Source organism: Pezoporus flaviventris, unplaced genomic scaffold (genome assembly GCF_033815535.1).
Source record: "Pezoporus flaviventris isolate CSIRO_AGI_PZ_B2104156 unplaced genomic scaffold, CSIRO_AGI_Pfla_v1 ptg000029l, whole genome shotgun sequence".
Lineage (NCBI taxonomy): Eukaryota > Metazoa > Chordata > Aves > Psittaciformes > Psittacidae > Pezoporus > Pezoporus flaviventris.
The window spans coordinates 1781439-1925617 of NW_026892577.1; the positions used below are offsets into that span (position 1 = coordinate 1781439).

A 144179-nucleotide genomic window follows, 5' to 3' on the forward strand; every position below is an offset into this window, starting at 1 on the left:
AGCAGAGAAAAAAATGAGACATAAGTCAACCAAACAGTTCTTAAGGTCGCCAAATACTTTGCAACCATTAAAAGCAACTGCATCTCCTGGTTTGGGCAGGATTTCACCATTTATGAAACAAAAAGTCCAGATTTGCATGAAGAGCAGATTTTTTTTTTTCCCTTCAAAAAGAATTAATCCACATAAATACTACTGTAGTACAAGAAAAAATTCACTAAACAGAAACAAAAAACCCTACAAACCAAACCAAAAACCTTCTAGAGGAAGTTCTTTCATCATGTTATCAGCTACTTAGATGAACTCTGAATTGACCATGACCCCCCTCCATCACAACCCACCTGTAGTTCCTTTCACACCTCTCATAATCACTAATAATCATCTTAATACTTAGCAACTTCCATTGTTCTTTGTGTCCCAGATCTAGAACCTATTCAGATCTTTAGCATTATATTGCCATGGATCATTTTAATGTTGTCATTCATGGCTTTCCCTGCTATATAAATGGAATACTGTCTTCAACGCATCTAGTGATAGAGAGTTTTCTTTATTCCTATGACTTACCTGCCTCAAGTTGAAGAAGTGCCTGATTTCAGATGTTTCTCTGCATTCCCTACACCCTCCGTGTTTGATTTTCTGTGAAGCATTGCCCCTGCCTCCTAAGCAGAAGGTCTACCTTTAACTCTGCATCCATACTCTGAAGTTCTATCACCTCTCTAAAGAACACAGCTGTTATTAGTAAAGGATAACTAAGTACAGAAAGTTAACTTTTGACTATTGTTACCATAAATCCAACTCCATGGAGTCTGCACTAAGTAGGAATGGTTTGGCTCACTTGGCTTTAATCCTTCGATACGTTGTTTTCTCCCTCTTTAAGCATGCTGAAGGAAGGACAGCAACTAGTGGATCAGAAATAAAGAGGGCTAACTCTAAACCATATTATTACTGTGTAATACATTGTGCCTGAGTCCTGAATACATATTTTTTTCTTATCATAAATAATGATAATACCTAGCTCCTCTGCAATGTTTTGCACCAGTAGAGTTCAAAGTGGTTTATCAAAAAGCAAATAACAACTGAGGCTAACCCAGTTTGCTTAAAAGAAAGTTTACCTTAAAATGTAATAGGAGTATATAAATTAGGATTATGCTACTGAATGTTCACTATTCCAGGTTCCTAGAAGTTATATATCAGTGAGAACAGGGTTTTATAAAAGCTCCAGAAGCCAGCTTTCTGTGGCTAGAAAGGGCACAGAGGAAATGTTACCAGAGGAAGGCATTCACAAGTGCACTTCTTACAAGCCATTTCTGGCATTTACCACTCCATCCCTGAAATTTCTTCTCCCTCCACCCCAGGGGCAGCACCCAGTCTGTTCATTTACCATTATCCTCTATAGCAATCAGCCCCTGCAGCTAGAAGTTTCTACATCAGTGAGATTGAACCTGAGGGAATCCCACTAAAATCTCTTCAGCTGACTTCGCTTTCTGTGCTGTTGTTTTAAACCCACAGATTTAAATTGCCATCTCTTTCTTGTACAAGCACAAAAAATATCAAAGAAAAAGCAATTATTATTGCTCTTCAACTATATCATTCAGTTCTATCAAGTATTCTGAGTTGTAATATGCATGAAAGGCTTTGTATAAAACAAATTTGCACACAGTGACACAAGCGTTCCTTGAAGGAGTAATTGTCATGCATAAATCAATGGAGATATCCAAGATGCAGAGAAACTCAGCTATAGATTTAAGCATCTTATTTTTAAAAATGAAGTAGAATTGAATATTTTTTTTCCCCCATAGTCTTTGGCTCATTATCTGGTTATCCAAACAGAAGTATAATAACAGCTCACTTGCCAAGTAGAGTCTGAAATCACTCAAGGCTACCCTGCTTCTCAGCTGTCTTTGCACGAACAAAATCCATCCTGTCATGGAATCAGGTGCTATACAGCAGAAATGATTAAAACTGACAAGTACAAAGGCCTAATGTTTTTCAGATGCAAATCAAACAGATCAAATTGAGCAATGTAGTATTTCCTATCCAGTGTTTCACAGGTCGCCAGAGCAGGTGGGCACCGGAGCTGAATCAATACTTTAAACATCCTCTGTGCTGAGGATGTGACAGATCTGCTCTAATCCAGCAGTAAGTCTGCCTTTACAGTATATTAGTAGAGGGTAAAAGTGATACCATAACACTGCCACCATAATAGCCATCATATGCAGGTTACGACCTTCATATTGAGAATAGGGGTATTGATCGCTGCAGAACGTACATACAGAAGAGGCAGCCAACAGCTGTGAGGGTAATCTAAGACATTCAGGTAGGCTTTTACAAAGGTTGGAATCCATGACACTGCTTATAGAGTATTTTCTACTTTATTTCGGGATCCCACTGTCACCTGTTAAAGTTTCCAGTCTTATTTCTTGTGTTCTGGGCATGACCTAACCTATCATTCCGAAGTACAATTCAGTTTATATTGCCAAAGCTGGTGCATTCTGTATTTTTTTGCAATAATCCATTGCAGTAGTTTTTCATAATGAAAAGATATTTCACCCTCTCCTCCAATAGCAACGAACACCTTCATCCTCAATGGCACACTTTTAAATTTCAGGGTGCAAATACACCTAATGTGCTACAGTGCAATGAAAAAAATGGGTGCACCTTCAAAGCACTTCACTTTCTTAGTAGCTTCAGTCAAAACAGTGTTGCGTTTCATGACTTCTTCTTATGGAAGCTTACTCCTGAAAAAGGCTTCATGAGCATCTTTGTGTTGACTAGATGCACCTGGTCGTTCTACTTTATATTCAATTACCAACAATTAGGCAGTGAGCTTCAGGGAGTAAATTGCTTCTTTACTTCTTTTGCAGTATCTTTGTTTGAACATATGGCTCGTGTAATGGCAGTGATCTATTTTCTTATGCACCAAATTTACCTTTTTTTACTTCAGCATCCACAAAACCACTTAATCAAAGTAAGTTTAACCCAGAGACCAGGCTGGGATAAAAGGGATTTGCAGGGATAAAAGCAAGCAAGTTCTGTTGTATTTGAAAGAAAAGGCAAAGTTATACAATTGTCTACATATCTGGGAAAATTAATGGAGTTTTACTTCACAATAGCATTTTAATTAATAGTGTTTTGCTATTAATTATCATGAAAATTTTCTTTTGCCGTCTGTGTCAACTATGTATGCGGACCAAGTGTCTTCTACAAAGGGAGAGGGTACATTAGACTAATTTGAAACTTGTAATGATCAGTCTTAAACCCTGCACCTTGACTCTCACCTCCTCATGTACCTTGAGGATCATCACTCAGAGACCTGTTTTGATTAACAGCCTCCACTGCACCTGTTTGGTATGACAGTCCACACATGCCTACGCACCCTTCTGTTCAGAGTGAAAGCTCTGTGACTAAATTCAGACAGGACATGGTGCCACCTTTGAAAGTGCCCACACATCATTTCATATTGTGGATGCTGAGTGATATAGCATATCTGCCTGAAGGGAATGTGAGGGACAAAAGCATACATACTTTTGTCCTGTGGCAACCAGATCCTGACCAGAAGCAAAAGAAACTGCCATAAGTTCTTTGCAAGATAAGGATTATAATTAGCACTAAGACTGATAGGCCGAGAATTAGCCTGTTAAATAAGAATAAAAATAGAAAAGGAACAGCAGCAATAAAAAGAGACTAACTACAGCTTTTATAAGTAAAAAGGATGTCCCAGAAGAGCTAACTGCTACAGGGAGTCTTTGCAAGAGTAATTGGGGGTTTAGTCAAAGCTTTTAGCTTTAACATTTAAAGAGTAGGAAGAAGCGGATGAAAGGGAAAACACTGATGAGCTGATGAGCAGGATGGCAGGACCAGAACTGGAGGAAAAGACAAATTAATGGATAACTATGGCAGCCTAGAGAAAAAAACCTCTCAAAGTTATCGCTTGAACTCTGGGAGCTCAACACAATTGTGATCGGATTCAGGTGAAGGGGAGAAGATTGCAAAGCAGCCTTCAGGGAGGAATGTAAAAAGGATAAAGATGAAATGTAAGTGAGTGATTGGGAAAATTACTTTCAGTCTTGGGGTAAGGTCAAAGGACACAGCCCATGTCTCCTCCATTTCAGTACTCACTGCCCTCTCTTATCTAGTGGCATACCACGAAAAGACAGCTATAAAAGCATAGTAAAATAAATGCACCCAAATCTTGCATATCCCATTCATCTTGTTCTGCTTTTGATGTCTGTCAGTGTTTTCCCCATCCGTTTCTCTCCTCTGATCTCTGGTTGCACAGTCTGTGTCATTCAATGAGCACACAAATACTCCAGAAAGAAAGATCAAATAGGAAGACTAATTACCAGCTCCCTCTGCACCAAAAAGGTGTTTCTACTTCATTCATTTGCCACTGTTAGGTTTTTGCACACGTTAATGAATACATGCCATACATGCTCTATCCCTGGTGGTGTTCAAGGCCAGGTTGGACAGAGCCTTGGGTGACATGGTTTAGTGTGAGGTGTCCCTGCCCATGGCAGGGGAGTTGGAACTAGATGATCTTAAGGTCCTTTCCAACCCTAACTATTCTATGATTCGACATGTAAGATGCCCTCCAGTTCCTAATTGGGTTTCATTACACCCTTGAGCACCTTCACATCCCTACACCCAAATTAAACCAATTCCACTTGGCCCTAAAGAAGCAGGGTGAAGTGAAGGGTGAGAGATTGTAAGGCTGAACTGAGGAAGAACAGTCCTTTGGCTTGTGCTTTTTTTCTAGAAAGGAGTAATGGAGATAAATGTTCAGAATAGATCCATTTGGGAAATTTGGAATAACAGAAGTTAAATAAGGTTAAATGCCAAGATTATGGATCTTGAACAGCTTTTACAACAAGAAATCTGCTTTCATTTTCAACATTTAGAACCATGCTAGTCTTTATTGTAAGACATGAGACAGCCTTAGCATGAATCACTGCCTAGCTAATGACCACAGAATCCTCCTTTTTACAGAGCATCAGGTTCAAAATCACATAAAAATACAAAAATCAGGAATTTTACCCATCTACAGCTTAATATAAAAGCTGCTGAGAATAAAATGAAGTTTCATTATTAGCAAACTTGGAAGGAAAGAAAATTAAACTTCAATAAAATAGGCGAAAGAGTACTGTTTTTATTATAGATCACATATCCATATAGAAATACTTTTCCTTTTGATGCCTCTCTCTGATCTACACATCTTTGGTATCATGATTGGACTGTAACAAAACTTTCCACTCCATTCATTTATGTCACTCTTTTCACTTGTAAAATACTTTTTATCTTTTCAAATAGCTTACTTGAAGTGTTTGCATCCAGTTATTGTGGGAGTTACTGCATGAGATGAGAAATAAATATTCCTTGAAAAGCACAGAAACACACAAGGAAAAACTGACCCTTTACAAATAGTGATTTAACCAAATTGTGGCCATAATCTCTGGTGTCTTCATTTTCTGCACTGTAAAGGCTATATTATCACAGACAAGCAAACTTGTTATTCAGCCCATGCACATCCTGCAGCCCTATGAGGTCACGATTACCCAATCTTCCTCCCATTTACTTGTAGTTTTATCCTAAGTGAATATTTTTAGGCTAATCAGTATCTGTTAAATCAAAGCAGCAATTCCCTCTCTTATCAGCTCATGTGAGGTTTCACGTTCAGCATTTAACTGCGTGTGTCAGAACCACCAGCTATATTTAACATAAGTCCAGGAATGTGCACCACGTGAACACAGAATATGCTGAGAAATGTCTCATAAAATGCATGTAACATTCAGCAACAAAAGCTCAGAACACCGTATGTATCACTCACTGTTAAAAAACAGTTATGAAACATTGCCATTTATAAAAGAAGTTGATGTATTGGCCATCAGAGGGGGTAATGGCATTCAATGGGAAGGAGGAATAGACACAGTAAAAGTCTCCATTGTCATAGGATGTGTTGAGCAGGTGGGAAGTCCAAAGGTATTAGAACTGGCCTGATAATCATAGAATAGTTAGGGTTGGAAAGGACCTTAAGATCATCCAGTTCCAACCCCCCTGCCATGGGCAGGGACACCTCACACTACACCATATCACCCAAGGCTCTGTCCAACCTGGTCTTGAACACTGCTAGGGATGGAGCATTCACAACCTCCCTGGGCAACCCATTCCAGTGCCTCACCACCCTCACAGGAAAGAACTTCTTCCTTATATCCAATCTAAACTTCCCCTGGTTAAGTTTTAACCCATTACCCCTTGTCCTGTCACTACAGTCCCTAATGAAGAGTCCCTCCCCAGCATCCCTATAGGCCCCCTTCAGATACTGGAAGGCTGCTCTGAGGTCTCCACGCAGCCTTCTCTTCTCCAGGCTGAACAGCCCCAAATTGTCAGCCTATCTTCATACAGGAGGTGCTCCAGTCCCCTGATCATAATGATGTAAGTTATAAATAGTCCCAAGGTTTCATTGAAGGGAGACTTGCCTAAGGCAAATTAGACCGGAAGTTTAGATCGTGTAACATTTAGAGATGCTGTGATGCTTTCAAATTCAAGTGGAAGAATATTTTTGATGTGTGCATCAGTGCTGAGAACTGAGTTTATTCCATGAAAAATATAACAAAAATCAAAAATACGTTATGTCTGTTCAGGTCTTTTTATTTATAGCTTTTGATCTTTGAACTCTTGTAAATATTTTAATAAAAATGGAAAGATTTTGGTTGAAAAATCTTTTTGTTCAAAAGCCATTCTGATAAAAATTTATTTGCAAGGGATTTTTTGCGCAGTATGTGTTGCAGAGAAATTTGAGATAACCAATGTAGAGCTGGAAACTCAAAGCCCAGGAGCGCTTTGCCAACAACAAAATGAAATCAACCAATTTAATAAATTGCTGGAGCCAAGTGAAGTAAAATGCTGTGCAAAACCAGTGCAACTTGTGAAAAGTCATTCACATAGATGGATGGTCATGCGAAACTGAATCAGAAGGGTACATTGACAGTCAGACAGCTGAGGTACTGCCGTGGACAAATAAAATCGGTAGACCTGGCAACCAGAGAGGACTTGGAATCCACTAACAAAAACATAGAATCATAGAATGGTTTGGGTTGGAAAGGACCTTAAGGAGCATCTAGTTCCAAAATCCAGCTTTGCTCTCTCAAGGACTAGAAGAAAGCACACAAAGGAGGGCTGTCAGCAATGCATGTTAAGGCCACAGCTACCTCTCCCTACCAAGAGAACTAAATTTAGTTCTGGAGATTTCCACCTACTTCTGTCAGCTCCCTCAAATCCAGACGAATTACAGAACTGCTGCTACAAGTAATATGTTTAAATAACACCTGATAGTCACAGATACACAGATCTCAAGGATACAGTGGTATAGTTTTTGCATACACAAGAGAAGATGCAGACCTAAGTTAAAGAATGAGCTACCCAGAACTGTGAAACTTTGAATGCAGCCAAACAATTCTCAAAAAGGAAGAAATGATAACAAATCATCACTGTTTGGAAACCGACTTGTAAACCTCCTGGAGATTTCAGAACATACTGAAAAATACCATCAAACTAGACTCATGGGAACTGTTGTTCCAATTGAAGTGAGGAATTCAATACAACTACATGACATAATTTACCTATCTGCATCTTTTGGTCTCTCCATAGATTGGGATCGAAAGGTTTATAGCAAAAACCCACAGAAATTGAAGAACATTTGTTTCTATGGTCTTGCAGCTGTTCAGAATAAAAAGGCTCCTTATGATGTTTCTACCAAATGAAATCACTCCAAGTTTTGATATTAACCTGTCCATTCTCTGCAGACTGTAATTTTTCATCAGCAGCTCCTTGCAGTGCAATTAAGTTGGTGTCAGCTTCACCTGGAGACACCACGAGATGAACAATAACATTAGTCCAGTGATAGATCTCAAGGCTTTGTGCTGAGCTGGTGGAATTAGTACAACAAATCGCAAGTGATGGATGTAAATGGTCTGAGGAATCCCAGCCTGGAGCATGTAACTCCCTGTCAATTTACTGAGTGTTTCTGCCTAGGGTTATCCTTTATAGAGTACCAGGCACTTGCAGGATGAGGAGCTGTGGGTGGTTTTCCACCACTGCATGCCCTCAGGTGAGCCTGTCCACTTTTCTGTACCTAAATTTCAGCCTTCATCTTGTCAATTTACTAAGTTATTAACAAGTCCCTTCCTCCTCCACAATCTAAATCAGTGAAGTCCTTTCTTGCATGTGGTTTTCATTACACGTTACATAAATATTCATAACAACTGCTTCCCATTCACTGGTTAGCTTCCTACTCCATAAACTTGTTATAAGACTTTTACTTAGTCTGTTTGGAGGCCAAGATAATGACAGTATAAACAGAAGCACTTTCACAGCAAAAAGATGTGGTACCATTATCTGAATGCTTTCCATTTTCCCTTTCATTAACCTTCCATGATACAAAACTGCTGCTAAGTCACTTTGTGTGATTTACTGGCGAGACAGAAATACACTCCTTTCCAGTCACAAGGGAAAAGAGTTTATATTTGTGTTTTCAGAAAGGAATATTGGGATCCAGACAAGTATGTCTGTGCATCTGGGTGGTTTTCAGTGTTAGGAAATGTTTGTGCAGGGACATTTGCTGCAGAGATTTAACCCTGGCAGAAGGACCAGGCCAAGGATGTTCCCATCAGACTTGCTGGGTTGCCAAAACTGAACCTGTGGTGAATACTGTGGTACCCAGCTGTGGCAGCCCTCATTCTCCTGCACGAATCTGCTGCATTAACTACTGACAACTCCATTTTTTTCTAGTTTACTAGTTTCTCTGTCCAACCTGGCCTTGAACACTGCCAGGGATGGAGCATTCACAACCTCCCTGGGCAACCCATTTCAGTGCCTCACCACCCTAACAGGAAAGAATTTCCTCCTTATATCCAATCTAAACTTCCCCTGTTTAAGTTTGAACCCATTACCCCTTGTCCTATCACTACAGTCCCTAGTGAAGAGTCCCTCTCCAGCATCCCTATAGCCCCCTAAAGTAACATGTTTACCAAGCAAGTCTATTCTGGAGCTGATGAAGATTGTTGTTGATTGACCCTTAGCAGCTGCCTGGATGGAAACACAAGTCCAAACATATTTTAAAAGCTCAGGGTAGTTTGGACATAAGCCCTGGCCCTCAGATCTCAGAATTCTTGTTATGGTCTCTTTTAGAACAACCCAGATCTTGGAAATTAAACTCCAGTGGACATCGAGCCACCCTGCCTTTAGCAATGGATCTGTCAACACAGAACGATCTAATCACAGAGTTTGGACCATGGCACACACGTCCCTGACAATCACTTGAAGAGCTACGCTGCAGCTACACTGCAGCTGCTCATACCCACAACCCTTTATACTTCAAGGTGCATGAATGTGGAAAAAAACATGTGATTTGATTTTGGGGAACTCATTGGTGTCTAGACTAAAGCTCTGCAAGTTCCTCTTATCATTATGATGGTTTAGGGCTTTCCCTAACACCCTGTGCCCCATAAAACTGTTTCATCATTTTATAATAGTTCAATATTCCTTAAGTCCAGTTTCTCCTTACTAAGTGTATTAGAGCATCAATATCTTTATAATAACTATTGTTGTCAAGGGGAAAGGACTTGTTCTAATTAAGTCAGTATAAGAGTATTAATCCACTGCATTTACATAAAATTTTAATTTCACATCCATTTGTGTTTAGTTCCTTTTATAAAATTCCCAGTAAGCTAATAACCTATTGTGTGTCCTTTCCTCTCTAGAGAGAAGAAACACTCATCCTTATTGGGGTTACTTTTAAATCTCAATACTGAAAGCATGTATTTTCATGTGGGCAACTGTTTTGGTCTGTTCTGTGGCAACTCTTTATTGAGCCCTACTGGCACTGAAAACATCAGCAAAACTTGCTTTAAAGGAACCTCCCGGGTGATGAGCAAACAGACTGTCTGCCAGCAAATCTGACACTTCTCACTGTGGTTTGCCCTCTTGCTTTTCCTCAGCTACGCATGGACCTAGAGCCAAGACTGTGATGCATTTTTAAGTTCAAAGCAGCCTCAGGGCTTAGGCTGATTGAAATCAAATGTTGGCTGCTGTCTGCTTGTCCCCAGGAGCTACTCCAGGCTTCATCCTTAGTCAAGGTCCTTTCTGCCCTCCTCCTCTGCCACTGTAAGTCCTCCACAAAGGACAACAGAAACTGTAGAGGGAGCCTGGTACACTGATGTCATGGTTTAAGCCCTGCCAGCAACTAAATGCCACACAGCCACTTGCCTACTCCATGTCCTGCCCTGTTGGGATGGATAGGAACATTAGGAAAAGGCAAAACCACAGGTTGAAATAAGAACAATTTAATAATTCAAATTAATATAATAGAAATAACAACAAAAATAGTACTAATAGGGAATTAAAAAACAAATTAAATAATCAGGAAACACAAGTGATGCACAATACAACCGCTCACCACCCACTAAACGATACCCAGCCTGAACCAAAGAGTGGCTTGGGTCTTCCAGGTAACTCCCCCCAGTTTCTATACTGGGCATGATGTGCTGTGGTATGGAATACCCCTTTGGCTAGTTTAGGTCAGCTGTCCTTTCTCTGCTTCCTTTCAGCTTCTTGTGCTCATCCTGAACGGCAGAATATGAAAGACTGCAAAGTCCTTGATCAGGGTAAGTGCTACTGAGCAACTACTAAACCATTGGTGTGTTACCAGCATTGCTCTCAGATCTACGCCAAAATACAGCACTGCACCAGCTACTGGGAAGGAAAATAACTCCATCCAAGCTGAAACAGGACAACTTTGTAGGCTTGCTTTATGGGCCTTAAGATTGCCCCATCCAAGTTTCATCACTATGAAGCAGAATAAATCCTATTTGTTTTCTTAGAATCTTCTGTATTTTAGTGAGATAAAGCCACACACACAACGTTTGATAGGCAAACTTCTGACTGTATTAGGCTAACACCATCAGCAATTATTTTGCATGCAGACTGTTAAACCAAGACTTTCCCTTAAACCAACTTTTCTTTGGAGTGGATGCTTTCTGTACCCAATTATCTTTTATTAGCTGTGTCATTAACACATTACTGTGAACTGCTGTTCTGTTCACACACAGAGCACCAAGGGGCAGCACATCCCCTTTGCTCAGCACCGCTTAGCAGAGAACAGGCATTTGCAACAGGCCTGTGCTGCCTGAATGGAGGGGGGGTTTGTTAGTTCAGTGTTGATGCTTCAACAAGCACAGTCAATGAGACATTTTTAGAGCTTGTAAGTAATTAGATTAATGAGTTGACTCTCCTCAAACACACGATTTGCAGTAAGCCTTTCTGCTCATTTCTTTATTGAGTGGCACAGTAATGGTATCTATTAAACCTCACTCAACCATCAGGAAATGCAAATATATTCTTGCAGTCGGATGCAGTCAGAAACGCCAGGCACAGTACTGATGCAGTACACACATTTTCTGAGGCAACTACAAAGCTCAAGTTGGTATTAATCAGGAGGAAATAGGACTCTAACAAATGGACAAATTATCTCTTGCTTCAGTAGAGTTCCCTAAGGTATGACGTCCACATAAGGATTGTTTCGTAGCGATTCAGCTAACCCTTTGTCTTTCTAGAGGTGATGAGATAGTCAATACTCAGGGTAAAAATCCTGGTTGCTCTGATTAACCAGCTTGACAAGCAAGAGTTAGAAGACAAGTGCCTTATGCAAAGCACCTGATTTTCCTCATCCCAGCCCAGGAGCTGGAATTTAGGTTATTAGCATGGAAAACTCTGTCAGTGTCCTTCTTTGATTCTCAAACAGCTAGCAGAAGCAAACTAAAAACGACACCTTGAGCTGAAGATAGTCAAAGTAGCACAAAGGTAGTTAGAGCCTTGGAAGAATGGAAGGAAAGAGGATGGGGCTTTGAGCAATCTGGCCTTGTGGAAGGTGTCCCCTGCCCATGGCAAGGGCATTGGAACTAGATGAGCTTTAAGGTCCCTTCCAACCCAAACCGCTCTAGGGTTCTATGAAAGTGTGGAAAGTGAGATTAAGGTTGGGGGCACTTGTTTTAGAGGAAACCAATAAAATTAAATGCTGCACATCACTGGGGTCATGGATAGCATCCCTAAATATAATTATTTAAAATATAAAATTTGTAGGAGCTGTTTGAGCAACACATCTCACCCCAGAAAGAAGCATATCATGTAGTGTAGCAGCATGGGGGAGACAAATATGCCACTAACATAAGGTTAGGACAAGCAGCTTTGGAAAAGGCATGAGCAGTTAAGATTCAACAGAAATGCTCTTGAACCAGAAACACAGCAGCTACTGGTATCAGAATTGATACCCGTCTTAATGCTTCAATGGTAAGCTGGGTGCTTGTGCTAATAGCTCACTGTCATTGACCTAAGCACACAGAAATAGCAATGATAGATGTGACTGTCACATACATTTAGTTCAGCCAGTCGTTTGGGAAGCCCCCAGGAGCACAGCTCTCCCAGCAGATATGGCAGGGGTGAGCCTTGCAGAAGAGCTGGGCTGAGCCAGCAGCACTGTCCTCCAGGCACTGGCTGGGCTGGGAAGGGTACTGGGAGCTGGAAGGGCTCTTACAGAACGGATGCTGGGAGCAATGGAGCTGACAGAGGGAACATGCACAGTTTGGTTTGGGAGTCACTGCTTTGCAGGACTGAGACAGGATACATCAAAAAATAGGTGACTTGTGTTCATAAGTGGTAGTAGGATAGGTTATCCAAAGCTGTCCAATGGCTGCATGAAGTTGCTTGTCCAAACACACATCTAGCATAGTAAGTGATGTCGGGGGGGTTGGAACTAGATATCGTAAGGTCCTTTCCAATCTTAACTATTCTATGACTATGATTCTGTGTCAGTTGCAATCACCAACGTGGACATAGAAAATGCTAAGTTGGGTTTTTCAATTCAATTAAGTCTCAGAAACACAGACTTCAAGAAGCAGGTGCAGCTGCACTGCAGGCATCATAACCATATCAGAGTCTGTTACCTAACTACAGTGTTGCTAATACAAAAACCCACAGATCAGTACAAAATGAGGTGATATTAGCAAATACTTATAGGCACCAACTTTCTATATGTCATGAATCTTGGGTTTTATGAAGGTTATTTTCAGGAAAATTGCAGCAATAAAGATAAATCCTTAAAGGGTTGTGCCCTAAGCCACGTGAAGGAGAGCTGACAACTCCTAGAGGGATTCTTGCTGGGAAACAGTTATCAGTGACAACTTGCTCACTGCATTAACAAGTTGACTGTTATCAGTTTAAGAGATACTCAAAACTTTACAAAGTCTTCAGTGCCAGAGAACTGATGGGATGAGGACACATGCCACATTGGAAATGGTTTTTCTTACCCTAGCTCAAGAGCCAAAACTCACTTAATTTCTTTTTGCTTTTACTACCTAAAATATATGCATATATTTTATGTGTCTTACTGCGCTAATACTGCTGATTATAAAGAAAAAAAAGACCCCAAAAAAACATTCTGTCTTAGTAGGTAAAAATATGTAGGAAAAGTTGCAATAAAAATTCTTCCTGATAGCTTTGGCAGCAGATGTTTGGAATATTAAATGTGTATTTGTCAGTCAGAAAATAGTGTGGCTGAGGGGGAGGAAAGGGGTGAAAAGTTTAAGCCTGCAATAATAAATCCATGAACTGTATTCATTATCCTTGTTTTTTCCAGTAAGTCCTGAAGATGTAACCTTACTTCTATTGCAAACTGATGAAAAGGAAATAATTCCAAGCTAAGGAACTTCTCTGAAATTTCTCCTTTGGACCATTTTGCCTGTCATAGCCAGAGTCTGAATTCTAAATCCAGAGGTTGTTTCCTGGTTGCAAGTTTAATCACCTACTTATATAGATGAATAGACTTCAAATAGGAAAAAATATGACTTTCCCATTAATCTGAGATTTAGTTAGAGCATAGATGTATGAGATCTAATGTATGGTCTTCACCTAGTGATGATACTACTACATGTATGTAATAATAAGAAAGGATTAGGAATACATCTCTTCACTTAGGGAAGCCGTATCTTATTCTCAGTTTGATTATTACTGTCTCAGACTTTCAGGCACCAGTTCTTGTTCCAAGCTTTGATTTCACTTTAGAGATGTTACCTTCAGTGGAACAGGTTTTAGGACCTTCAGTCAGGGGCTAAACACTGGCCCCGACCCCATTTTTTTAAGCCTGTGGTCATGTAAATCTATTTCTCACAACACGGAGGTAGGTGTCAATATGAAGTGTGCTAAATTCATGCTGCCTCTAGTAACAAAGCTTTTCCTGTCAGCTTTCTGCAAAGGTACATAACTGCAACTAAGCTGTCACTTAATCTGCTCTGGAATGCAAGAGCTGCACTATTATAGTGATTGATATGGGATCGATGATTAAAATTCATTAGTAAAGACAAACGTAGGTTATTTAGCCAACTTTCCCTGTAGCTGATCCATAGTCTTCGTGGGGTATTTCCAGATTTATCCCTTGGTGGATTTAAAATTAATTATATCATTTATAATGGATAATTCGTGGCAAATTAACGTAGAGAAAATAAGACGTTCATACATAAACTGCTGTTAAAAACTCACAGGGTACAGAAGTACCATTCAGGAAGCCAGATTTTAGAGCTCCTGCCAAGGCTCATCTGATGCTATTTGTTGATCAAGAGACAGAACCCTTGCACACAGAGGACATCTGCAGCCAGTCTGCAGTGCTGAGGGCTGGGGGTGCAGGCAGTGCAGCTCTTCAACTCTATGTTCTGCAGGGGTCTTTGATTTTGCAAACTCTTTTTTCTACAGAGACACAGGAATGATCTATTTTAATTGCATCATTAAGGCTTTTACTGAATATTAGAACTTGCATAAGCAGGCTACAAAATTTGCTGCCACATGGATATCTGTTGGTTAACGAATAACTTTGTTTTTAAGGAGCAACATTCTCTTTAAAAGGAGCTGCTCTGATGGACATGTGCAAAGAACTATTGATGTTAACTAGTAGGGTTAGCTGGAAGAATGGAACACGCAAGGTTCTATGAAATTTAATATACAAGCTAAAAATAAATTAGACATGCATAAGCTACAAACAGCAGATCCTTATAAAACTACCTAGAGAGGTTTCCTGAGTAGAATATCAAAGGCATGAAGTGATGAGCTGAGGAAGCAAATGCTTCTTCCCAGGAAATCCAAACTCTATTTTATGATTAACATTAGCTGATAAATGTTCTCACCTTTAATAGTTATTTGCATATGCAAATAGTTATTTGCTTATTGATAATATCTTCCGTCCCTTAAACACAAGGTAAACAGTGATTTACCTTGGAGAAACAATGTAGCTTATGAGCCAATGCAGTGTTTTCTATCATGACTAAATATGGATGAATGTAATTCTTAATAGGACATAATAGGATATAGATGTACAACAATAATACATATGTAAGGTTATACAGACAAGCATCATAGAAAGGTCAGAAGGATAGATACTTCCCAGAATAAATTACTACCAAATTGGATGGTCACCCAAGGACTGTTGTTGAATTGCAGTAGACTTCTTCAAGATGTGCAAGGGCATCTTTTGAACACCTTGAACATTGTTTTGAACCTTTGGATACAGGACTAAAAAGAACTGATTTACTTGGCTGTAATAAGGCAAAACTCCTTGTCCCTCCTTGCTCTTTGTTCCTTGCAAAACCCTTGTTTTTCAGAGCTTGTACGAACCTGAAGCAAAACTCTAGAACTGGGGGTTATTGCTATGTGAGTAAAAATAAAACGGCTTATTTTAGGATCAAAAGGTCATAAATAGTGATGGATTTGGCCTACTGTTTGAGAAATAAAACGTTCCACAGCGACTCTTCATTACCTTGAAGATCTTAAAGTTATGCTTATAGTAAATATAACCAATCCCACATGTTCATCTTTATTCTGCTGAAGATTACAAACTGACTTTAGCAGAAGTCCCTGAAATTTTCTTTCAGGCCATGCATGATGGAAATCTTCACCGTTTATTTTTTCAGTATGCGCTTTTATATTTTTAGACAAGAACAGGTAAATTTTAGGCTATTTCTATAAAATTAGACTGGGGATCCAAAGGAAACCACCACTTTGCTAGTACATATGCACTCTGGCAGGAAGTTCACACTGCCTTGGTTTCTGGTTTTGTATTTTCCCTCCATAATAGACTCTTATTCTCTCTGTAGCAGACTTTGTTAAATATTTTAAAGGTCCAGGGTCTGACCTGTTGCTGCAGTTGCATTATATAGCACTACTGCACCTTACAAAGTGCTCCGATTTTCATTTTGGCCAACAGACACAGAAAGAAGCCAGCTTAACCATATTCTAAATGGCCTGCCTGCAGCTAGGTGCCAGGGACTCATTACAGTACATCTATCTAACCAAGGATAGACAGATTCATTTGCAAACGAATGACCCGAATTCAGATTGCATGGTTTAAGGGCTTGAAAAAGTTTGCAGGGTAATCTCTCAGTGCCATTGTCTGCAGCTTTCCAGATGTTCTTGTCCTGGAACATACCAAATAAAATGGTTGGAAGGCATTTTTTTTTTTTACTCGGAGGCATGAAGTCTGAAAAATTAAAGGCGTTCTCCATAAGTGCATTACATTAATGAACGGCTTTGGATCAAGGACAGAGGTAGGGAAAAATATCACTACAGTCTTTCCTGCTTACATCAAGGCAGAGTAGTAACCATTATTGTATGTAAAGATATTATAGAAGCTTTCCCATGGAACAATGGATGGGCCTCCATGAATGCCCAGCCAGCATCCCAGGAAGACACCGGTTTCTCAGTCACACACACCATGTTGATAACACATTGTCTCACAGCTTCCATTTGCAGCAGGACTTTAATAGCCCTGGTGTCTAACCATTTTATCACTGCTGTACTTCACCTATTTAATGAACATGCACTCCGTGGATACCCATCCAAGAGTAAGCAAATGGATACCCATCCAAGCAAATGGATACCCATCCAAGAGTAAGTACTTGGCAAGCAAAGTACATCTCAGCTGAGACGCTGGTGATCTCATATGGGTTGCTAATGCTTGCAGTATATCATCTTTGTGCACAAAGCCACATTTCTATGGATTTCACAGGTAATTTGCAACGCTGGGGGGAACAAATGTATGCTTACATTTAAAACACAGCCTATGTAATGGACAAATCCAAGCAAGTAGCCACTGGAGTTCAATGTAGCATTGTAGCAAATCAGTCGTCTTCATTCACAGGTAACAAATTTCCTAACTCACTAAATTGTAAAGCAAAGGGCTGGTGTTAATTTGGACCATATAGAAATGCAGTAGGTCATTAGTGATTGCTTACACTGCAGAGGAAATGTTTCCAGTTATTTCTTGTATAAAGTGTATGCTCAAGTGCAAGTTGTCTTTGTTTCTTTTCCTCCTGAGATGGAACAACTCTTACGTAGTCCCAGGCTCATGGTTTATATTGCACAGCATATAGCTCTTTTCCATACTGCATGACTCCCTTCATTAAAAGGGAAATGAAGGACCATTGCAGAAATGAGTTACTGCATATGGCCATAAAAAGTCCGTGACAAATGACTACTTGGCAAGCAAAGTACAGTCACTGAACTTCAGAAAGAAAAACAGACCTCCTTCCACATTACAATCTCATGAGTCACAAGAACTGGAACGAGCAAAGGAGTTGAGGCAAACCATTTCTACTGTATTCCTAGCAGTATAATTTGTCTATGCTCTGTCAGGTGAATGGTATTAATCTCCATCTGCTTCAGGGAGAGGCTGTTTGAGTGTGCACAAGGGATAAAATAGCCTTTCATTGAGGAAGCTTCCAGGGCTTACCCCAGCCATTCCCCTGTTCAAGTTTTCAAAAAGATAAACCTTTATCTTTGATTGCCTGAATCTCCCCTTTCTACTTAGCAAAGGAGATAAGGCAGGCAGAATGAAGGCAGCCACTACCTGCACAAAAGCAAAATGTTCAGCTTAAAGCACCTCAGGCAGCTGCTGACTTTATTCCTCTAGCCCAACCCTCTGTTATGATCCCATTTCAATCCAATCAGAAATGACCCTGAAGCCAGGCAGACTTAGGGAGCAGTAGTGTCACAGTAAGCAGTCACCTAACAACAACAAGCTCCCAGATATCCAACAAATAAGGGAAAACAAAACAAGCACAAACAACACAGCCCGCGAATGAAACAATTCACAAGCAAAGCAGGAGTAACCCCATGTTTCATACCCAAATTGTAATCAAGATGCATAATAGGCATGATCAATAATTAAACCTACTCAAACCATTTTTCAGGTACTTAAAATCATTAACCACTTAGCACACACAATTTTGAATGACTCACTGTAAGGCAGCATTAATACTTAATGACTTGAAATATTCCAGACCCATTGTGTATATATAAATAAAGGACTTGCACAAAATACACAGCTTTCCAGGGCTGCGGAGTAATTTGAATCGTTGTGGTGGTACAGATGTGTCTTTAAGTTTACTCTTTGCATTCACTTGCCCTGTTCAAGCAGTTGCTAGCTTGGCTACCAAAAAAGATGCACTGAAATGCATCCTGGGGAAGCTCTGGAAGGGGCATTTCAATCATGTTCTCCCATAGCCAAGGCAAAGCTTGATCACAGACAGCAGTTACAGACTTGAAAAGTGGGTAGTTTTTATTAAGTACATAACTGTCACAAAATCCCCAAACCTTTATAGGTGTTGAGAAGCAATTCAAACCATGGGAATCGCAGGCATCCATCATCCCATTATCTGCATTTACCGTGTACCAGGAAAGAAAGACTGCATCAGAGCTCGAGTAGCAACGTGAATAATTGATATTAAGATTTGTTGAATTAAAACAGTTTGACTGACCCACTTTTAGAGTTCAGGGAAGTTTATCTCATATAAAGAACTATTTTGAGTTTATGATGACTTATTTAAGAGTAAAAGCATGCCTACCACAAGTATTCCCCTGACTATGTTTGGCTTCCACTGGTTCAAGCAGTGATCAAAGTTCTGTTTCTTAATGACCAGAGATGACATTAGTTTTGGTATAAACCTCTCCTTATCAGGCCTGATATCTATCTATTTGTCCTAAGCAGAGTTAGGGATTCACTTGAAGCTGGAGGTTTGAAACCTCCATTAGAGCAGTTCAGGTACAGAATGGCCTGTTGACTATAAAGCAAGCCCAGAGCCACTAAGCCATATTTTCAGGGACCAGAGTTGGGTGGAAACTGGCTCAGACCCCACTTATATCAGCCCGTTCCAGCTTCTCTGAATAAAGTCTGAACTGCTCAGCTGTGTACCCTGCGCTACTGAAAGCAAAAGAGTCATTTAACTGAAATAGTAAGAGCCAGTGTTTTGCAGGAGAATCTGTTTCTTAAATAATCACCTTTGGGAATCACTGTTTAGCAATAGTGAGCAATCACCCCACACAAAAGGTACTGAAAACCCATTTAATAAAAAACTCAACTTTTCCCCTGTGTAGTAACATTAGCTCACTAAAGTTTGTGGGAGCACTATTGTAACCATTTAGAAATGACCCAAACCATAAACACACTATTTAGTCAGAAGAAAGGCTTCAAGCCTTGAAAGCACAACCCTGAACCATAAAAATATCAGATCCTCTGGCAGGGCTAGAAGTGGAAAGTAACTGTGAATCTTTCTCTCCTTATCTGAACATTGTATGATTAGCATCCCCCTTTCAACCTAACCTTTATTCATTTAACACACTTAGATGGGTAAATTATACCTCTTGCCCTCCTAAGTGAAAATTCAGTATGATGGGGAAGTGACAGAAAAGCTTTTAGTCGAGTTAAGCTGCCAACAAGATGCATTTCAGTCCCGCTCTCCCCTAGCAAAGCCATTGAAATTCAGGTCACAGCATTGTTTTAGATTGTATTGTGCCCGTTAGTTCTGGAGTTTAAACAAATTCATCACAATATCAATGTACTTAGGTGAATGTCTGCAATGCTACCAGCAAAGATTTAGCAGAGGAACAGCAAGCTTACAGTCCTTCATGTGTGATTTACTTGAGTAGGTTCTGAGGTTGTTACACATCACATAAGATTCTGAATGGTGATACTAATTACAGCAGTGACTCCAGCTATTTAATGGATTATCACAACATAATGAGGCAGTCTTTCTATGATTTAACTTGTAAGCACCTTTCTTCATATCTGCATTCGCTGCTTTATAAATGCTTCTTATTGTACAGCCATTACCAATGCCATTAAACTCCATAAACCCTCCTGTCATGACTGCAGTTTTACCGGAAGACAGCAGTAGAAGTAGTGCAACTTTTCCTTCTATTATTAGCAAGGACAAGATAATGGCAAAATATTCATTTACTTACCCCATAGATACATGCAAGTCCTTAGAAGTTAACACAAACCCCAGTGTGCCACCATCTGTTAACAGCTATGAAAACAATATGAAGCTAAAAAAGCTCACGAGGTGATCAATTCTAACTCTCCCTGCTGCAGAAACCTTCAAAAACTAGGGGACATAAAGAATTAAAGTCAATTCTTCTGTGCCCCCCTTTACCCATAACACAAACCCCTTCTACAGTTTCACTGATTTAAACCATGAAATGAGATGCACTCACAACTAGCTTTTATCCATTTATCTTGGGAACTCCTAAATAGAACAGAGGTTGTTTTCATCTCTTCACTGAAACTTAAAGCCACTTACCAGTCACAAGCTCTTGTGACACCTCTTCTTGCACCATAGACCACCTCTTCTTGCACCATAGACCACCTCTTCTTGCACCATAGACCACCTCTTCTTGCACCATAGACCACCTCTTCTTGCACCATAGACCACCTCTTCTTGCACCATAGACCACCTCTTCTTGCACCATAGACCACCTCTTCTTGCACCATAGACCACCTCTTCTTGCACCATAGACCACCTCTTCTTGCACCATAGACCACCTCTCTGCCTTCTAAACTTGCCAGCGCTCATCAAAACCCTTGATGCAGGATGTTGGTTTGGCCTGTGATGGTGCTTGTTCTCAATTAGCCTGAAGTGGCTATTCAGATCAGCTGTGCTCATCTCTTTTTGGGGTTAGTAGCACAGGAGTTTTCTCTCAGTATTGAAAAAGAGGGAACTCCAGCTGATGCTAAAACTAAACTGGTTAAAAATGAAAATGAAACAATTTCCCATCAGAACCATTCACAGAAACAGAAGAGTCAAACTGATGGTCTGGGAGAGGTTTCTCAGCCTGGGGTAGAATTAGGAAAGGAACCCACTCAAGAATAACCCTGTTATTGTGGGCATTTGCTTGACATGAGTGGGTTGAAAGCCTTGAAGAAGCATGGGTGGAAATCATTCTCTCCACATGCTTTATTCAATGAGCTCTATGGAGAGATTTTAAGATTTTTTTTTTAAATTAAAATATTCCTAAAATTCTGAGGTTTATGTGCATATGGAATTAAACCCATTTTCTAACCAATTACATGCTTGTGAAATGGAATTCCTGTTTTCAAAACAAGCCTCAGAAACACGATTTCTAGCCTTTTGTTTCATTAAATTATTTGTGTGAAGAAGCCAGCTCCAATCTTTTTCACACTCACTGATACAGAGAATGATTTAAGTTGCTTTATCTTTGTTGGACAGTGCTGCAGATATGAAATCCAGCACATTCACTCCATAGACAAGCTTACACTTCCTAGATTAGAGTGACATTGTGACATTGCCGTAATGTTCTTTTCTCCTTTCTCTTTTACAGTGTTATATTGGTTTCAGTTAAGAACTCACATTTGAATCTCTTATTGTGGCTTCAATCTGTTGGCCTGGAAATGAAGATGAAATGCAGTTGTGTGTATACAAATGCTTTGTAATGATGATAAGAAGTGATGTGCACGGAATACAGACTAATACATTAGTATTGTACATTAAGTCTGTCTGGTAACGGAGATGATAGCTATTTGACAGTCTGTTGAGTAACAATAAATGATTTGCAAGCATCACCCTCAATAAAGTGTGGACTCCTTTCTCCTAATGACCCTGATACAAAGAATTGAATACAAAGCTAAAGGAGATTTTTGACAATGACTCTAGGAGCATCACCTACTGTGTGTGTCCAGCTAGAGTCAATGGACAAGGCTGTTGAGACTAGTAAATCAAACATTCCCTTGTTTAGATATTAGGAAGTAGTTCTTTATTGTGAGAGTGCTGAGGCACTGGCACAGGTTGCTCGGAGAAACTGTGTGGCTGCCCCATCCCTGGCAGTGTTCAAGGCCAGGTTGGACACAAGGGCTTGGAGCAACCTGCTCTAGTGGAAGGTGACCCTGCCCATGGCAGGGTTGGAACTGAATGAGCTTTAAGGTACCTTCCAACACAAACCATTTTATGATTCTATGATTTGTCCATTCATGCAGCTTGGGCAGATATTTCCATTCTTCATGCTGATGCCTGGAGTGCTGTGGCACTGCATTGCTTAACCCAAAAGGGGCAGGGATGTGCAGGGCAGGCTTCAGATGCAGTGCTTAAAATCCTGTGAGCTGCCTCACTCATGTCGATCTAATCTACTTGTGCAGAGTTCTTAGTGGCAGCCTATATATTTTATTTACATCAAAGAGAGAAAGTTAACCCAAGCAGCTGATCCCGAAGTAACTGCTGGCTGCTTTCCCTGAGCATGGAAATAGTTGTAAATGCTATGTCAAACCAGTCCAGGCTGCGAATTAAATCAGTGCCCCAAAGGAGGGGTGATTGTGGTGTATATCAAGCTGTGACCAGGAAAAGGCAGTCTTCAAATAGGAACAAGGGAATATACAGCAAAATAACAGAGAAGACCACTTTAAAATCCTCTAATGCATGTAGAGAGGATTGAAAAGGGAGAGGAGTGAGACAGACACCATCCAGGAGGAGGTATGTGTAGATGACAGCAAACACTTCCCTTGCCCTTGCTTTCATCAGTAGAGTAGCTGCTCTGGAAATGATAAGAAGGGAGTTGAAGGAACTCAGAGGACATGGGAGGGGAATTAAAAAGCACACTTATACATGTGAACAAGAGGCCAGATAAAAGCAAACACTGGAATAAAAAACAGAATCCTTGTGTCCAACCCCATCTACCCCTGGGAATAAACTTGTTTCAGACCGTGTGGACTGAGTCTTCATACCAAGTGCTAAATTGTAATAGGTAGACAGAACAAGAGATGACAGCTGTAAAGCTGCCAGTGAAATGAAGAGTGGTTTTTGGTAAACTAACAGAGAAATTCAGTCCAGAGGTTTCAGGTTTACAGACCTGGTTGAATTGTGGTTCACGCTTGACATTCTGCAATACCCATGAACTGGTTGAATGCATCGCTGTATTGTTTTGATCAAGTCAAAGCACTGAGCAAGGATTTTCTATTTCATGCCCCATTTATACATTGCTACATAATGTGGAGTGCCCCAAATGCCTCTTGATTTTCCCTTTGGAAAGGTTTCTTAGAAGCTGGCAGCAAAATAATACTGGGCAGGTCTTTACTGTGGAGCTTCAGGATACATCTATTGCATCTCAGATGTTTTTAGTATAGTAACTTGGGTTCAGAATCTGGCCTGAATGGTCTGGATGCTGATCTCTTGGCTATCTCTGCAGGTTTAAGAAAGAAACCTGTAGCATTCTGGTATTGTGCCAAGCACCTGTAAAAGGAATTCCAGTTCAATTCTGAGTATCAAAAAATATCCTCCCAGTCTTGTCATTTTAATTTTATTCATGTTGAGCAAGTTTTGATTTCATGGCAAAATGATATTTTCTCTCTATTCAGGGGGTGTTGCCTGAGAAAGGAATGCTATGTACTCCAATGGAACAGGAGTTCTCTCGGTAATAAACTGTATGAAACTGGGTGCATCCTACTGGAAACTTCTAATACAGTTTTAGCCTTTTAGGAGAGCAATGTAGAAATTCAGCTTGCTTGTAAAGATGCAAGAGGGTAATATGGAAAACACGCCTACATTTTATACCTATGGGTGTTAATCCTCACTCTGACAATTTGGTTCTGCTTAGCAACTTTAAGATACACTTTACGCAGTGGGACTAAAACCCTAGTGGGTGCCTTCATTTTGTATTTAAAACAGAGTCAACTAAATGAAATCATTTGGAACTATTTCTAACTGATCTTTGCATCGTGTCTCATCCACTAGATATACTGTAGTTTATTTATAGATTTTTTTCTTTTGGGGTTTAAAGCATATTAACATGGCCTTGAATTCTAATTTATAGCATTACCTAAAGATTACCAATCCTATTAACTGCATAGTTACAAATGCCATTTGAGCAATAAGATGTTGTTTTGCTTTCTCTGCATAAAACTGATTTTTGCACAGTTTATTAATTTTGATTTATGTGTTTTACTTTATTATTTATACTGTTCCTATTTTTCTTTTTATGTGGTCTTAATAAAGAGAGCTGCCTATTTATATGATTTTCTTTCTAAGAGAAAAGAGAAAAGAATTTGAGAAAAACACTGGAACATCTGGAGAGAATCGTGGAATAGTTAGGGTTGGAAAGGACCTTAAGATCATCCAGTTCCAACCCCCCTGCCATGCATGGGCAGCCACACCTCACACTAAACCATGTCACCCAAGGCTTCGTCTAACCTGGCCTTGAACACTGCCAGGGATGGTGCATTCACAGCTTCCCTGGGCAGCCCATTCCAGTGCCTCACCACCCTCATGGTTAAGAACTTCCTCCTTATATCCAATCTAAACTTCCCCCGTTTAAGTTCTAACCCATCACCCCTTGTCCTATCACTACAGTCCCTAATGAAGAGTCCCTCCCCAGCATCCCTATAGGCCCCCTTCAGATACTGGAAGGCTGCTCTGAGATCTCCACGCAGCCTTCTCTTCTCCAGGCTGAACAGCCCCAACTTTCTCAGCCTGTCTTCATACAGGAGGTGCTCCAGTCCTCTGAGAGGATGTTTAAACTCTTTGATCATGAGAATTCTGGAGAAAAATGACAAGTATTCAGCCTTGTCTCTTGCAGGAAAGAAATTCTCCACTAGATAAATGTTCATGCAGCTTTAAACCTCTCTGTTACACAGATTGACATGGAAGGTTTTCCTGCCTAGTTGAAATGATAGCTGTGCATTCCTAGAACGTCCCTCCTAAGACGTGTGTAGGCACACAAGTCCTGAAACTATTTGCTGTTTAATGCACACCCACAATAGGATGACTCCTGCAATATAACATTGTATTTTTGGAAAGGAACTATACGCTCTCCTTTTCACATTTAAGTTGTTGAGAGTTTACTGGAAGCAAGATCCAGCCTGCAGTGATGAAAGACCAAAATCTCAAGTTTTGTTTTGATAAGAGTATTATTGTGGAGTAACTTCACACAATCCACCAGTAGCTACAGTGGTGTAATGAAGAGTAGAATTCCTGTTCTCTTTCCATGAATTAATAGAAACATAGTGTACCTCTTCCACAGAGGACCCGCACCGTGCTTGTCCCAGCTGGCACAGCACTGTTGTAAGCAGCAACACTGGTGAGTAGGTACTACATTAATTTCATAATCATTGTTATGTATTGCTTGTAGCAATTCTGAACACGTTCTGAACTTCAAACACAACAGAAATGTGTGTCTGACTTTCCCATTTCCATCACCCTGATGCTGCTGTGTTGAAGACTTTTCCCCTTCTGTTAGGTCAGAGCAAGCCAACAGTTTTCTAACTTGGGAGAGATATATGTTAGCACAAGAAAGCAAAATTGAAGACAAAACAGTTGCAATATTTTGCTAATGATGCTCCTAAAAATGTAAGAATCTGAGCAATAACTGTGTGAAGGCTTTATTGCACTTACTGGATGGGATGTGCTTAGTGATCCAGAGCAGTTCCACTAAAGTCAATGGAATTTTAGTACCAGAAAACTTTTTTTTCCCAATCCATAGCACAGTATCTTTTTGCCACAGAAAGAAAGAATGAAAATGAGGTTCTCTGTTCATATTAAATAGAAAGAACTTGATGGATCCATAGGGAAAAGAATAGAGAGACAAATCATACTAAACTGCATACATGAAAATGTGAGAATGAATCGGTGTATTTGCTCCGGTTGTATTCTAACACATTGCCTGAGACATGCATTGGCTGTGGGACGTTTTGCTGACTGGTTCACAACCTCATGCCTCTCCTGGATTCAGGATATTTTGCTGTGTTCAATTAGACGCTGTCCTCCTTTTCCAGTCCGACCACATTTGTTATTAAATATGGCACTCCTAGTGCTATTTGAAATACGGAACTTGACAGATGAAAGGGATCTGTTGCAGTTTAGCTGGTTAAATATTTAATGATTTCAACCTCACAGACTTACATGGTCCATTTTCCTGGATACAAGTTGGATAGCAGGAGGAAGGCTGCTCCAGTTTAGGGGTGTCAGTAATGGCTTTTGGAACTGCTGCTGTTTGCCGTCACATTAGGGGTTGTTTTGTTGAAATACTCCCCGTGGTTTATTAATGAAACTTGGTAACTTTTATTCTTCGCAGAAAAATGATAACAGACAGATGTATAAACCCACATTCATGTGTTGTTTTATTGGTGTGTTACGACGTTACATTTCCTTCACACTGAGAAAGCATGAGATTAAAATACACTGATCCACAAAAATGCCTTCCATACGCTGACTCTGCACTGGTAATTACAGTGCCCACAGATCCCTCCACAAGTTTCATTTCATTAAGTCTTTCGTAATTCTAATTACATTCTAATCAAAGCTTTTACATTGTCTATTTGATGACTTTCAATTTAATTATTCCCATTAAAATAGGTTATTCTTTACTGCTTGGCAAAGTTCACCAATTACTCTTGCAATGTAAGTATTTACGCTGCGTTACACTTCATATTCCAATCTTTAAACAGCCACTACTCATTTGAGGGCTGTATAAGATTTCCTCATGCCAAAGATAGCTCGTTTGTATCAAAAGCCATTAAAATACTAGGAATGTGTACAGCACATTTAGGAGGCCCCACTCATTTTTAAGAATAAGCCAGATCTATATAAAAACATGCAAAATGCTCTATGCATCAGTATTAAACTTCTAATTTTCATTTAAGTCTTATTTTCTTTTAACATTTGCATATAACCTGGAAGACTAGGGTTCCTGCTGAAAGAAAAAGCTAATGGCTAAGCCCTGTATAATGTAAAGACATGATACCCTTACTGTAGGGCTTTCGTTAATCCTCCCCTATGAAAGATACAAAATGATATCCCTGTTACAGAATTCTGTAGGATGGTTTAAAAACTTTATAGAAAGATTAAACCTCCACTAAATTGTGTGGATTTCTAGAATAAGACCTTGATTACACTAGAGGAGTGCTTTGTCAAATCCAGTGCAAATGCAATGCTGGAACAATTTTGCTTTGCTGATGCTAGTTTTGTGAACCAGCATATATACATCAGCAACCCCAGTTACATTTGGGAACTGTCTCTATTCTAGAGCTCAGAATACTGTAACTGTCAGAAAAAAAACCCTGTCTCTAACTGATGCGCTCAAACTGGTATCAGTTTTACAAGTAAATCAGGCTTAATTTCTGCAGAACCCTCCTGGGTTCATGCCTTTTACATTCTGCTCCTTAATGTCATTTCCTATTTATAGTTATTTCCAAATATCATGTAAGTTTATACATAGTCAAGTTGCATCCTCTTGTACACAATTACTACATTTATTTTAAAGGGCTTCTAATTTACTTGCTTTTCTATAAAAGTTCAAGTGTTGCCAATGAGGAAGTAGCTCTTCTCAGAAAATTCTACGAAGCTTACCTTTGAGAAAAGTAAGTGACAAGCTTTACATGAAGACATTGAGCCGTTTGAATCACAAAATGCCTACGAGGCCAATAATACATATTCCAACAGTAACACAGAAACTATAATTATGGCAGCAGTATCCTCCAGTCTAAAGCACCGTAATAATGGTCGTTGATCAGCGCTATCTTGATTGCTTTAACCAGCAGCTCCAGATAAGAAATGTTCAACTGCCAAGATGTGGTCTGGAACATTTGCCTGCATTTTCACAGGATACCTAAGGGAAAAAAAAAAATCTGGAATCTGACATTCTGCCACCCAAAGGTACATCATTTCACAGGAATGGGATGCATACTGCACAGTGCAGACATAATAAAACAGGGACCTACCCATAATAAGTTAACTAAAATCATACACTTTGTAATCTTCTCCATACCAACAGTGTTCTGATTCTGGTGAATTTCAATCCAGGTACCAAGCCAACCCTCGCAAACACCATGCTCAAGAACATGATGAGCTGAAAATGTGGAATGGGTCTAGTGGTAAACTGTCTCAAGCATTCCTATGGATATGTTACAGTGCTGGAGACCACCACAAGCATTCGTGGTTGTGTGCCCAAAGTCACAAATGAGAATCTTTGCATTTCTTTAGGCAGCCAGTGCTGCAGTGGGTCACTGCACAAGAATGAACGTGGCACACCGAGATTCACAGAAAACATTGTGATTATTTATCTTCACAGTTTTAGGCTTTTTGAAAACTTATTTCAAAGACTTCAGCTTGTTGAATGTCATGAGTGTTATTTCATTTTGTTTTGGCAGTAATCACCGTGATTGCCCTCAAAAAAATGCAGATTTTATTTAAACACCAAGTTTCTAATCCTTCCTATGAACATATGTTTCTGTAAGCTATATAATAATTTTAACAGGGTGGAATTTCCTGACTGTTATAATCATCCTGTGGAACCACTAATGCATGAAGCTTGGCTCTTACAAACACTTACCCATTCACACCTTTTGGCTGCTTGATCATTAGTAGCTCTAGTAGTAACTAGAATTAATTGTCAAAACTTGACAATTAATACAAAGTTCTACCAGCATGTGGAGATTTTTTTAATGTTAGAAGGCAACAAGCTAAACATAAAGATGATGCCCTAACTTACTAAGTTATATAGAGAAATGTCTAGACACAACAGATGCTGAGCATCTGGTGAAAAGTGCTTTGTGTATTCATCACCCATCAAAATCAATGAGTGCTGAAAATGACCAGAACTTGCTAGGAGATACTCAGTACTTTAGAAAATCTGTTTCCAGATCTACCCTGCCTTCAAACACATCTTAAAATTACTTTCTTAGCCATTTCTCCACATAAGATTGTTTTTATTCCTGTTCTTTCCCCTTCCCTCAAGTAGCTTATCTGTTCGCAGGAGACTGAAAACAGATAATTCAGCAAGTCAATATGAACTGAAAATTTAACTGTAGAAGTATGATGCTATTATGCCATTAAAACCAAAATATTTATTTTCTCTTTATAAAAAGGAAAGAAACAAAAGAAAAACAACGTACAGTAAGAGACACTGTGTTAAGAGACCAGTTTGGAGGAAATGTGAGAAGGCTAAAAGTTCATTCTGCACATTTCTTAAAGTCATACAGGACCTTCAGTTATTCCCTCTAGAGGCAGGCCAGTAGCATTATCTGCTGTAGGTCTCTCTTCCTTCTTCACAGAGTTCTGATCTAGCAGGCTGACATAAGATTTATGACACGCTGTATTACCCAAAGGAGGGTAGTGTTGTCTGTAGCAAATATAAGCAAAAATGAGGCCAATGATCCCTCCAACAAAAGCATCTAGAGAAGAAAAGCAACAAAACCAGAAGCATGTTACTGTGGAAAGGTCAGGCAGCGGTAACTGTAAATAAAAGACATTTGGTTGACCTGGAAGTGTTTAACCCAGAAACTGTGAACTTTAAATTTTCATAAAGAATTTGGAGCCCAATATCACAATCACATAGGACACAAAATCAGTATTTTGCTGGGGACATCTCCAAGAGCTTGAATATCCAAAATCTAGATAATTGGCTGTGTTTCTGGAGATGAACAAGGGGAATAGCAGCCTCCATGGGGCCTCCATGATGTTGCAGATCTCCTCTGACCAACACTTGTGAATAAGCAACCCATGTATCCTCTTCTAGCATGCCATGATTTACAATGACCACCAGCAGGTTTTCTATTTATGAACAATACAGCAGAGCTATGCTGTTTACAGCATCCAGAGCTCTCCCACTGAGCTATACCACAAACTATTGCACTGTGTGCAGTCTGCTCCTTGTCTCTGTCCAAGTACCCCACAGAATGACAGCTACAAGAGATCTACTCTTGTTTTGTATTCCAGAAGGCATTCTCCAATACAGACAAGGAGCAAGTAGAATGTAAGATGGAAAATTATCTTCCTTCAGAAGTGGGCCACTCTAGCTAGAACAATTAATTTCACTTGTAACTCCTGAGAAAGACAGCTGTCAAGGACCATTTCAAGCTGGGTGAATTCTTCCTAAAAGAACCTGAGAGGTCAAAGACTAAGCATGCCTGATAACTGATTTGACACCTTTTGAATTTTTTTGATGCTCTTTGCTATCCCATACTCCTACCAAAAAATAAAATAGGATAAAATAAGGCCAGTGTGTGACATATTTGCAGCTTTTGCACATGGGCAATTATAATTTTTCCATCAGAACCACACAGCACTGGAAATGTAAGAGGATTTGTTCAGTTGTCAGATCCTCCTGCTGTCTTACTAATTTACTTCCCAGATCTTATGTTTCATTTTCAAGCAACCAGAGCAAAATATCACTGAAAATACACACCGACTTTGAAATCCTCAGATTTGAACACAAACAATAATAGAAGTGAGGTAAAAGGTACTGGCTAGAATACAGCTTGACACAATCTTTTATTTTAATAAGATGTACCAAACACCATATTATCTGCCTATATAAAAGCTTAGGATTAAGCATCCTTCAGACTCCTGATGCTTCACTTAAGCATATCCCTTGTGATTGATTATAGGTAGACTTTTAAGGATGCAGTTTCATCTACAAGCAGACCTTTTATACAATTCACTCGTATATCAGATGCTGCTGTTGAAGACTTAAGAGCCATCTTCCATTCAGTCAATAACTGTCACTCCTTCACAAAGGTAAGCTTTAACACTGTGTGACATGTTTCTTTAGCTTTGTGAATATACTTTATGATCATGAAAGACGCTGCATGCTGCTTCAATAACCTCCTCATCCATACTGAATACATTCAACATTTATTTGCAGTTACAGTCTGTTGAATATTCACTGGTACCATGTGCTTGGTACCACGCTGAATCCAATGCGAACAAATAGTCAATATAAGAAAGTATCGACATAAAAATAGACACAGCGCAAAGCTATGGAAAATCATTTTTAACAAGACATAAGAAAATAAAATATTTCGCTTCCTTAAGTAGGACCTGACTTTGGAAAGTGTAAAAGTGACACCTTGGGAACAATTAGAACCTTGGCCAAAAAAGTTAAGAGAACAGAACGCATCAAACTTTGCAGCAAGTTTTTCAGTGTGGGCAGAATCTGTTGCAATCTATGCTATAGAGCTCGGTTTGCAATGTTTCTATATTTCTCATGGAGGGAACATGAACCCACCTCATGCCAAATACACTTTGATATGAATGAAAAGCAGTGTATTACATCAGGTGCACCCAATAACCAGAATACAAATGACTGAATGCATCTTTGCAATGACTAGTTACACACAGATGCATCAGTCTAGTCTAATGCATATGTGTCAATGTATTAGCAGTCCCTCACATACCCAACAGGCACCTTGCAGATACATGGAGAAGCAGTAGGCATGGACTAGGCAGAGCTTCTAATGGGCCAGATGCAGCCTACAGCTGGATCCATCCAGGAGAGCTGTGGCACATGTGTACACTTATAAAAAGGATGATATAACAAAACACTGATCTAGATTTGTATGTAACTACGATGATGTACATTGTGTATGTAAAGATACAGAATAGTAAAGAACCCCTGCAGTAAAATTTCAGACACTGAAACCCTAGCATCAATCCAGGAGCAAGGAAAACCTATAGCATACTACAGTGAGTTTTAACTCATGTGATTTACTTAAAATAATTAAAGAAATATAAGGCTAATAAAAGACAGCACAAAAAAGGTGTTTTCATGTCTCACCTTGCCAGTGATGCTTGTAATCACACATACGTGACAGGGCAATCATCATGGCACAGTAGAGTGGGAGAATCGCTGCACAAAGCCGCCAGCTCTTCCCCCGGCCATTTTCCGTGAAGCAATGTAACTTTCCAGCTAAGTAGAAGGTGGTAAAGCCAAGGCCTGAAAACGCAACTGATAAAGAAAAACACAGACTTACAGTAATTCTGTCACTATCATTGTAACAATACTGTCCCTTCCGATCCTTTAAGAACTGACAGCAGGATCCTTCTCCTGGACAGAAACCTTGGACTTTCTAGGGTGCTACTAGGAGCTAAGTTACGTTGAGATGACCCATCTGCCCATCCCTAGATGTGTCCAAGGCCAGGTTGGATGGGACTTTGAGCAACCTCGACTAGGGGAAGGTGTCCCTGCCCGTGGCAGGGGTTTGGAACTGGATGAGCTTTAAGCTCCCTTCCAACACAAACCAGTCTGGGATTCTACGATCTTCAAATAACTGAGGGGGTTTCATAGTTTGAATGGTGATTCCTATGCAACCATATAAGTGATGCTGTTATAACTCATTATTTTAAAAGGATGTAGCAAATTGCCTAGGTAGAGAGTTTTCTTGCTTTGTCTTTTTTCATAAAGCAACAATGATCTTACAAATTTTACATAATCACAATTCTTAGGGGGATGAATGGGAAAAGGTATTCTGCCACAAGATCCATGACATATGTCTGTTCTCCATAGTAATAGTGTTATCTATGTAACAATGCAAGTAATCAGGCAAGCGAAAACTGAAAAGCAAATCAACTTCCTTCTCTTAGATACTCAGCTTTCACATAATCTGACCAGTCTGCAAATACTGTGGTACCTCTGGACATTCATCCATCCAATAGCAATTTAGATTTTTCTTTCCATTAGCAATTTAGCTTTTTCCTCTGGGGCAGACATTGCCTGTGGAAAGAATTTATTTGCACATGAAATTAAACATTTAGGCAATTTTTAAAACTGGAATCGCAAGAGCTCTTTCATGCTTAACTTTCAGGACATCTTTCCCGATTTTAGACTTATTCTAAACAGTTACAGTTCAAAGCAGAAAAGGATTCAGTCAGATTTTACTGCAATGGAATTACATTTAAACGAGAAACTTAGGTTCCATTAACCTTGTTCTATAGAAATACAAAACTGGCAGTGGTGATAGAGCTCGGGCACTAAATTTCTGTAATGAACGTTTTTTCGTCTTGTTACTTTTCACCTCCCAGAGGAATACCAGATGGATTTATATTTTTAATACACGTTCTAAATGTTTTTTACAAAAGCTTTTGAACATTTCTCTCTTTTTTACTGCAGGAAAAGTAGCGTTGCACTTGAACAGGTAGCTCTGTGAAATACGTTTTCTATTTTCTCCACAAATGTCATACTCAACTTTGCTCCTGACTGCAGAGATCAAAATAGAACATGAGCACATAAAGCACAGATAGTGAAATTATAAATATTTATCCAAGCATTTGAAATTCTTTCCCTGGCTGCCTTTACATTTTTTATCTTTGTGATATACAAGTGCCTCCATAAGAACTAACGGATCACATTTATAATACATATGCCTGTTCTGATTGTGCGTCCAGTGAATTTAATCATAAAATCACTATCTCATAGAACCACAGAACAGTTAGGCATGCATCTTCTGTCCTAATCTCTTGCCAGGGCTTTTCAAATGCCCTCCTCTTCATGTTCCCAAATGCTAGGTGGGATAAAGTCATTGCTTTGTGTTCTGCTGATGAATCTATGGGATGGTCAATTTTAGCTGACAGCACAATGGAGTAGTTTCATAAGATTATAGTGAATAACTGTTTGAATGCAATTACTGAAAATTTGGTTTCAAACACACAGATAAATCACTTCTTTAGACAAGCAGAGCAAGACAGAATGCTGATTTATCATCAAGCCACTATACAAACTACATTATTTTCTACATGCTTTTTCAACTGCTGATTCTGTACTTGTCAGAAGACAGTGGGAGGCAAACTTTAATATATAATAAACAATCCTGAATAAAGAAAAGTTTCTTGCAGACTGTCTTACCTTCTTATGTATTGTATAAACTCATATGTCATATGAACTTGCTTTAAGACTACCTATCAGGTAAGAAATAATTTCTTCTGACATTTCTGCATCATTGTATTTCTGAGATAAATTTCTTTTCCTAAGAGTAACATGTCTTACACAGAAACAGGTTGTGAGCCGTATAGTCAGAGCACCAGACTATAGCCACAGTGATGAAAATACATCTATGATCCTGACAACATCTCATAAAATGGGAATACACGCTCCCCTTTTTCAAGCATCCTCTCCAACTCTCAGTACTCAATGTAGACAGACACACAAAAAAACCAAGTAAACATTGCTGCTTCTTTACAGTGCAGACATGCTCTTGTGCCTGTCACATTCCCTAGAATAGCCACTGGAATATGACAAAATACAACACTCGCCTCTCTTGTGCTCTTCCAGTTGCACTGGAACTGTGGCATAGTCTTTTGCATCAAAAGACTATAAGAAAGTCTTATGTATCAAAAGACTATATCATAGAATCATAGAATAGTTAGGGTTGGAAAGGACCTTAAGATCATCCAGTTCCAACACCCCTGCCATGGACAGGAACACCTCACACTATACCATCTCACCCAAGGCTTTGTCCATATGTGGCATAGTCTTTTGTATCAAAGACCTGTAAGTGTTTATAGGCTAATGACACACATCCACATCTGTGAGCAGACATAGGGCTGTCCATTCTGCAGACCTTTGGAACTAGATTCATGTCTAAACTTACCCGAGACTGCAAGAACAGGACTCGTCTGCACCATTCCATCTTCCAGTTGAGTAAATGCAGTGAACAAAACTCAATCTATGTTGGATATTCAATATCAAGTGGAATCCTGGATTGAATACTTTCAAATACTTCCTCTCAAAAATACTTCTTTCTTTTTTTTACTTTCATATTTCCATTTTCCTTCCCAGGTTATTTATTTTTTGTAGATTTGTAGAAGATGAACTGAAATCTGAAGACAGTATTCCCATAGAAACAGCAAGTGCTTTGTGGTTTCATTCTTAGGCAATCTACAATGCCTAGCAATTTAGAGGGCTTAAAGAAATACTGCCCAAACAATAGAGTAGGTGTTCAGTCCGCACATACTCATATTCAGAATTAGTAGCATTTGCCAGGCAATTTTACCAGCAGTTGTCAGTGTGGTGGGCAGTAAAATTTAGATAAATGGGCTTTAGAGCAAACCCTGTGATATTTAAGAAAAATTGCCAGAATTTGTGTTTTTGCAGGATCTGCCACAATTCAGAAGGTGGTGCTCACGAATGAATATGGAAGTTCAGCAGGAGCTCTATCTGCACTAGACCCAAAGGCAGATGTTGCTTTCTTCTAAACTAAAGGTCAGGAAGAAAAGAGACTCACAAACACTCCTCCAGGGGAACTTATCCTAATGCAAGATGGAAAAGTACTATAATGATGCTCTAGCTTGTGGCTATGAAACTAATATTCTGCAGAGCAGCTTTATTTTGCAGTGTCGTAAAATTGACTTCCCTTACCCTGGAGCGCGCACATCCAGAAAGCGCTGCTTGACCCGATAGTCCCAATGTGCGCAGAGTCAGCAGCAAAGAACACGGAATTAATAGTGAAACACTCTGGGATGTGGGAGTACTCATCATAAAGGTAATTATATATTTCAAGACAACTTGATTGCTGTGCACTCCATGAAAGCAACTTTGGTTTATGCCTGTATTTTGAAGATGTTGTCAATCAATAAAATTAATAACTATTCACTCTACAAGAATCCTGGGCATATAGGTGATATTTGCACTGAAGAATTGCTCAATCTGTAGAATATAGTTGAGTGGTATTTTTCTGCACCAGATAGAGACAATAGTTCACTGTATCACAAAGCAAATACAAACACACACACACACACGTCACATGCCCTAACATATTGTGTACAACCTAATAAGAAAAATTATCATTCTGCATAAGAAGACAATGCTCCTCATCTCACAAACACTTCTGCAAAGTTGGTTTCTCCTTAGATCATGAAAAGTTAATACTCTGTTTATATAAAAAGGCAAGATCAGTGTGCAATACCAACCAGCCCTCTTTGGAGACATTGACACGAACGAAAATAAGAAAACCAGTCTGATTAGTATAAAACAGTGTTAATTTAAGTTAGATGTTGATGCAAATTTCAGACACTGGGAATAAGTGCAATGAGCTAACTTAAAGGGGATAAACGAAATGAGAGGAAAACACATTAAGCAATATATGATTTGTCCCCTTATTGTTTGTTTCTATTTCCTGATCTTCTGATAGCACCAGATATTTGGTTTAAAGCCAGGGAGGCAATTTAAACACCAATAAAAATCCTGGGTTTGCAAATCTGTACCTTTCTGAACAGACTCTGAAGGGAGCTGAGATTCAGAGTGCATCTTACTTGTGTTTTCAGTTTCTTTAAAGGAATAACTGGAATTCATATGTATTGTACTTTTGCTCTACTTACATGGCTTTATTTCAAATTTTTATCTACAAGGAATCTTTAATAATGCATATGCAGTCTCCAGATTATATTAATGGTACCTAGAGAGTCTCAGTCATGAATAAACATTAGTTTATGTAGAATTAAATCAATTTAATTTCCTTTTTATACCTGTTGTAACTATTTACACTTCTTCATAACATAGATACACTGGTTGTGTAGACCTGCCAATCAAAGGTGTCTGTCTGATTTTGTTTGCAACACGGCTACAAACCATTCAGAGACTGTACTGTAAGATCCGTCATATGATTCAAGCTAGCGAGGTGGTACAGGGCAAGCACGTTGTCTTTCTCTGCTCATCAAATTGAATTCCCTATTCCCACTCTCAGAATGAGATTTCTGAATACCAGTTACACACGGGATCCATCAACTTGAAGTCAGCACTACAAGTCAGTCCACGCAGTGTACTGGGGTTTCTCTCTGCAGGTAACACTGCCTATTTTGGTTGCTGGATAAGGACTGTTCAAAAGTTCACAGAGTTGGCAGTCAGAAGGGATGAGCTGATCTTTTTGTTGACCTCCTATATATCACACTGCTGAGTACGATCTAGCACCAGAATGGGAGCTTGGATAAAGTGCGCAATTTCCAGAGAAATAATCTGAAGACAGAGGAGGAAAATTAGCTCATATGTGCCAACACCTGGTGAAGTTCTTACTGACAAAACCACGATCGAACTGTAAACTGCCATCATCAAGGGCCATTTTCATCTCAGAAGCTGATTCAGTAAAATACTTACAATAGAAAGAAATATAAAAACTGCTATGTAGGCAAAACATCACTAAGGCTGTCCAACAGCCTTCCTACAAGAATTGCTGCTTCCACTTCACAGCAATCAAGTACATGCAGAATTGATTCAAACATTCCACTGCAAGCACCTAGGGAGGTAGAAGCGAAAGGAAGTATCAGAGTATGTTTAGTTACTGCTACAGCAATGACATGAGCAAAATACATCATAAAAACTCCTGAAAACCTGGCATGCTTTCTGGCCAAGGAGTACATGTACTAAGCCTTCATCCTGTAATTGCATCAAAAGATGCAGAACCTCGCCATCATGGAAAACGTTGAAGGAGATAATGATACTCTCTAAAGACAATGGGTCTAAGCCTTGCAGATCTGACATATGAGCAACCAGTAGAGGGTAAAACAATGGAACAATCAAAAAAAAACCCAATCGAATAGAACTAACTGGGTGACAGCTGTAGACTTTTGTGTGAAGACAAGTGTTCTGACCTTTACATCTTAGTGGTTTAGGAATTACCAGCTTAAGAGAGTGCATTTCAACTTGCTTTGGGTAGGTGGGATATCTGGAATTGCTATTGGAAGGCACATTTTAAAACTGTTCCATAGTGATACTTGGAGAATGTCACGGAAGTTTCCTCTTGGGCATTATGATTATTGGAATGAATAAAACTACATTAGACTGACTCTTTCAGATTGTTTTGATCGCCTTCTTTAAACAAAACCTAAAAGTTCATAGAAGAAATAAGGAGAATGATAGCATCTGGAGACATTGCAGACCCTATCTTGACATCTGATTCTCTCCAGACAGGGGATTTAGGTGAGTTTAAAAACCCATCTGTACGGCCCGAACCAATTACCAAGTTGAAATGCATAAACTGAGAAACTGTCAACAAGGATCTGATCTCAAGAACCCCAAATAAATTATTCATTAAAAATGTAATTGCTTTTGTGGGTGTTTTCTGGAAATTAAACTACCCCGTGAGGATCTTTAGCTTCTCAAGTTCTAATGGATGCTTTGCTAAGCACACAATACACATCTTCTTTACAGTAAGCAGTTTTTGAGCTGAAGAAAAAATCCTCAACTTAAGTGGCAACAAATTATGAAACTGAAAAACAACCATTCAAACAACCTGTGTAACAATCAGAGAAAATGATCCATCTCTTTGTCTGTAATACTTTATACTTGCAGTGATTACTGTATATTTTCCAAATGCAAACACACGCTATTCATCACTGGAATTGCACAGCAGCCTACTGCAATTTTAGCTAGGGCTGCTGGTGAATGTTTTCATTTTCACACTGTTCAAAGACTAAAATATTTATCTTTCCTGAAGGAGATTTTAACACATAAATTTTAATGATGAAATTCAATTCAAAGAGCATTTTATAGAAGTACAATTCCCAGAGAACCTTTTGAGCATATTATCCCAGGCAAAATATTTTGGTGTTTTTTTTTCAAGTGGGACAGTCAATCACCTTCCCTTTGAGCTTAGCTTTATTAATTTCTTTTTAAAAAAGAAGGACTTCAGCAGAACCAGCATGAAAACCACATCACAAAATACAAACGTATACAGGGACCCAGGAAACAAGAAGGAGGTATTGGAGACAGAGACACATGAGAATAAAACATAAACCTATGTTATCTGAAAAGCAAGTAACTAGAGTGTTAGTCATTAGGTTGTTTGTGTAGGACTGGCAGAGTGAGTTCTTGTGAATTTTTTGTGTGTTTCTGACATTTTATTTTCAATACACCTTTGAAGATACCTTCTTACACCTGAAATATCTAACGAAGTCTCAGGGTGCATCTCTTTGTTACCAAAAAATGAGAGCTAAGTTCTGATTTGTTCAGTTAATGGTGGCATTTACAAAGAGTCCTATAAGTGAACCTGTTCCATAGCCTGCTTTGCCATTTCTTTCGACAGAAACCTTGAAAATATCCTCTTTCTCTGAGGACACAGTAAAGACAAGCTTAAAAGGGCTCAGATTCTGGAATTACTTTGAAGAGAAGGGGCAGCACTCATGCCCTGATCAAAGCAGCCTTAGCATTAAGATAAACTACAAGAGACTGTCTTGTAAACTCACCCTAATACTACAACTGCAGCAGACTAGAGAGGCACCTTTTTCTACACGTTACGTTTTTTACTCTTCACTCACTGCCAAGATTCTCAATTACACTTGGTGAAATTAGGTCCACCTAATGAACTTGTATCAGATTTAAACCTAGGACGGAACGACATCAGGATGCAACTGGTCCTTGAACACCCCATCATGGTGCTGCACTAGTGCTGTCCCTGGCTAATACATTCTTCTCCTGACAGGCATCAGGAATACCAAGCATTGAGTGAATTGTTTGGTCTTTTTGTTAAACCACATCACTTCATGAAACAAAGTCCTAATGCTACAAATCCCAACAAACAAAAGTTTTATGTAAATAAGAGTTTGCAGGGAGGGAAAGGGCAAGCAAACTGAAGCTTTCTTCAACCACACTTCAAGTAGCAAAGTGAACCAGGACACCAGCAGGAGAGTGACTGCACAGCTACATTATACCAGCACTGAGTTCAGTTCTGGGATCCAAACTTGTAAGTAACTTTCTAAAGATTCTCTTTCCTTAGAGAAACTTTTAAATAACTCTTAAGAGAATCAGGGACTGGAAAGCGGGTACCTTCACTTCCCGTTCATCCTAGATCCTCTGAGGATAGCAAAAATAAAGCTGTTGTCCATGGTGGAGCACACAGTGGAACTGTGATTTATTTAGTCATGCAGAGAAAAGGCAAAAATACATTGTGATTACTACCAATAAAAAAGTTAGTGTGTTAAAGGCTACAGTGTGAAAGACAATGCAAAGAACATGTTTGCTAGCTCGCATAAATATCAGTGAGGAGCAACTCGTTTACACTGACATGATAACACATATTAAAAACCCACATTTTTTTCTAAATTCAGGAAAAAATAGAAAGTCTTCTGGCAATATGCTTGAGGCATACATAATCTAAACCTCAAACATACTAGCAAGAATTGATTTATTATTAGAGCTGGAAAACAACTTTAAAGAGTACATCTCACAAACCCCTCATAAATTCAAATGGCCTTAGCTATTAAATACTGAGAGGCAAATATGTCAGGGAAGAGGTAAAAGCATTAAACACAGCCATTTCTGAGTGTACTTACAGTTGAATTAAGAAGCCAATAAACCCCACAGGAGATTTTACTTTTTTTTCTTGCATATCTAAGAAATCAATTCCTTATTTCCCTTATTTTTTCTTTAAGAGGATGAAATATTTCAGAGACACTGCCATACAGCTGTTAATTACGAGATTTATCTTGAAAATAGGAAATAGCAGCAATTACTGCCAAAAACCTGTGGCTGGTAGCTCATCTGTTGCTTAAAATGTTCGCTTTCAACTGAAGGAAATATGATTATCCTCCATGAAATTGCTAGCTGAAGATAATTAACAGTTCAAATTTAGATACCCAACTATAATTACATGTGCTGCAGTAATATTTTATATAAATTATCACAAGGTAGCAAACAATTCTATGGAAATTCAATAATGTCCTCACTTTGACACACATAAATCATTTTAATTTTTCAAATGAATTAATGGCTTTTAAAATGTAAAAATCTTTTCATTTTTACAACTGACTGATTTCAATTATATAGTGAAAAAAAGGAGGAGGAGCTAGCTGTCCTTTCACTCAAAAGACAATATTTTCCAGTCTCCTGTCTTCTTTTTAGTGACACAGCAAGACATACCACAGACACATTCATCTAATTAGCACTTCATCAAGCAAATCAAGTGCAAACATGAACTGGAAGCAGCTTTGATATCACCACAGAAGGCAACTTCTCAGGGGTAATACAAAGGTAATCCACTGTAGAGTGACAAATAACAGTGGAACAGTTAATGGTGGAGATAAAGAGAAGATAAAATATTAGCCAATCAGCTAGACAATATCAAAAGGTGCTATTTCTTTTAATAACTGCTGTAGTAGTTCAGAACTGTTCTGATAGTCCTTATCTGTCCAAGACGACAACTCGCATCAAGGAAACTCCTCATCTGAGCATCAGAGACTATAACTGTTCTACAGAAGTTAGAAACCCAAGGAATCACTCTCTCTCCAAAACCAAGGAGCAGACTGGACCGACAGCAAAGTCACTTTGGAATAATCTTGAGAATGATTTCTGCTCAAATCAGTGGTTTAGCTAGGAGAAATGGGACACATCCAAGCAAATGCAGACCCTGGAATGTGACTCAGCTATCAAGACTATAGTTGCTAGTGATAAATAGGTGTTTCCAAGGTAAGCAATATAACCAGAATCAAGGCCAAACCATAGGCACATCCAAATTATACTCCTGCTCCTCATATTTAACTCCTACCCATTACCTACCCTACTGCAAGAGGTGTTTTCTGGAAACAGTGATACTCTCTTTTTCATTCTGACTCAGGCCACCTTGACATACAAAACAATACCAGAAAGTGATAGATACACTATTCTATTGCTTGATAGCATAAATATCTTTTAACCCTTGCCTTTAGACTTTTGTTATTTACAGCAACTAGCAATTCCATTTTTCTAGACAGGATCTTCCTGCATTCATTCACACAAAGTCACTGATTTCAAGCATGTAATGAAGGAAGAAAGCCAGAGCAGGGAAGACAGAGACCAGACCAGAATAGAATATTTGCAGTTGGAAGGGACCAATAATTATTACCTAGTCCGACTGCCTGACCATTTCAGGGCTGACCAAAAGTTAAGGGCATTGTCCAAATGCCTCTTAAATATTGACAGGGATGGGGCAGCGACCACCCCTCTCGGAAGCCTGCTCTGGAATTCAATCACCTCTCAGTAAAGAAATGCTTCCTCACATCCAATCTAAACCTTCCCCAGTGCAACTCTGAACCATTTGCATACATCCTATAACTGGATGAGATGAGCAAAGAAGACAGGCTAATAAACTGAAGAATAAAATGGCTAATCATGATAAAGAATTCCTTGAATCACTGACCACTCCTCACCAGTTCAAAACATATTCAGTCCCAAGTGTCTGTCTAAATGGTTTAGCGTGAGGTGTTCCTGCCCATGGCAGGGGGGTTGGAACTTGATGATCTTAAGGTCCTTTCCAACCCTAACTATTCTATGATTCTATATCGAAAACATCTGGCCAACCATTCTGATTTCTGTTTTCTCATTAATTTGCTCAGTAAAATCATCCAAAGATGTTTTTCTTCTCTCCCTTCTCCCCTGTAAATGAAAAATACATACACACACATACACACATTTTTAAAGACCTCTGCTATCACCCACTGAGCCCAACGCACACTGCCTTCCAACAATTGGAAACTTCTAGCATAAACATTTGCCATGAGTTTCTGGGGTTTTAAACAGGATGGAGAAACCCCAGACAGAGAGACTTCCAAAACCACTGCCTTAGTTTAGACCGAAAGAAGCTAAAACTAAAAGCCTCAAGAGAAAACCCCCATGGAGACCAGCTGATTGCAACAAAGCAGTATTAAAAATGTTTTGCATTAACATTTATTGTGCAGGTTTCCTTAGATAAATACTGGCTTCAGTATTTGCACAGTCCTCTGAGGAGGAAATAAATTACCTACTTGCTTCTCTGTAATAGCGGATGGTTTCTATGTAGAACTGACAGTAACAGCAAAATCTAAATGAGGCTTTCTGTAGATGTTCTGTACTTTTCTCTTTCTGATATAAATAATATGCTTGATTTTCTGCATTTATCTCAAAGCTCTTATCTCAAGAGACTTTTAATATCCCCTTGTTTATAAGAGACCTAAATCAGTGTTTATGCCTTTAGGATTTCTGCAATTTGATAAATCAGTCAGCTGCCCTTAAAGGAAGGTGTCTAGCATTTTAACTCTACAATCCCATTTGAAGCATTTTATTGATTCATTTCTCTTTTGCTTACAGCAGAACTGTAGTTGATACTCTTTATTGAAATAATTCTGATTGAGTCAGGATTATTTGCATTACAAGAACATGTCCTTATGTGAGTCAGCTCTATCACTCTTGCTGCTCAAAAGGGGTTTGCATCAACCAGCAGCATTTGGAGACTGATCACAACTAGCTTTTGTAGAATGGAAAATGCAACCCCCCAACTCATGAAAGTGACCACTCTGTAGGCAGATTTAAAGTCCCCATGGAAACAGAATGGTTGGGTTTACTTCCAAGTAGCTCTAGTCTAGGCAGAACACTCTCATACGCATTCTGGTTTATTCTTATCATGGGCTTGAAGACCACACCGTGATGTGAAAATACAGTGCTATAAGAAGGGACTGTCATAACACTGTCTTCAACAGCGTATGATTGATCAGAATGAAAATGCTGCCACAGAAAGTCTTAGAGATGTAGAAAATTACCCTACCAAGATGAAGAGCAAGGACAGCCTCTAGCAGTCATTCCTGATCAAACCTGATCAAAATGTTTCACAGCTGGTGGGACTGAGGGCAAATTCACACACAAATATCAGCTTCTACTTCTCAAAACAGGAATTCTGACAAGACTAATGATTCTCCATTTTCCTCTTTGCAGAGGAGGAGGAAGGGACACCCTTCACGAGGCCAGGCTTTGACCTGAAATTAAAGTTAGAAGAAAGAAAAGGTACATGTTTATGCTTGTATACAATGAACAGGTAACCAACACACTGTTTTGTTTGGGCTATTTACTTGCTTCTCATATGCAGGGCAGTAGCCAAGCTTCTCTTACCTTCAAAGTGCTGCCTAAAACAGCCCACTGTTAAGCTTACCTACCTTGAAGAAAACTCCACAATGAAGGACATATTACAAAGAAAGAGCTAATATGCATCTCATTTAGACACAACTCTATATTTGGGTTGTTTTTGCAGAGAAATGCTATACAAAACCATATTGAATGGATTTTGGAGTGTGATGTCAGTGCTATTTCATGGAATCTCAATGTTTGCAAGTTCTGTAATGAGACTTCTTCCTTAAAGATGCTCAGAAATTGATGCACCAACCTCGTCTGTCTGAGTTGAGTTGACAGCCATCCACTTTCAAATTAGTCTTGAGTTTTCTGACCCTTTTCACTCCAGAGAAGAGCTGTCACTGCAGTTCATAGACGTAAATTGATCTTTAGATCTTTGGTGTAACTCAAAGCCTTTTTAATTGAAAAGGTCAGTCAGAACAATAGTCTTAGTTCTACACAGAGCTAAAGCCAACAACATCACAACGAAGCCTTTTGCAGGCTGTGAAATCAAGCATATACCTTAAACTTAGCTTAAAAATTTGTCTTCAAAAGTTAAAGTTAAGCAAGAGAAAAGAGAGAAATAGACTGAGAAGTAACTAAGCTTCTTTCCTACACAAAAGAAAGCAAGCTGAACAGCTATAATAAACAAGAAACAGCAATAGATGCTGGAAAAACTGGTTTATTGAAGCTTAAGCTTAGAGATTTATGTAGACATCCAGCTAACTTTTCAACTTCAGCTCTCTTGAGAGTCATTCATTTTATTCCTCTTTAATGACACAGGATTCAAGACGGTTCCATCCTTTTGCTTACTCTCTTCTGAAGTCTCACTCTACTTTTGAGTTCCCTGCATGATCCGGTCGCCAGATTAGGAAAAGCAGAACCAAATAAAAAGGCTCCCCCTCCTCTCTCTTTGGCATCCTGTGTGAATCACAAATGACAGTGGACTGCAAGTCAGCAAATCACAGCCCTGAGATCAAGAAAACAACAGGCTCATTTGGTACAATTTCTGATCCTTCATGCAGTCCTTGGAATTGCTCAATAGCATGTTACCATGGAGAATCACAGTACTTCCAGCTTTTCTTCAAGAAGGTCTGTTGAATTTTCCTCGATAGCAGAGAGATGTAACTCCTCACGCTTCAGTTCTTTAGTCATTTTAATGAAAAAAGCTAGGTGCTTGTAAGCAAAGAGCTCTTACATGGCTTAGAAGCAAGCCTACTGCCTTCAGGGAAACTGATGGAAAGATAAGGACCTTTCCTTTCACCTGAAGATTTGATATATTTTCAGACAGAGAAGTAGTAAGCATTGACAAAGATGAATAGCTACATCTTTTCATAAAGAAAAGAGACAGATAAATAACCACCTTGTTTATCCCAATAATATGCATTATAGCTGCTTGATAAACTGGCACCTGAGCCAGTTTATACTCAAACTCTTGATAGCTTGTGAAAATTAACTATTGATTCTTCCTGGAAAAAGGGTGGAGCACAGACCTTCAGCATTCACCTTCTCTATTCTGCACAAGAGAACCATCTCCCATGTACTGCCTCCAAAGCTGGATATGCTGCCATTCCTGGACAAGACGGGATGCTCTGTAAGGGATGAGGTTGGTGACGTACATGATCATTTCCCTTATTGCCACCTGCCTTCAATAACAACCATCAAATGCAAATACCAACAGTAGCATTAGCTTTCCAGTAGAGACTCTTTCCATCTGTGAGGGCCTTACTAAAAAGCACTCCTAAGAAGTTAAAGCAGAAACTCCGCTTCCAGGAAATACCTCAGTGCTGGAGGGAAAGGGATGCATATTCTGAATATCTGTAGGATATGCAAAGGAAGAAATGCTGATGTGGTGAAAAAAAAGGAGTCAGCTGGGATTCCTCTCTCCTTATTCGATAGGGCTGGGGGACCTCTGCAGAAGAATTTTTCCTATATATTTTTAAGCTTGTTACAACAGACTGAGCAATTACTGCTTTAATTCATAATGGAATCTGGCTACTTAAAGAAGGAAACTGCTATTCAGGACTGGTCTGAAGATGTAACCTCGTTTATTACACCAGCAGTAACCAATTACTTTGTATTGCTGTTTGTACTTCCTTTCTTAGAGACTGTTCTGTCTCCCAACAAATGACCTCATATCCCATACTCTTATAATGAGCATAACCTAATTTTAAGATAACCAGATCCTACAGTGTGTAACATGCTCCACTGACAATGTTTTCTTAATGCAATATGTAAGGGCATAGTAGGTATTAAGATCCTAATTCCTTGACTACTGCTCTCATTAACCCTGCTTGTTGAAAACTTCTTAGCTGTAGTAATGATGACTACTAAGAGATTGGAATTCTCCAGGCAGTTCAGTTCTGCCATTGACTTTGATCAGAGCAAGATTATGCCCTTTAATAAGTTTATACCTGTGAGGGCTCATCCTAAATAATTAAACTGTGAAAAATCAGTTCTTCATGGTACAAGTGGTTACAACCCTGCAAAGCTGGTCACTGGAAACAAGTTACATTAGCAGTGACACATTACTACCTAGGTTTTATTTGTGTAAAAAGTGCAATTTGTTAAAAATAAACAGTGAAAGGAACTGAAAAACATGAATTCCTTGTAAAATTGGGGTCAACCAATACATAAAATTTAAGTGTTTATGTGCTATTGACCATCTTGTCTACTAAGACTGTGATGTAAGTATAAACTATAGCTTGAAAGGCAGAGAAAAATCATTTCCTTCTCCATTTTTAAAAGGCCATATCAAAACACATCAAGACACTGTCATTCATCAAGGAGGTAATTTAGAAATATACGACATAATAGTCACTGTTATTGTCCCCACAAATACTCCGATTACATGCTTAATGTCAGATTTCTGATTAAATTCTCGTATCTCTTCAGCTGTATTAAAAAGTAACCACTATAACTCTCTTTAAATAATATAATGCAAAGAAGAAAAAACCCCAACACCCTAAAAACCACAAACACAAGAAATAAGAGCTCTTGTACAGCACTATGTTAACATTCACTCTGGAAGCTGAAAACAAACTGAGATGTTATTGGGAAACGGTTTCTTCAAATCTTGATTTTTTCCTTGCTAAAAGGAGCCTCAGGAATCAATACAGAATTCTGTTAAAAAATAAAACTAAAACCAATGGCACAGTTTAACCAAAAGTCAACTTTCCAAGCTAAATTATTACATTGCGGCTACAAAAATGAAATCACAGGAGTATTTTATTTATTTTGCTGCTAGCGCACAACTTTTATACAGATTTCTTTTTAATGATTTTATTCCCATGAATCTATCCCATCCAACATCGGATTTTAAGTTTAATTATCTCTGCAGCCACCGAGTTATTCCATTGACTCATTTTTATCACGTTTGGTTTTCAGTCAGTTGATGTCAAATCCACTAGTGTCAATTAGGACCTTCCTCTCTGGGATCAATAGCCAATATCAATCTCCTGAAGCTCAACACGGGGAACTACGAAGTCCTGTATCAAGGAAAGAAAAGCCAGGCTCCTCTCTGCAGGAGCCAGTAAAAGGAGAAGAGACAATGGGCACAAATTGAAGGACAGGAAATTGCATTTAAACACAACAACATTTTCACTGTGAGAGTGGTCAAACACTGGAACAGGTTCCCCTATGAGAAAGATCGTGAAATGCCCATCTTCAATTACATGCAAATTTCAGCCGGACACCATCCTGAAGTACCTACTCTCACTGACCCTTCTTTGGCCATGGGTTGGGACTTAAGGATTTCCAGAGGTACCTACAACCTAACAAGTCTGGGGATGAAGCTATAAGCTGCTACAAACCCAACTAGTATGTGATTATTCATTTATTCACAGCAAACATCAATTTCAAGATGTGTATGTGGATATTCATGAGAACCATGGCCTCAATCTGCCAATACTAAGCAGCACAGGCTCCAAGGAGGTTAAATTAAACTTTTACCAAGCCATTCTTTATTCCTTCAGCACAAAGGTATCAGACCCAGTTTCATACAACCTCCTCAGATCTATGCCAGCAATCCCTTAGCTGAGAAACATAGCTTAAATAGTTCTGACCAATTCAAAACCAACACATTTTCAAATAGTCACTAAATAAAGCTAAGGCTAAAATTCTGGCAACTGCAATCTGCTTGCAAATGTTGTGAGTAGAATAAGAGCTTTAGGGGACTTATATCATGGTTAATCACTTCCTCTAAGAAAGCACATACAGTCAAGAATTTGGCATTTCATTCACACAGGATTTTTGCTGTTTCTAAATAAAATGTGTTATGTTACTATTATTTCTCCATCGTTGCTTGTACAAGCACTTCCACGTCAGTATATCAGATATCTGACTGTCTAGGAATTTTACTTCCCCTAAACAACCCGTTTTACTGAATTCTATTTGAAGCAAGTCTGTATGCTGAGTTGCTGCTGTTATCTGAGAAAGTTTCAGGAGAGAGTCCATTCAGAAATCATTTATATAACAAGCAGATCAGAACACAATGCTATGGGGTTTGCTGCTTCTGCAAGCTGTATTTACATCAGAATGGTCTATTGCTTGTTGAGCTCAGACACGAAACAGGTCTACGGACACAGCCTTTCTCTGCACATGATATGGCTTTGGACTCTCTGCCATCACACTTCACAACATTCATAACCAGACACAAAAACCCAAGACCATTCTGTGGCTGCAGCAATGTTTCTCACTGGCAGCTCAGTGATGTCTAGTTCCTTTCCTTTGTTTATCCACTTACTACCCAGTAAGTAACATTTGAACATAAGCAAACATCTAAGGTCAGATCTAATGAGGAAGTTGACGCAGTTTTGGCAGTGGATCAAGACTCATTCATTAAACTGTATTAACCTAAACACAGAATCCTTTTGCAGCGCTTTTTAGCTTGCTAGTGGTGGCCTATCCTCATTCATACAAATGTATTCTGGTCAAAGACTCAGTTAAAATGCCATGGACCAGGTGTTTCTCCCTCTGATTTAGCCAAATCTGTACCCAAAACTTGATTCCACCAACTTGGAAAGATGATCTGGATTTGTATTTTAAGTCAAAATCTTCAGGCACAATTAGAACAAGACTTGGATTTCTATGAATTTTTGCTTCTAAAACATGCTTTCTTTGATAGCTGTTTATCCTGCCTTTCTTAGCATCCCTCAGTTTCTAACTCTTCATTCCCTACGCTGGCTTCCTACATCACTCACACAAAGTACGTTCAACTCCTCCACTTGTAAAAATCTATGTGCAGTCTTGGTAAATGGTGACTTAAATCAATAGCCAGTCAGCATACAAATTGTCTAACATCATACATTAAGTAGATAGGTGTTCATTCTTGGTCCTATTAAGATACTAAGGCCAGCCTTTTAAAGATTTCAGACCTAAAGAACAGAAATCTGCTTCCATTCGTTTGTTCCTTTTCCAAAATTGCTTGATTTTAAATGCACCCTGAAATTAATTTCCTTGGTTTGCATTTTAGAGTGCCTTAAGGGATTTTAAGAAGCCTGGAGCATATATCATGATAGTATCTATTTTAAAGGGCATCTATTATGATAGCGATACTATCTGACAAGAAATCTGCATCTAAACTTACCCTTAACACAGGCAACTTACAGCATGTACAATTATATCACACAGATGAACACTGTATCACTTGTCAAGGATTATATAAACAGGCTTTAAAACAGAATATCAGTGATACTCTGACAAGCTACTAAAACAGCATCTCATCCTTGTATAAGCTGGTAGTCAGCTCTTTTTGCATCAGTCCCCACAAACAGCATAAGAACCAAGAGAGACATAAAGTCTCATCTCATTCCAGCACATGTATCCCTCCCTCCTCCTCTCCATTGTATCTAGTTCTACCATATAATTCTGTCAGACATGATCAGACGTTTTCCAATGGTTTTGATACCTGGAGAGTTCCACAGTGCAGTAGCCCAAAGAATTAGCTCCTGAACTCCTTATTAGCATACTTGGTGAGAAAAACAAGCAAATGTGCTACCAATGATATACATAAGCACAGAAAATGGTGTTAGCATGACAGCAAAAACATAAATTGTGCAGCAAATTACTGGAACACATAATAAACTGCAACATTGAACTGTAGCTTAATAAAGGAGAATCAAATGACACAAGGAATTCAGGGAAACTTGAAATGAGGCACCAAGCTCAGAAAAGAAATGTCCAACTAGGTGGCTCAAGATTAGGTCAGAGAAAGGTATTTATTCTAGACTGAACTCACAAACCATGTAGTAACCAGCCTAATTTTGAGCTGTAGAAAAATCCTACTATGCAAGATGCTGAAAATTTTGAAAATTTTTCAGGAATAAAAAAATTTTCAGGAATCATCTGTACACAGCAATAAACTGATATATTGTAATGATACAAGAAAGCTTTTCCATCTTCAGTGCATGTGAATGTATGTGTATACCTGAAAGGCAAAAGCCTGCTTCCAGACTGAATTCTGTAAGATTGCAGCATCCATGGCTTCCAGGTCAAACCTTCCCAAACCAGACGGAGGATAGAAGATACTCTCAAACTCCAATGTTCTTTGCATATTAAGGGTTTAACTGAGCCCTACTGCTCAGAACAGGGTAAAAAAACCAAAAACAACCCATAATTTTTTAAAACATTCCCCTGTGCTTAAGGAAAGAATTGAATTTTGACTGGCATGCAACTGAAATCTGGACTTGTCATTATCTCTTAAAGCTATAATGTATGACAGATTTAGGGAGAACACCTACATCTGATACCGCCTCTGTGTGCACCTCTCCCAGAGCTCTCTAGTGGACCCTTCACCCTTTGCGACGATTGTAAGCTGCCACTCATTAACCCTAGGTCCTTTATGGAAATATGAGCTCTCATATAGAAAACATGCTCAGGATTTCTGTCAGCTCCATTAGACATCCTTGATACACAGTTTTCTATTCACAAATAGAATCAGTCTGCCCAGTGCATGGAAAAAAAAACCCTGATGGTTTGTAGGCTGAGCATGCTCCCTGAAGAAATTTCAGTACATTATCTGAACAAAGATATTTACCTGATTATAGCAATGGCAATTTAAGACTAATTCAGGGACTAGAAAACCCATTAGTATAATGTATGCCTGCAAATTCAGTGGTCTTTCCAGCTACCAGCTATGCGTGTGGCTTATGCAATTAACTGGTTTGTGTTCATTCACCATTTTATTTCCTCTTATCAATGGGTTTTCATGTGTTGCATTCAGTTAAATACTCTTTATTCGTACTTTGCATTTTTCAGCAGCTGGTATGCTGGGTAATCATAACACTTCTTAATTCCAGACAATAAAAGCTTTATGTTGCTTTCTGCATAATTTGTTCTGCTTGTTTCCTTAAATACACTAACTCATCCTTGTTTGTATGTCCATCCATTTGGTTGCTTATGGCATTTTTTAACCTGTTGCTTGCTGCTGCTGCTGTTTGAATCTTTCTGCAAAGAGAGAAGAATGGTGAAGGGTCTTGTATCAGTCCATCAGCAGTTGCATTATGTACTTTCCAGCGTGGCAAGGAGTGATCTGAAGAAACAGCACATTGTGCTGCACATCAGGAGGCTGAAGGAGGGAGACATGACAAGAAAACCCCTCCAAGCCAAACAGCAAAGGACAGTTGCCAGCATCCTCCACCAAACATAAGACAAAGTTTCTTCAGAAGCTCACTACAGAGAAGGCTGAATGCCTCCAATTCCTTACTACAGTGTAATTGGCTTTGGATGTTCAGAAATTTCCACTATGGTCAGAACTATGTTTGAGAGAGACTTGCTTCTTATTTGGATAACAAGCTTGCAAAGTGCAGCTAAAACAAACCCTGAGGAGTATAGGGTCTTGCTCCACATATCTTGAGAGGTAGGATGCTGTGAGGTATGTCCAAGGCAGGCTGCCTCAAGGTTCTCTACAGAAGACACACAGGAAGGACACAAGCAGGCGGAAGAAACGCTGCATTTATGATCTTCATAAACATAATTCTTTCCATCAGGTATGGGCATACAGAAGCTGCAGGGTATCTCCACAGGTAGTAACTTTAAATATCGTAAAATTGTCAATGGATCATAAAACCATGGAAATACTAAAAAAAGACAGACCTACATTTTGGAAGTGGTGTACTTAGAATAGCTACATGGAAGCCTGACACTCAGAAACACCTTTGAGCTACTGGACCCGGGCACGAGCCTTGGCTCCCTACCGCCAGTTGCTGGTTCTCTCAAACAAGATATACTGGCAGTTCAACTGGAAAAGAAGCAAAAAAGTGCCCCAAACAATCCAGAAGGTTCAAGGACTTCTTTGACCCATTAAAACACGCCCTGTGTGAGTTTCAATGGAGTCATTGAACTTTGGGGCTGTGCTTGTGTAGGTTCTGAATTCAAGTCGCTGTTGCAAGAAGTTACCAAGAGGAGACTCCCAACTTCAACAGTCTTTCAGAGAAAAAAGGACAGCAAAAGACAGAGCTAGGAGGCAGCAGCCTTGAATGAGGTATGCCAGCTCAAGGTACATTTTTAGTAGCCACTGCAGGTAGATTCCTGCTCCTTGTTCAGAGAAGGTAATAGCAACACAACTGGTCGTGGGTCAGCAGCCTGTTCTCATTAGGTACAAAATGCCTCATTTGTTTCAGGAAACCATAGCTTGCATTTATCTGCAAGTCACTCTTTGACTTTACAAAACAGTTTGTGCTCCATACGTTTCTCTTGTCTGTATTACATATACTCCTTGGCACAGGGAGATGAAAGACATGGTAATTTAAGCCAAGAAAATCATCTGTGCTTTAATAAGGAGAACACACTTTCCTTCAGGGCACAAGCTGACTCTCAAAGTGGAAGACAGGTAGTTCACAACATTTTTATTGAGTACTCAAGGTCAGGTCAGGCCATCTGGGCTGTCAGTACTGTCACTCTTGTTATACATCCCCGCACTACTTTCTTACAGCACAACATTCACAGCACCGCAGATTTTTGTATTAAAGGCTTCATTTTTCACAGATGAGGTTTTAGATCCTGGTATAACAAAGCCTTTGATTGACAGCCTGTCCAAGGAATGCTCTAAGAAAAACTCTTCTGAAGATGAAAATGGCTCTTGACTGAAGCTGCTAACCTCTCTTTATGAGCTGCCTGGCAGCTTCTATGTGTGATTTATTTTCTTCATGTGTTCAAGTGAAGTAGAAAATGCCAAACTCTAGTGGGCTACTTGTACCTATCATTCCAAAGACAGGTACTGTAGTTTATGGCAACTTCCATCCTCCACATCGATGCTGCTGCAGGCCATGAAAATAGACAAAAAGCCCACAAGAAAACACAAACAGTAACAAAAAAACACCTTTTTTGGTGCTGCCTCATGAATTCCAAGCCAAACAGATAAAGGATGACAGAAAACTTAGAACGGAACTCCTTCATTTTACTTAGTAGCAATCTTTTTGCTGCAGGAAGGGAGAAAGGAGCCAAGAGAAAAACTTTGGACCGAGTTTATGGGAAGAAAGCTTGCAGTTACCTACATGTTAAGAGGGCAGGAAGAAGAGGTTTTTGAAGGTAAGAGGATGATTTTCCACAGGGAGTGGGAGGTAGAGGAGGTAAAGTTCATACCTTACACAAACCAAAACACTGAAAATGGAGAATTACAGTAAAATTTCCAAATGTGAACTATTAGGCTCTCAACATCCTCATTGCTTTACAGGTCCAGGAAGGTAGTATTGTGTTTCCCATCTTATGTTTTGCTTTTCATTCTTCAGTTTAAGGGGGGATGAAGTAACAGCAAGAAACTAAATTTATTATCACTATTATAAACTGTTCTTGGTAAAATAATACTGTCGATCCTGGTTATCTAAATTATTTTGCTACACACCAGGAGCACAGGTTATCATTTTAAGATTATCAAATTTAAATGGTTTCTTTCTCCATTCTGAGACTAAGATACATGTGGATTTTAAGGCTTCAAAACACACAGTCTTGTCAGAGACTTAGACATTATAAGATTTGGCTTCAAACAGCTGACTACTTCAAGCAGCTGCAGAATTGCCTCACTTCAGCATACACTTACCAACAGATAAAAATCACTGCATACATAATATCTTTTCATTCTTATCACATTGTAATAAAAGGCTTTGTAGCAGGAAATATAGTCAGCTCAGCCACATGCTAATGTAATACTAGTCAGTGATGGAGAAAGCTGTTCTCATATAATTTTGATCAAAATACACTGGGCCATCGTTCTACTCCAATTCAATTTTGTGGAAGCTGCAGTAACATAACTCCGAGTTTATAAACCCAAAACCAGTTCAAAGCAAAACCCCAGTATACAATCTGTGGCTGCCCAACTGGCACAGGGACAAAGCACTTCACTGTGTTACAAGCAGTCTTGGTAAGAAAACTAGTATGTGTGCCAGGGATAAGCAGACCATGCTACAACTACTGCTTTTCTAGTCTGTGCAAAAGCACATTGGGTATGTTCTGCACCTCACACTTTGCAGCCTCCAAGTAAACTGCTGCAGTTTAGGAACCTGATGAACTATAGCACTTGCTGAGTAGTACATCAGTGTAGACATGCACTTATTTTAAACCTTTGTTGTTACTACACTGATGATAGAATACTGAGCCAACAGGATTATAATTGAGACAACCAGATCTGAAGAGACTATAATTAGCAATAAATACCATTTGTTCTAAACAGCATATGATATATTCTGCTATTGCCTCTTTAATGAAATTGAAGCTTATAAACAAAATCTGAAACTGCTAAGTTGATTTATTGTTTAGGATTATAAAGCTTATTGTTTAGGATTATAAAGTTTATAACACACGCACAAACATCTACTGCTGACTTACCTGTTTCTGGGACTCAAACAAGAAAAAGGGTGAAAGATCAGCTAAGAATTTCATTCATCTCATTACACAACTGTGCAATTAGGCAATTTGAAGCTCTTTAAACAAAGATCAGAACAACAAGTTCCATAGATATTACTTACTGGTACTTAATTGGTATTTCGTAGAAACAGAACAGCCAAGCAACAAAAATATTGGCCAAAAAAAATCCAAAAAGCTGATAGTAATCAAGTTATTGTACAGATGAAAACAAGTCTTATTAGACACTTGACATAAAACACTCTAGAAGTCAGCTCCTCAAGGCAAAGAAAGGAACCTTTGTAAATGTCTGAGTTAACACAACTAATTACATCAGATCTATGAGTTTTCATAACACCACCTAAGTATCTGTCAGAATACAGCATAAAACTAGGAGTATCTGCTCAAACCATCAGACCTAGACTGAGGACCACTTCGGAGTCAGACACAGTGTAAAGTCACTGTGCTGTCCTGAGAGCAGACACTCCAAACCTGGAGCACTGTGTGCAGTTGTGGTGTCCTGCCCATGGCAGGGCAGTTGGAACTAGAGGATCTTAAGGTCCTTTCCGAACCAAACCATTCTATGATTCAAATTAACCTCTCTTTCCTGCCTATCTGCTCCTCTAAATAAAATACTATTTATAGATCTATTCCCCCACTACACACTACCTCTGCGCTCTCAGGCTGAAAAAAAAGTCAGGACATTCCACCTATTCTCCTCTGTTTGCTTGCACTGAGCTAGCATTTACCCCTGCCTGTGCCCAGGCAGGGCAGTCCATTGGCAGTAGACATCTGAGCATGGAAGTATAAAAACCCCTCAGAATCAAGGCCCACACAGAGAAGGATCCCTTCTTTAGCCACAGCCAGCAGTGGATACTGTCAGAAGAATAAGAAAACAGGGAATGAAAAAGCCACCCTTCTACTGGCAGATTACCATAGCTTGTAGTGCTATAGAGACTTCTTGAACCTCACTTTGTATCCAGGTCATTAGGATGGACAGCATCAAAATGATCCAAAATGATCTCTATGCATTCCATTTTACCCTTTCCACCTTCAAGCATAAAACTTCCTATGAAGAACCCTTAATGATAAAAGCAGTTGAACTGTCTTTGTCACTGGAACTTTGGTTTAATAGATGTAGTACTTGAAAGATATCAACTAGCTCTTGTTAGAACTATGCCGGTCAGACATGCCTTGTCATGTTTCATACTTCAATGGAATACAACAAAATAAGTAAGTACTATAAAGACAAAGGTTGCATACAGAGGTCTGCATCAGGGAACAGATACCCCCTCAGAAACACACACGCGTTCTTAACCTTGAATAGTGCTTCACTCTACTGATGGTCCTGTTATGGCTCTCAGTGATGTCAGGTGGTTCTCAAGATAAGAACAGGCTCACAACTTTATTTCTGGCAGTGGTGACCTAAGACAGAAGTCCAAGCCCCTCCAGCAAAAATCAGCAAAAAACAATAGGACGCCTTTCCGGAACAACCTTATAGACATTTGGTCCAAAGAGCATGGCGTTGAGTGGGTATATCACATCCCCTACCATGCACCAGCCTCTGGGAAAATCGAACAGTACAATGGGCTGTTAAAAACTACACTGAGAGCAATGGGTGGGGGAACTTTCAAGCATTGGCATACACACTTACCAAAGGCCACCTGGTTGGTCAACACCAGAGGATCTGCCAACAGGGCTGGCCCAGCCCAGTCAGAACTTTCACATATTGTAGAGGGGGACAGAGTTCCTGTGGTGCACATAAAGAATTTGCTGGGGAAGACAGTCTGGGTTATTCCTGCTTCAGGTAAAGGCAGACCCACTCGTGGGATTGCTTTTGCTCAGGGACCTGGATATACTTGGTGGGTAATGTGGGAAGATGGGGAAGTCCGATGTATACCTCAAGGAGATTTGATTTTAGGGGAAAACAGCCAGTGAACTCAACTGTATGCTATTGCCTGCTATGTAATACTTTTATAACCCATCAACTAGATGTCTCCAGGTCACCAGCGACTAGCCCTGACTTCCCTCAAACCATCATCCCAACAGAGAATGAGCTTTAGTGCAGAACTTGTATGGTTCTATCAAAGGAATGACCAGCATCAGCAGGCAACAGTCCAATACTGCACACAGCCTTTCTTGCCCTGAAAGGTTGTTACAAGGGATGGAACCTGACATCATGGACCAAATGGACTCGGCAGCATTATAGGGATTGGTCCATGCACTAAGAAATGATCTCTTTCTCTTGGTCTGTGTGTGTATGTGGATGTATATATATGTGAGAGCAATGGTATATTGATAATGTGGGATCTGAGCATGACGTGAATGGTATGGAATAAGGGGTGGATATTGTCCTGGGTTCAGCAGTAGCAGTCAATTTTTCTCCTTCTTAGTATCTGGTGCAGCGCTGTGTTTTTGACTTTCAGCCTGGGAACAGTGCTGATGGCACCGATGTTTTGAGTTGTTGCTAAGTGATGTTTGCCCTGACCAAGGATTTTGTGAGGCTTATGCTCTGCTGGGGAGGAGGGGAAGCCAGGGGGAAGCAGAGATAGGACACCTGACCCAGGCTAGCCAAAGAGGTATTCCATACCACAGCACGTCATGCCCGGGGTGGGGGTAACTGGGAGTTACCCAGAAGGACACAGGGTCTTCTGGGTTGGGCTCGTTTCAGTGGGTGGTATCGTATTCTCTTCCCTTGTTATTTTCTCTTATCATTACTATTATTGGTGGAAGCAGCAGTGGTTTATGTTATACCTTAGTTACTGGCCTGTTCTTATCTCAACCCGTGGGAGTTACATTCTTTCGATTCTCCTCTCCATCCCTCTGGGAGCAGGGAGGGGAGAAAGAAAGAGGGAGGAAATGGGGGGAGAGAGTGAACGAGCTGTCTGGCTGGGTTTAAACCACGACAACGATCTAACAAAAAAAGAGCAGTTCCGAAACACAGATAGGACAGCTTCTTACAAAAGAGGCACTGCATTTAAATGAACTTACAGGAAGAGTGGATACTTGGAAAGCTTTTTCTGCCTTCAGACACCAGATCTGGATCACCTGTGCAGTGCATTTCAGAGTTCATTACTCCATCTGGAAAGCAGCGGTAAAAGAAATCGGGACGCGGTCTACAAAAAACACCATGGATATTAAGAATATAAAAGCCGTAGTAGCAAATAAACCTCAAAGTAGTTATTACATTTAGTGCTTATTACATACAGAGTTCATTCCCTCCATTAACACAGCAACATCTTTTAGACTGGAAAAGACCTTTAAGATGACAGAGTCCAACAGTATACCTAACACTGGCAAGTCCAGCCTAGGACATGTCCCTCAATTCAAAGTCACTTTCCTTGCACGCAGGCTATCTCAGGGAAGCTACCAGTGAAGCGTACAAGGGGGAGTTGTCTCGGAAAATCATACTGTCATACTGATCCTGAGCTAATAAACCATGTAGAGAAGCAAGACCAGAGACACACTGACAGAGCAACTAGTTGGCTTGAAGTACAGGCAAAATGAGCTCATGTCTGCCTGAAGAAGAGAGTGCAGACGTTCTTAATTGTGTTTCAAAAGCACTCTTAAAGTGCCAAGTACCATTATTGTCAGGGCGTTTGTAGCAGAGAGGGTTCATCAGAAACCAAGCAAAACTACTGCTTCCTCAATGCAAAAAAGGTGAACAAAAATTGCAGCATTGGTCTCTATTAAATAGCGTATTAAAGCCAAATATACATTTTTCAGATGAAATTATTTAAAATTCTGATGAAGAGCCAAATAGTACCTAAAAAAAAAAGTTAATTTCCAGAGGGTATTTTTACTAATTTTTTCTTTTCTGAGCCCTCCATTCAAATTTATGCTTTCCTAAAAAAATGTCCTACCTAGAGTCCACTTCCTGCTTAGCTCCAAGTTTTGATCTGCCATGGATCTTGATGTTACCTGGAAATACTACATGCAGTAATATGCTTCACATGAAATGCATGCACTGGGTTATACGGAGACTCAATTGATTCCTCTTTAATCAGACTAGTGGCACTGGCATCTGAACTCCCATATGCTGTGTTGCCAATTTAATGAACCAATTCTGCCTCACACCTTTCCTTTCAAACTCCTCATTTGTCTGGATATGCCAGCTGGTCAAACAAATAACAAAGCACAAGGGCATAGACTCCTACCACAGCTGGATGTCACATAATGAAGTTGTACAACATTTGCACCAGGAAAAGGACGGCTTCACAGGGGCCCATTCTAATTCAGAGCAAGAGCTATCATTTTATTTTTATTAAGATGCATTGTAATTTGTCAATCTGCCTTCATTTCTCTTAACAGTTAAAGCTACCATTTATAACATGACAAAACTTACCTTCCCACTATTAATTTGATAGTATTTGTGCAGACGCCATTCAGAGCTAGAGCCAAGGAAACAGCTATAAAACAGAATGAACAAACAGAACAATAATAACCTAAATACCAGGCAAAAAATAGCAGCATTACAGCATTCCATTTACAGAGCAAAACCTTTTCTGGACTGAAAACCAAATGGTCTTCACATCCTACTGTTTTTCTTTTTAGCCAGACTAAGGAGAGACCCCAGAGCATCATCATAATCATGACTTTGCGCTGCTTTTATTCTTGAGAAATCTGATTTTCTTCTACAAAGCCATCTACCATGCCATTTGCACAGGCATAAATCAAGAGATGGAAACAATTATTAGAGAATCAAGTACTGTGTTTATCAGTTTTGTAATTTCCTAGATCAAAATCTTAAGTTCTTGGGGTCAAAATGAGTTCTTTTATGGATGTATACATAAGATACATGCATATAAGTATACACATATGTACACGTGTGTGTTTATGCATGGATATTACATACAATAGTTACACAGTCCATTTTCAGCCTAAAGGATTGCCTTTTGGGTAAAGCTAGGATTTGATGATTTTTTTTAATTTTTCTTTCAAAAGGATGTGGATATTTTGAGTAAAAAGTTTGATGTTTTCCCCTTATATTTGCTCCTATGATTAACCAATTTTCCTAATAAATTTGGAGTACTAAACACGCACATACTAGGTATGACTGAATCCTCTTTTTTATCTGTACCTGTGCGCCGAGTCCCTAGAGTTTCTGGAGAATCTCATCGACAGCCTCCTGCATGCACTCCTTTTAGATTAAAACTGAGATTCAACATTGCAGTCCACACCTCAGCTCCCTGTTACAACACAAGTGCCACTGAATTTTATTTCCCATCAGAAAAAAAAACCTATCAGGCAAATCTCTGATTTCCAGCAGAACAGTTACAATAATACAGTGACAGCTGCATGAGCTATTTTCTCATTGGACTGCAGCCCCAGATGCTGCACTTTAGCGGCACTCATCCTGTGTCCATAAAATCTTTGCCAGAGGATACTATAGATCAAAAAAATGTGCATTATAGGATCTATTTTTCTTCAAGTTAAATAAAAGGAGGCCTTCCATCAAAGCAAAACCAAGGGTTTTCTCTGACTATAGCAATAGCTGTCAGCAGAAATGAAGGAACAAGTCAGAGACACTGATACTGCTCAAAGAAGTCTTCCACACTCAACACCTACGTTCAGAGTGACCAATCAATCCCATGCTCTCTTTTTCCTTTCAATTGTGTTCTCTCAGATATTTATGGTGACTGCATGGTGAACTGAAATCTTCCACAAAGCCAAATGCATGCGACCAGCAGTGTTATAAAATGGGAGATGTAGATATCTGCTTTTTGAGACATGCAGTAAGGTTTAATCATTTCATAGTGCTTTGTCTTGATTGTTCGTTGCCTACCTGACTGAACCGGCTTCCACTGATGCATATTCCTTATAATGCAAGCCAAGCTTCTAATGACAGTGTGAATGTAAGATGATAAACAAATTGCAACTGCTATCATTTTGTTCCCTTTAGGGAAGATTCATAGTGCACATAAAAAGTCATATAATCAAGCCAGTAGCGAGATGCAGGTACTTCCAGTGGAAGGATTAAGGGCACCTACAGTAGAAGTTAACTACTCCTTACCCTAGACACACAAAATCACCTTCTTTATGTTAATGGCTATATGAGAGACAAAGCACTTTCACATCATTTTAATCTTTGATTTATTCTATGGATGATGCCTAAAGAAATTCACCTTTGGGGGACTTCCTGACCATTAAGAACATTATATTCTAGATCTCAGCAAATCAGCAAAGTTCTGCCATAGTTGATGAATCTTCACAATCAGCTTCACATCACAAGACACATTAACATACTGAATCATAGTAATGCACGGTACACTTAAATAAGCCACAAGAAGTTCCACATGTATGGACATGGGAATACTGAGCAGGGATACCCTGCAGAACAGAACATCAAGGCTGGGGTTTCCTTTAGGTCTGGCCAGCAAGGAGAATACTGGGGAAGCTGAAATTTTTCTCCTGGACATTTTAGAGGGAATCATAACAGAAGGCAAGAACAGCAGAAAAAATGAATGTCTTTTTAGAACAAAAAAGTGAGAATACGTGACGAAGAAACTAATCAAAGCTCTTTTCCTTCTTAAACAACAGAAAATGAAACCGAGAACTGCGACTGTATGCATTTTATGAATCAGAGCTATTTTTACTTGAATGGACTTCTCAGTAAAACATCACTGCAAGGCATTTCAGAGCTTACTACAAATGACTGGCAGCAGCCAAAACAAACCTCAATCTTTTCACACTTGTGTTAGAGCAACTGGAGAAAGAACAAGCTATAGGAACCCAGTCTTGTCTATGAAAACTTCAAAAGCAGATACACAGTGGCATTTACGTCCTTTCTAGCTAAGGCTAGGGTGAGTATTGTTTGACCTCACAATCTAAGGGCCAATAAATTCAAGTGCAAATTAGGCAGTAAAGGAGATATTCAGAATTAGGCAGGTTTCAAACACGCTGCCAACAGAAACATTTACAGTTCTTAGTGCTTCAAAGCGTCCTCTGCCAGTGAAAGTGCTTTAGTCAGTTTTGGTCTCTGGCACTGTGTATGCAAACAGGATCTGGGCACATAACACTAAAAGATTTCAAGAGAGAGACACAGCCAGAATCAGCTGGAACAGTTTAAGATTTACCATCCCCATTGTCTACCTGCTCCTCTACTCAAAGTTGCTGCCTACAACTGTAATTAGAGCTCATCCATAACACAGCCATAGCAGTTCACAGTCCAGCATTAAGTGCACATCTGACTCCACTGGCAGTTTGAAATGAAACATCAGCTCGTGGTTACAAAAACTGAGCCATGAGCACGCATTTTGCAACGGGGAACAGTAAATTCCAGGAGATCAGAGAGAGCAATGGGAGGAGTAATTTCCTACATTAAACAGCTGAATCTCACACGGCTTTCCAGTGATACCATTAATTTAGAATAGCTACAATTATAAACAAGAAGTAAGACATTGGTTGTAACAGAAAAATATACATCTGAACAGTGTCTCAGATGGTCTTGTCTTTGCTAATTGAATTCTGGCTCTTGCGAGTTATATTGTGTATAGAATTTGTACCTTTAGACATATGCATTGAAAAAAAGGCTTTTCTGAGACGGCTTGCAACTACACCTGCACTGAAAACAACTGTAATGGACTGTAATGGAGACAGGATTTCTTCGAGGTTTAGACTACAATTGGAATCAATCTCTGAGAGCTATCACACATTTTTCATCTTGAAGAATCACATACATTACCTAAGAAAGCCTCTTTGATTTCAGTCTTGTCTGTTCGCCGGATTATTTTGACCACAAAAATGACTGCCAGTGGCGTGAGGAAGGAAATTGCCTGTAAAAGATAACAAACAGCTTGTGTGAGAGCATCAATTCCTTTTGAGTCCAACTGATAAACAGTCGGTTTCAGTTAGCTCCATTTAAACTGGAAAGCTGAATGATCTTTATCAAACGCCTGACCTTAACAAAAGTGGCATCCCAGACTGGTTTGTGTTGGAAGGGACCTTAAAGCTCATCCAGTTCCAACCCCTGCCACGGGACACTTTCTACTAGAGCAGGTTACTCCAAGCCCCTGTGTCCAACCTGGCCTTGAACACTGCCAGGGATGGGGCAGCCACAGCTTCTCAGGGCACCCTGTGCCAGCACCTCAGCACCCTCACAGGGAAGAGCTTCTGCCTAAGAGCTCATCTCAGTCTCCCCTCTGTCAGGTTCAAGCCATTCCCCCTGGCCTGTCCCTACATCCCTTGTCCAAAGCCCCTCTCCAGCTTTCCTGCAGCCCCTTCAGGCACTGGAGCTGCTCTAAGGTCTCCCCTTCAGGAGCCTTCTCTTCTCCAGGCTGCCCCAGCCCAGCTCTCTCAGCCTGGCTCCAGAACAGAGCTGCTCCAGCCCTCGCAGCATCTCCATGAGCTCCTCTGAACTCACTTGAGCAAGTACACATCCTTCTCGCGTTGGAGGCCCCAGAGCTGGATGCAGGATGACTTTTCTTTGCAAGTACAGGGCAATGAATATGTTAAAAATATGTAAATGTGCCATGTATCTGAAAAGCAGCCTACTTCGTGCACTGCCTGTATACTGCAGTCTGTCCTCCCAGAGCAGGGATTTATTGTTTTGCCAGAGAGATATATCAGTTTCTACCAAGAACAATACAAGGGAGTTTTTCATTAGTAGCCTGCCATGAAAACTATGATTTTGTTCCTAACTGGTCCTTCCATCATCCCTTCTGTCTCACACTTTCAATTGCCGAGGTAAAAGGCAACTTGTAATCCAGTTACACTTCTTGTCGGTTCTGGTCTAAGTTAACCAATTCCTTTCTGGAATCTACAAACCTCTTCATAAACACATTTCTTCAAAAATGAGTCAAGCATTCAAAATCATTCGAAAGCATTTATTCTCTTGAAGTGAAAATGGGCCCTTAAAAGAGATGAAAATTAAGCTGTACATGGCACAAAATGTGCCAGGGCTTAAATAAGATTATGCTATCTCTACTGAGGCTGAACAGCGCTTTACTTCTTAAGCAGTCCCACTGTAATAAGAGATAGACAGGACAAACAGGTTATGACAAACACATGCAACTCTCTTCTTTTTATAATAGAGATTAAGTCCAGTCCTCATTTTATGCTTTTAGAATATCTGAATAGGCAACAACATGAAAATGCACTGTATATGTTATTTCGGTAGTGCATAATGGACCAGATTCCCCTCACCTGCATCTGCAAATCATTATCTAACTCACTGAGCCATGCAAATTAAAACACAGTCTGGAGTCTGCTCCCCTTTTTTCATTTAGAAAAGCAGGCACCAGGTTTTCTGTGACAAAGATGCACCATTTCCACTTAAAACTCCCTTCTGTCTATAGTCTGAGTGAGATTTATTTAAGTTAGGTTGCCAGTCTCATGTTACTGCTCCAGAATTGTTCACTTCTCTCCATCCTCAGCAACAGTTTAATTTCTGCTTTCAGAGACAAAGAGTGAAATAAAAGTTTAAAGCAAAACCTTGAATTATTAGTTTCATTGTAAAAAGTAACGATTGCCACCAGGAAAGAAAAGAAGAAAGATATCTGCATGCCATTGTTGAAGAAGATGTAGAAATATGGCCAGATGACAGGCTCTTTTACACAAGCAGAAGAAAATATTAAGACTAGAATTGAAGTAGCAGCTCATTCCCAACCGTTTTACAATCAATCCTCAGAAATCTGGTAAAACTGCAGATTTCTTCATATTTCACAAGCATACAGATTTTTCAGAGAGATGAAGAATTATTCGTGTTTGTCATACACTGCTGTTCCTTACACAAAAGCATTAGCTGGAAGGTGGAAATTATTCTATTTTACTTTTATTCTGCAGCAAAATGCACATATAAAGAAAGTTTGGCTTGCTAAGGACTCTTTTTTTTTCTTTATTTTGCAGAAAGATTCTGTACGGCTCATATCCATAACAGATTTGGCATCAGTCTAATGAGCAATACTCTCTTCAGATGCATCTCAGTAATGTTTTCTTTTCCAGCAGTGAAATATTCCAAAATTGCCTTGCTTTTGTGAAACATGGTCAAAATCTCTCTCATTCATTATTCATCCTGGCAAGACAGAGATATGTTAAAGTTATAGGGACGCCCACATACTTCCGTGCATTCAAGAGAAGTTGACAGTACCTTATACTTTCCAAGACAAGGAATATTCACTCACAGAGAGACAGAACAAGACTCGGGTCTTTTCAGTCCTTGCTGCTACCTGTGGATCTGGGTTTGGAATATTCACAACATTTCTCTTGGATTCAAACCTCTCAGCATATAAAATGATCGAGCAGTTCATAAACTCTTCTGGCAAACCACAGCCATACTCTTTAGTATGGGAATATGCCACTAGTGGCAAGGAATTCTTTACCTAATGAAAGCTTGTGTCAACGCTACAGTTGGATTTTATTTCTTAATTAAAGAAATAACACTTAGAAATTATCTAGGTTTCTGAATTTGAGAAGTTGTTCACTGAGCTACTTGATGTTAATGGTCTGAGGCAGAAAGAGAACATGGACTATGCAAACATTACTGACCCACAGCTACCTGGAAGTCCCACCATCATGAAGTATATCAAAACCTGGCTCTATGGGAAGCGGTCAACAGGGAAATATATTGCACATATGCCAGAATCGTGCTTCCCAGTGGCCACTGACTAGAGAGCAGAGGATGAACTAATGATTATCCCAAATGGTTTAAAAAATGGTTTAACCATTGCAGCAATCCCCTGCACAATGATTTACTATTATCTCTTGAGCTCTTCAGTTATAAATACAGATCAGAGAAAACAAGGTAGCAAGGTAATGCTCAGCATAAAGAAAAATGGCAGAATTAAACTCAAGAGTCTTCTCTAGTATAACAATGTAATGTTTGGGTTTGTGAGTTTGGGGGTTTTCATTTGTTTTAGACAGCTACATACTATTTCAGGAAGGACGTATGTTTCCACTCATCCATCTCAACAAATCCTTAATAAAGCTTCTCCTTGATGCAATATAAACAATATGTTATGAACTTAAAGCCAGGTCTTCAGCCTATGTCTTAGAAAGCTCTGATATACTGGCACTTCATAAATAGGAAACACCTTCAAGTTGTTCCTCAATTAAAAAGGTTCTGTAACTGAAAGCCTGACCCTTTAAAAGAAAAAATGTGAAGATAAATGACATAGCTGATTTGCATTCAGCCTGAATTCAAGCCTTAATCTGAAAAGTAAAATCCTGGCTTCACTAAAAGACACAGGAAAGGATGTTTTGATATAAGGGTACTACGATTTGACCTCATCCACCGTCCCCACTCGGACTGATGAGGCTTTCACAAAGACTGACCGACATGTTTTAATAGCCTGAGCTACAGCTGTAATTTCTTAGCATCTCTGCAGCACTCTTACTGCACTCTTATAGTTATATATGCAGATTATTATGATTGTTAATCAGTGCTAGTGCAGGTTTTATCAAAATCTCGAATTTTGATAATCTAATTAAACCATCAAAATCAGCCAGTTTGCATGTCACCATAAGCTGTGATGGGGAGAGCAGAACAACACTGACAACAGAGCATCCCTATGGTATATTTGGTACACTTGTGGGCAGAAGTTAAGGCAAAGTTTTGTCTAGATGTTAAAAAAAAGCATTTGGAGTAAAACAGTCAAATATCTCAGTGCCTAACATGCCTAAAACACAAAATGTAAGCACTTCACCTAATAAGAGCGTGGCAAGGTTTTGTCAGGTCACCCAACCAGCTAATTTGGAAAGCTTCTCTAATCATTTCTCTAGCATCCCTCTAAGTTAACACAAGCTTAAATCTTAACCTGTAAAATCAATATTCATAAATCCAATCTCCTGCAATTCTACTTTCTATAAACTCCCCACAATTTCCTACATTTTGCCACTTTGGGCATCCCTGCTTTGGAAAATAATTGCCATCAGAATTACATAAACATCCTACCATCCTGAAAGATTTCCTACTGGTTATCCTTACTTGTACTTAGCTTATAGCCATCAAATGCCCAATAAACCTTTAGTACTTACAAACATAAGACGTGTAGGTATGTTGTCTGATTGCACCAAAGGATTTTTATACAGCCAGATCTCTTCTGGCTGGATAACTCGTTGGAATGGATCCAAAAATTCTGTAAAACTGAAAAGAAAAAGATACAATTTTTTTCCCAATTAACAATGATAAGTAAAAACCACAGAAGAGTCCTGCTGATTTAAAACTTCCCCAAGGTTAATTATGGTATAGCACGCATGAATTCTTATAACACGTTTCTATCCTACCTCACTGCTTTTTAGTAATATAACCTTCACAAATATACCTTTCAGAAGTCTATGTTCTACAACTTCATGACAGGTCCATAAACTTCAGTGTGGAGAATAAATTGTCTTTTTTTGTTTTGGTGGGAGAAGTGTGCAAAGAATATTGTAGGATTAGAAAAATCACATAGCAGATGTTTTATACCCAAGAAACCATGTACGAAATATCAAATCCAAAATGTGCCTCTCAAATGTCAAGATCCAGACTTTGAAGCACGACAGTTGTATTTGCAGGATCACAAAGCAGGGAGAAAGAAGCAGCCCAGACAATTCCTTCTACTGATAGAAAGAACAGATAACTTCAGAGAATATCTCTGAAAGAGACTTACTCCTAAAACTGGATGGGCTCACAGAAACACATTCAGATTGCCACTATTTTGATTTGGCTATCAGGCTTAAGAAGAATCTAACTCTACCAGACATGTCTCATTTTATCAAACCTGACTGTTTCAATTTTTATTCTCCTGTCATTTAGCTCTCTTAAAAAACAAACCATAAAACAAGAAATGAAACCAATGAACAAAAGAACCAAAACCACCCACTGTTTTGTAATTATGATATTTTGAAAAGGAAGATCATCAAAACAAAGAGGTTGAACTTACATTGTTATGTAGAAAGTAAATTATTTGTGTGGGTATCTGATCCAGCACTGAAAGAAGCAGTAACTGTGATCTTTGACTGCAGTAAGAAGTTTCAACAGCTTTTCAGGATTCCATAAATTGCCTCTATTCATTGAAACCATGCACTATTTTTTCCTTGGAGTCCTTCACTGTCCCTGAACTCTTCTTAGCTCTGAAGACATATCAGCCGTCATGGGAAGTTTTGCCTTTACTTTACATTACCCATTTCAGGGCTAGTTTAGTAGGACTGAAAGAATGGCTGTGGAAAGCAGACACGGACCAACTTACTCCAGACTGGTTTTACCTAATGAGCCCATGGAGCCAGAGAGAACACAGAGGTGCAGTGGCCCAAATCTGTCTTTACTGTAAATTTCCCAAAGCCAAGAACTTTAAACTTCCCCCCCCCCCCCCAAAAAAAAAAGGTTTTGTACAGGTAACAGCTACAATTGATCTGTAAATAGAAAAAGCTCAAAGCAATTTGTAAAGCAGAGTAAAATTAAGCCATACATATGCTGTCCCTGTGTGAAGACAAGTCCGCAAACCTAGCCAGGTCAGCGATTTCCCAAACAAAACTTATCCAGTCTTCTGGGTCTTAGGAAATCTTTCTTTTTACCTCTTCCGAGCAATGACCAGCTCTTCTTCATTTTCTTACCACAGAGTATAATCTCTGCACCAGTTACAGGCTTCCACATCCCCAGCACACGCTGCTACTGACTCCCTTTCCTGGAACAAGCTCAGACTTCCAGTAGACAGAAGGTGCAAAACTCTGTCTACTCCAAAGTGCCCAACCACCCTCTTCTTCCTAAAACCCAACAAAATCAGCAAACAATCACACACAACCTTGCCACTTGCACCAATAGTTACGTTTCCCTTACTGACCTACATGGACAACCAGATTCTCCTAGAAAGTTAAGGAGTCTGGTATTGCAAGCAGAATATTTACTATTATACTCAGCTTCTTCAAAACCAGAGTCTGACCCTGCTCTCCAAAGCAGGTGCAAAGTGAATTTCAGAAGTGTCAAAACACTTTGTTTCTGAGTTTTCAAGTTGAAAACGTTAATCTTTTTTATGTTTAAAAAACATTGGCTTGCGCAAAACATGAAGAAGGGAAACATTTACAAAGAGAACATTTCCAGGAAATAAAACACATCTATGAAAGATTCATTTTATATTTTTTCTCTTTCGCTAGAAAAATAAAGGTTGATTTCTGGCCAATGCAAGCAACTTTGTTTCCAACTTTCAACTGTGAGTCCTAAAGCGTATTATTTTTATTTTCAGTCTTTAAAGATTTTGACAGCAGCTAGAAGCAATTAACTGCTATTCGAAAGGCTTCAGTGGCCAAGTCAAGTCACAGGCCTGGGTATGGCATCCTACACGCCATCTGGGAGAGCTGAACAGCTATAGTCCAGACCTAACGTTTGTTGCAGAGAGATATGTAGGATCTATGGCCAGGATGTACTTCACCAATGTAAACATGAATAAATAGATAAGCACATGCATGTCTGGGCATATACAAGAAGTGAAAGACGACAGCTGGGTTTCAATAACCAAGCCTTTAACCCAGTCACATCTTTCCTGACATACTCCCTCAGGTACCTGCAGCTCTGGCTCAAAGAACTAGGACTCCTGGATATGCTAAGGAATGCCTTGAACAAGAGACACATTCTTTGACATATCCAGGCCTTGAAGCGTTTCTAATTGCAAAAACCAACCAACAGACAAACATTTATGCTTCAAGGTGATCACAGCGTATCGATGCACCAGTGTGCTTCTGGAAAATGTGTCACATTAGACCAGAGATTTAAATAATTTGACATAAAGATATTTGACATTATGAATGTCAACAGAGTTAAAGGTTTGGGGCTCTTCTTGTTCTTTTGTTTCCTGTCTCCTTCTAATGGAAGACAACCAAGATTAAAGTATAGTTGTTTAAATCTGAGAAATTAAGCTAAAGTCAAATGTATCGTTCTCACAGACATCATAATATGACACCACAAATACATGCTAAGTCATAAGATTTCATTCCCTTAAGAGCAAAATAGCACATGCAGAGATGAAACTATAATAAATAATATAAATAGTATTTGATTCCAATTAAAGACTGATTTTCTGATTAGTACATACTTACTGTCTTTGTACTCTTCTAAAGAAAGATTTATTTCAACATATTGATCGATGAAACTAATAATTATTATAGTTGCTATTGTATTTAATAACAGCAGATTTGCATATTAGTTCAGACTATGCATCCATTTCCCCCCACGATTTGTGTTCTGAATGTCTTTGAGGAATAGTGCTGAATGTGCTGAAACATACTGCAAAAAACAGGTTAAAATGCTGAAACCAGGTTATGTGGGGCTGGCATCTGGCTGATACCCACCACAGAGGCACAATCACTTTAAAATCATTACTGAAAGAGGAAAACGAAGAGAAGCAGAAGGTAGCAGATCCTGCCTGCATGAGCAATACAAAATAACCGGTTAAAGGGAAGTGACTATCTAAAAACAAATCACTTTTTTTCCATCTTCAGAAAGAGCTCAGCAGCTAATTAAATTTTTATGCTGAGACTCATAAGAGAACAATTCTGCTCTCATTTTTGAAGCATCACTGATGGGCAACTGAATACAACATTTCACTACCTTGAAGGCAATTCCCTCTGTACCCTATTAAACAATCATGAGGACATGCTGGTTTCTAAGCAGCCTGACACTTAGTGATCTATGTTCCTTCATTCTAACCAAAAGTACAGTCTATAACTATTCATAAGCCAGCACAAGCTTGTTTAAAAGAGTAGATGTTACTGGAAATGAATGTAGTCCTTGGATAAAGAAAACTGATTTCTAGACATTTTCTATTCTGTCTGAAAATACAAGCTCCATCATGTAACGTCCCCTGGTAGCAGGTGGGCAACTTAGGATGTTTACTTCATATTAGCCCATTAAATTTTAGTATTAGCTTTTTAGACTTACTTTTTCTGCACGTTGACATACTCATGCAACATTTTCAACACTTTAACAAGCAAGGTTTTGAACACTTCAGCCTAATAACATACAATAAGGTACAAAAATTTAACTTCAAGAGCCTTTAATGGTGAAATTCAAAGCAATCTAAGGGAAATGGCAACCCTAAAATACCCTTAAAAACATCTGTGAGGAATAGGTACCCAAGAGCCTGAGGTTGCTTTAGACATTCCAACATTCTACCTACAATATTACAGTGAGAAAAATGTTCTTTTCTGAGGACACAAGCACTTCCAAGGTACGTTAACTTCATTTCCATTTAACAGCATGCAGCCATGGGAGATAGTTTCTATACAAGCACCACATCACAAACTGATCAAGGTAAAAGCTTTGTGACAATATGGACAAATAATGAGGGATTTTTTGAAACCATTCACTGGTAGTGAATGAATCAAACATTGTGTAAATATCCTCATGGAGTCTTTGATCTGTGCTTCCATCATGTGTTTCTGTTGTGGTTTAAGCTCACATAAGTAACAGCAGGGTATTGTCTGGTACCTCACCTTAATTTCAAACACTGCTTACAGTAGCTACCATTCCTTGGAGTTCAGCAGCATAAAATCAAGTAGCAATGACATCTGGAAATCACTAACATCAGAGAAAGAGCAATAAGCAGTACTGCACTGGCAAAGTTGGTAAGGTAGAAAACTTTGAATGTTAGGGAAGTACTTTCCCAATCTAGCGACAACAACAGGAATAGGATAGATGGTCCCTTTAGGACTGTATTTCTGTATCCTGTTACAGCAAGATAGAAGCTACCAGCAATGAAATCATGTCTAGCATTCACCTTAGGAGCACTTTCTAGTGTTTACAAGGACTGCCACTGGCCAACAGCTTCATTTTCAGAGTAACAATGTGAAATTACACAGGGCAAACTTGGGGACTTGGATATCTGCTTTGTTGGAAGAGTTCCTAGCACGCTAGAAGGTTAAAGACTGCTCCCTTGTTTTGAGCATCAAGTAAAGGATGTACAAGGCGATTTTCAACTAAGGGATGTACAAGGGGGGTTTTGTTTGTGTGTTTGTTGGGGGGGAAAGGGGACATTAGCCTTGTCTCTTGCAGATAAAGTTTGTCCCAATTAACAAGTGACAGTAACTAAAAGAGGACAGAGAATTACATATGACATGACAAAGCACCAAAAGAGAGTGAACATGAACTTGTGATTGTGTTAGGGTTTTATACCAGATGCCTAATGACCTCCTCTTTTTAACGCTGTTTGTAAGCAGATTGGGTCCTAAAGTAGCTTTGGATGCAACTCCTCATTGGAGCAAGTACTGAAGAGACAGCAGACATTCATGATGTGTATAAATCACCTCTGAGGGCTTGTGGAAGAAAAGTCTGGCTCTGACCACCATTCCCTGGTTGCAGAACTCTGTGTGGGCAAACCAACTGCTGCCTCTCCCACAGAAACGGGTTAGCTGCAGATGTGCTGCTGGAACTCTGTCATGCACTTACTTACAGGGATATTTCCTTGAGTATTCCCCAAACTAGGTCCCAAACCTAGTAGTAAAAGCTTTTATAATGTACCTGCTATGTTAAATTGTGCAATCAGTTGTCCTGACACTAAAACTGTGTAGTTGTGAGTAGCATCAGGGATGCTGAAGATGGTAAGGCCCCAACATACAGGGTGGCCTCATTACAGAATATGCACGCAATACATAACTCATGTGAGAGGTACCCACACAACAGATTCACAGCACCAACATTTTGAATGAAAAGCCATAAAGTAGAACACATCATAGGGCATAACAGCTGTGGAGAGAAAATTATCTTCTGAAAGACAGGATTTGCTTTATGGGTTTCCAACAAGTGACTTAGGCTAAACAGAAAGACCCTCTTGTTGATACAAGCTGGGTACACCGCACTGAACACTCCTTATTCACATCACCTCTGCTCACATTTGAATCGAAGACATCAATTTATCTATTCTGGAACATATTAACAGTGGGAAAAGCATTCATGTCATGTTATTTGATATACCTGGAGAGAAAACTTACTCTCATTCCATGAGAAAACCTGGTCTTCTTTATTCCCTACAGATAATAGTACGGAAAAAAGAATAGTGACTTTTTAGTGGTTATTTTGGGAACTCCTGCAAAGACAAAAAAAAATATGAAAAGCTCAAAATGGTGTGTGGCTGGAATGCAAAATTAACTGAAGGGAACAGGATAATGACGAGGTGAGATAAGAAAAAATGCCTGTGGTTTATCACCATCATTCTGGTCTCCACAGAGTTGGAGCAGTTCAGTTTCTGAAATGCTGCTGTCCATGAGCGTTAGCATGATGAGATAGCTTTGTGTTCACATAGAGGTTAGCATAAGGAAAGAGATCTGAGCCATTTCATTTCTAAATCTGGGAAATCCACAATTCCTCAGCCATCAAGAAGGGAATAAGGTATTGGTTTACAAAAAACTATGACCAAGAATCAATTATTAGTGACAAACTGCAATTTCACCTAGGAAGGAGCTGACATAAATTAAAAATATAACTCTAGTTTTGACAGAAAAACTTTCCCTATAGTTAAGGCGCAACACTGGGTATCAAGAGATTTGATGTTTTCTGCCACTGTTTTATAAAGCAAGGTGGGATTATTCATTCCAGCAAGAAGTGGCAATACCAGTATCAAAGCAAGACTCCTAGTGTGGTGATTAACTGCACTGGAATTGTGACAAAAATTCAAGTGGGAATGCAACAGCTTTAACTTCACCATGGAAATTAAAAGTAGAGTTAAGTTTAAAATATAATGGAATTTATATTGCAGTAGATACTGATTGCATAAAATGCATATATTAGTTGAATTGAATATGAAATTGATGTTGATTGGTTCTTCATTGGCTTTGATGGAAACATGTTATTATAACCACCATGTTAGAACTTCCCTAAAAGCAATTAATTAAGTAATTTACATTCACATTAAGATACAGAAGCACAAATTATCTCTACCTTTTTAACAGCTAAAACCTTTTATTTCCCAATACAACGCCATGCAGCGTATACACCTACCACTTCTGATGAGCGATCTATTCCTAATGCAAAGCTTTACTGAGTTTGAGTGTTCTGCAGGAACACAGGGTAGTTAATATTCACAAGGAACGCCCTACAAAGATAATTCAGAAGCTGGTTTTATTGCTTCAAAAATTAGAAGATCTGATGCCTCTCTTCATTTGCAGTAACCTTCTGTTTGTAGGCACAAGGAGCACTGGAAGAAAGTAAATGGTAAGAAATATGTTGCAAAAAAAGCTTCTTTAATTCCATTCTTATTCAGCGACGAATGCAGCTCTGGGAATAATGCAAGTTGGATCCATTTTTTATAAATTCCTTGGTTTTGAGAAGCTAAACCAAAGCCTTCATACACTTCCAGATGACATTTGACGTTCTAATCTGAGTGTATACAGCTTTCCCCCCTTTTAGTTCTGTGGGTAAACTTTTATGCAGAGAGGAGCACAAAGTCAATGGAATTAAATCCTGGGCTGATAAGGACAAAGGACAATATTTTGGGGGGAAGGCAAGTAGAGAACTGGTTCTCAAGGGTAGCTGGGCTTCAGATGAGTCAGTCTCACTTAATGGAGAATATCTGTGATTGTTTTAAATTAGCTAGCAATCGCAGTGTGGCATTCAATTAGCACATATGCCCACATCAGCCCTTCAGATAGATGAGAAATCATTTTGATTAAGAAGGGATTGAAAATAAATGCTGATGCAGTTTTAAAAATAAACACATTACCATGGCTGTCATACTCCCCAGACGCGCTGCAAGAAGACACCTTCCAGTATTTTAGTTCAGTCTTACTAGCAGGTTTCCCTGCTATGGGAGTATGACTTCTTCCAAAGACAAATGACCACCCTCTCTGCTCTTCTCCTTTCAGCTAGCATTGCACCCAGTCAAGGTGAGCTATTCCTGGGGTAGCAAAGGTACTACTCCAGGGATAACAAAGCCAACCACAATGTGGTACAGGTTCTTCAACCAGAACATGCCTATCTAGATGATGGAGCCTGCGCCAATTGGTGCCTCTGAATGGTTATTGAGCCATTGTACCCTTCTCTGCTAGAGCATCTGGGGCTGTATTTATAAAGGCTTCATCAGCTATGCCCAAGATTAGGCTCGAGTCTGCTACAGCACGTGACTTGAGCCACATGTACCCACACTGATATTACATAAGCACAGAAAGAGGTTGAAACCAGACACAACCCCTCTGCTCAAATTTTCTCTTCCTTGTTTGGTCCACATTCAAGATACAATATGAATTAAGTGAATCAGCAAGGAGGCAGCAGCTGGGGAGTCTGGGCTCAGTTAAAAGCGCAGATCTGGAGTTAACAACGATATAGATTCACAACAGGAGATTGAAAATAAATCCTGCATCTTACGAAATAATATATAAATGATATGCAAATGTTCTTAGAATACCCAATATGAAATAGTGAACCATCAATCTTTTCACAGGGCTGAAAATGAGAGGGTAGCCTGGAGTTCTAAACCTAACGTTACTTTCCTTAGTACCTAAAGTATACCTCTGCTGCTTTCTCAATCCCTGGCATTTGAACTCTCTCTGGGTAAACAATTTCCTTCCTGTGACATTATCTGAGTTGTACTAAACCCAAGAGGAAAAGGAAAGGATTATCTGAGCATGCATGAATAGCACAAGAACAAGCAATTAACATCACCAGCCTCTTGTTCTTGCACACCTAACACAAAACCTTCCAGTTCATATACTCTTCTTGCTCATGGGCTGAGCACTCTGAATGCAAGTAGCACTAAATATCGCTGAGTATCATTACTGCCACTATGAAGTGATTGAATCTAGAAGACTCCCACTCAACAGGAATAAAAATGAGCATCCAGGCATTATTATACTTAACTAGCTTAGATACAACACTTTCACCATCATTTCTTCTTTACAAAATGGGACTATTTGGAAATGAGCAGTGAAAGGAAGGAAGAGGGAACAGTTGGTCATGCTACATTGCAGCTTTGAACAGAAGAGCATGAGACATGAGTGAGTATACCAAAACGAGGAAAAGAACACTGCAAAATGAGTCAAATTGACATATTTTGGCTTGGTTTACTTTTTTTTTTCCTTTTCTTTGACCTAATATTGAAAGTGATCTTTGCATCCTTTGCTTTCCGGTCAGCAGGATATAAAATAAACCATGCTGAGACAAAACCATTTTTGTTTTGCCATTTAGCAGCTCCTGAGCTGTAAAAGCAGTTCACTTCTTGTGATCCCTGCTCAGGAGGAGCAGGGGTACACTTCAAGCACAAGCCAAGCAGCTCTGAGCTGCTACTTATTCTGTCAATGTACAATACTTCAGGCAATGCAGTACAGCTGCACTACTACAGAGATAATTAACAGTTGTAGTCTTACAGAAATAACACATGCCAACAAAAGGGAAACTATCGGCTACCATTTGCATTGTATGATCTCTTTTTAGTTAATAAAAAGCATGATTTATGGTATTATTACCTCTGTAGCTCTACTTCTACTAAATAGACCCTGTGTTGTAAACTATTTCACAAAAGCAATTTTAATGTGTCTGTGTCTGAGGAGAAAGGAGAAATGAAAGGATCAGTATATGAACACTGCTGGAGCCTTTAGAAGTTCCAAATCTGGCAGTTGGACACGAATCTTACGTGAAAAATAGAATTCCTATTACAGGCTTAAATCACCTAAGCACACACAGTATCACAGTATGCTAGAGATTGGAAGGGACCTCAAAAGATCATCTAGTCCAATCCCCCTGCCGGAGCAGGAACACCTAGATAATGTTACACAGGAATGTGTCCAGGCGGGTTTTGAATGTCTCCAGGGAAGGAGACTCCACAACCTCCCTGGGCAGCCTGTTCCAGTGTTCCGTCACCCTCACTGAGAAGAAGTTTCTTCTCAAGTTTAAGTGGAACCTCTTGTGTTCCAGTTTGTACCCATTACCCCTTGTCCTATCATTGTTTGCCACTGAGTAGAGCCTGGCTCCGTCCTCGTGACACTCCCCCTTTATATATTTGTAGACACTGATAAGGTCACCCCTCAGTCTCCTCCAAACTATAGAGACCCAGCTCCCTCAGTCTTTCCTCATAAGGGAGATGCTCCACTCCCTTAATCATCTTCGTTGCCCTGCGCTGGACTCTCTCCAGCAGGTCCCTGTCCTTCTTGAACTGAGGGGCCCAGAACTGGACACAATATTCCAGATGCGGTCTCACCAGGGCAGAGTAGAGGGGAAGGAGGACCTCTCTCGACCTACTAACCACCGCCCTTCTAATACACCCCAGGATGCCATTGGCCTTCTTAGCCACAAGGGCACAGTGTTGGCTCATGGTCATCCTGTCATCCACTAGGACCCCCAGGTCCCTCTCCCCTACACTGCTCTCTAACAGGTCGTTCCCCAACCTATACTGGAACCTGGGGTTGTTCCTGCCCAGATGCAGGACTCTACACTTTCCCTTGTTATATTTCATCAAGTTACTCCCTGCCCAACTCTCCAGCCTGTCCAGGTCTCGCTGGATGGCAGCACAGCCTTCTGGCGTGTCAGCCACTCCTCCCAGCTTAGTGTCATCAGCAAACTTGCTGATAGTACACTCACACACCTGAATAATGAACCAAAACACGCTACAGACAGTCCAAATTTTGCTTTTGATGTTTTTTAATGCTCATTTTTATCACGTCTGAAACTGTTTTCAGCAGAACAACTCAACAGTTCCCTGGACAGCAATCCTAGCTTCACAGCAATTTGGCAGAGCTGAGTAGTCTGAGAGTTTCTTCTGCTTCCATACGTATCTGCCACACTCCTATTGACTGTAGGCTTGGACCTGAAATGCAAGTCAGGAGTTAAACTCACAAAAATGCCAAGTTTCTCATAGTGACCAAAGCTTTCCCTCTCAGTTATTTCAGTCCCTCCATCGCTCACTCCTTCTCCAAAAGTTCCTTTGTATCTCACTGTTACTTCAATGCTACTCACTCCTCTCCCTCCTGCAACAGCTCTTTAAAGAAGTGACAATTTAGCCCTAGCAACTTATTCAGAAGCAATCTCTAAAACACGCTAAGACGTTCCTCCATGCTGCAGGATCTCGTCTTCACCACCCACTGCTCCCTAATCCCATCAAAAGCCCCATATCAAAAACCTACTACTTCTGCAGAAGATTTTTTCTTTCTCACTCAGCTTTTCACTAGAACCTGAGTTTTAATAACATGAACACATCTTGATAATTTGCTGCCAAGTTATTTTGCCTCTATAATATGTGTATTACATTAATGTTTATGATTTGCATCCCATTCGCTATGCACCACTGTTCCCCTTAAATATATGATGGACAGACAGAGACATGACCTTGAAAGAGGACCTGTATGGCAGTGAAGCTTATCGCCACATAATGTTATATACTCAAGGGGTATGGGCTGAATAAATGTGAGGACTAAGTAATATCAACCAAATGTCCACAACTAGAGCTAAGTGACAAAACACATTCTCAGACTACTTTTTTAAGTAAAACACTTTGTGATGAATAAAGTGGCACTTTTCTGGCCAAGTTATTTACTAAATCTAATACAGATTTACAAGTTGTTTCATTCCAGTTTTTCCTTCACAGTTGCTGTATGCAATGACTTCATTACTCTTTGGGGGAAAAAAAAGAGACCTGCCTAATGATATTCACAATGATATCCAACTATATTAAAGTCACTCAATCCAAAACCACTTGTACGAATAACTACACATTCCAGAGCATTAATAATGTTCAAGAAAAAAAAAAAGATATAAAGATATAGTAATGAAGAATAGGAACATCACTTTTAGCATTTTGTAGCACTGACTGAAGTCCAACATCAATAGTAAAGCACCTTGGGCACTAGATGAATGAAGTTATTAATGGCCTCTCTGCAGGCTATGAGAGTACAGTTCAGGCTATTAGATCTGTTCTCCCATTAGTGAAAATTGGCAGCTAATGAAAATATAATACTTTATGTCAAATGATAGTCTCCTCTGTTGTTTTCGATTTGCAAGGCTTCACAACACGGGCAGGGTGCCACAAATCCTTCAGAGTTGAAAGATTTCTGAGCTGACATTTACATCTTCATTATAGATTCTAAAGTAGTAGTAAGACTTCTCACTCAAAATAGAGTAAGATGCTGAACCACAAGATTGCAGAGTGAAACATTTCACCTAATGCAGGATTTCATTTCCCCCGCAACCCCATCAGCACAGAATACCTAGGACATGATATCTGATGTGGCGCTGCCCTCCAGCCAAAAGGGATTGTCAGCTTCTCCTCAGCCTTTGCTAAAGTGCTCTCCAGGTAACAGTTTTCCTTGCTGCCCATCAACACGAGCTAAAAAACTCATGTAAGACATTAAAGCAAAATCTCTTGTAACTTCCCCACACACATTGGGATGCTCCCCGGCAGCATAAACTACCAAGTGGACTAAATCCACTAAACTGACTCATGCCAGCTTACAGGACCACCTCGTCTGTCTCCTGGCAGCAACACAGCAAAGCAAAGCTTTGTGTAAAACACTCCTGAGATACTACAGTGTAACTTGCTTTTTAAAATTACCATTGGAGGAAACCATACCTGAGGCAATATGCCTCTGGCAATCTATCACAGCACTCAGAGTCCTTATAATCCCCACATTCAGTCTAAATTTCCCTTGTTACACGCTTAAAAATCTTTCCTTTCTATGCAATTCCCGAAGGACACGAAGAGCAGTTTGTCTTCTTCACACAACTTTATGGCAGCTGCTTACATGTGAAAGTTACTGCCATGTCTCCACAGATTTCTCAATTAAACAGCTGCTCCCAGAAAAGGTGTTTCTATACCCCTGTTGCCACCTTTCTCACTCCCTCACCCCAATTCTCTGAGATTCATCTGCATGAGTTATCTCACTCAGCTACTTATTATTACACCACCCCTTGTAACGCCGTTACTCTAGCCTACAGTAAAACAATTCCCACTTACTACATTTTATCTATGAGCAATTTTAATTAAAATTCAGTGGTATTTTAACAAGGAAAACATTTAGCTATTTGGATAGTAAATGCTTAAGAGTGTTTTGTATTGCAGAGAAATAAACAAATACAAAACACAGTGACAGTAGCAATCCGATTTACAACAGAGAAACATTCCTAATCTAGTTTTCTGCAGTCACAGATTTTCTTGCATAGCAATGACTTGTGGTCCAATGATCACAGATTTACCATTTACAAGGCAAGGGAAAGACATGTAAGGAAAGTGCCTTTAAAAGCCATGCAGGTATGAAAAGGTATGTTCATGCGCCACATCGGATAACTTTTCTCTTTGACAAAGACAATCTAATTGGATCATCTGTAAAGCAGTTATCCTGATTCAGAAACCACTGAAGCTTTCCTTAATCATTCAAGTGCAAGCCCCTGCTGTTCCTTAGTGGATCACAGCTAATACTTTAACTAGGGACGTATGTACCATCTTTAGCTTTCTCTTTTTGTCCACTAATCCTTGCCAATATAGATGCAGCACTCAAGCATCCTCTGTTCAAGTATCTGTACAGTGCTTACTACAGAAAAAAGTCACAAAATGCACTGTTATCCTTAATCCACTCTTAGTGTCAATAATTCTGTCAAGTATTTCTAAGTACTCACTTTTCCGTCTCCAACAGATTATGAGACTATAAAGATCCCCCTTTACTGTGCCAGGTATGAGTGCATTGTCAGCAGTTGGACTGTGCTTTTTATTAACATCCTTGCCCTAAGCAACGCACTTGTGCCACAGCTTGACTGTGCTTAGATCAAAATCAATTCTTTAAAAGAAAAATTTCCCTTACAGAAACCCTATCAATCTTAGTAGCATCCTCACTATAAAACATCCGCAATCAGAGCTGGGAGCAAAGAAATACAAAGTGCCAAAGTCACTGAGTAAATAGGATTCAACAAGAAGAGACACAAAGACACCATTTACTCCTCCAAAAGTCTGGAGCAGATGCTTTGGCATTTACAACAACATCCTTTTTTAGTATGTATTCAGCCCTGAGTTTAGCCACGAACATCAACTGTTAATCCAATCCTATTAAGAGGACATTTAGAATGCCTGCCATTAAATCCCCTTTTTTTCCCATCTGGGACTTGGCAAAGACAAATGAAATAAACTCAGCTCCACAATCTAAAAGCACTGATACAACAGTCTGTAAAAGGCAGTTTGTCTTCCGCACACACCAAAGCTTGCCCAAAGAGACAGGAACACTTTCTCCTGACCAGCCGTTATCAGAGTCAGTAAAATCCCGTTCTAGTTTCAATAAATAAGAAAACAATGGACCCAGAAGCTTCAGCTCAGTGAAATGCTGAGCACCCGTGGTGGGTTGACCTGGGCTGTATTCCAGCTGCTCACCAAAGCTGCTCTGTCACTCTGCTCCTCAACTGGACAGGGGAAAGAAAATATAACAAAAGGCTCATGGGTTGAGATAAGGACACAGAGAGATCACTCGCCAATTGCAGTCACAGGCAAAACAGACTTGACTTGGGGAATCAGTTTAATTTATTACCGATCAAATCTGAGTAGGGTCATGGGAAAGAACATCAAATCTTAAAACATTTTTGCCCACCCATCACTTCTTCCTGGGTTCAACTTCACTCCAAAACTCTCTACCTCCTCCCCACAAGTGGTGCAGGGTGATGAGGAATGGGGGCTGCGGGCAGTTCATCACACGATGTCTCTGCTGCTCCCTCCTCCTCAGAGGAGGACTCTTCACACTCTTTGCGCTGTGAGATCCCTCCCACAGCAGACAGTGTCCATGGACTTCTCCAATGTGAGTCCTTCCCACCAGCTGCAGTTCTTTATGAACTGCTCCAGTGTGGGTCCCTTTCATATGCTGCAGTCCTACAGAACAGACAGATCCACTGTGAGTCACAGTTCCTGCAGCATTAATGGGCTCCTCTCTCCACAGGGTCACAGGTCCTGCCAGGAACCTGCTCCAGCACAGGCTTCCCACAGGATCACAGCTTCCTTCATGCATCTCCCTCCTCTGAGGTGGGGGATCTCCATGGGCTGCAGGTGGATATTTGCTCTGCTGTGGATCCCCATGTGCTGCAGGGGCACAACCAACCTCACCATGGTCTGCACCACAGGCTGCAGGGGAATCTCTGCTCCTGCCCCTGGAGCACCTCCTCCCTTCTCCTTCACTGTGCTTGTGGTCTTCAGAGCTGTTTCAGTCACACATTCTCACTCTTACATCTCTGGCTGAAGTTGCTGTTGTGCAACAACTTTACCCCATTCTTAAACACGTTACACCAGAGGTGCCACCACTGAAGCTGATGGGCTCAGTCTTGGTGGCATATCCATCTTGGACCCCGCTGGCACTGGTTCCATTGGACATGGGGGAAGCTTCTAACAGCTTCTCATAGAAGACACCCCGTAGACCCCCTGCCACCGAAACTTTGCCACACAAACCCAATGAAATACCAAGTGTCTCTGTTAGCTTGGTAATATTTCATAGATACTAGGATAGGCACATGGGCTTCATATCACACTAGGTACAACAGGTATTTATGGCCATTTGCTTTTACAGTAACCTTTCAAAGACACAGAAATAAGCAAAGTTAAAATTTGGGTTACTTTGTGATCCATCAGCTACATTCAGTGTATTACAGAAGCTCCATGGCATTCTAATTCGCCCACCACTTCAGAGGTAAAACAGACTCTGCTGAGCACTAGAACAAATCTGTTGCTTGCCAGTGAAGCTCAATATGCAACCTTTGATATATGTTCTCAGATCCTAAGCACCAGAAAGACTACGGTCTTTTTTATAGCAGGTCTTCCCCTTAACTGTTCATTAACCCAACTCGGTGAACTAGACTTCAACCTGGGCCACCAAACTGAATCTTTCTCTCAATACCATCTAAACTATGGTTTGCAATATAGTACTTGTTTTTAAACAGGTTAGTAAGCAAACATGTTGACGTTCTCACTTCCTATTAACATTACTGTTTGTGAAACTAACACTGAAAAATCTCCAAAAATGCTGAATGGGTTTGGCTACCATCCACATACCTCACAACAAAGAATTTATCAATGAACAACAGGTGAGACAAAGAAGTATTGGTCTCCCTTTCCTGATGAGGAATTAGGGTGCACAGAAATGAAGTCCAAGACTTTTAAGATCAGAAGCCAAAAATCAGTTCCAAGAAGTCACAATTCTGGGATACTCAAATGAAGGACACAAAAAGATTAAGCTCAAGTAGCCAAATACCTGCTTCGCTTTGAAACATTCAGCTAGAGAGCCTAGGCTTTAAAGGTGCTTTGAAATCTTGGTCCAATTGATTTGTGTCATTTGGCAGCACTTTTGTCAGCACGAGAAAATAAATCTTAGTGTCTCAGACTGGTGATTTCTTCGTCTCAATACCATTTTGCTTCTATTACCTACACATCTCTGACTGCTCATGACTCTCAGCTCGGTCTATCCTCCAAAAATCCAACAGATGCAACAGAGAAAAGGTAAATGCAAACTGTGAGAAAAGTAAAGCAGTATTGTGGAATTTCCTCAGCTAATTGATGTTCTGTCTGTGTTAACGAGACTATAATTTATACTATCCTTTATGAAGGCAACATATGTAGGATATCCAGAAGATCACCACCCATGACTACTTGAAAGAGCTTTTCACGCTAAGTCATTTCATGCATATTCATAACTTGATTAAAGTCTTAACATTGTAAACTTGTTAGAAACCAAATACGCACAGATTCAGCTTTTAGTCACTTAAAGCAGAGTGTGAATAGGGCACACACAAGATGCAAGCATTAGTCAATATTGTGCACTCACACGTGTGTAATATGTATATAGCCTGCAGATAAACATTTATTCCCAAGGGAGGCTGCTAATGAGACTCTGCCAATTACTCTGAATGACATTTATATTTGAATCACATCACACTCACTGAAGAACTCCAGGTTTGCTGAAGTGATCCTTGAAAGACTGTCTTTTTAATCAATTAAGCCAGCTCTAGAAACATCAAGGATAGGCTGTTGACAAGTCATTGGGCTAAATATACAACACACGCAAATTCTTCTGTTTTCCTACCAAGAAAACAAAGCGGTCTTCTAAAACTTCTGAAACAGATGAAAACATTTTCCTTGTAGGAGATAACAAAATACGTGTTCCTTTTAAGGTAAGAAACTAAGACATCCCTACTGTAATTACAGGCTCACTCAGAGCTACCACTCAATGAATTGTTTCTAGGACAGATGAAGAACACTGTTTTAAGGGCATCACTCTTGTGTAAAAATACCAGACTTGCTCACAAAAGAATTGTCTTAACTGTATAAAACCAAGTCACCCACAGCAATTTGCGTCTCATCAAGCATTCAGTTAGTGACAAATGCCACTGTCCACATGGACCAGATGAAAGACTGGCCATGTTCAACATGTTTTAAGATTAATTGGGCATCTTAGAATGCTCCTGGTCATAGGAATAAGTACAAAATGAGGAAAACACAGATGCAAGACCTTAAGTCAATCATTCTTCAAAGTAGTGTTTGATTTTTTTCCTATAAACAGAGTACATGCCCACAGTTGGCTTATTAAACAATAGACCATTTCTACTTCTGAGACCTTACAAGAAAAACTTCACTTAAAAAAAATCCAATTCTGTACTCACAGATACTTCTTAATAAGTAAAAAATAAACAAACAAAAATATATTTGACAATGTAGTCAGACTGTAAGGTCAAATTTTAGCATGAGAATTTTCTTTGCCTAGTGAGCAGCGAACCATCTATGCTCATTAGGATCACTTCAGCCCAGTCAAAAGGTGTAAGGCTAAAGGTAGGTAGTTGGTTATCATTCCTTGCTAAGTGGCAAGCTGGAACTTCAAGAGCTGTTTTTACTATCCTCAACTCTACCAGACCTCTACATGTTTGTCCCATGGTTCAGGTTTCAGTAGGCTATTCCGTGCCTTCAGGATTGATACCAAAACCAAAACTTAGCAGTGGCACAGCTATAAATGAGGCTATGAGTAGAATGAGTATTTGAGCTTCAGCTAGCACAGGAAATACCATGTTTCCAAATTCCAAATGATAACTAAAAAGGAATTTGTTAATGTTAATGAACTGGGAAAAAGTGTAGGAGCAAAACAGAAATATCTCTATCTTCTTTACAGTTTGTAACTTGTGCCTCGAGAGCTATTGTGCTGAAGTACTCAAAGAATATCTATTTCTCTTCCCACTAAAGTCTGCATTAAGTGTGGTTTTGAGGGCAACCTGTTGCAATTATCTTTTGGCTGTTATTTGCTGGTTTGGGGTTTTTTTAACTCCTGCTTCTGACTTTCAGGGGCAGCTGTAGTTCTTCTAATAAATTACTCCCAACTGATCCCTCTTTCAATACTACTATATCCTGAAAGCTAAAGTGCCCTTCAGCACAGATGTTTGTAAATGCACAGAAGCTTGAGTTGTTGAATAGCTAAACTGGTTTTTAATTGGGAAGTAAACATTTAGCAGTTCTTAAGAACACATCATCTAGAACATCTAGAGTCAGTTGTTATCTTTATCCTCCCTGAATGTCCGTTGAATTCATCCAAACCAACGATCAACCATCCAAAATGTGTGTTACTTATAATGGTGTACGTTTGCATGATAGAAAAGATCTTAAATAATAATTGTAGATTTTTGCTTTTGGTGGAATGACTAAAATTGGTAATTATAGCAACTAATTATAGCAAAGATAATTATAGGAAAACAAAAGGTTGCCATTCTTAAGTATAAACAATATGGCTGTTGTTGAGGTAAAATACATTCAAAGTGGCAATACCTTTAATTTCAGCCGTCATCACACCTCCATTTTTATGAAATGGCATTCAGCACCAAGCAAAACTACAACATGGAATATGCACCCTTTTTACTTTTGCATTTTAGGGTACAAAATATGCCAGTATATTATTCTGAGTTGTATTAATCAGTAGGTCAAAGCTAAAAAGACGTCTGGGAGGCACAGATGGTTGAGGACTGGCAAATACCTCTGGATCCATTATCTTCAAGGTCAGACTTTTAACACTACAAAGGTTAGTAGTGACCCAAAGTCAACACCACCTTTTCAGTCCAGCTCCTGGTGAACAAACACCTACCTCTCAGCTGGCATTCACAACAGAGATGATCTTAGACCTAGCCCCAACTCATTGCTGTTAATAACATTCCTTTTCAAGGGAGGTGGAAACTTCACAGCCTTTTCACTCCTAGAAATAGGCTCTGTAATAGAGCTATAGAGCTTACATTGCTGCTGCCTGGATTTCAGTCCCAGGGCTTCCAAATTCAACAGCAATTGTTCATTATTGAAAAGATATTTCAATTAACACTCCATAGAAATCCTTGCCCTGGGTGCCTATAAAACCACACAAAAGACAGTATTTAAACCTCTAACATAAGTTTCAAAACATGAGTTACTGCCTCTTTAGAAAAACTGAGAGAAATGTTGAATACTATTTCAATGGCAAAAAGATTGATGTTAAGATTATCTGAATATAAAAGCTATTCTTTAAGCCTACCTAGAGATTATATTCTTGCAACCATTACAGGCAAATGAAGTGCAATTCTTCCTGAAACTAAATCCCAACCTGAATTTAGAATACTACAGTGTTCAGTACTTTTAGATGGCAATTAATTCTTTAAATGACTTATTGCAATGTCACAATTATCCCCCAGAATTCCAAAAGGCAGGAGCTGAGTTATGTGAAAACATGAAAAGTGCTTGCAGAGGCATTTGCCATCATGGTTACTCTACCAAAAGCTTTTCTTCCCTGTTGGTTTTAGAACCACAGCACGCAGAACAGTGATAATTACAGAACTATTTGGAGAGAAAATTAAGACATAAGCATAACCAACAACTTACTGCTTATAAAGGGTCATTATTTACATATCATGGTAATAATCCACATGAAGACCCCTCTTACTAGATGGTGTAAGTGATGAATTATACATGAGTTTATCATAAAGAGCAAGGTTCTGATGCAGCATCAGATTCTGAGGTCTTTGCTCACCCTGTAATTTCACATATTCAAAAAAAGAGTTCTGTTGAGAGGAACAGGTCTGTTTCCAAAGTAAGATGCAACTGAACTGAAAGGTATGAAATGTACCTTACAGGTTGTTGAGGGTATCGAAGTTTATCCCAAAATGAAGCGGGTTACACTTACCAAATATGTTACAAATCAACAGACTTCCATCAATATTCAAGTGAGATGAACACTGAGGAAAAACTCAAACACCAGTAAATTGGGCAACTTAATAACCATGAGAGATTCAGAAAGGAATCGCACCAAAGCATTCCAATATCACCTGCGGTAAGTCAGTGTCACAGCTAATGGATGCCCCATACTATTACTGCCTGCACCTGCGACCGACAGCATCTATCGGCGAGCAACCAAACGGGAGCAGAACCTGATCTGGTTTCTGCAATACGTCTGAGGGATCACAAAGACTGAGATTACTCAAGCATTAGTAGCTGAAATACAAACTTATAGGAAGAGTGGAACTTCTCATTGTTCAAACATAAAGTGCCAGAAAGAAGAAGCAGGTACAGCCCTGAAAAGAAAGAGGAAGCCTGCCTGAAATACACACAGCAAAACAATACATAGCTGCTTTCTCCTAAAAAAGGCAAACAGAAAGTGTTCGCGCAGCTCGTCTTTCAGCAACCAGATTCCCTTGACTTTCTTTCCTACGTACCAGGGTACGGATCTGCTTCTCAAACCCAGCGGAGATCCTCCGCATCTCCCGTTCAGTCCCAGATACTTCCCCGGCTCGCAGCACGGAGGTTCTCCCGCACAAAGGGTGCCTGCCCCGGCTCACTGCGGGCTCCCGCTGCCGAGGAGCACCAACAGCCTTAGCAAATGAGACCGTACAGCACAAAACTACCCCGGTCCAAACGAAACCAAGCAGCAGGCTTGGCGTGCCCTTTCGGTTGGATGCTTTTTGCACACTTCTCCCACAAACAGCGGTTTCTCCGACAAAAATTGCCCTCAAGTCTCCTGCAAAATCTAAGGTCGGGGAGTGCTTCCCGCTGCTCCCACAATGATTCCCCAGGGAAAAGATTCCCGCACCCGAAAGGCGTCATCTCTACCCGCCGTAGCACCCGAAGGGGCCGCTGCCGGAGGGGTCTCTCCGTTAGGGATACGGGGCCATTACCGCCGGGGACCGGCCAACCCCCCCGTCCCCACCCGCACTTCCCCGGCCCGGCGATCCGACACCGCGACCGGGTGCGAGGAAGGAGTCGGGTGCCTAAAGTTGAGGCATCCTCGGAGGCTCCCGCTGGTACCGCTCCGGCTGGAGCCGCCGCTCCCTCCACCCCATGTCCCCGCTGGTACTCACACGAAGACCCCGAAGAGCAGGGCACGAATGCCGATCTCGATCGCCAGCTCCCGCATGGTGCGTCCCGGCGGGCAGCCCCGCGGGGCCGCCTCTCATTCCCCGCTCGGGGCCGGGGCACGCGGGGCCGCTCCAGCCGCTTCACGCCGCCCGTCCGCAGCCCGCCCCGCCGCCCGGAGCCGTGCGGAGCCCCGGGAGAAGCAGCCCGGGCCCCCCCATCCCTCTTCAGCCTCACGGAGGCGGCGCGGCCGCCGGGCTGACGCGGCCGCGGCACGGGGGAGGGTCCCGGTGAGTAACGCGGTGTCTCCCCGCGCGGGGGACGGGGGATCCTGGGGATTTCCTTTCCTTTCCCCTCCTTCCCTCCTCTCCCCGCCCCTGCCGCGCTGTCGAGCCGCTGCCGCCCGGCCCCCCCCGCTCCCCGGGGCATCCATGCGGCGCTCCGCCTGGGTCCCGCCGACCCGGGCAGCCCTCTGGAGCGGGGAGCCTGGGCTGGTGCCCCCGCCTGAAAAAGCGCTTTTTCATGGCCTATTTAATGCATCGATCCCTGCCCTCCGCTGCAAAGAAACGAGCCCATTGCCCATCAGTGGGAAGGGATGGCCGTCCAGACCTCGTGGGTACAGTACAGCTCCGGTGAGGAGCCGGGCTGGCGTCTCGGTGTTTATCGCTTCGCTCCCGAAAAGATGGAGCTAAAATATATCGGCGGTGTCGGGAAGAGGCAGGACCACCATAGGCACAGCTGGCATTAGCTGTTCATAAAGAGCTGGCTGGTTGAGCAATGGGCAATTACAGGCCACCCGTGCTGACACCGAGGTGGGCATATTTAATCTTCGTGTGAAGGACTTGGAATGTTTGGGTACTTTCTGCAGCATGTGTGTAACAGGCTACCCACCCGTTTAGACATTCGTGCCACTTGAAGCTTACTGCTAATGCAAATAAATCCGCTTGACACTCCTGCTTCACTCGGTCACATTCTACCTATTATGGGATATTATAGCCTAAACGTGTGGTTAGTTCAGTGTCTGTTCATTCCCAGTGCAGAGGAGGTAGCTATGTGGGGCTGTAAATTGCTGGCATGGGAGAAAGGCAGCAAAACCTTAGCCTTGCTTCGCTCCTGCAGTGGCAAGCTCTGAGCAGCCCTAATCCTTGTATTGCTTTAGCAGAGTTCATTAAACTTCTTCTCTGCATGGAGGGATTGAATCCTGAGCATCTTTATTGTAAGAGAGCTTCAGCCTTAAGCCATGAAATGCAGCAAACTAATTCACAGTTAAATGTATTTAATTATCTGCTTTCTTGCGGCCTTTGAAAGCATGTCCTTCAGGAAAGTGTTCCTAGCTATTAATACTGCACATAGTTACAAAGCCACCACTATTGCAGGAGGGATCCAATTTCACTTTACTACATGATAATTGCTAGAGAATTAATGCCAGAGACGCTTTATTAAACCTATCTGCTTAGTATATGCACTTTGCATCAAATGGAAGCTTTGAACTCTGAATTAGCCACCACGGAGTAAATCTTTTATTCACCATTGTTCGTGGAAGAAGAGGCAGAAACTTATATACTAACTTCACCTATAGGTAACTACACCAGTGCTAGATTTGTTGCAAGGAAGGTGACTGAAGCCCAGAGCGCACAAGTCTATAACTGGCATTGGGGAGAAAGCACTTAAATTGTTAGTGAGATCTTTCTTCCTTGTATGCCTTATTTCACCAATTTTTAGGACAGAGCTTGATCTAAACTATTTATATTCTGGATTAAAAAAAAAATGTGATTCTATTTCAGGAAGCAAAGCTAAATCGTGAAGTCTCCACATTAAGCTGGTGGTGGTAAAGGACATGTCCCTTTCCTTGTAGGACACTCAGTTGGTTTGTCTTCTATGGTCAAATATTTGTGCTTCCTCTAGTTTGTGACCCTATGGCTGAACGTGTGTCTACATTGTTGATAAAGGCACACAAGAAAAACCTTTGTCTTCATGAATAGTCCTTCCTTACAGAAAAAGCCTCATAATTTGTATGAATCAAGCCAGTCATGAAACGAGGACCTTCAGGACTGTTGGATAATGCTGACAGTTTGTGCTGCCATTATCAGTTCCACACAAACTGTGGAGGAGGCAGATGACAGAAGTGGGTAAACTATGTCTGCTCTGCTTGAGCATCTAGATGCCATGTATACAGTGCTTAAAGGAAACAGTTACCACTCAACACATCTTTCTCCTTTACTTTTTTGTCCTGAAATCATATATATCTCTTCAATTATGTTGTCTTAGCCTGTGGATCCTTGAGCCTCTGGCTTTGCTACAGTACCTTTGCTATTGTGGTGCTGCAGAAGAGGGGATTTCCTCAGTTTGTATTAGTGTTTGGAATCATTCAACTGTTATCAGCAGAGCTAAGAAACTAAGCTAGTTATAAATTTAAAACTAAACAAAATCTGTCCTGCTGCAGCTCTCTGCTTGCACTGCTCTGATTCTCCAGAATATATCAGCCAATGGTGATTTATGAAGCATAAATGCTTCAAATTGATTTTTATCAAAACTCGACCCAGCTTGCAGCTGGCTGCTGAGCAAAACTTGCTTTGACTTTCAAACCCATTGTGAGTTATAGGGGTAATTGGCGAGGAACAGATTTCAAGCTGCATTGTGGCATTAAGCTACAACCCTGCCGCAGGAGCCATGCGGAGTCACTGTGCTGCAGCAGATGCTCAGAGCAAACCACAACGACCCTGGGAACAACCCCATTTCTTATTCCTTCCATCCCTGTAGTTGTACAGGCAGAGCAGGTGCTCTTGATGCTATCAATTTTCTTAGGTGTGACTGCAAAGGAGAAAGAACTGATCCCACTGGGATGGAGGCAACTATCACGCCTTTTAGGTTGACTTCTAGTGCTCTCGGTATTTTCCTCTCGCAAGGATTAGTCTCTATTTGAGGCACCTGCAACCTACTTTCAGTCCACAAAGAGATGTTGACAGGCAGAAACAGCTGCACAGCTGGTAGGGCTTTTCTGGAGGTTACAGCTCTTTGCCAATGCAGCAGGATGTATGTGTGCTTCTTACCTGCCCTGGGGCAAGTTCTTGCAGCTCAGGTAAACTGAGTTTAAAAAGGCTGATTTTTCCATTAAAGCACATAAACTTTATCCTACCAGAAAGCTGTGGAAAATAACAAACTTGCAGCCAAAGACACATGGTAAAAAACTAAATGATAGTAACAATTGAAACTGCAGAAGCTGCTTTTTTTCTGTTTCCTAGGAGTTTGTAACTCTTTATGATCTTAAGGGCAAAACCCCTTCCTAGAAATAACATTGTATGGCCAATTCTTAGATCTTGTAGCTATAGAATTTCTAAAGTCCATAGAGTTTCATGGGCTTATGATGGCTTTTATTCCATATAAAGGATTCTTAAAAAGGTTACACGAAAGTCTAACTTTTTTAGTCTTATGTAACTACATGCGCTGGTCAGCCACAGAAAAATCACAGGTCCTGCCCAAAATGTTTGTTAGACAACTCCACCATCTCCATCTATGTGATTTTTAATGTTTTACCCATAAATATTCATAAATCAAGCATTCTCAGGCTGCACAGGTGAAGAGTCACCAGCAGTGTTTCAAAAGTTGAAGGAAAAACACTTTGGTCCTAAGGAATGCAACCTTAGCTGGAGAATTCACAGGTTTCAGGAGGGGAAGCAATAGCAGTTGTTCAGTTATTTCAGAATTCAGATGAATACTCATAAACGACCTCTGTTTTTCATATCACTGCAGAAAAGTAGAAGATCGAGTCATATTTAACCACCATCAAAGCCAACAGGGATCTTTCTGCTGGGTCAGGATGTCAAAATTCGTCATAGATGTCCAAAGTGAGACATAGCAAAATTATCCTGAAAAACTCCTATCATCGTGCTCACTCAAGAAGTTCAAACTGAATTTCACAAAACAGGCTGTTATTATCATTGATAGAAAACAAAGGGTGTTTAGTATTGGGACTTTATCATTGTTCATTCTTGGATCACTTGAAATAGTGGTCATGTTCTCTCTGGTTTTAAATTTTTTGAGGCAAAGTACAGGGTTTTTTTTTACTTTCAATTAGTGTCTAATCTATGAACAGAAATACTTTGGTGTATTTTTTACAAAATCACATCAATATGAGATATTAAAATACATTTCAAATGGAAGAGGCACTTAGATCCCCCTAAGTGTACCCGCTCATTGAAAATATCTCAAAATGGAATATCCTTTTTATTTTAAATTGTGTCACTTCTTCTTTTTTCTTTTTCTTTTTCTTTTCTCAAAAGATGAATTTTGTGGTTCCTCTCAACCTAGGAGCTGTTGAGAGGTTGAAGTTTTCATTGTAGGGGTCAGCGCACGCAAGCTTGGGTTCCATCTGCACAGTAAAACCAGCCCCTTTCTCAAGTAAAGGTTCTCAGACTTTCTAACTCTGGGTTAGCAGAATGCAGTGGAAGTTGATTGAGCTGCACTCTGAGTATACCTTACACATGGCTTTAAGTGGCATATGTGTACAGTCAGCCCTTTTCCCCGAACGAGGTAGCAAATGGGAAATGACAGTATCAGTGTCCCCATGCTACTCAACTAATGTACTTAAAGTGGTGTCCCTGTGAGTTAGAGTGATGCTGTATTCCTGCTGAGGAAGTGAGACTGATGGCCGCAGGCAACCCAAGGACACAAGCACAACCTGAGGACTTCATCCTGTGCAGACAGGCCCCTTTGTGCGCCTGAATGTCTAATGAAAACCAGAAGGCTTTGTATAGATTGAGGCAGCTGCTCAAGTCAGTCTCATTGATTCTGAGGTGACATTATTAACCATGAGAAACTATTCCATTAAGGTGAACTGGTGCAACTGGTTCATATAAGTCAGTGAACAAAAGCCACAGTTTTTTTCTTTCTCCAAAAAGTTGTAGTTCCATAGCCCTCCCCTGCCTGTCATTCACTTTTAGGCTACTTAACCTAAACCAAAATGTTAAGGAATGAAGAGACTAAGAAATCTGGAACACATATAAGCCCATAATACATTTCTGAGAAAATCTCTATGTATATGTACGAGTACCCAGAAAGCCAAACATATCCTGGGCTGCATCAAAAGCAGCTTGATAAGCAGGTCGAAGGAGGTGATCCTGCCCCTCTACTCTGCTCTTGTGAGACCTCACCTGGAGCATTGTGTGCAGTTCTGGTGTCCTCAACATAAAAAGGACATGGAACTGTTGGAACAAGTCCAGAGGAGGCCACGAGGATGATCAGGGGACTGGAGCACCTCCTGTATGAAGACAGGCTGAGGAAGTTGGGGCTGTTCAGCCTGGAGAAGAGAAGGCTGCGTGGAGACCTCAGAGCAGCCTTCCAGTATCTGAAGGGGGGCTATAGGGATGCTGGGGAGGGACTCTTCATTAGAGACTGTAGTGATAGGACAAGGGGTAATGGGTTAAAACTTAAACAGGGGAAGTTTAGGTTGGATATAAGGAGGAAATTCTTTCCTGTGAGGGTGGTGAGGCACTGGAATGGGTTGCCCAGGGAGGCTGTGAATGCTCCACCCCTGTCAGTGTTCAAGACCAGGTTGGACAAGGCCTTGGTCAATATGGTTTAGTGTGAGGTGTCCCTGCCCATGGCAGGGGGATTGGAACTGAATGATCTTAAGGTCCTTTCCAACCCTAACTGTTCTATGATTCTATGATTCTACCTCATGGGAAACTCTTAAATCTGCATAAGTCATTTCTTAACTACTAGAGCTCATTCCATAAACAACTAGTCTATATTTTGGGGGTTTAATTTCTATGGTAAAAACCACATCTACAGAATGCACAGAGAATGATTATGTGATAGGTTTATAATCATTGTAGTACACAAATACTTCAAACCCATATTGTTTAGCAGTGAGAAATGGCCATTATTTTGCTATATTACCAAATTACAGTTATTACCAGTAATTGCTGTTATTACTAATGAAAACAGGATTCATTGGAATCTAAATGATTCCCCAGAAGAGAAAGCCAAACCTAAAATTTTAAGATATTATACAATTTCTCTAGAATACTTGAAAAAGTATTCTGTGTATGGACCAAATACTCTCGCTCTTACCCTTTATAACTTTACTGAAGATTTTTCTTAATTTAATGCCCCACTGCTCTATTCATAGCAGCCTTCCAGTATCTGAAGGGGGCCTATAAGGATGCTGGGGAGGGACTCTTCATTAGGGACTGTAGTGATAGGACAAGGGGTAACGGGTTCAAACTTAAACAGGGGAAGTTTAGATTGGATATAAGGAGGAAATTCTTTCCTGTGAGGGTGGTGAGGCACTGGAATGGGTTGCTCAGGGAGGCTGTGAATGCTCCACCCCTGTCAGTGCTCAAGACCAGGTTGGACGAAGCCTTGGGGGCCATCGTTTAGTGTGAGGTGTCCCTGCCCATAGTAGGGGGGTGGAACTGGATGATCTTAAGGTCCTTTCCAACCCTAACTATTCTATGATTCTATGATCCATAAAATCACTGGTTATTATTACCTTGTACATAAAAAGGAGTATCTGAGAGCAGAAAACCTGGGTTTATATTTCTTTACAATGACCCTGCTACTGTTTCCCTCTTTCAGAAAGTAAGAATTGTGCATCCAACATATAATAATATCTTGTGCAAATATTAAATAGGATTTACTATATAGCTCAGATTTAGTTCTACCTCAAAGTGAAACAGGTTTTTCATAAGGCAAAGCACTGATTCTTTGTAAATCCATGTAGGGAGTTTCGAATGAGCCCTAAAAGGAGGCAAAGGTCTCATCCTAACAGATATATTTTGTATTTTTTTTTTGTAAGTGTAATAATTTTGTAAGTTTTAAGAATTATTCAAGTGATGTTGACTAAGCTTGGCAATATTGTCATATTTCTGATGGAAAATCAGGTTCAGCTTAGAAGCCAACTTTAATTTCTGGAGTGATTTACACTCAGATTTGTCACAGGACGTAAACCAGACATGGGTTCCCATCCATTCAGATCATACAGTAAGTCATGTCTGCATGAACAAGATTTCCCATTCATTAGATCTGTAGCCAACCAGAGAAGCTGTGGCTGCCCATCCCTGGCAGTGTTCAAGGCCAGGTTGGACAGGACTTGGAGCAACCTCCTCTAGTGGAAGGTGTCCCTGCCCATGGCAGGGGGTTGGAACTGGATGGTATTAAGGTCCCTTCCAACCCAAACCTTTCCATGATTCTATGACTAAGCAAAAATAACTGGGAAAACAATCATTAAAATCAAAGCTGGTATGACAGTTGAGTACATTTTTCTTCTTCAAAGATTAAAATATATTTTAAAAAGCCACTTATGCCTTCAAAGATAGAAATGGAAGGCTATTCTAGCTCTTATATCTTCTGTATTTCTGTCAGTATTTTTTTCTTTTACCTTTTACTGCTTCTCTTATTCTTCTTCATGTCTGCTTGACTAATTAAATCTAGCTCACCATGGGGAAAATCCCTCATTTTCTCTTCCTCTTCTGCATCCCACATACCCAGATTCCCTATGCATACTCACAAAGTTACCCTGATGTAACTGCTTTGCGCTGTGATTGACGTATGGAGCAATCAAGACTGAAGTACAGGCAGAGCTCTCTTCTAGGGCAGCAGCAGCCAAGAGCTTGAACTTTAAGCTGTCTTTTGCCAGTTTATGTCAGTCAAGTATTTTAGCTTTCTGAATTGGTTAGACTTGGAGTCATGGAGCACTGCCAGCACAGACTAGTTCAATCGAGGCGATCTTGCCTATTACACACTATTAGTCTATTACAGGTTAGCTTTCTAATTCTGCAAAGTTAATCTTGTATGACATGTCAAAATTTAATGTGCACCAACAAAACCTGTTTCCCAGATATAGCAGCAATCTTTGCCTCTATTTGTCTTCATAGGACAAATATTTTCAGGTGCCAAGGTTTCCGACATCAGTACATGTCAATGAAAAGACAGACTTTGTTCTAGTCCTAACCTTCAACAACTTCACAAGGATTGACTAGGGAAAGAAGTGTCCTGATCATAGCATAAATAACACTGTCGGTCTTACTGGAGAGTTTGATCCATATTGCACACCCAGATGCAGCGCACAGCTCTTGGCTGTAGTAGATTTAGCATTTAAGTAACTCCAAAGAGGTGGAGTATTTTGCTAAAGACTGAGAACGTTTTACTTATTGTGTACATGTCTACACAGATGCATTCAGCATCTGGGAATTTCCCATCATCAGTGGATTTGTCTGCTGTTCCATATATACTGCTGATGGTTTCTTTCCTAAGTAACTATTGGTACTCAAATGGACAAAAGTAATGTCAGAGAACAAAACTCAAAGGAATTACAAACCTCAATCAGCGTGATGTAATCAAGCACATTTTAATTGTCTTAGATATCATATTTAAACTTTTATAATAGCAAATTGTTAATGTCTGTGTTTTGTTACTATACAAGTGCCTACAACTGGCTCATGATTGTGTCTACTTAAAGAGTTCTTTGAAACATCACTGTATCAGCATATTTCAGTAGTTGCCATTTAATGAAATTATGTCAAGTATAGAGCCTGAAAATTTATTAGGCTTGAATGTATGTGCTTAGAGCCATCTTGTGGTCCAGAACTACACTGTTACTTCTATAATCAGCAGCTCAGCAAACTTTGGTTAAGTCTAAATAATTAAATTCATGTATATAACAAGTCAATATGTATTATCTAAGAGCCAATTGATGTGCAACAGTGTTAGCTTTAGTACTTAATATACTGCGTATATTGTTGTGGGGTTACAGTTGTGAAAGTATTCATGTTCCCATAATAAACCTGTGATAAATTCAAGCCTAAATTTACGATAATTAGTATTCTTGTTTAGTATTTAATAGGTGACTATGACTTAAAGCAGGCATCTACTATCTATAATCCTAAGTAACACTTCATGCCAAGAATGGCCTTATTGCATTCAGTGTTGTGTAATTACTTTTCTCCTTTTCTTTTGCTTGTCAATGTAGTAGAAACTTGCCACCACTTGCCACATTTCAAATTACTCTTGACCCAAAAGGGAACATAACGAAGTGGGACAATCAAATATACGAGGTAAATGGAAGAACAAGCACAAACAACATGAGCAGTGCAAAACAAAACGACCACTTGTATTGGACAGAAGTTGCAAAGCAAACACTCAAGTTCAAATATGGCCTAATGGTTTAGTACTCAGGAACACTAATGGACCATTTGTTCATGTTTCACATGGATTTTTTGAAACTACTAGCCATTTCATCTGGATTTTGTGTAATAAGGCAGAATATTGAAGCTACTCAGCATGATTTTGTTCTAACCCAATCCTATTAGAAATAGCCCTGGGAGCAGCAAAATTGGACGAGAGAGTTTATTAATATGGATTCAGACTAGAGTCCGCTTTAAGCATGCCATGTGTTGCATAGCCTTAGGAATTGGATTCTGTAGTGGCACACTTGAGTGCATAGGGATCTGCATTCCCAGCACCGTACGAACAGTGTGTTCTGGTGGCTGTGTTCACTGCAGTGGTACCAGAGAGCTTCAAGAACAATGTGCCAGGGGTTTCCCAGCAGGAATCTCGTTTTATTGCTGTTTTGTGGACTACCTCAGCCACCAATCATGTCAGTTATAGGTAGGAGGAGAAACAGGTTTTTCTGCTGGAAGAAAATGAAACCATTTTCTAAATTGTAGCTGTGAGCTACTGCAAAAGAAATTTCTAAACCTGGGACTAGGAAACAGCACCAGGGACTTCCTTCCTCTTTAAATTCCTTGATGTTGTGAAATTGGATGTATTCACCCACGTTGCAGCAAAAGGAGCAATTTACTTTATCCTCACATCAACGTCTTACCGTACTGGTTGCTGAGCGGTCCAGTCAATAGCTGCAGAAGTAGAAGCAGCGCTCTAATTCCATGGCTAATCAGGACACATGAATGATGCTTTGTCGGACACATAACACAGGTCAGAGGAGAGCAGAAACATCCTGATTTAAGACCAGCTCCCATGAATAGCACTGAAGGCAGAGTTAAATTAGATTTGAACACTTCATGTACTTGTGATCACGGTGACAAAACTTTGTTTCCCAACTTGAACCCTGGAATTCATGCTTCATCACACTTAGTCATAATTTCTGTGCTTATTTAAATAAAGAAGTTATTGCTGTCTGGCCTAACATGATATAGATTTCTGCCAAATGAAGATACGAGGTTTAATTTGTATCTTTTCCAATCTATAGTAAAAAGTACATTTTGCTAGTAGTCAGGAAGAGGAAGGATAGGGCAAGTGTCAAGGACTGTTACCTTTTAGATGCCTAGAAAATGTATTCCTAACTTCACTGTTTTCTGCAAGGTAGGCTGAGAAAGCTTCTTTTCACCTAAGCTGTACTATGACAGTCGCAGTACTGTCCTTCACTTACTTTCTCATCTATGTCATCTATACTTAAAAAATCATCAGCTCTGCAGGCTAAGGAGCGAATTGGGCATGTACATGTGTGTTACTGCTAATATTGCACGTCTCGCTGCAGGTCCTCAAAGTAAAGATTGATAATTGGTTAAACACAGTGGCTGAAGCCCAGCTTACGACATAAAGCAGCCTGTGTTCCAAGCAAGTTTGATCAACAGCCATTAACGTTGACTACCAGGGAAAGTATCCACCATTTATGTAATAATCCTATGGTTATAGTGGAAGATTACCCTCTCATGGCAGGGGGTTGGAACTGGATGAGCTTTAAGGTCCCTTCCAACCCAAACCATTCTGTGATTCTATGATTCTAAGTGATAAGCAGATGATTTAAATTAGCTCCAGCAAGCTTGGTGCCATCCCAAGCTACAGCAATGTGGATGCTGGCCACTCTATGTACTTAAGCAATATTTAGCTTTCATTTATGAGGCAACTGTGTCTCCTCTTAGACGACACAATAAGAAATTATCTTGCTGGGAACTTTTCCCTGTGACAGCCAAAGGCAAATATTAAATAGTATTTGACTTCGAAAACATATGATGAAATTTTTTGCATTGATTTGTAATGATCAGTTCATACCTCTTTTACTTTCTACAATTGCAGACAGATTTTAATCCACTAGTTTTAAAGAATAAGTTTTTATACTGTTTGATGGTAGAAAGCAAGCTGTTAACATTACATTATACCAATACTGCTGTGTGTAAATATTGAACTGCAGAACTATTACTGGCAGGAGGATCTCTTTCTGCTGTGCAAGTACCCACAAAAGGATCCTATTGTAGATTCAACCACAAATCACATGGTTTTGAAAAGGATATGCATTTGAGGTAAATGAAACTGTGGGATTCCTACAAACTTCCATACCCATTGAAATAAGTTCTGTGTATTTATCATAATCAGTGTTGTACAGCAGGAGTAATAATGACTAGCTACGTATTGTGGGTTTTAGGAAACAACCTAATATTACTCTGAATCTTTAGTCTGTGAACAAAAAAGAACAGAGCATCTTTGTTAGCAACACAGCCCTCTAATACAACAGGCTTTCTGTTAAGGTTTCCAAGGCTTTTAGTGGAAGTCTTGACATGTTCTGTGCTCTGATTTGTTCTAGAGGGAGCATTTAACTTCATTGGAAATGGGTACAAGAAAGCAGTAGGTACTTACTGGAGTTAAGTTAGAGGTTCTTTCACCAGGCTGGCACTTTAAAATTGCAAAGACACACACTAGCTAAAATGCTTTAAAATCTTTCAGAGTGCATTTAACAAAGCACACTGGAAAATTCCGGTGTAAGCAATAAACTCTTCCTTTTCCTTCCATTAGGTTGACTTCACTGATTATTCTGAAAGATAGTTTCTTTCCTTTTCCTACTGAACATTTATTTAAGAGTAGAATAAAATAGAATTGTTACCTCTAGAGAAAGAGATGAAAAAACAATGTCTTAAAGTGTCTATTTATACAATTTTTACTTGAATAATTCAAATCTCTTGTCCCCAGATTTGTTAATGGTAACATATGAATGTGGTAAGTAACTACTTATGCTAGATTTGTGTTGAATATGGCACCACAGAACGAATACATCAGACTGCTTTCTAATCATTAAAATTCTGTACAGAATTTCCTTTTCTCGGGATTCTCAATCTTCTCATTTTGTCTTCAGATCTTGTAATTCTCTTACTAGTTGAAAATTAGAACTCATATCACCTTGTCTGGTATTTTGCTAGTAAAAAATACAGTCATTTCTGAGTACTGGACATGAAATAACCATTATTTTTATGTACCAAATAGAAGGCTAACTGTAGTAATAATAATGGAAAAAATGCATTTTTTATTTCTTTTTTAGGTGATTCCAAAACCCCATTTTGCCCAACATTCCTGAAATTTGGACACAGTTTTTTTGGATACTGGCATTCCATCCAAGTTTCCTACCCTTGGGTGGAAATCAATTCTTGGAGCCAAATGAGTTCACTTACGCTTACTTTTCAGTCATCTGTGATTTTCTGATGCTCGTTTTCCATGTTTCCTCTGATTCTTCCCTTTTCTTCTTCTTCCCCAATCTTTTTAGTTTCTTTTCCTCCTCTGAAGTGACACCTTTTCCCAGCCCCATTTTCTTGCTCCAGATAATCCAAACATATTCACTGGACTGCAGTACAGGTCTTGATGGAGAAAGCGGATAAGTTACCAGCTGCTGTTTTAATGCTGGAACCAACATACTTAAGAACTGGAACTAAGAGAAGTTTAGGTCTATAGTGGTACAAAAATATCCAAGCCTTCTTACATCAATGTAATGCAAAAATAACCTCAACTCATTACTTCTGAAGTGACTATGACTTGCCCTCCTTTGTAACTTTCTGCAAGTGTAAAGAGCAGTTGAAAGGGTAGGTCTTTAATTCCTGCTGGAGGCAGTGAAAAAGGAAGTTCTTTAGATTTACAGTAGCAAAGGGTTTAGCAGTGTAGTGGAGAAAGCTGCTTTTAACAAGGAGTTCAGGTTGTGGTTTTGTTTCAACACTGTTTTCAGTCCACAGATTTGGGCTGAAAATTCCCATCACTTCTTTCAGGACTGGGTCCTATTGATCCTACTCCAGAAAACATTGTTTGGGTTTATTATTTCCTTGCTTTTAAAGGAAGTACCTGGATATACCATGAAGTTAATATTTCATGGTTTATTTGATGTGGTGCAAGGGTATAGACACTTATTTTTAATGAGAAGACATTAGCTGCAGTTTGACAAGCTATTCATTGGCAAAGCACTGAATCTTCAGTGGTCTCTGAAGCGCGGGCAATGTCCCCACTTGTGCTTTTAGGACATAACTGTGCAATTATTGTGATGTGGTGTCTGTAAAGAAAGAGGCTAAACACACACACACACACACACACAGAGCTTTCACAACTAGTTCCACTTCATTCATTCACGCATGGTAATATATAGCATACAGATATGGGTCTGAGCCATGAAGCCAAACAGCAACTACATCATTCCCAGTGACTGTTTTCAGTCACTATGAATTCCATTCTATAAACAACCACTTCCAAGGCTGCTTCCCAGCCCAAACTTGCACCCAAATACTCCCTGGCTTACTCAAGACCCAGGTGCTATCAGCAATTCTTCTTTAACTATCCACATAGCGGGAACAGGATGGCTTGCAGTTCCCACATTGTGATAGTCTGATTAGTGACTTCTTTTGAGAAGGGCATTGGTGTATCAAATATTACAGAACAAATACAACCACTTATAGGTAGAAAAGACATGTATTACTCTACTTGTCATGGAGAATGTTTCTATTCCTACAAAAATCTTGATCATTTTGTGTTTCTGAGGAGACTTTCTATACCAGCTTCAATTAATGTCATTGATAAAGTGGTATTAAAGACAAATACCTCAAATCTTAGCTATGGGTGTGAACAGCATTAAAATGTGTAATCGCCACCTCACCTGGAGACCTCATTCGGAGTTTTGAGACCTCACCTGGAGTATTGTGTGCAGTTCTGGTGTCCTCAACATAAAAAGGACATGGAACTGTTGGAACAAGTCCAGAGGAGGCCACGAGGATGATCAGGGGACTGGAGCACCTCCTGTATGAAGACTGGCTGAGGAAGTTGGGGCTGTTCAGCCTGGAGAAGAGAAGGCTGCGTGGAGACCTCATAGCAGCCTTCCAGTATCTGAAGGGGGCCTATAGGGATGGTGGGGAGGGACTCTTCATTAGGGACTGTAGTGATAGGACAAGGGGTAAAGGGTTAAAACTTAACTAGGGGAAGTTTAAATTGGATATAAGGAAGAAATTCTTTCCTGTGAGGGTAGTGAGGCACTGAAATGGGTTGCCCAGGGAGGTTGTGAATGCTCCATCGCTGGCAGTGTTCAAGGCCAGGTTGGAGAGAGCCTTGGGTGTCATGGTTTAGTGTGAGGTGTCCCTGCCCATGGCAGGGGGGTTGGAACTGGATGATCTTAAGATCCTTTCCAACCCTAACTATTCTATGATTCTATGATTTTTTCATCTGCAAGTACTTGAAGGTCATGAACACAGGATATTTGCTCGTGATTTTCCTTTCAGTGAATGAGAGCACAATAGTTTTCGGCAGCTCTATGAGCTTTATAAGCTTGGCAGAAGGATAAATTTACAACTTTGTTTTACCAGGGATAATTTGAGGGGAAAGTGCTGTGCTGAAGCACTTAGTCTTTGAAAAACTGAAACTGTGCTGCCTGCTCTCTAGGCAGACGCTGCAGTAACAGTAATCCAAGTTAGCCCAGTTTCAATCTGTATCCAAAGCCCTTTGAAAAAGTCACACAGAGCAGGAAAGAAAGGAAGTGTTCACTGCTTCCAGCTCTAAAGGCATCATTCTTCCTTTTGTCCTCCAACAGTAGGTCACAAGACAGGCACAAGTCTTTGCATCAGACACACGATGGAAAAGAGTCCACAGCATAAATTTCTGCAAGGCAGAAATCCATGTTTCTTAATTGTGGCACAGAGTTGCAGTTCTTTGGAATTTTCCACATCTTTGAAGCTCTTCACAAAATCAGAGCAATGCTAAATTCTTGTAAAGAGAATAGAAAAGTGAGGTTAAAGCTTCATGAATTTTTTCTTCTTGCCAATAAACCCAACATGGCAACTTATTTTGTATCCAGAGACAGAAAATAAGGCTCTGAAAACATATGAGCAGCCAGTCTGGGTGTTTCAAGTGCCTGATTCACTCTCTGAAATGTAAAGTGCCTTGAATAAAGAAATAAAAAGAAATAGAGGCATCAAAAATCAGGCATTTCTGTAAAAAAATGTAGCTCTGTACAGATGATAACGATACATGTAGATCAAAATGAGAGTGAGAAAGAAAAAAGGCTCAAGTTCAGCTCCTGAGATGTAATCGTATGTTGCCATTATCCTTTGCAATTTTAATTGAGTCGTCCAGCTCTCTTTTACAAAGCAACTTCCACAACAATCTGAAACTTTTGATGTTCAAGGGATCAGACAGAAACAAAACCACAGTCCCATGCACGGTGGGTACCTGCTTTACACCATCACTGTGCAGTGTTTCTATTAACGTCTTAAAATTTAGCACACTCAGCTCAAAATTGAGTTTGTTTCAAAACAGCTCCAAGCTGAGAGAACAAAAAAACCCAACCCAAAACCATTTAAGGCTCTTTCTTTCTTTGAAGAGATATCAATTCCAAAAGCACAAAAAGCCATCACAGTCTAAATCGAGATGAAGCTGTCAATTCCTAACTAAAGCACCATAGCCTCTGGAGTTCTTAGTCTTGTAATAAATACTTGTAATCCATAAAAGAATTGGATTAAATATGCATTAAATATGCAATTATTAAATATGTAATTATTAAATAACATGCTTTACGTGATATTAGAGAATGTATCATATATTCTGCATATATACTTATTATGAAAGTAATAGCTCAGATTTTTGAATGAATCAAACCTTGTCATGCCATATGGGAAAGCTATCTATTAATTCATTTGCTGTTATTTACTGCATCATTTTAAATCTATTTCCTGCAATATATATGTAATAAAATATCTGCCACAATGAACACTGCGATGCCTGCTCCTAAAAGCTTGCATTTTGCCTTGACATTATTAGGACAAACACAGCAATGACAGTCAGTGTTATTGGAACTTATGATTAAAATCCTGGGTACTTCATTCTCTCTCATAAGTCCCAAACATCTCTATCAAAACTGGAAAATGCTGGGTTCAGATTCAATGAATTTCTTCCTTGAAAGGATTGAATTTCTGGGAAATCTATTTTTATTTTTCCTGCAAGGCCAAACAGCAGAAACATTTTGATTCTCAGGAAAAAATAAAGGAAGAAAAAAGTTATTATTTTCCTCAGAGGCAGAGTGCCCGATCAGCTTTATTGAAACGGTGATTGCTCTATAACTACCAGCTTCTTACCAAGTTGGCAGATCTGGGCAAACACGTGGAGAGCAGAGCTAGCTTTGCTGCTTGCACAGCAAATGAGCTCACACCTAATGAAAAGGGGATTGCAGTGAAACATTCAGCTCTCCTTTCCTTTTTCAACATCCCCAGCCCTTGTTTCTGTAGTAAGTTGACTTTGCGTGCCAATAGCAAAGCAGATGGGAGGCTGCCCCTGCAACAAGCAGATTTGAAGTCATAGCATAGTGCTAAAAACACTGAAGGCTGTCATCAAAGGAGCAGAATAACGTCCCACAGAGCAAGGAAGTTGCACAAGCCACATTTTACCTTAGCAAGACTGCAGCTAAATGTAGGGATCACTTCAGAAACGAAAGGGGCATGGGAACTTTAGGGGATGCTAAAATGATTTTATATTTCCTATAACATTTCTTAAGCAAAAAAAGAGAAGTTCAAAAACTCCTAAAGTATTTATTTCTGGATTGGTCAGAACTGGAAAGAATTAGCACTAAGGTGCTGAGCTTTCAGATGTGATTACATCAGTGGAGCCTCTGAAAAAGAAAACTAAGTTATGCAGTAAACAAAGGGGATCCCAGCAGAGCAAAATCTTACTGTAGCATCTGTGTTTACCTTTTAGGTGCTCTGGAGTTCTTTTCATGAGGAATGCCTGGGGGAATGTTTTGAAAACAGGGCAGTATCCTAACCCCTACTAGTATGCGTTGCATATGTATGTATGTTAACACGTAGCACAGCCTATTAGGAATGGGGCTGTACCATGAAATGCTGATGAGCATTTGGTGTCTGTTATGTATATTTAGGAGGTTTTTCCAGACTGTCTCTAGGCTGGTGTCCTGAACTGAATGCCTCTGAGGACAAATTCATTAGATGTGTTTATATTAAAGAACTCATTAGATGAGTTTCCACTTTCCAGATTAGATGGATCTTCCTCATTAGTGTCATCCAAACAAAACTCAGTTTCTGTGCCCTGAGACACAAAGGCATTAACCACAATGTAATAAATGGAAATGATCTGGAGATTCTCTCAAAGAGCACGCTCCTGGTGCTAATAATAAAGACTCAACTTCAGACACCAATAATGAGACCAGTAAATGCTTATGTATCAATTCAGGCTTTCAGTTTCCCAAACTTCAGAAATGATTCATCACTCCACTGGAGTTTCTAGGAGGTGATTCACTGGAGCTGGCTTGGATACATTTCAGACCCTTTTGCTATGACACAATCTTTTGCTGAGTCCATCCAGTCTGCCACAAAAACCATGCAAGGTACAAGAGAGGGATATCACAGACAGTCCAACGGAGCTGTTCATAGTCACCAGGCTAATAGCTACCATTCATTCTACTTCCCTGAATCCCTATTCCTGCATTTATCTATGGATAAATGGACCAAATGAGAGTGTGAATGTTAAAATAGATGTCTGAGACAGCTGGAGAGACTACTTGAAGACTGTATAAAAGAAATATTTCTCCTCATTTACATTTGTGCATCCTATGTTCTGCTTTTATAGTGGTTCAGTTCTGAAAGGAGGTGAAGAAGAGCCTATAAATAGACCAGGAAAAGGCAAATAAGTTCCAGTGTTATATCTGAGATAATTCCTATTTTCCATCTCACTTTATGCAGACAACCTGGTTAGTGTGTAGCCTTGTAACTGCACCAAAAGCTGAGCTAAATAACAAAAAAAGGAAGAAGTTCATAAGGATTTATTTAGATATCCTGTTGATCAATGTGTTGGTCAATTCTACTTAGAATTTAGAACCTACAGATGAGCAGGACCTATACAATCTAAGAAAAGGAAAAGACACCCAGGTCTATTGAACAAAATACCTCTGCCTGATAGAAACTTCTGTAGCATAAACTGGCAAGAATTCATTGGTTGAGAAGGAACCAACCTGGAAGATCCTGCAGCGCATTACTGTCAAATCAGCTGTAAACCATCAGTTCTGGAATCCAGCAGGGAAGCAAATACACCATGTGCAACTGTTTACATGGACCAACACAAAAGCTTAGTTAGGAACAGAACACAACACAAATCTCTAAGCACAGACACATAACTAAATAAGGGCCTCATCTCCTATCTACTTTTGTGTCTTCAATTGACAGCATCCAGGCCCAAACTGGTCTCACAAGAAGGGTGTAAGATCACAAAGAGACAACAAATGCAATTTAGAAGTGGCTTGCAACAGAAAACTACTATTTTTTTAATATAATCTAGTAATTAATAAAACAAAATAATCTCAGGTGTCTTTGGTTTGTGATGGTCAGAGACCTGTGGGGAATGAAATATGCAGCAACCACTAAAAATATCTCTTTAGCGAAAGAGAAAACGCATTTGATTACAGAGAAGTTAAAGTGAAAGGTCAGAAATGTCTTAGGAGACAAATGGGAATCTCTCTGAGAGGCTTAACTAAAGTCCTGGGATTCAGAGCATAAATCCCTGAAATAGGATTGGAACTAATGGTGCTCTAATGAGTTATGATGCCAATTATTAATGGCATCTTCTACTCCGTATGGTGGCTGCGAGCAACATGTGGGGTTTTAAAATTACCTTGATTTTTTCCACACAGGAAAAATACATCCTTATTACTTCTTTTTATGAGATCCCCCTCTGGTACCTTATGCTTAATCATCAGCGTGATCTAAAACATCAGTCACTGCTACGAAAAGGGGCGCAAACAAGCCCTGTTACTCAGCTGATTTGTACCTAGTGTGGCTGCAAGACTAAACTTGGCAATGTCTCTTTCTTGTGATAATAGAAGCTATAGATTATAGTAAACACAGTTTTAGTATCGACTCTGTGCATCTTGCTTCAGGGCTGTCGGAGTAAAGCCTCTTGCCTGTACTCATAACTTACTTCCTGAGGCCACTCAGGTCTGTGTCAGTGAATGGTTTCTTAAAATGTTACTGTTTTAAAAAAGGCCTTTAACTTTTCAAATAAGAACATATTATTTAAAACCCCTGATGAATGCTTTCATTTCGTGTTCATAGGACTCGGTGAGAACACAAGGAAGGAGTTTCGTAGGCGTCTTTCTCCGTAGTGTTTCTAACGTTTAGCATGTTTGAAAATTCACCAGTAAATAAAGCAACCTACCTCAAATGCTTTAGCAGTTACTGAATTGTTTCGTTTCCTCTCCTCCTGCACAAACCCACACGTATTTTAATGGTCTTTGTGGAAAAGCCAGCAGATATGTAACAGAAAATGATGTTCTTTTTGTGCTATTTCACAAGGTGAATTTCACAGGAAATTCTGTGGAGACTCATCCCTTGGTATCCCTTGGTACTTTATAAATAATCTTTGTATGTACCTATTCCATTTCTACGATACCCAAGTCCAGAGTAAAACCAATCCTAAGTTCTCATTCAGCTTTCGGCATTTCCATACTGTGTTAGATTGGGGCTTTCACAGCATCCAATAAGCCAATAAATATAACATGAACATATGTGATATATTATATTGTTAGCATTATCAATCATATTACAAACAGATTTTAGAGAATAAAATCAAACCGGTGTTGTTGTCTTATATGGTGTTAATATGATAAGAAACAATCTGTTGACCTTTCTAGGAATCTGGCTCCTAAAAATCACCTAGCTCTGAATGTTTATCCAAGAATCTGAATTCAACATGGTACAGATACCGTGCCGCTTCGATTTGTCATCTCATAGGTTGTGTAATTTAAGCTACTTATTTACACTCCCTTTGTAGTCAACATAGAGAAAGTCGTATCTTCAGAGAGGAGGTTATCTTGTCTATTTTTGGTCCAGATTTGATAGTAGGATTAATTTCTTTTTGAGGTACCTGTATCTGGTGATACAGTTGCGTATAATGCTCTTCAGGAATATTAAAATAAAGGCAGATGAACAGAAGCTAATTAAAATATTTTAAGACTTTCGTTCTCACAGGGGTTAAATTGTTTTCTAATGTAATTTTTTGTGATTTCACATTTGCTTCAAGCCAATGTGACAGCACTTGTTAGTCAAGCTTAAAAATAATATCACTAAGAACAACACTTAAAAATATGTGTGGATTTTATTCAATGAAGACATCTAAACCATAAGATCATTAAACTCTAATCACCTATTTACATGTACGAGCTATTATATGCTACCAAGTCTCATGAGCTTGACACTAAGAGTGACAGAGCATTTGAAGAGTTATTTAAGCTGACTTATAACCTCTTGAGAGAGAATGCTATCAAGCCTAGAGACTTCTGTTTTATCACAGATTTCAGCAGATCCCAGACATTACTAGCTATAAGAACACAAATGCTAGTTCACAAGTCAACAGTAGTGGTCAAATGTTGCTGTAAAAGGAGGTTGAATCTTAAGATAGCTAAAATTCTCTTTGAGGATGGTGCTCTTTGACATCAACCAATCCCTCCTGTGGCAGGGGCAGAACTGCAGTTTTAAACCTTAGGCAATCACTGCTTCTCATAACTTGTTGCTAAGTTCACAGCCCCTGTTTCTCACCAGGACCCCCAGCTAGCTTCAAATGAAAGTAAACCTCTATTTTGGAGCTCTTTCTTTCAAGATCAGTACAACATAAATGTGCAGTGGAACCAGGCAGACTTATGCAACCAACCTCACTTTTATTACTCGTTTGGAACATGTTAAGATCATTTAAATCTGAAGGGGAAAAAAACAAATGCCTTTGCTTTTGACGCTACCCATCTCCTTGTCCCCTTCTCCAAAAGTTTCAAGTCCCCTTCTGTAGTTTTGAAAAGGTTTCCCTAGTTTCCTGACATATTAATTCTTACATTCTGAATGGCAGTCATGCTGTTTTCAGAGGTTCCGTTCTTGTCTGCCAAATGCTAAAAATATGTCTGGTCATCAGTGCATCCAAGGTAATCCTATTCATATGATGATGGACCTTGAAAAGCCCTTCATTCCAACCTGGCAGTGCCTACAAGTTATCTAATTCCCTTCAATTCTACTTTTCTAGAATAGAATTTTTTCCCTTAGTCCTGCCGGCATCAAAGCAAATGGGTAAAATGAGCCAATGGAGCAACATTCAAAAAGATGAATGGGTAGAATGAACCATATCCATCTTTCACAAGAGTAATGCTGAAATTCACTACCCTGTCCCACAGCTACTAAAAATGATGCCACTGGTTTAAAAATAATGAAACTTTTAACATAGAAGCTTGGATCCTTTTTGTATTCACACCACAGGCATTCTTAGTTACAAGCAGAGGTTAGAGATTCTGCCCTGGAATGGAATAGTCCAGCATGGTGCATTGAGGGGGTAGGGAGGGATATGAACAAGGAAAGAGGAAAGAAAGTTATCTTGATACTGAAATATTAATTCTTGAGCCCTAATGCTCAATATTTGACTTCTGATTAAGCTAAAACCTTTTCTGGTGAAATAGGAGAGGGTCCCAAGCATATCCCTTCCCCTCCAATGGGGAGGACACCTGGGGCCAGCTCCAGGACAGCACAGCAGAGGGATGCCTCTTCCTACTGGGAGAGCTCCCAGACTCTGTTGGAGCCAGCCCCTGCTCCAGACAGCTGCTTGATGCTGAGACCGGGCTTGATCTATAGCTCCTGCTGCACTGCAGCAGCCCTCACTGCACCCTGACAAACTGTGTTCACATAGTAAAAGCCAGCTTTGCTTACAAAAGACAAGAATATACTGTGTAAAAATGCAATTAAGGACATAGCTGCGAAGAAAAATAGTCACACTACACCTCTGACTAACTATTATCTCTCAGCTCTGATAAATCATTACAGAAACTGTGGTTAAAAAACTCTATACTATTCCCAGAATTACATACGGAACTGTCTAGAGGCTCCAAATGGCTTCTTCCTGAGAAGAAGCCACTTGCTCCTCACGTATTGGCTTCACCAGGAGCAGCTCAGGTCTGCAGGGTTGCAAAAATCAGTAATTTTCCACATGTGACCTGCTGTTTTGCTTATCCCTCCCTTGTCAGGGAGCAAGACTGTGTCAGAAAACATTGGGAGCCCATAAAAATTAATGCAAGTCACGAATTATTGAAGACAAATATTAATATCTACAGAATTAATAATACATGTTGAGGCAAAGACTCATTAGTTTTCAAACCTATTTTGTAACTTGACTCATTGCTCTTTGCATGTGAAATTATACTCGTACAATCTACATTACCATCAACTAAATAGTATTTTCCCAAATCTAAATGTTAACTCACTTTGTTTTGATACTTCAAATGAGCTCCATGGAAATCACTGTAGGAGGAGGCATTATTGTTCCTGGTGGACTAGAGATGGGTTTGGGACATTCCTAAAGTTTTAGACAGAGGGATGCCATCCAAAGGGACCTTGAGGGGTGGGTCTATGGGAACCTCATGAACTTCCGTGAGGCCAGCTGCAAGGTGCTGCACCTGGGTTGGGGTAATTGCAAGCACAAATGCAGGTTGGGAAGAGACTGCATTGAAAGCAGCCCTGAGGAGAAGAATTTGGGAGTTTTGGGTGACAAGATCAACATGATCCATCAGTGTGCACTTGAACCCAGAACCCCCCCGTGTGCTGGGCTGCATCCCCAGAACGTGAGCAGCAGGTAGAGAGAAGGATTTCCCCCCTCAACTCTGCTCTGGGGAGACCATACACAGAGTACTGTGTTCAGCTCTGAACTGGATGAGCTTTAAGGTCCCTTCCAACCCAAACCATTCTATGATACTATGATTTGAAAAACATTATATTTGGAAGGTAAAAAGCAATGGAAGATTAGCTATAATAGTCAATCTAAATTCTTTTTGGGTGTGCAGCAAATGCTATTGTGGTGATCCATACCTGAGGATAAAGAGAAGATAGAAAGAGGCAGGCACAGGATGTCAGGAGATTATAAGGCTGAGTGATAGTACATTTATTAATAGCGACATTAAAGCTTTTTGCTTTGTCATATTCAGCTCTAGAAGCATGAGTACGTGACAGCTTCCCAGGGCACTCTTTTTGGCTCTTCATGGAGATATAATCCTCTCATAAAAACTATCATCATTCTGGATTTAAACTTTTGGCAAGGATTCCAGGAAATAAATTTTGCTAAGTGACTAAATTATGTAGGTATTGAATCAGCAGATAAGAAAATGCAGTTTTAGAACTGTATGTGCTGGTAGAGCAGAGCAGGGAAGAAGTTGTCACGTACAAATATACACTTGTATTAGTCTTTTTCCTTCAAATGATGTTAGAGCCTCTATTTTCAAGAACTGAACTACATTTTGTAGTGTAGCTGTAGTTGTCTAGAAGACGACAAACAAACCATGGTCAAATTATTACATGAACATCAACCTAGAATGTGTGATTGTCACTTCTTAGAACAGCAGCCTGGTTACAGAAAAGGCAGAGGTGGTGCAAGGTATTTTTCATTTCGGATGTGAAACTTCTCAGGTACTTCAGGTTGGAAAATAACAGAGGCCAAATCTAGTTATGATGGGTGCTTCTGGAGTGTAGTAAACCAAAACCAGGAAAGAGTAGCTATGTTTCCATCAATAATAGAAATTTAAACATTTTTATTTTAAGGAATTTAAAAAAAAAAAACAACAACAACAAAACAAACACAGAGTTAAAGGAGTTTAATTTATTCTGTTTTAAAAGTGAAAATTCTCTTGAGAAGTCCAATTGAGGTTTTCCTGGCTGCATCAAAAGAAGCGTGACCAGCAGGTCGAAGGAGGTGATCCTGCCCCTCTACTCTGCTCTCATGAGACCTCACTTGGAGCATTGTGTGCAGTTCTGGTGTCCTCAACATAAAAAGGACATGGAACTGTTGGAACAAATCCAGAGGAGGCCACGAGGATGATCAGGGACTGGAGCACCTCCTGTATGAAGGCAGGCTGAGGAAGTTGGGGCTGTTCAGCCTGGAGAAGAGAAGGCTGCGTGGAGACCTCATAGCAGCCTTCCAGTGTCTGAAGGGGGCCTATAGGGATGCTGGGGAGGGACTCTTCATTAGGGACTGTAGTGACAGGACAAGGGGTAACGGGTTAAAACTTAAACAGGGGAAGTTTAGATTGGCTATAAGGAAGAAGTTCTTTCCTGTTACGGTGGTGAGGCACTGGAATGGGTTGCCCAGGGAGGTTGTGAATGCTCCATCCCTGGCAGTGTTCAAGGCCAGGTTGGAGAGAGCCTTGGTCAATATGGTTTAGTGTGAGGTGTCCCTGCCCATGGCAGGGGGATTGGAACTGGATGATCTTAAGGTCGTTTCCAACCCTAACTATTCTATGATTCTATGATTCTATGGCTGACAAGGCTTCTCAAGGACAGAGATTTAAACAATACTTGCAACACAGGTTGTCAAAGTTAGGTTACATGGGACTTTGAGCAACCTGATCTAGTGAAAGAGATCCATGCTCAGAGCTGGGGACTGGATTAGATGATCTTTAAAGGTCTCTTCCAAATCAAATCATTCTATGGTTCTATGATTTTATGACTGGACTCAGTGCAATAAAATGTTTATTCTGCCTTTTGATGTCTAGATATTCTCATAAACTGTGACCACCACAGATCTGTGAAACACAAGTCCACTTTTCTAAAGTAATCAGCATGCAAAGCCTGTCCCAAAATTGTCTCAGAAGACAACAAGAAGCCAGTCTATGCCTCTCTGTTAGCAAAAGGAACCATTTCATCCTTCCTCTTGATCCTGCTTCCACATAATTACCTTTAAGTTTACCTACAGGGTAAATTCAGTCATTCCACTATTCAAATGAAAACGAACCATTTCATTTTTGGAGGTTACATTTTCGGTCTGATGGTTCACACAGAACTCTATGAATACTAATGCTTGCTCAAAGGATCAGGAGGGAACTCGCAGCTGGAAGAGGTCAAGTTTGATAACCCCTTGAGACAATGAACCCAGCTATGAAACTGTACCCTGACATTCTCAAAAAGCCCTTTTTCTGAATAAGGCTTTGAAATACTGTGGATAATACGTAACTATTTCATGTCCACTGAAAATTTCAACTAAAAATTGCTAAAGAACAAGAGACTTTAACACAGAGATTAAATCACTGCATCATTCATTAAGGAAGTTGTAAGAGAGTCTGCCCTGTATCACCTCACAGCAGAGCCAGCCATAAACCATAGAGCTGCATATTCCAAGTCAGGAGGAATTTCAACTTTCATGCAGCATGATTACTGTTAAAGAACACTGTGAAAACAGGTAATGTTTGATGGATATACCGGCTGATTTGTTTGCATAATGACTGCACAGAGTCCCTGTAGGATGATCAAAATAAATAAATACAGTGAAAGTGCAGTGAAAAAATACACATAATATTTCAAGTAAAATCTTTTTTCTCGGAGCCCTAACTGTGCTGTAAATAAAGGAGTTGCTCCAGCACCCCCAAGGTTTCTGCAGGCTGAAAACAGCTTTGAAATATCACTTTTCTACTATCAAAGATGTTTAAGGTAACCTTTTCTTGTAATTTAATGTGAAGTTAATGTAATGGTAAGCTAATGTGTAATGGTGAATCTAAACCCAATCAATAAATTCAACACCATGGTGTTCTAGGCTGATCCACTTTTCTGTTGCTCAGATGAAAGTGGTTAAATTTATGTGGCCAACTTAGCCCTCAATAATGCCACTGCCCTGTTTTGGTCCTACAAAAATGAAATTACTGTTTGAGCTATTGGACATCAATGCTCTCTGAATCTAAGCAGTTACCTCTACAATAAACACAATGTGGACTGACTATTATGAAGAAAAGATGACAGTGTATATACACCATTTTGACACTGAGATAGGGAAGTTGGGTTACAGTAATGCTGAAATGGAAAGTGAATCCCATAGCTGAAGTTCACTGCTTAAATTCCAGGAGAATATTCTATATTCTGTATGTGGAGCTAACATAACAGATAAGAGTAGAACCACATAAAACAATACAATTAAATTAACTGGAAATGTATTTCTTAGCAAACTATATAGTTTCATAAATTACTATAATTTAATATACATGCAAAATCTTATTATTTTACACACAGACTAATACACTTTTAGAATGCAGATTTAGGCTATTGTAAGCCTTGTCAAGTGGTCAAACTGTAAAAACTAAGAACTTAGATACAAAATAAGAAATTTCTTATTAGTGAGACCAAATCCAAAGCAGACCGCAACAAATCTGGCTATAGCTTTTCTGTATTGCCACACAACAACATGATAGCACCAGCAGAAAAGGGTTTTTTAAAGGTAAATTAAACAAAACTTTTTAGATGTTTTAAATGGGAACTCATTGTATTGTTTTAACAGTGGTAGAAAAAGAATCCCGGCATTATGCTTAAGAGTTTAACCAAGTCCTTGTAAAATATGTGCCCTCTGATTATAATATGGATATTTGCCTGCTTCCATTATGAAAAATCCCTCTATACCTTCTGATAAATTTTCTCTTTTGCTGAAATTAATGATGCAGCTCTGTAAAGATTTTCTTGTAACATGCACTGGTAGAGTGGATGTAGATCTCCCTGAATCAGGATGAATGTTTTATAGCATCTGTTTCTAAGCTGCAGATTCTTTTGAGATGTGGCAGGAATCTAGACTTCAGCTAAGCTGAGAGGGCAAATAATCACTGAATTCAGATTTGCATGTTTCTTTTTTCCAGTATAAAGACAAAACACCTAAGTTAGCAATCCAAGAGGTGCTGCTATCCCTGTGATACGCAATAAGTCACCTCATTAAACAAGGAGTCATACAAAGAGTGTTTTGGTAAAGATTACTCATTTGAATTATTTGTTGCTTGGACTAACTGTATGCTGGAATTCAAGATCAGCTGTGCTGGACTCCAATGGACAGACAGCGATAGATTATGCTCATGTGTGGAAGAAACCGAACCTCTGCCTCTTCACAACATACACAGTTTCAGATCTACATATAAAAAGGGTAATAGAATGACCAGTGCAGGTAGGAAAGAAGGGGCCAGTATACTGATAAACACACATCAGCTTTTTAGTGTGGTGCTAGCAGGGTAAATGCGAATTCTTGTCCTTTCTCATGGGATTTAGAGGAATATTTTCCCTTAAACAATATTTTATCGAGGCTCAAACCATCCTTGCGCTGAATCTTCACCAGCACAACCTGAGAATTCCTGTGTACTCGTAACCTCTCACCTCCTGGCTGCAGGAACCACAGCTTCGCTATAGACTATACCTGAAAGCAGAGCTGGTTCTGTTTATCAGTTCAGTTGTTTCCTCAGGCTTCCCTGGCAGTTCCTTCAGCTCTGCAGTTTGTTCTTCCTAGCACCTTCACCCCTTTGAGTTCCATCTGACACAGTATTGATTTAGAACACTCAGTAAGTCCATAATTATTGATTTAGAACAATTAGTAAGTTAATAATCAATAATTTAGATCAACTGCTCAGAAATATCTCTTGATTGCCTGCTTAGGTACACATGCCTTCTTCCTATCCCAGTTTCCATTACTCTGTTAATACCTCTGGGTATAACCGTTCGCCAGTCCCTGCACTTTCTCATTTCAGAGCATTGTTTGACATGTAGTCCCAGTTTGTCTTAGGAAACTGTCTAACCATTGTTTGCTTTTGGGCTTGAGGACTTTGTTTGTTTTGATTTGATGATTCTGACCTTCATTTCTTGTATGCAGTTTTGTTTCGGCATAGCCCTTTTGGGAGGAGCAGTGTGAATAAGATCTGACTATACTGCTGGCTGTTCCATTTGCATCTGTCTCAGTGTCTTCAACTTGATCATTGTGCTCTGCAACTCAGTAGAATGCTATATTTAAATATGTATCTTTATGCCCTCTGACACCTTGGAGTATATTTTACAGCCTTTTTTTCTTCAGTACTTCTATCTTTTCGACTAGTTTGTCAGTTCCACCACAGAGACTGTCAGGACCTACACAAAGTACATGTATTTTATGAATTAATATTTATGAAGACGGGTAGTGGGATGTGATTTTCATGAAAGAGCTTTCATTCTCAATACAAGGTATTTTTGTGTTAAATTGTCCATCAACAAAGGATTAATGCACCGAGGAACGACCTTAACTTGTTCATCTATGCCATCAATCTTAATTTAGAAAGCCAGCAATACCTTTATGCAGGATAATAATGTAGTTAACCTCACATATAAATCTTCAGGGTGAAAATGAGGCATATAGGCTGAATGATATTTTAGCTCTTGGTTTCTATTCCATAACATTTTGTTAGGCTAACACGAAGAAACAGAGAAATAGCCTGTAAATACAGGGAGTGTCATCCTAAGCTCCTGCTTGAAGTCAAATCAAGGCCAAAACCACTGTGACAGAAATACCTCACGTTATTTGCTTGATTTTGCAAAAATCTGGATGCCAGTTTCATTGTCTGCTCTTTTTCTGAAAAAAAAGGGGTCTGAAAGCAAATGGCTCTCTTAAGACAGCATATAAATATTGCAGGGGTGTAAGATTTGATGTTTCTACCCTGTAATTATGAGACTGTTGCCTGTAGAGCACCTCCTGAAATACACATTACTGCTTCTCAACACTCAGCCCACCAAGGGCACTGTGAATGAGATAAAGCACAGCTGTGCACCATGGATGTGCATATTGCTGCATGCATAAATGTTATCGGCTTAAAGACTTCTGCTTCCTCAATGATTTATTAGGGGTTATAGCAGTAAAACAGAACTTCATTAGTAGAAATCAAGGTGCTGTCCTATTCTGTCATGATTTAAAGTTGATATTCAGACAAGCAAGCAGGATGCAAAAATAGCTTTAAATCATATCTATTTTCCATCCCTAGATCTTGTCAGGAACCACTGTGGACTTTTTACTGTAATTACAAGTTAAAATAAGTTTAAAAATTTGCCCTAACACTAAAAGGCAGCTGCTCTTTCTGAGGGGTTGCATTGACAACCAGGGACTGACAGAATGCAGCTGGAGTGTATCCACACAGAGCAATGACATAGGTGCTACTGTCCTGAGAAGATTCCCTTCCATCCAAAGTATGTCAGGATAATCTTCCTTTACTGCCACTAATTATTCAGTGATTTCCATGTCTGTGTGTTTTCATCTTGTCCGAAAGGATCTGTCCATCCTTTGTGATCATATTCAGAAACCACTCCAGGAGTGGTGTTTCTAACTATAGGCATGCTATTTTCATGTCTGTATATTGCTGCAGCAATATACTTTCTTTCACCTACCTTTCCTATTCAGTAGACTCTAAGATGTTTAACTTATAAGGTCTGAATGAGTTAGCTATGGAGCACTGGACAAATGCTAGGTACAGAGTGAGTCTAAGCTGATGTCTAGTGTAATTGTTTTTCACAGTGGAAATGCTTCTCTTTTCATCACAGAAAGAGCAGTATCCTTCCTTCTCCAGCTGAACCAGTAAAATCATTACAATCATAATTTCACTGATTATCACGTTCTTGTGATTATGAAAGGCTGTTTTCTGTGATGCATCAGAAGAATATGATTATTAACACAAAGAACTCCTTACGTATTAGAGTGATACCCTGTTTTCCTCTAGCAAATACAAACATATATACTATTTAACTCATTCAATACAAATTATATTAGATTCTACAAAGAGTCTGAGCTCCATCTGCAAATGCGGCTGATTGTGCTTTCCGACATAGATCTGGTAACTCCTACTTTCTGACCGGAGATTTAATCAGTGAAAATAAATTACTCAGGAATTAGTTTCACAGGAAAAGCTGGTTCAAAGATGGATCAATTTTATTGTTTCAGAAAGTTCACAACTGTATCATTTTTCCCCAACAGGCACATGTCTCAGAGAGATATTAACTGTAATGGGGCAGGTTAAATTATTCATATCTTTATAAGATGGGCAGGCTTCTCATGATGTGAAATTGGCAAAATAGGTGAGCTGTGAAATCTATGGAGGGTCATCTATCATAATGTACTAGGTAACCTTCACGTACATGACCAAGTGTCTTTGATTAAAGGCTTTTCTTCCGTAACTTGTGATAAATGTTGGAATATTAATATTCATAACTTGTTATAAAAGACAGAGAACATTCCAAAACAGGAACCAGATAGTAGTTCTAGAGAGAAAATTTTAAGCTTTCAGGAAAAAAAACACATCAAAAAGTGCCCGCAAGGAAGAAGAAAAAAAAGAGATGTAGCTCTGCCATTATAAGAGGGTTGTAAAAGTTGTGGAGGAAAAAGGAAATACATTCTAAGACTACTAAATTAAGCAAAGGATGCAAGAGGAAAATGGCTTTGCAAGTTAAGTCTGTGGAGTTCCAGCAGCCCATAATATAAATAGGGACCCAATCTGTTAAAAAAAGATATCTGCTACAACTATGACATTCCTTCCCTCTGATTTTGTGTAGCAAGTGTCTGTAGCATTAATTAATGCAGCAACATGTTGCTTGCCAAAGATTCACACTCTTTTAAAGAGGGCCCTCTAGGCATACTTGGAAAAGTTCCACAAATTAATTGCTGATTTCTCTTTTTATTGCAGAAATAGAGGTCCTCAGTGTTGAAAATCATTGTATTTGGAAAGTGAATTGATTTAGCTAAACAGAGAGTGAGAGAGACTGAGATTGCAGGAAAACAAGTTCCTGGGACCTGAAATGATGCTTAAAAAGTATCAGCAAGACTTATTTTCCATTCCATTGCTCAAACATCCGTATGCTGCTTTGTGTTTTCAGTAGAAAACGGAATAAATATTGATACAAAACCCCTTATTTTCATGTGAATTTAAATTTCAGAAGCAGACAGAAGAATTAACTGCTTATTGTTTTCGATTCTCACGTTCATAACTTAAAAGGTTTCTGTTACCCACGAAAGAAAGAATCAGAAAGAATAACATGTTATTCTGGCGATCAGTTACTCATCAAAACCAGGGAATAAATATTTCTGAGGATAAAAACTCCTTGTCTGTGCTGTTCAGCTTTTGCCTCATGGAAAATGAAGGCATTTTCAAAATTCTGGACTGGTTTTGGTTTTGATTTTTTTTTCAATGAGTAAATAAAAAGAAAATAAATGCAACAAGAATCTTGCAAGGCAGAGCCAATATGAACATTTTGTGCGATAAAATTCATAGAATCAGAACAGTTTAGGTTGGAAGGAACTTTAAAGGTCATCTAGCTCCAACCCTCTGCCATGGGATTGACCTTTAGCAGAACTTGCAGATAATGTGTAAAACCTCACTGAACTGTACAGAAAAAGTTGCCTAGCCAGGACCTGTAAAACCTTCATCAACACCCTTGAGTTTTCTCCTGCTCTATTAAGTCAACAAGGTCATAGGGATAACCTGATGACAGAATCATAGAATCATAGAACAGTTAGGGTTGGAAAGGACCTCAAGATCATCCAGCTCTAACTCCCCTGCCATGAGCAGGGACACCTCACACTAAACCATGTCACCCAATCATGATGCCAACCCATGTCACGATGACAGAAGCTGTTTGCACTCTCATGCATTGGTGTCATTCCAAGCAGCTGTGGTAAGCTAAAACAACTGATATCATCTCAGTTGTTCACTCTCCGAAAATTAGGTTCTGTCTTTTCTTCATTGAAACATATATTTTTTTTTCTTTATGGGCAGAACTTCTGCATTATATTTTTAGCTCTCTGCCTTCTCCTCAGTCCCTGTACAAGCAGGACAATTTTGGAACACAAAGGTTGTTGGTGTTCAGCTTTTTGAATCACTGCAACTCTCCCAGCTGTGCAAAACATATTATTGCTATTCCACCAGCTACATTTGCCTTTACAGTTCTGTTCTCCTGTGGCTTCCAGAACTCTGAGCTGAGATTTCACATGAAATTCATCCCAAAATCAGGGGGGACCTGTTTTGCTAAGGTCTCATGCAGATCCTAATGGCACTAATGAAAAGGTTTAATTTGATTTTGACAGGTATTATGTTGCATCTCTTACCTATCCATAGAGAAATCTCATTTTTCTCTTCTGGCAGATGGTGCCTCAACAAACAGTCTCAACAATACTACTCGTGAAACAACAGGGAAACAAGTTCCAAAATATGGGAGTTATTCCTGCAGAATAAACTCTTGACTGAGTCTTTCTAGTACCAATTCTAACTGCTGCTTCCTTGCACAGAGGAATTCAAACTACAGAAACAAGGTAATAAAGAAACATGTAACAGAAAGCAAATCCGACCTGTTGAACTTCTTTCTCCTGGACTGATGGAGAGTCCTCTTGGTCAGTGCCATGAGGATCCTGAGGAACACAGTAAGTCTGGCATGCCTCAAGTCTCCATTTGGCCATGATATGGATTGGATCACTGTAAATATTTCTATTCTGAAATGAATGGTCTTTGCTCTCTAGACCTATACAGTCTGACTTGACTCTAAAAATGAGGAAGGAGGCAGCGGATGATCAGCTCTCACATTTCTTTTGAAGAAGGCATCAAAACTGCCATTTATTTATGTTCCTTTCTGTAATGACAAATCTCCTACCATCAAAACTGGACTGAGAACATTATTATATTTTGCTTTAAGATTAATTCATCAGACTAACAGCAGCAACAAAAAATAGCAACTCCTTAGCCTACTAACTTCAGGCTTTGTACAAAATCCAGCTCCACAACCAAAACTGAATGTTGGTGGCTAATGGCATGTGATAAATGCACAATATAGCTGTGAGTATACAGGTAGTATCTGCTAGGATTTTCTATGACTCTGTCTTTGCAACTGCTTCAGCAATCATAGAATCATAGGATGGTTATGGTTGGAAAGGACCTTATGATCATACAGTTACAACTCCTTGCCATGGGCAGGGCACTTCACACTAGACCATGTTGCCCTAGGCTCTGTCCAACTGGCCATAAATGAGTAGCACTCTTTGGCTCATCTCTTTTACCTCACCTGTCCCAAACCCTCAGACATCAGGAAACTGTGGGTTAAGAGTAGACTAATTTAGGTATATCCCCGTGTTTTCTACAGGGGCTATTCCATCGCCTATCTAATTCAATATTCCCTGCATCTGTAAGTTGTATCTCAGACTTGAATCTCTGCCATGCCCTGAGAGCACTCCAGCCCATAGGCTGTAAACCCGTGGATAACTTTATTTCATTCCAAAACAGTGAGTACTTAATTAATTTTACAAAACCCCAGAGCTATGTCAGATTTAGTCACCTGCAAAGACTATCTATAGCCCTCTGAGAGCACTTTCCTGTGAGGCAAGGAATGTGCTTTCGACCTTATTTTCACATGTATTAGAGGAAGACCCTCTGTCATACCTCAAAGGAGTGTTTTAACAAGTATGCCACATAAGAAAAGGCAAAGGGTCTGATGCCCTTTTACAATACTTAAGGAGTAAACTACACAGAAAAAATTACGTAAGTTCATGGTCGTGAATTCAGGAAATTACTGGAATCTTCATCTTACAGATAGGCTCACATTAAACCTATAAATCAACCTAACTCAGGAATCAATCCTCAGCTCTTCTTTGACACATCTGAAGGTGTCATCTCTGTCTTTAACTCATATTTCCCCATCTTCGAGCAGGATCTTACTGCCTTTCCTAAGTGCAACAGGATCCAGTACTACATTTTTCTATCTCCTACCCATCCTTCTTGTGACATACCTCCTCTCCAATTATACCGTTTCCATCAAGTATTGATTATGACTTTCTACCCCTTACAATCACACGTAGAGAGAGACATGATCAGCCCATGTACTCTAGCTGGTGATTTAGCTGCATATTGTCAATTTATTTGTCTCTCTGAGTGACTATGAGACTCAGCAAATCAAGTATGTATTTCAAACTGCTTTTTTTATTCCACAAGGCAAATGAGTGAGACAGCCTGACCTGATTATAGCCAAAAAGATGCTACCATGTGGTTCGTAACACAAAAGGAGTACGCTTTAATCTCAAATGAGATATCTGTGATTAATTCCTCCCTTCCATCCTGGTCTTTTCTTCATCTTCCACTGGAGCCTGTTAAATCTTTTAGCCAAGTCTCAAGCTCCTGTGCTGATTCCTATCACATGGACCCATTTGTTTCACCATGTGCACATCCTGCAGCAGGAATCCTGCTGAAATGCTGTTCTACCTGCTGCCTTCAGGCTGGGTGGAAATCTTCAGAAGGAATGTTCCCGTCTGTCTGGTTACCAGTAGATGCCTCCCGAATTTCCTGTTTATTTGCTCATCACAATGTGAAAATCCATGCCACACCGGGTCATAAATATCCTCTGACATTTGAAAATGACTGTGGAGAGAGAAGTTTCACAGCAAGCTCTCCTGACTATGCTCTGACATTTCAAAATCCAGTGTTGAATACAGGTATCTGGAACATGCAAAAAATCCCAGTTCAATAACTAGAGACAAATCTTGATGTCTTCCTTGCTCTGAAAAGACTGAGAAGTACAGAAGTTCAGTCTGACTGTGATTTGCATCTTTTGGGTCACCTCTGCTCAGCGATGCACAACTTGCCCACATTTACTGGCATCTCTGGCTTTGGATCAGCAAGCCTCTGTTAAGAGGTGATTGAATTCATATTCATCACAGACATCAATTAAGTAAAAGCAAAGCATGATTAAAGACAAAGAGCAAAACACTAGGATGGAGCAACAGAAACAGAAATAATGCAAATACCCTGTTCAGTCCATCGAGTTCCTTCTGCCTGCAGCTATGCCTCATCTCTGTTTTCCCTAGGGACGGTCTTTACTTTCCCGTTCTTGGCAAAAACTATACTCATGATTTTATCCTGATGTTAATATGTTAGAATTGAATGCCAAGAGCACTACAATGAGATAATATGATATGAAATTGCTTTTAATCCCAAACAAATTAATTGCAATTACATAGTACCAAATCGATTACAAATGTTAGAAAACACAAGATACATGGGTTTGCTTTTCCTTTTCTGTTAGCCAACTGATCTCATTTTTCACCTTGCACAGCACAGTTTTTCTCTATCTTTCTGTTTCTAATGTTTGTGTATTGCTATTTCACAGCCAGAAAAATTGCAAACCTCATTACTCTCTTGGGTTTTTGCTTGCGTATTAATTTAATCTAAACTATTTGGAAGGAATTCTGCTGGAGCATCAGTTCAAGGTTAGGATCTAAGCCGGTCAAAAAGCAGAGTTTCCATCTTCGGTGAAAATACCATTACCAGAATAAAACATACTTTTTTTTTTCAGAATCTAAACCAACAGTCTGAGTTAGAAATGTCCCCAAACCTGCAGCTTCTCAGCAACCATGACATTTGAAAACATTCATTTAATTGGGTACATGCAATGGATTTCTAGGGATTTCTACAAAATACTCCCACTGCAGACTGGCTTAAAAACTCTGCCCTGATGCATTTAAAGACGAATCTTTTAGACCCAGTTTTGAATTCAGGAAGAGTTCATTAAACAGAAAATATTTCCAGAAAGATTGCATTTAGGTAGACATATCTATTATAGAATCATAGAATAGAATTATCAGCTCAAAAAAGATGGTAAAAGTTACTGGCAATAGATGGCACACATATACAGCCTTTTAAAGAATTACATAGAATCCCAGAATGGGTTGGGTTGGAAAGGACCTTAAGATCATCCAGTTCCAACCCCCTGCCATGGGCAGGACACCTCACCCTAGACCACGTCACCTAAGGCTGATCCAGCCAGGCCTTGAACACTGCCAGGGATGGAGCATTCACAGCTTCCCTGGGTAACCCATTCCAGTGCCTCACCACTTTCACAGTAAAGAACTTCCTCCTTATATCTAAGCTGAACTTCCCCTGTTTAAGTTTGAACCCAACTGTAAACTTCAATGGTGTTTCCTAATAAATCAGTGGTGCTTCATCAGAATCATTAAAAAGTGCAATTGAAAAGGTTGAAATGTACTTGCTGACGAGGAAAATTTTCAGTTTCTTACTAGGAAAACCAGAGTCTTTTTATGTCAAAACCAAATATTTTCTTGATACTGAAGTGTAAATTAAACCAGTTTTCAGTAGAAATACGTCACGCACTGAAAATCCTATGGGATTTTTAGTTAAAAATAAAAAAGCAAAAACCAGTCCAGTGACAATTTTGATAACTTGATTAATTACGTTTGATTAAACTAATTGCAAATAACTTTTTTATTAAAATATTCATTAGATTCTGCAAAAGATCTAATGGAAAAAAAAATGGAGCAATTTTGAACTTTCCCAAATAGAGACAACTTCAGAATTCCTTTCAGATTTATCTCCATGTTTGTTTCTCTGCCTCCAGCAGCCTCTAAGGGAAGTGGAATAATTCAATACCCACTTTCTGCATGCTTTTCCCTGCAAAAGCCAGTCAAGCTCAAAGTGAAATCCAAACATGAGTGTGACACAAGAGCCCTTGTCCAGGGAAGGATTTACTTAAAATCAGGGCATCAAAGCTCATTCACTGTTACTACTGCCTGGGGCTGCACATACATTGAGTCACAAGATAGAACTGAATTATACTAAGTTCTTGCTGGCAGACATAACTTACATGTGTGCTGCAGCTACCTTGCTGTAGTACTTGCTCAAATAGTTATTCATAACATGATATATAGCTAGAAAACACCCAATAATAAAACAACAACAAAAAAAGGTCCAGAAGTATCATCCTCATCTGGAATCTTTTGTGGTTTAACCAGTGGAAAGAGAGACTGGATCATCTCCCAGCTGCCAAAGCCATGGTGCTAGGACTACTCCCCAGGTTGCTATGTACAGTAACATCACTGCCTACACGGTGCACCCAGAATTTAAATGAAATAAGCTTCCAGGCAAGTTCTTTCAGTGTGATTATAGGCAATGCTGCAGGCATCAGGGCTGCTGGTGCACAGCCGGAGCCTGTCAGGTGTCATACAAGAATGTGAGGTACTGAGATTTCCTCAGACAGGACTGTCAGCTGGAAGGAAGAGGTCCACAACCACTATGTGAAATTGTGATGTGACTTTCACATGGTTAACACTGAACAAAAAAAGGGCTGAGATTTTACATGAGCTGGGCATCACTAAATACCTCAGGTAATTCCAGATACCAGAATTCAATGGAACTGCTTCTGACTTTCTTCTTCCTCAACAAGCAGGAGTGGCTCTAGCAAGAATATAAGCTCTGATGACTTGTTCCTATCAAAACCTGTCAAAACATATACTCTTGCAATAAGGCAGAGTCCTGAAATGAGGCTTTACTTGCCAATAAATAGTGCATTCAGATCAATGCAAAATCTCTGCCCTGGGTTCTCTTGAATCTTACATAAAGCCTCAGTGGATTCTGCATATACATACCAAGCTTGAGGGTCTGAGCAGGGAGAACCCTACAGCTGGAGATCCTCACCAGGACTTCCATCTAATTTCACACCTCTCACTATGGATACTCATCTCTTTGGAATATCGTTATGATCCTGAGTATCATGGTTATTACCCATGATGCAGAACTTAGAATCAAAGGCATCAGACATAAAGAAAAGTAAAAATGTGCCACTGGATTTGATTCTGTACCTGTGAAGTAAAGAATAGGACCTGGTTGTGAGTAATGTAAGGACAAGGTGCTGGAGGTGCTTCTGTCACGCTGCCACATTGAATAATGAAACACATTCATCAGCACGTCTTGCTTTGGGGAACACAAGGGAAGGAAATGCTGACATTTGGAGAACAGCTAGCATTCTCTTCAATATTTTATATATTTTTCAAACAAGTAATTAAGCTATTTTGTAAATGTGTTTTATTAATAATAAAAATAGAGTGGCAGGACTCAGGCAATGAGTGTTGTGCGGTGCTGGAAATGGGCTGACTTGGTAAAATTTAGTATATTGCAGATTAAGGCTCCAGGCTTCTCTCAATGTAAAAGCAGTGACAGCTCAGTAATTTGTGCCCTAACAGTGAGAAAAGGGAACATTAACTTTTAAACTCTCCCTTCACAGCCACGCTTTTGCCATGTTTCTCAGATCATCTAAATATTTCAGAGGTTACTCACGTTCTACAAACCCTATGCAGCTCCTATTGCTTTGCGGTGTGGTTAACACCTTTAACTATGTTTTCAGCTAGTAATACATGCTTGAATATTTGCTGTGCTTGAATGCCACTGTAAGTCAGAGGTACTAAATGTTTTGAAGAGGAGGGACATCTTCAAAACAAGGATCTAACAAAGCTCATATGAGAAAACAGGGCAGGAATCTGTGGCCCCTGTGAGCAGGGATTAGAACCATAAGAATGCAGCGCTTCTCCAAATAAAACTGAGTTTACTGAAGCAAAGTTATAGCTAGAGCCCCATAATATTTCTTGGTGTCTGGAAAAAGGTTGTCTAAATATGATTTAGCAGATGGAGGAGGAGAAAAGGGCTCCATGCAAAACAGTTGATTAAAAGGCATTCATAACATGATAAGGAATTGAATTCAGGAAATATTGCCTGGAGTGTGTGAGCTTTTAATATTATTTTAAACAGAAGCATCAAGAAGAGAGCATGCATAAAATTATAATAACTGGATGTTAATGTAAAATATAAATATTTATTCACATTGAAATAAGATAGCACCTAATTAATCTGTTTAACCTCTAAATGACTAATTAATCTTATTAATATAGTCAACATTTGCAGATAGATAAGAGGAATTAAGTGCAGTTATTTCTCTATTTAGAGATCTGTGAAGTCATAGGAAACATAGAAATTTCAATAGATCGACTTTTCCCTGTGTTTGCAAATGGATACTGCCAAAGGTTTTCATGAAGAAGAAGCTGAGAGCAGCAGTTGCCTTAAGTACAGGTAAAAAGCCTAGCTGAAGGACAGCACAGACGAAGCAAGCTCAGTTTTCATATGGATTTATTACCTTATTATTTGGGAGGTCTGGAGCCAAAGATATGACTTAGAGCTTATAAAAGCAAATTAGGTTTCATGCTTTCCTCCATCTATATATTTAATAGTGATTGTTTCCTATTTTTCTGTCTGCATTTCAGTGGTGTTACATTTCCAAATGATGGAAGCCCATGATCTCTCAGTATATTCCAGTCAGAAAAGTGACATGTTAGGGTTTAACAGCCCTAATCATTATACAGATGAGACTCATTCCACTGCTGTCTGGTAGTGATTATAAAAAAAACCCTCAAAACCCAAAAACCTCAATTAAAAATCTTGTTTGCTCAGGAATTTAAAAATTAGCCATAAAATGCAGTGAGTTTTGAATCCTTATATCATAACTTTGCTAAATGAGGTGCCATAAATATGTATGTGCCCTGTAAGGATGGCCATGCAGTGATTATCTTTTTCAATAGCAGCTCTGGACTAATATCTTCGAAGAGAAATGGTTGAATCTAAGAATGATTTGAAAAGTAGATACAGTATCAAACTTTAAATGTATTTTTACACACCTACAACTTCACAAGCTTCATCCCGGTTTTCCATTCACTGAGGCATTATAGGAAAAAGGACCACCTTGGCAAGAGGCTTCAGACTAAAGCACTTTCATGATTTTTCAACATATTTCTTTTCCTCCTCAAAAATGGTGATTTGGCAAAGCAGAGAGAAGAGGACAAATTTCACAATTCAAAGTGCTTTGTGATTATTCTTGCTTTACAATTATCCCACAAACTGCTTGGTACTCATTGCATGCCTTGTTAAAAAAGACCTTGTTAAAGTTTGGGTACTTTTTTGTATTCTGGGGAGTAAAGAAGCAAATTCTCTTCGATGAAATCCAAAATTCATGCCCAAAATTACCCCTGTTTGCTATGATTTAAATACATCAGTCGTTTCATTATCCCCACTGGTGCAAGTAATGTCCTACTTCACTTTGAACAGAATTACACATCCTGGGAAGTGATCTTTGAATATACTGTGCCAGAGGTAAAAGTAAAAGGCAGATTGTTGTTGGGTCCCCTAAGAATCAGAGGCTAGGGGAATATTCATGTGCCATCAAAATGTATTTCTTCTGGTGCAAAAGAGAAGTTATTGAAAGATTAAACTCTTGATATATCAACCCTTTCAATACAAACAGTACTTCAAGCAAGTAATATTATCACTGACTTCAGTGGAACTGTTAGTTGCCTGAATTAATCTGTGAGTTTATGTGCTTTTTTGGAGCAAAGTCTTAGAAATTTTGACATCTCCCTGTGCATGAGATTTTGACATCTCCCTTGTCCCTGCCCATGGCAGGGGGGTTGGAACTAGATGATCTAAAGGTCCTTTCCAACCCTGACTATTCTATGATTCATTCTATGAAGTAAACCTGGGTTAGGTAACGTACCCTTGCTCTATTCAAAACACAGCCATTAAGACATTTAAGTTAAACATGATCAGTCAGCTCTGATTTAAACCTCACATCTGTAAAGTTTTAATTATAGTGGAGTATGTCAAACTTATATATGAGTTTTCTTAAAGATGCAGTGCTCATTGGCACTAAGTGTCCAAAACCACGTAGTGGCCTTTTCTCCTTGTGTAAATATGCCAGGAAGCTACAGCAGTAACTTTGATTAAACAAACAAAATTGTCTCATCAGTGATCTCTCATGTAATTGAAACAAAGTGGAACCTCTCTCACGTCAGCAAATCTGTTCTGCTTTCTCTAGTAAAGGGAGTATTTCCTGCATTATCTAAAATCGTATCAGTTCCAAAGATGAAACTGAGGCAGCTATAGCAAGGCCTAAAGAATCGAAGAGGAAACACGCTTCTCAAAAACCTCCATTTGTTATCAGTCTAGAAGAGGACTTGTAATCTGTGAAAAACACCAGTGTGCTGTCTGAAAGGGGACTGCTTATGCTCATTTCCTACATGTTTCTGAGCAATTATTATAGACATTTCACTTTCATTTGGGAAGCAATTACTAATGGGATGTGGTCCGCTCTTTAACAGCAGTGATGCAGCTAGTTATCGACAGCAAAAACCAGAGACTTATCTATCAAGTCATTTGTTATCCAGTAGCTATGGTAAGGAAACACAAAACCTATAAAAGAAAGCAATTAAGATCTGCTGCTTTTAGTGGGAAATAAAAAAGCAGGAATAAAAAGACAGGTTTGGAGTGAATATCAAAAGTATTTAAAGATACAATGAAAACTCCTTAATGTAAGATTGCAGCTGTGTGATGCCAACCAAGTTTTCCAAGACAGATATCAAAAGGAGAACAAATAATTTGAGGCAGTGGACTGAGATGGGCCATCACGCTGGCAACAGCTGGAGATGAGTCTCTTCCAGACACACATACACTGCAGTTGTTTTCTGTCTTCCAGTCTTAATCTAAGAGCTGGAATGAACTGTTTTGAAAGGAATTTATTAAAACCTGTAGGAAAATACTAAGATGGAGACAAAGGGAACGAACAGAATAAAGATAGTGTTTCAAAACTCATCTTTGTGTGCAGTGGTCCCATGGCTAAACTAACTTGTTTACAAGAGTATTTTTTCAAACCATCTTAGTCAGCAACTTCCACAGCCTCCTAAAACCAGGAATGCCTCAATGCTATATATAGTCAGAAATGGCTAATATAATTGGGTTCATTGGTTTAACAGAGGAGAAATGAAACATCCAGCCACCATCCACATTCCAGCTACCCAGACATGTACCCCAGCTATCCAATCTAAGTATTTATGGCTACCCAACTGCAAAAAGAGGGTTATTACAATAAGGCTTTTTAACAAAGAGAACATTTAGTAGAGTCTAAATCCATAACCCAAGCTACAACCACTGTGCCATATCACTTCCCCCAGGTATATCAGTTTTGCATGAGTAAAGCTTCATTAAAATTACTGGTCCTGATTTAAGTGGAACAAATGTTTCTTGGCATTTAAATATAAGACACTGCAATGAAAAGATTTCACTCTGCACCTCATAAATGCTGCACCACAACTATAAACATTTGAAAATCTTAGCACCCTCCTGCCTATGAGCAAGTAGTGATTTAAACTTGCCATGACAGTCTTCTCATTCTCTGCTCCTGTTGGATAATAGAATCACTGAATGGTTTAGGTTGGAAGGGACCTTAAATCTCATCCAGTTTCAGTGCCCTGCCGCAGGCAGGGCCACCTTCCACTAGAGCAGGCTGCTCCAAGCTCTCTCCAACCTGGTCTCAAACACCTCCAGGGATGGGGCAGCCACAGCTTCTCCAGGCACCCTGTGCCAGCGCCTCATGTCTCACAGTAAAGAATTTCTTTCTTAACTTCTTTCTCTCTATCCTCGTATCTACACCAGCCATTCTGGTACCAAAGCACAGACTGAGTGGAGCCAATAAAAGCATTGTGTAACAGTAAGATATTTCATATTTACTACTTTCACACTGGTATTATTTCCCTGACATTAATGCAATTAGCTCTGATTTATTATGGTAAAAGCATACAGAATTTCAGGGAACAGAGAGCTAGGTAGTTTCCAAGTTATGACACAATCCTTTCAAATTAAGCAGAAAGCAAATGAAGTCTTTCCTTACTCATTTTAGACAGTACACTTTAACGGCACCTTATAAATATTTATGCAGTTCATTAACAGACATATAATATTTAAGCTTTAATTGTTTAAGGACATTAGAACTTCATTTTAATAGAGGTAATATAATTTCTGAATTTTTAGCATATCAGCTCCAGACGTTGCCTTTTCAAATCTTAATGGCAATGATGGGTTTTCCATCATGGGGTCAGAGGCCTTAGCAAATGCAATTTTCCAGATCCATCTAAAATATCATTAATTCTGTTCCTTGTGTCTAAAATGAGCTGAGTTATCAGAATCACAGTTTATTTAACATACTGCAAATCTTTTAAACTCTCACCTACTATTTGTCAATTAAACTTCTCAAGGTGACAAACCCGATTGAAATAGAACATGAAGTTGTACTGGGAAACTCCATTGAAAATCCCAAATGAGGTGAATATTCCAACATATTGAGAGTTTCATTAAACAATGTTAACAGTAACCTGTATTATCACTTGCATTAGGGAACTTATTCTGTTGCATGCCAACCCAAAAGCCATTTTTTGTTATCCTCTTTCCTTTCATACGTACAGAACTCTACAGCTTTATTTACCTGCAGGTACTGCTCTTCAAAAGCACTCTTCAAAACAGTGGATTCTCTTCACTACTACATAGGACAATAGGTCTAATGTGGGTTATTTCTTCAGCTGGAGTACGTGGAAGAAATTTTGACAGGTTTGCTCTGTTTCATATCTGCCAGCAGTTAAGGAAATACATTCTCTGACTACTTTGGCAAGCTTTCCTTGCCCCTGGTTTAAAGGGTTTTAGAGATGCTGTTATTTCAAAATGTTGCTTCCACAGTACTAAACCAAAATACAGTTCTTTATCTCCTTGGGTTTTTGTTCTTTTGAAGTGCAAAAAGGAAAAATTGAGCAACCTCTTATTTCAGTCAACAGTTTCAGTGCAGAAGCCCTCCCAAAAGGGTTCCCTTGTACTTAAAAGAAAACAGACATGTTTACAACATGACATTCCATCTGTGTCCCACCATTCTGCAGCTTTCTGCAGCAAGTGGTAGCGTATGCCTTCTAGGACAGCCAAATTTCATAAATCAGTTTGTACTGCTAGTGGAGAGCATCACCCGTCCTTCTTACTAAGGCAGATCCTTCAATGTCCTTAGTGGCATTCTTTTTCTGGATATATTCTTATTGAAATAAATTATATCTTCTTAGAACCTTGGAAGAACAGCATGCCTGAACATGAACTGGTGTATTACTGATTAAATAACAAACAGCCATTAAAATGATTTTAGTGAACTAAAGTGTCCAACTATGTGAAGGAGATAAAGCTCATGAGGAGCCAGCATAGGCTGGCAGAGAAGTCTTCAGTGGACTTAAAAGGACTGAAAATTATGTAGTAGTTATTGTTACCTTTAAGATCATAAAAATATTGATTAGAAAGAATCCCTAGAGATCATCTCTTCAAACCCCACTAGAAATGGGACTCTTGCAAAGAACAGATGATGTCAACCACGGCTTTGTCAAACCATGAATGCAAAATCCTACAATCTTTCTAGGGACTTTTGTTGTGCTATCACAACACTAGTGAAAATGTTTTTCCCAACATAGAATCATAGAATCATAGAATAGTCAGGGTTGGAAAGGACCTTAAGATCATCCGGTTCCAACCCCCCTGCCATGGGCAGGGACACCTCACACTAAACCGTATCACCCAAGGCCTCATCCAACCTGGCCTTGAACACTGCCAGGGATGGAGCATTCACAACTTCCCTGGGCAACCCATTCCAGTGCCTCACCACCCTCACAGTAAAGAATTTCCTCCTTGTATCCAATCTAAACTTCCCCTGTTTCAGTTTTAACCCGTTACCCCTTGTCCTGTCACTACAGTCCCTAATGAAGAGTCCCTCCCCAGCGTCCCTATAGCCCCCCTTCAGATACTGGAAGGCTGCTATGAGGTCTCCACGCAGCCTTCTCTTCTCCAGGCTGAACAGCCCCAGCTTTCTCAGCCAACATGTCCATCCTGAACCTTGAAATCTGCACATTAATGCCATTCCTCTGTGCTGTACCATCCACCACAGAAGAGTTTGGCTCCACTGCCTTTGGCATTCCCTGTTGAACAGTTGAAGTTGCTTTTAGTCTATGAAGTCTGCTCTTCCGGTTAAACACTTGCTCCAGGTCCCTGACCATTCTTTAACCCTCAACTGGAACAGGCTGCCCAGAGAAGCTGTGGCTGCCCCATCCCTGGCAGTGTTCAAGGCCAGGTTGGACACAGGGGCTTGGAGCAAGCTGCTCTAGTGGAAGGTGTCCCTGCCCGTGGCAGGGGTTGGAGCTGGATGAGCTTTAAGGTCCCTTCCAACCAAACCATTCTAGGATTCTGTGAGTCTATAAATTACACCCTTCCTGGTTTCTTGATATCCTTCTTGAACTGGCCTCAGTATTTCACATGTAGCCTCACCAGTGTCAAGTGGTGAGGGATAACAACTCTTCAGGCTTCTTGCTGTGATCCTCCTAGCACAGCCACACCTGCAGTTTGTGATATTTACAATGAGAGCACACTGGTGGATTATACTCAGCTTGATGGCCACCATAAACCCCATGTCTTCTTCAGCAAGGATGTTCCCACCCTATAGTATGCACAGGCTTACTCTACACCACATGTGAAATGTCTTGGTTGAATTTCATGAGGTTCACATTGTCCCAGTCCCTAAGACACCTCTGAATTGGATCTCACCTATGTGGCAATTATTCTTCCTCATTTAGTATCACTCGCACATTTATAGAGGGTACAGTATGTTTTTGTATGACTTTCCAAATATGCTGCAGTACATGGTTCTGTCTTGCACAGTATTTACCCTTGTCACTGTTACAGAGGGAATTGTCTTGCAGTCAGAATCCAAGTCATATCTGCCAGGATGAACACAGATGAGTCAAGATTTCAGCCTCTGGGCATAATGTTAAGCCCAAGAAGTGACAGCACTGAGTGACAGTTTTGGAACATTTCAGTAAGATTTTTTAGTATGAAAGGTAGGTATTGCAAAATTAAAACTGGAGCTAAAACCTTCAAGGAATATTTTTCGTTTCTTCATATAATTAATTTAAAATGTAATAAAACCTAAAAAAATTTTAAAAATCTAAGATCTCTGTTTCAGTGTCTTCTAGATTAAATAATTTTATTTTCAATTAAAAGGCATGTTTCAGTTTAGAAACTGACAAAATGAAGAAAATACAGAACTGTCTGCTTAGGTGAAAATCTATTTCTTGTTTTTTTTAAAGGAAAACTATTATCCTCAAGCTGGTGAATCCACTATTGGCAGAGATATAGTCATGACCCAAAACTGAAAGCCTATCAAGGTGCACCTCAAGGTTCCAGGAGATCTCTAAGACTCACATAAATCTTATAGAACCATGGTACCACCTCTACCATCTCTTCTTCCATCACCATTTCTGTGAGTCTGAATATGACTAAATTCAAACTAACAGTGTAATAGCAAATTGGTTCTCCAAATTGCAACAACCTTCCTCAAATTCATAGTAGATTTCTAGTATGATTTTAGTGATCCTGTACAGATTTGTATCTATTTCCCATGCTGTTTACATGAGGATTTCAGGGCTACTAATCCTCAGGAAGGCACGTGGACAAGAAACTTCAAGAAAGGGAAATCCAGGTGCAAAAGAGAAAGCAGTTACTGACTTGTAGGCATGAGAACTGAGCCCTGTGCCAGTGCCCCAGGCTTCACAGATACCCAGTTCCAGATACAGCCTGTAATTGGTGTGACACATAGCTGCCAGTTTTGAAACTAGGTAAATCTCATCCTCCTAGATGGCATTATAGCAGCCTTGCTTTCTGTACGGAAGGACTGGTCTAATTCAGAGTGAAGTTTGGCTGGCAAATAGGGAATAAAACAAGACAGATACAATCCTGAAAAATAACCACTATAATTACTTTAATGGAGCAATTCCTCCCCCCCCAGAAAAAGTATTCAGTGGTTACTAAAAGGGAGCGATTCCAATGAACGCATTCAGTGGTTGTATTCAGTTGAACTGTTAGGATTCGTCTGCATATGGAAGTTTATCAAAATAGCTAGTCAAGAATAATTACCATGCTAGGCTTTCTATTTCTGCTTTAGAGTGTCTTTTTCCTATTTAATATAACCTATGCTGGAACTACGCTTGAAGAGCTGTTGTGGAACGATTCTGAGAATAGATAAATCCTTATAATTAAGAAGGACCCACAAAATGTAATACAGAAGGATGAGGCAATTAACATCCATCCCTGGAAAGATCTCAGGTTTGTATTTTCCTCTGTCAGAATAGTCAAAAATAACTAAATTATGCACAGTCAATTGTTAGTTCATAGAAAAACTGAGAAGTGGCCTCTCACGTACCTCAGTTCTCTCAAAATCTTAAAACCTATAAGCTTTGATTTCACTATATTTATAAGAATTCATTAACACTTGATAATTACCTCAAGATGACACAGATTTCATTTTATCTGCAACTCCTTTCATTCATTTGGCTACTAAAGTTCATTTCTTGGCATGTTTTAGTTCAAATACCTTAGAAGATTACTATGGTTTGTACTGAGAGCATATCTGCATGGCATTTACAGGCCATTCTCACACAGCTAAGGCAGTGCTATATCAGTAGAAAACAGAACAGTTAACATAGAACCCATTCTTCAATGTCTCCTGGAGACAGAATAACAATGATCCTTGCTGGCTTATATGCAGGTGTGAGTCTTAGCATAGATGGACCTCTGTTTACATACAGAGACTTTTTGGGGATTCACAGACCCCACAAGTCAAACTGGACACAGAAAAATACAGTTAAGGCAGATTAAGAAAAAGATGTGTGAAGAACATAGAAGAGAAGTATAGGTCCTGTGTGCGTATTTCTAGTATTGGATTAGTGAAGGAATAAGAATATTGGCTGTAGGAGAGAGAACGCAGGAAAAGCAAGTGCAGGACTCCTTAGAGAATGATGCTTAAGAGCCAAAGAATACTTAAAACTGGCAAAGTAACTGAGGTGATCAGTTTTAGAACATTTTAGTCTTCTTTTTGTCTTGTAGTGATGCTCAAGTCTTAGCAAATTAACACTGAGAAGTGACATAATTTCCCAGTTGAAACAAAGTTTTACTTATCAAGAAGAGATCCCATTATATCTGGTATAGCAGTAGACTAAAGAAAAGAAAGTGAACCTAGAGAATTCAGGGAATCAACAAAATAATTCAGTACCTCTTTGGACACAAGTCTGTATCACTCCTATGGTTCTTCTGTTGGTGCTGGAGAACACCAAGGGGGATTTCACCCTCTCTCTTATCCTTGGGAACTTCAGGGGTTGCTCTGGCTGGAGACTGGATGCATGAGAAACAACATGGAGAAGGAAAGAGCAAAGTGAGCCAAAACACTGAGAAAGGTCCTGCAGATCGGTGAATTTAAAAGGCACCCAGATGCTATTTCAGGAAAGAATGAGAAACTGCAGAATTCTGTAAACATTTTTAGTTCTCTGTCACTGTTGTTATTTTTATTAACACTTTTTATGGTTTGGGAAGTTTTACAAACCAAAGAAAGGGGCGAAGTAAATGTAATTTATGTAGCACACTACATCAGGGCAGTAACACATACGATTGTTAGTAAATCACATATTGTCAATATAGATCACATACCGTTATACACAGAGTTGAGTTTGTTGCTTTGGAGGAAACGAAATGATCTAGATTTACAAGGTAAACAACATGAAGTCTGGATGTATGTGTCACTTCTTATGGGTAATCACTGGACTGTACAGAGCTGCAGGAGTCTGAGTGTATGAAATCTATTTTGGAAAGAGCAGTGGCGCTAAAAGAAGCCAAGCAAGGGCTGCCACTTTCTTCTAACAGTCCACTAAAGCTCTTAAATAAGAAGCAACCCATTTCCTTGTTATTCTACATATGTTTTCCTCTTTCCCCCAGGAAAAACAAGTCCTGATGAACAGCCAGAGTGAGAAATTAAGTTCACTAGGAGCTATGGTACTAATTTCCAGTAGCAAGGACTCTGCTAAATAGCCCTAACCCCAAAACGATGCCCTATCTGCAAACTCAATTTAAGAGCCTGCAGCTTGGTTAGCTTCAAAACACATTGCATTACTTAACTGCTACATCTTTAACTCTTTATAAATAAGCCTTGGGTGCTGTTTCTTGTTTTTTTCGTAGCTAGTGCAATGAAAGTATGCAGTAACAATTCCAACAATGCAAAAGTATTCTCAGCTAGTATAAATCAGGGTTATTTCACAAAAGGCAATGTACTGGAGCTAGTTTATGGCTGCTGGAGATGTGGATCAAAACTGCATTAGCATGAAACCTGCTGCATATAGTTCTTTGGCATTATTTGTGAAGTACTTAATCCCAAAAAACATCTTTTCTGGTTATTAATCACAAGATGCTTGTTATCCTGACCTGCTGATAGAGCAGTTGAGGAAAGTTTGCAATCCTAATTGTCTCATTTTTTCATACTATTTATTGTTTGATTTTGCTTTACAGTAATGAAGTGAAATGGAACAAACCCTACCTTAATATTATATGAACACAGAAACCGACCTTGGAAATCCTGCAGCACACTGAAGTTCTAAACAACCATTCTTTGTATATTTACAGATGCGTGACTATAGATGTTTGACTATCATCACCGGTTTTAACCACTATGACAACCATCGGCAGATACACAAGTTCCAATTTTCCCTTTTTAAAATATCTAGGTCATCTTGGGAATGGTACCAGAAAGTTCTTCTCATTCGTGGAGCAACTCCTGTTTATAAAATGCCAGATCACCGCAAGCTATAATGAAGATTATGGAATCTGTTTGGAAAATGATTGAAAGAAATAATTTTGTAGACCACGTAGTCAGCTTAATTCCACTAGACAGGTGCTGAGGAAAACACAGCCCTCACATTTCAGTGCCATCACAAGAAATCATGTTTTTGTAGGACTGCCTACTGCTAATAGTCACTGCCAGGCAGATATGTTGTCAAACGCTGAAAAGGGACGTTCGTTCTCTGGCTGCTAAGTGAAGACATTGCCTTATTAAGTGCCAATGCCTTTCATCTTTCTCCCACAATACTGGAGTAGTTGGATTATGTGAAAATTTCTTCCTTCTAAACGGGCTGTTCCTTTCATATAAGTGGCTGAGGGTTCTAGCAGAATAATGAATTAAAACTGAAGGTACTAAGGTGCGACAAGGTCCTACAAACAGACACTCAGCTAACTTAAAATTACTATTTTACTAAATAGTAATTAAATACTAAAATGAGCAGAATCTATTGTCTTAGATCCTTTTTTCTCTTTACTACTACTTTTTTTCTCCCTGGCATGTCTTAATTTCAAAGCTGATATAAGATCGTATATTAAGGTTATAATATAATTCGCACATTTTTTTCTATTATATAATAATAGAGAGTTTTTTAATAACTATTATTGGAATAAAAATTTATTGTAAGAAAAACTTGTCATTTTTTTCCAGAGGTTTTATTAAAGAAATAATTTCCCAGCTCATTCTTTTTGCCTGAAATTTTATAAAGAATTTTGGCAATGGGTGCCAGAGTGAACCATAATTTCACTTAGAGTCCAAACAGTACAGCTTGTACAAAACTGCAGCAGAATTTTTACTCATTGAATGACATGCCATAATGTCACTGAGCCACCTCTATCGGTAAAGCACTGTCTCAGCTTTGCCAAGAGGGAACAGAAGCAGAATAATCGATTATTTGTTTAAAGACAATGGTGCATGTCAATGGTGAAATAAGGAAGGAATTAAATATTCACCCCATGGCCAATTCACTACATTTGTAGCCTCCAAACAGATTTTGCAAGTCCAATGACAAACCCAACATTTTCTACCTGACAAACACACTGCAAGTATGATAGTCCAGGAAGCAGCAGAGAAATGGGAAAATCTTCTTACTCTAACAAATTATACTGAAGAATGCTAAGAAGCCAAAAGAAAGCTGGGTTATGTTCACTTTAGAATCACAAGTTTCTTGGGTTCGACTAAACTGATAATTGGACACCGTAATGTGGAACGTAAAAAGCACATTGGCATGGTAACTGTGATATTGCCTAAGATTGGAGGCTTAGTGAAACCTTGCACGTTTTCTTCTTGCTTTTTTCTGTTTTAATAAACTTTTGTCTAAGTGGTATAAACCAAACTGCATTGCTGGTCCCCATCTTCAAAACTATTTCAGTCCATTACTTTAGGTCGATTGGTTTGGAAAGCAAAACATTTTTGGGCAATTAGTTTATTCTTCTTTCTGCAGTGTATTTGTATTTGGTTCTTGAAATCTTTTATGCTGTCCTAGTTTCACCTGAGATAGAGTTACATATTTTCCTGGCAGTTGCTCTAGTGTTGTGGTTTGGGTTTAGTATGAGGATATGTTGATAATACACTGATGTTTCTAGTGACAATGTGAGAATAACAAAGCCCACATTTGTAATGAATGCATCAGCTCACAGCTGCTTCCCCGTGACAGCTGAGCCCCCGTTTCTGTGCACAGTGAAACCTGTGAATGCACTATGGTTTTGATTTGGAGGCTGGTAGGAGAGCCCATGATCTTGCAGGGTATCCTCCTGGGTTTACACCCCATTACAGGTGACTCCTTTTGAAAAAATATGCTATTCTTAACTCACGATCAGCCTGTGACTTGTTCTTACTCCGTCGCCTCTCAGTAGTTGCCATTCTGTAGTTACACAGTTCGGTTCTAGTCACTGAGTAGTACACAGGACTCTCCTTGTTGAACTCTGTCCTAGCTGATTCAGACCATTTATCTAGATGACCACAATTTTAAAGGCTAATCCTGTTCTCTAATATAGTCGTAGTCTCTGCAATTCCACATTCCTCTGCAATGCCTGTAAATTCAATTACAAACACCTTCTATTCCATCATTTAAATCATTAATTTGAATCTGACCCCTACACACAACTATTCAATACAATTTGACCCTGACCGAGGGAATAAAACCTAGCCAGGAAAAGTCCATTAGCCTCTTTTGTATCCATCCTATAGCAAACATGCAGACTTTTTCTGTAGTTAGGAAAATGTCACAGAAATTACTGACAAAATCTTGAGTCAAAATTCATGACATCTCTTGGGTCTGGTCTGTTCATAATATCCATTACCTTTCCAAAGAGATACATTGTTTTGGCTGACAGAGATTGCTCTTGGAAAATTCACATGGCCTGTGATAAACATAGGTACCTGCCAGGTGTCTCACAAGGAGTATGTGATAATTTAGTCTGCACTGTTATAGAAATCCAAGTGTATCATGTATTCTTGGAATTTATTTTCTTAGAATCTACCATACTTTTATCCTCTTGCTATATTTTTAAAGACAGAAACTACATCTGCATTTCTTCTCTTCTGAAACACTCCTACTCTCCAAAGCCTTTCAAAGGTAATTATCTTAATTACTTGCTTCTGATGCAGAAAGATTGCTGAAACACTGCCCTTTTTGGTGCCATGGACTGATAGCTTTTGTTCTTTACTGACTACATTAGCATTTTCCTTGGTCACATTTTTTTCTACTAAAGCACATCTGAAGTGATTTCTTCATCTTTCCTCATAGCTGTGCCTTACTTTACAACTCAACCTGTATCATATTTACCTGTTTGTTATTCTTCAAGGTATTTACTCTTAGGAACATGCACTTCAACTCAAGGCCAGGCTGGACAGGGCTTGGAGCAAGCTGCTCTAGTGGAAGGTGTCCCTGCCCGTGGTAGGGGTTGGAACTGGATGAGCTTTAAGGTCCCTTCCAACCCAAACTATTCCAGCATTCTCTGACTTTTCTTTGCCTGTTTCTTTTCATCTATTACAGTCCAACAAGGAATTTATGAACCTACTCACATTTCTTTAGCCAGGAGCCTAAAAATATTCATGGAGGAAATAAATTAATCATCTAGTCCAGTACTTTCCTTTTGAACACTGCCTGTTGCTGGTTCCTTACAGCCACTTACCACTTTGTTCTCTTGAACCCAAATTAATACATAACTTCACAAGTAATACTGTATCAACTAATATAGAAAAAAAACCCAACAGTTCAATTTACTAGAATTTTTCCCTTTTTTTATTAATATCATTATCAAAGAAAATATGATATGATTGTAAGAATACACGTTTTGTAGACATACATTATATTTTTTCTTTTTTTCCCATTTTAATTCTATATTTAAGCTGTTCTCTTCTACAAATCTGTTTCTAAAGCTTTGTCTCCCATCTAATTCAAAGCAAATGACTGGTTCAGACCTTATCACTTCTCCCTCAAATTCTTTAATAATATATATATATATAACATGTTTTTAGTTCCCTGCTCCAGTCTGCATTCCTGAACAGAAGTGTAATAAAATATTTCTTGGTTTTAATGCAAAGTCCTGCTCCAGGCATCTGTTTTCAGAATATTAGGATGGAAATTATCTAGAACTCCCACTTCTCTGCAAATAAGCAGAAATTTCTTGGGCTTGAGGGTAGTCAAAGTAACACAATTTTGTTCATATATTTTCAATTGCCCTTAAGTCAACATCCCATAATGCTTTCTTTCTCTCTTCTCTTTCTTTCCTTTGGATCTCTCATTTGATCATTGTCTTCACAGAGTCACCAACCTTGCTGAACACTAAGACAAGTTAAGGCAAGTACATCCCTTCCTTGCCACTCCACAGCTCCACTCCTTTCTTCTGCTTCCTATTTGCTTCTGAAAGTATTCCAATACATTTCCATTCTCCAGGTCTATCCCAGCTTGATATTGGGTAATTCACATTTTAGCCCTAAACTGTTTGGCTCATAACTCATCTGTATATGGACCAAATGCACAGACTAAACACAAGCTCACACAGTAGCAAAACCTATTCTGCTAGTTAACAATAATATTCTCTTATTCTTTCATAGCCTCCAGTCTTAACTATAGATGTATTAAGAATAAATAAGAATGTGTCATATACATTATCCATTTGGTGAATGCTTGCATGGGGGACTAACCAGAGAAAGGACTATTCTGAAGGAAACACATTTACTGCAAGGTTAATTTATTTAACAAATATATATGACAAATGTATTTGTTTCAAACTGCTATGTTGGCAGGAAGACTTTAGGACAGCTAAGCCAGAAAAAGTCACTAAGCCATCATCGTAAAATTTCACTGACACAAACAAGGGTTAAGAGTTTCACTGGATTAAGAATATCCTGATAACGTTCACACAACATAAATTTCACTGCTTCAAGAAAGCATTTTTTGTTGGCTTTTTCCCCAAAAAAAAATCTTAATTGTGTTAATTTATTTTAGGCATGTAAAACACGCGTATGAGTAATTGCGTTTGCAACATCTAGTATTCAGTTTAAATTACTGCCCTTTTCAAGAACAGAGTTTTCCATTTTCCACATGCCAAGAGTTAAAACTATAGGACATTCACAGAGCACTGGGGGGATCTACCACAGAATATTTTTGTCCCATTTACTAGTTTTTAGTAAGAATTATTAGCTCTGAGAACAAGAGCAGAGTTACTGCAAAAGTGTATGCCTTTATTCCCTGGTCCTTTCCATGCTGCCTGTTACAGAAGTTTCTTATAGTAACTGTCATCCAGACTTGGCATTAGAGTCAAAGGGGACCCAAAATGAGGTCAAAACTGTGACCTCAGTACCATGGTCTGATAGAAGTAATAAGAAAAATGCCATCTGCTGATCACTTCATCCCCTCTCCAGTGCACGGTTTCTAATTACCTGCAGTGCTTGTTGACTTCACCTTGTTTTTACATGCAGCTAACATGCTCGACATTTGAATGTACTTTCCTGGAAACATAATCTATTTAGTACTGCCCTTCGTGACACCAGGCTGGATCAGCATCTCAAAGAATATGACAAATGGGAAGCAGTGACTCACTACACTGCCCAGAAATACAGTGTAGAATCAGAGCATCTGAGAAAGATAAACTATGCTAACTGCTTCTTTTTGCCAGTTAAAATATGTGTCAAAGATTCCAGGTTCCTATATTGCAGTTTGAACCTTGGCACAGAGCTAAGTGGTGCTTCTCTATTTCTCGGTATATCGATGACATGAATTGAGCTCACTGCTGCTTTGCTTTTGGGGCTCTGTTCCACAGGGTATTCACAATTGTCTCAGAACTCACAAAACTTTCATTAAAATTTTGGCTCTTTGATATGGAAAAAAAAATAAAAGAAAAAAAAATAAAATAAAAAAGAACTTTTAAGAAACTCCAAGGCTGGGGTTTTTTCACACTCTTGCCATCTGCTTGTGCCATTTATTTCACAGCATTTATTATTTGCTTAGCAATGGCAGTATTTTAGATGCTATTGTGTGTTGTGCTATTGCTTACTGATTTGCTGGGCAATAAAGTCAAAATGCCTCACATCATGGAATCCAACAGTTCTTACTAAGTTAATGCTCCACTTTTAAAACTTGAGAAACTGAAAGAAAATGTCAGAACCATCTAGCCTGCTATTTTGGTGCTAATGTCAAAAAAAGATGGCAGAAAAATGGGCCAATAACTTATTTTTAAGGTGCTGACGTTTCAAATTTCAAAAACAAAAGAATCCTTCAGATTTGTGATTTCTTAGACCGTTGTGATAAGAAACTTGTGACAAGGGTCTTGCTCAATGAAGCAAAACTTTACACAACTGCACCTATTGAACTTGTCCTACAGCAGAAGGTGGAATAACCACACTAAGTGCCAGCCTAGAGTCTGTAGAACAATCCAAGACAGAACTTCCAGTTCTTCACTTTGGGGGCAGCTCAGCTCTATGAGCCTGTCAGCCAGGATCTGAGGCTGTTATTATTATATTGGGTTATTATTACAGCTAATTATATTAGCAAACCTGTAAACATTGATCATATCACAGACTCAGGAATAATCAAACTGATGGCAACTTGAGAGAACAAAATTCAGCAACTGGTCCAGAAGAACCAGCTAAACTTCCCACTATGAAATTTCTGCAATAAAACTGAAAGGCAGAATCATAGAATCATGGAATAGTTACGGTTGGACAGGACCTTAAGATCATCCAGTTCCAACCCCCCTGCCATGGGCAGGGACACCTCACACTAAGGCTTCGTCCAACCTGGCCTTGAACACTGCCAGGGATGGAGCATTCACAACCTCCCTGGGCAACCCATTCCAGTGCCTCACCACCCTCACAGGAAAGAATTTCCTCCTTATATTTTTTTTGCTTTCTCTGGAAGTTCTGTTGTTGTTGCCCTCCCTCCCTCTCTGTTTTTCTTGACTGGGTGTTCAGATAATTGGGCCGTTGATAAATGTCTGCTCTAAAAAATAATTTAAAAGGTACTAACGATTTCTGTCAGCTACATGTGTATTATAAGGAAATAGCTCCTGCATCTACAATCTGGGCCTGCTCTGAATCTCTTCTCTGCCCAACCTGTAGCTGTGCCTGGGATTGCTCTGACCCAGCTGTAGGACCTTGCACTTGGCATGGTTAAACTTCATGAGGCTGGCATCAGCCCACCTCACAAGTGTGTCAAGGTCCCTCTGGATGGCATTCCTTCCCTCCAGGGTATCAACCGAACCACACAGCTCGGTGTCATCGGCAAACTTGCTGAGGGAGCACTCAATCCCACTGTCCATGGCAGCGACGAATACTTTGCAATGTGTATATATTTTGAAAG

General features: G+C 39.6%; 1 protein-coding gene and 1 long non-coding RNA gene across 5 annotated transcripts; both read right to left on the reverse strand.

Moving 5' to 3' along the window:
• Nucleotides 1–26460: 26460 nt before the first annotated feature.
• PLPP4 (phospholipid phosphatase 4) lies at nt 26461–88244 on the reverse strand. 4 transcript variants are annotated; one of them, XR_009744326.1, is made up of 8 exons: nt 87992–88244; nt 66769–66877; nt 62480–62570; nt 59141–59204; nt 57787–57911; nt 31921–32091; nt 29258–29536; nt 26461–27972 (listed from the first exon to the last, which is right to left on the reverse strand). XR_009744326.1 is itself a non-coding variant. In XM_061458622.1 (8 exons), exons 1-8 carry the CDS (start codon nt 88045–88047, stop codon nt 27962–27964), a joined length of 816 nt encoding a protein of 271 aa, XP_061314606.1. In that variant the 5' UTR covers nt 88048–88244; the 3' UTR covers nt 26461–27961. The 4 variants fall into 4 exon arrangements, 3 of the variants coding, with proteins under 3 accessions (XP_061314606.1, XP_061314607.1, XP_061314609.1); XM_061458622.1 differs by having other exon boundaries at nt 29348–29536; XM_061458623.1 differs by lacking the exon at nt 87992–88244 and adding an exon at nt 87350–87372 and having other exon boundaries at nt 26461–29536.
• A 7661-nt stretch (nt 88245–95905) lies between these two features.
• LOC133272037 (uncharacterized) lies at nt 95906–100664 on the reverse strand. The gene is made up of 3 exons (XR_009744328.1): nt 100394–100664; nt 97813–97974; nt 95906–96237 (listed from the first exon to the last, which is right to left on the reverse strand). It is a non-coding gene; the product is annotated as an uncharacterized LOC133272037 (long non-coding RNA).
• Nucleotides 100665–144179: the final 43515 nt, after the last annotated feature.

Excerpts from the sequence above, each read along its gene's own strand:
- PLPP4 (XM_061458622.1), bottom strand. The coding sequence starts at position 88,047 with ATGCGGGAGCTGGCGATCGAGATCGGCATTCGTGCCCTGCTCTTCGGG. Across the intron at positions 62,571-66,768 it reads TACCTACACGTCTTATGTTT|GCAATTTCCTTCCTCACGCC; the intron begins GTAAGTACTAAA and ends TATCTTTTACAG. Across the intron at positions 32,092-57,786 it reads TCCAAGTATCCACTCTTCCT|TTGCGTTTTCAGGCCTTGGC; the intron begins GTAAGTTCATTT and ends TTTCTTTATCAG.